Source organism: Eumetopias jubatus, unplaced genomic scaffold (assembly GCF_037043125.1).
Source record: "Eumetopias jubatus isolate StellerSeaLion01/CBP00866 unplaced genomic scaffold, mEumJub1_p1.0 scaffold_10, whole genome shotgun sequence".
NCBI lineage: Eukaryota > Metazoa > Chordata > Mammalia > Carnivora > Otariidae > Eumetopias > Eumetopias jubatus.
This window is the reverse complement of record NW_028274816.1, coordinates 30,571,075-30,715,253: the sequence shown is the minus strand read 5'-3', so window position 1 is coordinate 30,715,253 and position 144,179 is coordinate 30,571,075. Positions and strand designations below refer to the sequence as shown.

Below are 144,179 nucleotides of genomic sequence, written 5' to 3'. Positions count from 1 at the left end.
ATTACCATTACAGAATGGAATGTAAATGTTATTATCCATGACAAAATCGAAGTAGCAGAAATTAGGGGGTAAAGAGGAAAAGGAAAGGTGTAAGGATTGGTAGAGGGCACCAATCGGCTCACCTAATAAGGTACAGAGTCAAGAACAGTTCTAGAATAGAAAACACACACAAACATATCAAATATATATACATACACACACATAAACAGATACACACTTCATAGATGCATACACACACGTGTATATAAGGTACAGAATGTACAATATAAACATATAATATACAAATCTAACACTACAAACATAATAGGAGGAAGGAGATATAACCACTGAAAGTAGTATAAGTGAGCTGAATCCATATCTGTAACAGCATAAATCATTAGCAAGTCCCTGAAATTGACAGATCAAGAAATAGCAGTCCATTAAAACATAGGAGGCAGCCTCTGGAAGCATCAAAAACAGCAACTGTGAATGTGGTTGCCGTTGTTCATCCTATAAGGCAGCATCCAGAAAATCACCGGGCACAGATTCCATTCTCCATGGATAACTCTTGAATCAATGAATGAGTGGACAAAAGCAGACCGTGAGAAGGGTAGGGTAAGAGCTACTGCTTGCTATTGTTAGTCCTTCAGAACTACTTGATTTTTCCTCTAATAGTTGCAAACATTACTTTTCTTTTATCTGCCTGGGGGCAGGGGGGTGTGGTTTGTTGTTGTTTTGGGCTTCAGTTTTAATTCCTCTGATTAGAACCTGCTCACAGGTTCTGGAGAAGTGACCTTCTTTGAATGGTGAAGATGCCTTGCATTAAAATGCAAAAAGCAGCAATCATAAAGTAGCTGCACCACCACGTTAGCGGGGCTGAGACCCCCAAAAGCACCTGCCTCAGGAGGAAGGAGGCAGCGTGGGGATGGAGGGCTGGAGTGTAAGCACCTGCAGAAACCAGAATGGCTTACCAAGCGCTGCAAGGGGACAGCAGTAACTTTTTGGTTAATAGACTACAGTTTTAGGCAAAGGAGTGAAAACTGCCATCTGTTCCACAATTACCACACATTTGCTGTTTACTTTTAAAAAAAACAAAAAGGGAAGGGAAGAAATTAAAGAAAAATAACTAGTATGGGGGAAGGAAGAAGTCTATGACCTTCTCAGTTTGCTATGTTTAGTTAAAACATGTGGGCTCTGTTTTCAAATTCTACTTCCGCCAAGCATTCAGCAGCACAGCCTCCGACAAGCTGCTCACCTCCTCTCCCTGACTTTTCCCTCATTTGTCAGATGAGGACACTGATGTCCATTTTGTGGCGTTACAAGAGGATTAAATTAGATAATGCCTGTAAACATATGGCATGTAATGAAGACTTAAAATTCCCCTTCTCCCCCCTCTCCTTGCATGAACACTGCAAGAATACATAGCTCTCCACCACAGAACAAGTTTATTCACAGACACTTCCTAAGAGGAAGGAACAAATGTTTCACGGTAATGTTTAACTCAGATTCAAATTAACTTCAAAGCACGTGGAAAGCATTCATTAAATCCTGAAGATATTTTGATGTAAAATTTTTAAAACATCACAAAATATGAAGCTCAATCACTAATTAGCTGAATTAAAAAAAAAAAAGCCTGCATCATTTATATTATACCTGACGTGAGACGGAGCTAATTCAATCACTATTCGTGGTGTCATCCACACAGTGCGTTCATATTGAAGCAGGATCTCAGTATCCTTTCTATAAAAAGGGGATGAAATCACTGATCACAGAGGTACTCAGGAATGAGGAGTAATGGAGGTCAAGTGCCTGGTACCACGCCTGGCACAGGGCTGGCCCTCAACTCACACTTATATATTACACAGGTAATTTTCTCTTACACAAGGGAAGGATTCCACCAGGATAACAAGGAGATCAGAATCATGTTTTGCCCTCACTTAAAATGCTCAAACCAGGCAGCCGTCAGTGGGGGTGATAAAATTGCCTCATGGATCTTACCACGACTTTTGTCCAAAATGATCAGAGAGTACATTAAATCATTAGCAGAAACTTTGCTGCCTGCTGATTTTACAATGCAGGCAATGAAATTCATTGCAGAAGCAAAATAGGGCCAATAATATAATTACAGCGCTCTGCCTATGCAGTCGGAGCTAATGCTATTATTTGACATTGCAAGGCTGTGTTTTTTCCCCAGAGTCTCAGTGCAGACAAGGTTCGCCCTAATTGGTTCCAAAGCACAACCTCCCCACTACAATCTTTCCTCAGGACCAGTAATGTTAATTTCCACACGACTGTAAATAGTATTTGCAAACAATACAAACATGGTAATAAGAGGCTAGGTGGGTAATTAATGTGGTTACAAAGTAGCTTATTTGCATTTTTATTTAAAAACGGCCTTCTTTAAAAAGCAGCTCAGATTTCTCTTTGCAAAAGGAGCCTTGGTTAAAGAGTACAACAGTAATTACTCTCTTTAGGGGTTCCTTTATATGTCCTTCAGGGAATTAGAATGAAAAGATAAGCAGAATTATAAAGGAAATCATGTAAAATATGAAATGTACTATAAACACTTAGTAGTGTATTTACCATAAGCTAGGCCTACCTTTTTCATTAATGGAATATTTTAACCAGCTTATAATACATTCGAATTAACTGTAGAAATGGCAAAAAGGTACAATCATCTAAACTTTTTTTAAGATATAGTATTATAAGATTTTCTATGCCCTCACAACAAATTCCACATGATTTCTCCTGCCAAAAAGTGCCCTGAATAGGGCAAAGGTGACCATCTGAGATAAAACACAGATCCGTGTTCTTCTCTAACAAAAGGAAATTGGATTGTTAGAGTAATGGTTACTTTTATCTTTTCTTAGTTTACGTCTTACATTCCTGGGCACAAGACATAGGAAGTGAGTGAGGAAACAAATTCAAAAGCTGATTTGGAATGGAATTCGGTTTTTTTGTCACATCTTTCCCAACTGTAACATGTGGAAATTTCTAGAAGGTGGCCAGTGGTCAGGACCATTCAGCAGCTGAGATACCTGAATTCATTTGGAGGCCATTTAGTCATCCCCTACAAACCAGTGGCAGGGGAACCAGGAGCTGGGTCACAGAGATGATTAGTCACATCCCTATTCTTCAAGGAGTTTAGGCATTATTAAAACTGTGACATGGAGGAGCCTGTCAGGCTTAATCAAGGGGCAGGTTCCAGTCAGTCTGCAAGTCCTGGGAAAAGTTTCACACAGGGCATAACGCTCAAGGAGCAGAAAGAGGCTCAGGGTCTGAACAATGGAAGGATGGAGCTCCGCAGGTGAACTGCCAGCACATACCAAGGTACTGGGGCACAGAACAGCTTGATGGGTCTGGGGACCTGGGAGGGAGAATATCCAGCAGGATCTCAGTTGTCAGAAAAAGCTCTGAAGGCAGATGTCAGCCAGGTAACAACTCCAATTCACTTACTCCGTCAACAAACATTAGGGCCTACTATTCGCAAAAATTTGTTCTACGTAAGAACGCACATTCTACTGGGGGAAGGCAGTCAAGAAGCAATAAATAAAACACATGAGAAGATTAAATAAAATGTTAGCACATTGTAAGTGCTAAGACCAAAAGAGAAGGGAGTTTAAGAGCTCAGGATTGAGGGTGGGACGAGGCAGGAGTAGCACTCACGGAGTAGTGGAGGGCGGGCTGGAGCGAGGGTCACCCTGCCTGAGCTGCTACTCAGGCCCACATATTCCAGTATTTTTAAGAGAAGCCAGAAATTTGGATTCTTAAGTGATATCTTACTTTTTTGTTTTTAATTAAAACACAAACATGTCACCAAGAAGCAGCTACAGTAAACCTGTCTGCAGGAGACCAAGGTAACAAAGCTCGTGGACTTGAAGAGGGGCAGCATGCTGGTTTTCAAAGGTAAATCTTAAAAAGGTGTGTCTTCACTCTTACTGGGCCCTCCAAAAATTACAACAACAACAACAAAATAAAACATTATTTTTGGCTAAGACTGCCTCTCTTCATTTTAGCAACTGTGTTCATGCAAATCTCCTGTAATACTGATAGTATTTCAGTCCCAGGTCTTACCATGCTCCAAACATTTGTATTTTTCATAGGATGAAAAATACCGTGCTACAGCGAGAGAAGACCAAATCTGAGTAAGACTGGCTACTACTTGGTGTTGTTCTGAAAATAGTCACTGGAGGAAATTCATTTATACTTTAGACAGAATTCAGAGGCTGCAATGATGTTTTAAATATGATTTCAAAATACTTGAGAAAAGCAGAAAAGCAATGAGGTAGAAGAGGAGGATAATAAGTTTATGACATCCAAGTAAATATATCCAGAAAACTGGGTCATTTATACCAGAACTGCAATCTTTTCTGTTAAAATATGCAAATGACAGTATGAAAAATGGTTTGTGATTTTAAAGAAATATAGCACTACAAACGTCAGTGTGAGGGAACTCAATAACACTGAATGAAACTTTGGATTTCAAATTAATTACTGATTGACTAAGGCATCTAGAGGGAAAACAGCCTCGATTAGAGAAGTCTGGGATAGGCCGTAAATCTGGATTCCTCTTTCGAGGACTCTGAGCTGGTATTTCCTACTTCTGCCATTACTGCTAGGTTAAGGGGATACTGGTCACTGCAAAGACCACTGGTTTCATTCTCATAAACAAGACTGGTCAATATTTTCCTGACTCTTTCAGATCTTCCTTCCTACCTTCCTTCCATATGTATTTATGGTTTTAATTGCTAAAAAGAGTTTAAAATAAAAGGTTAAACAAATTGGTGAAGCAGTATTTTAAGAAAGATAAATGGTACCAGTATTCAGAAAACCTTATTTGGTATGCTGTATTATGGAATCGCAATTAGTGTTCCCTCCTTACCTTTGCTATGCTTTCCTGTAGGTGGGACACAACTTCCCACCACACTGATGTCGGGTCTTGGCCACGAGACTTGATATGGCTATTGGAATATGAAGCAGACATAAGGTATATCAAGGTCTGAACAAAAGTCCCTTGAGCTTTGCCCTCTGTCATGAGAACAGCCCCTAGTGATTTCTCCTGCAACCTAGGTCCTGGAATGAGAAGTCATGAGAAACAGCCCAAGGAAGCCCAGCTAAGACAGCAGAACCACAGCCAACCTCAGCCCTCATGTGTCATGAGCAAAGAAACACACATTTATTTTTGTCAGCCCTTGGAAATTTGGAATTGCTTGTTAAGCAGCAAAAGCTGACTCACACTATCCTTGCCAGTTAGATTTCTACCACAAGATTCAAATCATACTGGTATTTCTTACATAAGTCATAGAATTCATTATATTCAACTACAGCAACACTAGGCCCATAATAAATTCTTGTCTAATGGATAAAAGCTTTTTTTTTTTACTAGTTATTGCCACAACATGGACAAGGAAGAGAACGTGTGAACCAACATCTATATTAAGAGCTTTAGAGTAACAAATGGTCACTGGTTGACAACAACAAGAGACCAAGGGCGCCTGGGTGGCTCCGTCTGTTGGGCGTCTGCCTTCGGCTCAGGTCATGATCCCAGGGTGCTGGGATCGAGCCCCGTAATGGGCTACCTGCTCCATGGGGAGCCTGCTTCTCCCTCTCCCACTGCCGCTGCTCCCCCTGCTTATGACCTTTCTCTTTGTCAAATAAATAAAATCTTCAAAAAAAACAAACAAGAGGCCAGTAACATTAAGAAGTGCTTACTGTGTGCCAGGCACTGTTCTAAGTTGTTATGAATACCCACTATTTCCTCACAAAAACCCAGGGACATGGGGCTTAGTTTCATTCTTTTATACATGAAGAAACAGAAACAGGTTAACTAACTTGCCCTAAGAGTTAAATAGATAGCCTCATCATTGTTATCCTCCATGTAATTGTGGGCTGTTCCTTACCAAATTGGTGTTCTCTGTGTCATCCTTTCAATATAAACAAAGCAAATTAATTAAAAATATTCCAAGCACAAACATTCCATCATTCCTCAGGTAAGTTGCTCCTGTGGTCAAATATCCTGGAAATTTTGAGAACCACTCTGGTCATTATTCCAGTTCATTTTTCTACATAGCTGCAACTTCCAGCCTTCCTTGTACTACTGTAAAATGCCATTCTCAAATCCTGTCTCAGATCGGCATCCCTTCCAAGGATCAAGAACCTGCCTTGCTGTAAATCCCCACCCACAACCTGCCCCATGTAGGAAATCCATGTTAATTCCACCAAACTGTAGCTATAAAAACAGCAATCATGTACGGGAGGAAAAAAGAGAGATCGAAAGGAATAAAATGGAATTAACATATTTATGTGGGATGTTATATATAACATGTACAAAACAGGTTTCCAAGGTTTTTTAAATGGAAATTTCTAAAATATTGAGACCATATATGACATGTTTTTGGAGCATTTCATTGAAAGCTCAAATATGTATATTAGAAACTCATTTTTCTGCTATTTTTGATTGACAGGAGTATATTTTTCTATGTTCCCTACCCGTAACCAGAGAAGATGACCCAGGCTAGTCAGTTCAACTCAACAGCATGGTCCAAGTGGCAAGGGGGCCGGTCTGCCAGCTTGCACTGTGTTCAACACAGCTGCAGGCCCACCTGGTGAGGGGCTGTGCGCCATGGGACAGGAGGGGGACCTTTCGTAATTCTCACCAAAGGTGCCATGTAGCTGCTGGCACTAGTCTTGATAGATGATGATCCTGTGGTCCAGCAGTGCCATTTTGCCCCATCTAGTCCTCATCACAGGGGTTCAGAAGGGAGCACATAAAATACATTTCAGCCCAATTTCATCTTTTAAAACGGAGTAGAAAATGAAACAAGTAAGCCTGAAGCTGGTAGTCATCTTTAGTGTTTGGACATTTAAAACCAGAGACTCCAGACTCAAGTGAAGGCCCTTGAGAAAGCCATGCGATTATTAGATTCCTGATGGCCTAGGTTCCAAGTCAACACCAAGTGGAGTCTGGAGGGACAACACACAGGGAACTAAAGTATACAAACCTGTAACACGGAAGGCACTGTGTCCAGAACTCCCCATCATTAGCATTATCACTTCACAATGCATGAAGTCACCTCAGAAATTAATTACCTGGCTCAGGTTGGGCACCCACCTAGAAGCTGAGCTGGAATTCAAACCAAGTGGCTGTGACCCAGATTCAATATGCTTTCCCCATGTAGTACCAGTGTGACCACAGGCAGCCACCGAAAAGATGCAGGACCTGAGCCAAATCACTCTAAATGGGGCTCAACTCCACCTCCTACCATATTTGTAGAATAGAATTGACTGGAATGGACATGAGCTACAGCCTTTAGGAGTTGGAAGGGGGAGAAACTGAGAGTAAGAGACCTATTAGGCACAGTCCTTGGATGGCAAAGAGTCAGCAGGTGGACTAGATAGGAGAGATTTGGTTTTAAGTGACAGAAACACAGCTCACACCAGCTCACACACAAAGGGGGGGTTTTCAGCTCTGTAATATGACAAGCCAGGAGTGAAGCAAAGGTACTCTTTTGTTCTCTCCCATTTCACCTTGCCTTCGCCCTTCTTACTCTGTCTCCTTGTGGCAGGAAACATGGCTGCTAGAAGCCCGTATGAACATCCTTCTAGCTCCCAGTGCCTCAGGAAAGAGAGCATCTTCTCCACTGACTCCTGATTTGTCTGGCTTAAGCCAAGTACCCATCTTGGCACGAATTACTGTGGTGCAGTTCGTGCAAAAGGCTACCAACACTTTCATTGCCACGTCCCCCAGGATGGAGCTGTTACTAATGAGGGTGGAAGCAAGTGCCGGACAAGACCACAGCTGCCACAATGGGGAAGCTGTGGCGGGGCGGGGGGGTTGCTGCTGAAGAAAGGTAAGAGGCTTTAGCTGCTATTATTATGTCAGCCACTGGCTTTCCCACTAATTCCTCGATCCCTTCTCTTTCTCAAAACATAGACTTCAGGGCTGTCATCCCAATTTCATCTGCTGTGTGCATCACTCTACTTATGACCCTCTTCACATGGCTATGAAAATGGACAAATGAGCAGCGCCATGGCAAAGACACACACACTTCCATCATGAACTTGCACCGACAAAGAAGAGGATGGAGATACCCTATGTGCTAAGTCATCAGAACAGCAAAAGTATCTCTGACTACCAATAAGTAAAGCCATGGGGGGCTGGGCTACCAGAGGCGGAGGTTCCCAGGAGGCCTCCACCACACAGGTTTGCCAAAGCCCTGAAGATCTTTCCTATGAACTTGTCACAGCTTGCCTCTGGAATCTACCAATTCCTGGCCCAAGAACCCAAGCTCCCTCCCGTTTATGGCATAACTCAGCCCCAAACCTGCCTCCTGCAATTCCGTCCTGCAGATGAGCTGCTCTCTCTCAGCCACAGCTTGAATCAAGTTCAAGCTTCAACAGGACTATCAGGAACTCTGGTAATGACCTCACCTCTGCCTGCCCCTCCAAATTCTTCCCACCCCCCCACGCTGCTCTCCTTCTCTGACACTCCCCACCTCCCTCCCATCCCTCCAAAGTAGCTTTATAGCAGGATCTAATCTAATCTTCATGGTTAACCAAGCATGGAATCAAAACAGAAGATGTGCCACACTTCATCAAACGTAGGTTCCATTTTCTCCAATGGCCCCAAGAAAAATAATTTATATGATTTCAAAAGACATGTCTCCCCCCCACCACATACACACACACACCCGATATCCATTAGGGATCTTAAAATCCATAGATCTTTTGATACCCTTCTGTAATCCAATAACTTTTCTGCCTGGACCATATCATAATGGACCATCTTTTAGTGCCCTCTCTATAAAGTATTACTATTAATGCTTCCTAATTTTAGCTCCTCAAAACTTCCAAATAAGACTCCTATTACTCTAGGATTTTTCAAATATGACCCTATTACTCCAATCTGTAGCCTTAAAACCTTATGTTTCCCAACTGAGCCAAGCAAACTAGTCTTCTATGTTTGGATGAAAGCTCTTCTCACCACTTCGGTTACTTTACTCTATTGATTTAACATTCATTGACAAGTAATAAATTCCATGGAAAACAGCTCGTTGGAAAACCATAGAAAGTACCTTTTAATCAATTGAATAAGAAACTAAACACTCCCAAGTTCTCATAACCCTGGTGAGGAATTACAATGAATGAAGAGATGTTATATTAATTAAACTCTTGGAATGCATCCATAATGCTTAATGGAAATGGAAGCCCGAGGAGGTCTGAAATGCCTGGGAAACACCCATCCCTGAAACCCACTCGCATCCACCAAAGAAGCTGTTCAAGTCCAATCATTTACATCATACAAAAATAAAGACTTAGAGGGAAAAAATGAAATCAGAAGGGAAATAACAAAAATTCATCTAGCTTCCATACACTGGTTTATTCACTTTCTGATTTGGTTCTACATTATCTATTATGGTTATTTAGAGTTCCCTTCAATCCCCAAGAAGAAAGTGAGTAAGGCTGCAGAATTCCAGTGCATTCATTCACTCACTCACTCACTCATTCAACAAACAGGTGAAAGGACGTGAAATGCAAGCATCCACTGAGTACCCATATATGGCAGGTCCCACACTTAGAGGCTTCACCTAGTTTTCTTACAACTACATGATAATCATGTGGACAAAAATCCAGCTTACGGAATGTCACCAGTGTACCTCACACTACACCAAATACTGGATGTTCAAGTATCAATGCAACGAATGATAAGCTAAACATTGCTATCAGTCTCTTTAGTTCACGTATGTGGAGACTGAGGCTCAGAAAAATTAGATTTCTTGTCCATCATCATGGGACTCTCACGACCACTAATTGTATGTTCAAAACTACTTTTTGTTAGTTTAAGATTTCCAAAGTCACAACAGATCCTGAAGTGGAAAACAAACATTGCAAATAATATCCCATCCTTCAGCAGGGTGGGAAAACATACTCCTGGATTAATAAAATATAAAACATGCCATGCTGATGTGTCACCCATAGAACTGGGAGACATAATCCTGTTTTGTTCAGGCAAAGTGAAACCAAGGAATACTATGTCTACAGCTAGACAATGTTTAAAAATGATGTGGAAAAACAGAAAGGGCCATAGTGGAGATTTACTATGTAGGGCTCCAGTCCCTGGGTTGTTTAGATTGGAGAAAATGCAGACAGGTGCTTCTCCATGGCCTCAAAGCATGTTAAAAATTATGATGTGCTATCCTTCACCTTAAAAAGAAATGGATACAAGTCCTAGCACACAAATACTCATATCAAGGACTACTTTAAGTAGCCATAGAAACAAAAACCTAGTTAACCTTGTCATTCAAAAAAGCTTTCCAACACACATAAAAAAAAAAAAATCAAAACAAACAAAAAAGCAACACTGTAATTGTGGGGGTGAGATCCAGTGCAAATTTCACAGAACACCTGGCTTATACAGATCACACAAAATGCCTGTGGAGGGGAATGGCATTCCTTTCTCTTTGAAAACCTGGCAAGAAAGTAATCACCTTCTAATGTGATTCCAGCCACTCTCACCCTGGCTAAGGAGAGGTAAAGGAAGGGCAAGAGACATTAAGTCCTGAGGCCCAGCAACGAGAGCAGGTGCTATTCTCTTGTCTTTGGCAGACCAAGGCACCCATTTCTATCATGCCATGTCTCACCTTCTGATGAAACTAGTTCTCCAAAGACCATGGGTTCCCCGAGAGCAGGCTTTTCTTTGTTGTGTCTGCCCAGGACCTCCTGTAAAGCTTGGCATAATGCAGCCACGTGCTAAGGGTGTGGCTAAGCAGGCCAATGAACAGACCTAGGGGCCAAGAGCCCCTTTTGCTACTGAATTGCCTAGAAGTTTTACCCTCAGTAACAGCCCTGGTTAAGAAGTAACTCAAAAAATAAAAACTAAAGGTGTTTCTTTGGAGTGATAGAATAGTTGGGTATCCTGATGGTGGTGGGTAAACAAATACGTATGTGCGATTACCTATGTGGGATAACATTTCATAGAACTACAGACACACACACACAAACGAGTACTTGCCGGAATAAAATCCGTGGTATATATATTACTACACCAATGTCGGTTTCCCCAGTGTGATGAGGCACCAGGGCTGTATCAGATGTTATTATTTGGGGAAGCTCGGTGAGGGATAACCAGAAACTCTTGATACTAGTCTTTGCAACTTTATGAGAGTCCAAAATTATTTTGAATTAAAGGGTTTTTTAGAAAGACTAGTGCTAGTAGAAAATGCCAACAGGTCAGAGGATATAAACTGCCAGGTTAAACTGAGTTCTAGCAATTAGCAATTTGTGAAAAAGCAGACCGTACTTTGTTTTCTCCCTGATGCTTGCCCTTTAGATCAGTGCTGTTTGGCAGAAATAAGGCAAACCCCGTGTGTAATTTAAGTTTTCCAGCAGCCATATCCAAAAAAAGGTAAAAAGAAACAGATGAAATTAACTCTAATAACATCCTACGTAACCTAGTATATCTGAAATATCATTTCAGCATGAAAGCAATATAAAAAATGTTAATATTTCACAGTTTTTAGTGTCTTCAAAATCTGATAGGTATTTTATTTTACACTCACAAATCATTTCAACCTGGGCCAGGCACATTTCAAGCACTCAACTGCCACACGTGGTCAGTGACGACGATACGGGACAGCTCAACTCTCAATACCACCTTTATGTTGCCGTTAAAAGTCACCTGGGCTGTTTCCGGGGCACCTAGGTGGTGCAGTAGGTTGAGCATCTGACTCTTGATTTCAGCTCAGGGCATAATCTCAGGGTCGTGAGACCGAGCCCCACGGATCCTGCTTGAGTTTCTCTCTCCTACTGTCCCTCCTCCCTCCCCCATCTCTGTCTCTCAAAAGTAAATAAATAAATCTTTGCAAAATAAAAACAAAACTCCCTTGGGCCGTTTTCATAATTAAAGCTTTTTATTTCCTTTGAACAAATGGTTATCTCCAGCATTTTAGGCCTACTTCATGGTGGCAGTATATACCACCTGAGGGTGATAATATCTTGAAGGAGTGCAGTCTATTGATGAGCTTCCAGACATAATTTATTAAGAAAAAGCAGAAGGAAGGGAGGGAGGAAGGGAGGGAGGGAGGGAGGAAGAGAGGGAGGAAGGAAGGAAAGGAGGAAGGAAAGGGAAAGCAAGCCAAAATCACAGCTCAACTTGAAAAAGTTTTGTGGTCTTGAAATTTTTTTCTGGGAACAGTTGTGGATCCTTTTTATCCAGATCATCATGAAATGAAGATAGAGTCTCATCAGTTTTAAGGAGTTTGGGTATGGCCAGCAGGAGAGTCTTTGATGCCTTTCCTGTTCCCTTCTGGTTCAAAGTTGTCTCCAACATGGAAGATCAGTGACATAACTACAGACAGGCTTGAAGTAACCACAGAAGGGAGTGTTGAGGGCTGCCCTCTGATGTTCCAGCTCTCCACCCCCTTCTGCTCCAGGGTGGGTGTGCACCCTCCTGCAGCTGAAGCTGCATGTGGCCATGAGACTGACTTTGGCCAACGGACTGTGAGCAGATGTGACGGTGTCCCATCCGAGCAGAAACATGCCGAGCAGCACACGGGGTCAGCATGCCTTTCTCTTCCTCTGTCACAACATTCAGCGCCACGGGCTGCCCTGCCGGCACTCGTGGCCGAGTGAGCTCCCCATCTAACAGCCGCCCAAGTGACTCATGATGGAAACGGAGCTGAGCAAGAAATAAACCTTTGTTCTTTTAAGCCCCGGAGATTTCGAGGTTGTTTGTTATCACAGCATCGCCTGGCCTGTCTGAACACATAATTCAATTGTTGACTCCGTGCATGCGACATCAACAATTCCATCCAGGGTGTCTGCCCGAATATCAGGGCTTATCGCATCTGCTATAGAACCCAGGCTCGGTTTTACAGTGGTTTCATTACCAACCATAAAAACTCTAACAGTGGAACTGTATAAACAAACCGAACAGTGTTTTTACTGTAAAACATGAATGTAATATAAATATTTGTCTTTGCCTTCTCTCAGCATCTGTAATGAGAGCAGAAAATTCATGCCATATGTTTATAGCATGAAGAAGGGAAAAAAGAGATCTCGACGATTCATCATGTGGGTGCCAGCTGAGCTGTTTAATATTTGTAATTCATCCATTTTCTTTCAGATATAAATCCTCCACAAATCATAAAACCCTGATGACTGTAAGTTACCAAATTCATGACTATTTCTACAGGAGGGCCCTTGCTAGGGAGAAGGTGACCGTGGTGGTGTGAGGTCAGTTTCTGTGACAAGATGAAAAACAACACGGTGAGTCACTGCATTAGACCGTGGCCTCTCCGAGCCAGCCTCGACAAAATGTGAATATGAAACCACTTCTCTGAAGACTTCCAAAGTCCAGTCCTACCTCTAGCTGGCAGCGCATCTGCATGTCTGGGGTCCTGACAGCCCCTCCTTTCCTCAAGCCTCACAGGGAGGGGCACTGAGCAAGGGAAGTGGCTTCTGCCTCCTGTAGGACCGTAGCACCTCGTGGTGGCGGGGGGGGGGTGTTAAACCGCCACCACCAAGGTCTGTACCAGGCACAGACTCCAGCTCCTCACACAGGGAGCAACGGGGGGATGTTTTCACTTCAGAGCTGCGGTGGAATCCTTCATGTGAAGCTGCTGAAGCCTGCCCAAAGTGTTTGTGCAGCCTTTCAGGATACGAGCCGAGAGGCACAAAGAATGATTCAATTTTCTCCAAATTGGCTCACGGACCAGAGGTTTCTGCAAACTGTCATTGTCCTACAAAATCCAATACCACAGAGAGGAAGGTTTGTTGAGCGCAAAGCAAATCTAGCCAGTGGAGGCTCTGTCTGGCACTTGGGAGGCCGGCCCCTCATGGGCGCAAGAGGTGCTGGCGGGAAGAGGGGAAGGTAGGAATGCCATCATGGGTTAGAACCCAAAGCATGCAAGCCATGGGGAGGTGACATTCAGCAGCTCTCCACATGGTGGGCACCATGTGGCACGTGTTACTGAGCATGGGCCAGAAGCCCGGCACTCCTCTCAAGCGTCCTATCACTCGGGGACGCAGTATCCCCGTTTTCCAGAGTTAGATCAAGAGGTCCACGGAGGAGCACCCTGAGATCACACACTGCCAGAAAACGACAGCCAGGGTTCCTCCCTAAGTTGGGCTGATCCTAAAATCTGTGCTCATAACCACTAACTGGACAGCTAGAATCACAGAAAAACCTCCTTACTGTTAACCAACCAGTCCTACAACAGCCGAAAGTGTTCTGAGAAATACAGGCCTTGAGTATGCTCCTACCCACCTGCCAAACGAGCTCACACCCTCAGCCAAGTCTTGCTCTCCTCCCCACCCGCCCACACACATACACACCTACTAGAGCACTTATATTACTGTTGTTCCACACACATACACACCTACTAGAGCACTTATATTACTGTTGTTGTTGTTGTTGTTGATTTACATGTCTGTCAACACACTTAGACTCCTTGAGGGCAAGGACAACGTCTTAGGTATCTACATATGCTCAGAGTCTAGTTGGGATGCCTGGCACATGATAAGGCGTCAACACATGTGTGCTGCTTAGTAAGGAGACCACTGGCAAACAAGCAATGCATAACCAAAGCATGGACCGTAAGCTCCCTGGAGGCAGGAACCTTTGCTTCCTTAGTCACTGTCACATCGCTAGTACGTTAAGGTAGCACCTGACTCAGAGGAAGGGAGGGAGGGTGGGTAGTGGAGAGGGAAAGCTTTGTGGGAAGAACACCCACAGGAGGGGACTCACCGGATGTGGAGGGGCTGGTTAGGTGGACAAGCTTGGCTGAGGTCCTTCCAGGCACAGGAAACATTCTGGGCTGAGACACAGAGACACTGGGGGGTTTGGGAGAAACGGTGAGGCCGAGACAGTGAGACAAGGAAGAGAATGGCAAGAGATGAACCTGGACAGGCAGGCAGGAGCCTCCTCCCAGGAGCCCCAAACAATCTTTCTCATCCTTACTGGCACTTGGAGAGCACACACTAGGCACCCAGGTACCATTCCAAGGACCCAGGCTGACTGGTTCATAAATGGCAGAAAGAGTATTTGGACTCAGGCAGACCAGATTCCAAGTCTGCTTCTTATACCCACGGGACTTATCTCACAGATCAATCCTTTTAGACTGATGAAGTAAGCGAGTTTTAGCAGCCTCTCCAAGCAGGTGCCGAGGAGCTGAACAGGGATGCACTGATGCAAAAGGAAACCTTTCCAACAGCCATCATGTTGATCAGGCGAGCTATTTATTTCTCTTCAGTAAAGTCTTTATATACCCCCAGTTTGTCCACTTATAAATGTAAAATATATACTATTTTTTTAAGAAATCTATATTTAATTATACAGCATCAGTGAAACTGCACTTGGGGAACGAAAACCTAACATAAATGAATGCATCCAATAGAAAATGCTGTAATTTAAAATAAATTACTGTTAGAAAAAAAATTTATTCTCTTCAGAGAAAAAAATTGCTATCTGGTGTTAGGTTGCCCCACTCAATTAGAAAGTGGCATCAATAGCAAAGAACCAAATAACCCCCACCCTAAATTCCTCCTCTCCCAGAGCAGCTTCCACTATGGAGCCCAACCAGGAAGTGTTTGCAGCGGAGCTGGCCTGAGCTTCATTAAGGCTTAAAGTCAATTAAGCCACGAACTGGAACAATCATTCCTCCTTTGCAAAGTATTGATATTTTTTTCCTGGCCGCTTTAGGGCTTTTCCAGCACTCATGAGGAGATTTATGTTAGACAATTTCTTTCTGATTAAAACAAATCATAGCTCAACAATTCTAATTTCCCTCTTTCTAAGCAAGAAATGATCACAGAATGCTGAAAACAGTGATCAAACCCATCCTGCAGAGGCCAGCACTAAGTTCCATAGACACACTCTCGAGAGGTGTTCTCTCTCTCTCTGTCTCCCTTCCTCCCTCCATCCCTCCCTCTGAACCTCCCTCCATCTCTCTCTCCGACCCTTGATGTCTGTCCCTCCTCTCAGTGCCCATCTCATGTGTGTGTGTGTGTGTGTGTGTGTGTGTGTGTGTGTGTGTGTGTCTGTGTCTGTGTCTGTCTATCTGTCTTTCTCCATATGTCTGTTTCCCCGACCCCCTGATGTCTCTCTCTCTCTGTCTCTCTCTCTGCTTCATTCTCTTTCAGTATACATTTACCTAAACAGGCTTCTGGACGACTAATTATTAATTGAAAGGGAAAGGGACATTATAAGCAAAGCCAACCCAAGCTGGTTTTCTGACCCCAGTAACAGGAAATGAGAAGGTTCCTATGTTGACCTCCAAAAGCCCAGCATCATCAGAGACCTTTTCATTTATAAGCAGTTAATGGTTTATGTTCAGCCTTCTCTCTCTCGATCACACACACTCTCAAGGAGAGACCAGAAATCGCCTGAATCCATGCACTGGCCTTTCACACAGTGCCCACTACCTTCAGAGCTGATCTCTCTACATCAGTGATCCATTCTCCTGTGCTTCAAAACTGAGTTCATTTAGAAGTCCGCTCCTCACCGCAACCAACTCCCACTGCTCCAGAAAGGCTAGAGAAGCTGGTTGACTGAGATTTCCCAAATCAGGATCTGTGAATTTCAAAGAACTGGAACTGCAATATGCTTAACATGATGTCCCATAAACAACGAATCCTTCCTTAACTAGCTACAAGGCAGCTGAAGAATTGAAGGCACCACAGTAGCATCAAAGTGAAAATCAATTTGCACAGCTCAATACTTCAGAAAAATAATCGGTTGCTTGCACCTTCTGCTGGTCTAGTCTCCAAAAACAAACCAACAAATTGTCCCTTCCCACAGTGACGGGATGCTGCTGCTTAGGTTATAACCAGAAAGGCCCAACTGCCAACCTGGTTGCATTCCCAGTCATTCATTCCATAAATACGTCTAAATCCCTCCAACTGACCAGGCACTAGGCTACAGGCTGGGGCAATACAAAGAAGAATAAAACAGGCACCGCTCCTGTCTCCCCTAGCATTTCATCTCTGCTGCTTATATGCAGTGTGAGCTCGGACAATGTCCTAAACTTCCCTGTGCCTCATATCCTCTTCTGAAAACAGGATTCATAATATTACCTACCCAACAGGGCTGTTATAAAGATGAACTGAATTAAGAATTTCAAGTGTTTTGCACTGTGACAGGCACACAATGTTAGCTACCATTATCACCATTATTATTATCATAAAAATGAGGAGAAGCAAGCAAACCACCCAACTGAGCATTAAGTATTAGGTCCTTATATTCCTGTCTTACGGGCAATTCTATGCTCTTATATATATATATAACAATAGGTAGGGGGACAGCATGATAATATGTCTCAAAAGAAGGCACAACTGCCTAAGGAACATCAGATTGGCCAGTTACCCTCTCTGGGCCTGTTTTCCTATCTGTCAAGTGTTTAAGGAGTTAAACTGGTTGTTCTCAGAAAGTCCTTTCCAATCCTAAAATTCTACCATTTTATAAACACAGTACACCCAAATGTGATCTGTTAATTCATAATTGTCCCTAAAAAGACAAAGAGCTTCACTAATTCACGTCTGAATTTCTCATTGTTATTCTTGCATAAAGTGGCTCACATCTTTGCTGTGTCCCCTAAAAGTAAAGGCTAAAAGAATCACGCAAAACCTAGTGGGTCATACATGACTACGAAGAACTTTATTTTTAACATACCCTTGAAAGTAATGTAGAATTAGTTCTGTTCTTCTTTGATGTCTCCCCAAAACCATCTGTGTTGGCAGGTCTGCAAGGATATGCCATAATCAGCGGCTCAAGCCTGTAATACAACTAAGATCACTGGCATCCACCAATAATGCAAATTTACCCAGAGCTGAAAATACACTTTTAACTAGCTCTCAGCTCTCCACATTTATAGTCCAGGCAAGCTGTGAACCATCCCAAACAAATGCAGTTATAAAATGACCACCACTTATTTCTAAATGGCATTCTGGATAGATATGCCTCGTGAAAGGGTCTGGCTCAGACTACTCCTCAAATACCCACCACTATCCCTACGAGGGGCGATCGGAAGGTTCCAAAACAGTGAGATAAGTAAGATGAAAGGAAGGGTCTCTGAAATAAAAACTGAGCAGACAGCCTGACAACAGAAGATCTGGGAGTTGCACTCACATTTCCAACCGTCCAAAAACAGGGACGGTCTCGGGCAGGAGGCTGGCTGAGCTTTTGGGAGAGTGGCGGCAGCAGCATCTTGAAAGGAAAAGTAAGGACCTTATCCTTTGGGACTCAGTTGATGGATTTAAAACATTCTTTGAATGTCAGGAAATAAGCAAGTATAGTGAGCATCGGTCTCATCCTTTGCGGCTCACAGCTGCCACTTGAGCCCTGCTGACCTGGGGCTTGGCTAATGGGGTCTCTGGCCTCAATGCTCCCCTCTCTATTCAGTCTGAGCATCCAACTTACTGCATCACCACGTGTGGACCCACATCATGCCCACTTGGATCCTTCAATGGCTGTCAGGATGGAGAGAATAAAGCCCATTCTCCTAGGAGAACTGAATCCAAAGTCCTGAACGACATGGCTTCATATGGCAACTTCTGGCCTCTTCCCTGACACTGCATCCAAATCTGACTAGTCCCCCTCCCCGCGGCTCAGGCTCTTCCTTGCACTGGAATGTGCCCCCACCATCTCAGCCAACTACAGCCTGCCAATAGCTTCTTCTTCAAGGATCCTGCTTTGAATCACCTGGGGAAAGCATCTCTCATGAGTCCTAAAAGTACCATTCTTACCATGCTCACTGGGTACCGTAACCCATGTTAGTACCCAGTGATTATGGTAATGGCAATATTCTAAACTGTCTTTTATCACCCACTATACCAAGCACAAGTATTTAATAAATATTTGTGCCATTTAAAAAAAAGTCTGAAAATCTTTGGGCTAGTTAGCAAACTAGGTTGTGAGAAAACCTAATTTCTAAGATAAAAATCTGCCTCTGCCCTCCTATAATAAAAAAAAAAATCACTCAATCAATCAAACAGCCTGAGAATTGTAGAGGGGTGCTTCTCAATTTCTGAGTGAATCAGAATCTCCTGGAGGGACTGCAAAACACAGATTGCTGGGCCCCTAGTCCAGAAACTCTGATCCCTTAGGTCTTGGGGTAGGGCCCAAGAATTTGCATTTCAAACAAATTCAATGGTGACTGCAGTTAAGCAGCTCTGGGTCAGGGAAGGGGTTTGAGTGGCCCTTGGAAGTTTCTGCAGCACTGGAAACCACCAGGATTAATCAATGAAACACTACTAAGACCATAACAGATGTGTCCTCTCCCTTCCTGCCTTAAAAAAATAGCACCCTCCCACCACCCCCCTTCATTTTTGTCTTCATATTGCTTACAATTTTATGTAGATTTTAAGCATCCTGTAATTCATCAACTAATTCTCTCCTGGCTACACATTCCAAGTAATTAAAGTTCAGTAATAACTTATTCTTTCTGCTCCAGCACCTGCATTTCATTTGTTTATTTTCCCAGAGTCATAAATCTGAAAGGCTGTCAAAGTGCCACAATATTAGTGCAATAATCAAAGTTAATTAGTCCCTCTCAATAAACAACAACAAAGCCATTACAAAGATGCATTGAAGTTTCTCCCAGCTACCCAGTTTACAGATCACATTGTAGTTGGAACAATTAGACTCGGAGAATTGCTGGGTAAATGAGCGCAGTGTTCTTTAGTCATTTAAAAGGAGACTGTGCACTTCATTCACACTGATTCATTAACTCCAGGGAAGGCAAAGCAGGTCTGGGCTCCGCATCTGCTGCCCGCTAAAGGATGCTGGAACAGACGGAGCTCTCCCCAGCTGCCAAGCCTTACCAGGCGCATCCCAGACTCCAATAATAAAAGAGGACAGAGGTTGCAGAGCGAGGAGAGGGCCCAGCCTGACCGCCAACTTTTAGTAACCCGATGTCGTCAATAACTTTTGATTTATTATTTAGGGAATTTGAGAGATGTGGGCATCTGGCAGATTCTGATGAGAAGGCAGCCCAGGGAAACTCAGAAGACAGGACCAAGGCTGGTGGGTAGGAGACACTCGGAGAAAGATGCTGCCTTCAATATGAGACAGAGCTCTGTAATTGAGAGGTGCACAGAAATAGGAGGGCTGCCTGGGGAGGGAGGAGATTATCCATCACTGGAAGAGTACAAGCCAAAGTTGGAGGAGCTGCTCAGGGAGGCTGTGTGAATGGTCTGCACATCGGAAAGAGGTCAAAGAGATGACCAGACAGTTGACACCACCCTAAGAACTTGCATTTGGAAGCAATCACTGGGCGAGTGTTCAGGTCTTGTCCTCTGAACTCACTGCCCAGTTCCTCCCCAGAGATCCTTCTGCCCTTGAAGTCATGGCCCCCATGGATGTTATCCATTGCTATGCAACACACTTCCCCAAAGCACTGTGGTTTAGAATGGTAAGCATTTCTTACCTCACTAAGTTTCTACAGGTCAGGAATCCTGAGTGGGTCTAACTCAAGCTCTTTCATGAGGTCGCTGTCAATCTGACAGCCAGAAGTCACCTGCAGGCTTGACGAGTCTGGAGGTTTCCAAGAAGGCTCACTCACAGGGCTCTGGGTGGGAGGTCCGGGTTCCTCCTCACATGGGCCTCTCCAGAGGGATGCGTGAGTGTCTTCACAACACACGGCAACTGGCCTCCCCCAGGGGGAGTGATCCAGGACAGCAAGCCAAGGAGGAAGCCTCATGCCTTTTATGACCCTCCCTGAAGTCCCACCTAGTCCCTCATTTCTGCCACATGCTATTCATTAAGTTTATCACTAAGTACAGCCCACATTCAAGGGGGGAGAATCAGGCTCCACCTCCTAAGAAGAAGAGTATCAAAGAATCAATGGATAGATTTTAAAACCACCGTGGATACTTGTGAGGATTCATTTTTTAGGGATCTCCAAAAGCCAGTCACATCTGCACCCCCTAGCTGACTAAGCAGTGGGGCACAAGTGCCCGATGAGTGCCCTGGGTTCACAGATTTGGTTTTTCTCCACTTCTCTCCCTCACCAAGCCCAGGCTCTGCAAAAAGCCGGCCAGTTCTGTACCACCGGCACGGGGGAGGTGGACAGCCACCTCTCCACCCCCTGGGGACGGGAGGAAACCCCTGGTCCTTAGCTCATCTGAATATTAACTGACACATCGATAGGAAGATAAAGACAGGCTTGGCTATGTCCTAAGACTCTGATCATTTATTAAAAAAAAAAAAGAGTCATTTTCCAACGAGATTTCTCAGAGTATTTGTTTAATTTAGGGATATCTGAACAAGTCAGTTTCTCCTGAAGCTACCATTTTCTGAGTCTTCACCATGTGTGTGCTACATTCTGTACAAGAGAATTATTGCGCCTTCTGAGACCCTGAGCAGTTCATTGAACCCAGAACATTTTACTCACTGGGTCGCCGTTTATTATAAAAAGACAGAACTCAGGCACAGCCGGATAGAAGAGAAGCAGAGAGCAAGGTGTGTGACAACGGGCACATGCTTCCCTGTCCAGGCGCACCACTCTCCAGGACCCCCACGTGTTCACCAATCCAGAAGCTTTATGAAACCCCTCCTTTTTGGGCTTTTAGAAAGGCCTCATTATGGAGGCATTACTGATTAAGGCACTGGCCATTGATAACTGAACCTGATCTCCAACCCCTCTCCCCTCCCCAGAGGTCAGGCAGTGGGACTGGAAGTTCCAACCGTCTAATCACACAGTGGGCTCCACCAGAAACCAGCCCACATCCTTGGGTGGGGTCTAGAACGCAACTCATTCACATAACAAAAGACACCTCTAGGAGCTCACCCCAAAAACAGGGAGGAAGACCAAATGCGTGTTTCTTATCATACATCACAAGATCACAATACATGTTATTTTACTTCACCCCTCACCATGACTGAGAACAATTATTAGCACCGTTCTGCAGGTCAATAAACCAAGGTTCAAAGACATTACCAATTTGCCCAAGGATACTCAGTGAGCATGTGTCGGAACCATGATACAATCCTGAGTCTGTATGACTCCAAAGCTGAGGCTCCCTTTACTTCACTGGGCTGCCTCCTTATAAATTATAATTAAAAATTAGTCTATAAATTAAAAATTATAAGTTGAATATTAGTCTATTTTAAATATACACTTGAAATAAACCCTAGCCCATTACAGTGTGCGCCACCCCACTCGAGACTGGCTGCCCCCTTTACGCTGTATCTCTGCATCTGTCCTTGTGTAAGAGGTTTTATTGTTTCTCCTCTCTGTTTAATCTAACACCTGCAATGTCTGAGACTCTCTGTAAATGCCCCATAATAAATATGAAAAACAGTCTCTAGTATGTTTTTTCCCTCTTAAGGAATGGAGCCTAAATGCCTAGTGGCCAGAAGCAGGCCTTTGAGCCATTGGCTGAACACCATCTCAAGATGAAATCCGTCTCTTCAAACTATGTCAAAACTGCTTAATAAGAACTCCAGGGACCCCATATTAATGAAAGGATGCATCTGCTTTGGGTTTCACATGACTGGGAGTGATGGTTTGGAGCTAGCCACCTATGCTTGATTTCCACTCTTTAAAACCCCACAGTTAATCACAACCCTCGTTATACAAAGGTTACAATGGATATAAAGTTTGAAAGATAACAGTTCAAGAGCGGTGGCCAGAGGAAAAAAAACAAACACAAAATGAAGACACAGAGAGAGTGATCAAAGAACAATGAATAGCACCCAAGACTACGTCAATGCAAAATGTTCAGAATGAGAAATGAAATGGAAAATTTGGGGATAGGACCAGGCACAAGTCTGGAGCATTCTGGAGAAAGAGAAAACTCAGAATATTACAGCAACAATTATGTCCATGAGGGGGATGCATAATTTATTATCTAATGAAGAATCTTTCCTGAGCCTGTGACAAGGAAGGTCAAATAAGCAACTCAAGTAGAACAGTAAATACTCCACACACCACTTGAAGTGGAAGTCTGGGAAGGAGAGGGAATTTGGTGAGGTGAGTTTCATCAGCTCCACCAGATTACCAAAAGGGACCCAGGAAGCTCTCTTTCCTGGGGAACCAGAGGGGCCCTCGTTACCATGAACAGAGAAACGTTCACATATAAACACACAAACCTCTACAAATACAATCTCTGGCTACAACTTTAAAAAAGAGAGGCCAGTCTTTTTACACAACACACACCAGGAATTTTGGATTAGGTGATGAGATGGCTTTGGAGCAAGCAAATATGGCTTCATACCCAAGATCCAACCCATAGCTCCCAGCTAGGTGAGCTTAGGCAAGCCTTTTGGCCCCAGCTAGCAACCAATGCCTCATCTGCAAAATGGGTTTAACATGTAACATAGATATTTCATTGCTAAATGCTAAGCATCCATCGTGCCTTACAGAGAGACAAATATGAATACCCAACCCCATCTGCAGGGGATAATAATAATGTGATATTTTGAAAACGCAAGTGTCCTAAGGGGGAACTCTAGAACTTTATCTTTACCTTTGTGTGTGTGTGCTTATTGATTTAAGCAAGCGGTTTATATAGTTCTTGCTTGTTCGCAGACTTATTTATATCATACTTTATTCATTGAAAATCCAATACTACACATAAAAACAATTTTTAAACCAAAGAAATGAGGAACCAATCTAGCAGCCGATTTAAGATGAATTTTTCCCAATAATCTACAACTATTAATAATACTAATAGTCTTTATATTTTTCGTTTAGCTAAAGATCATTCAAAACAATGGGGATGAGCCCTATAACTCACAATGCGCTGAATGATGATCACCTTTCCCGAGCCAAGTCACCAGCTCAGGCAGGCACATCACGTGCTGCTTGTCTCCCCACAACACTCACCACTCACACATCGCATAAAAGAAGGCATCACACCTAAGGCTTCTGATCTATAAGTCAAATTAAGGGATTAAAGCTTCTATTCTCAAAGGGGAAATTCCCACAAACGCCAAAGCTACACCAGATCATAAAGCCACTGAGTACATTTGAGGGAACCTAACAGTTGCTGGATTTCTCCAGTGGTCCTTAAAAGTGCAAGCCATTTATTGCTCAGCATCCCACCCCATCACTCTTAATATCATGTCACGAAAACATAGGGTGCTGGTGTCTATTCAAAGCAAAGTGTCAAACCCATATGCCTAATACATTGGTTGGTACCAAGTCCTCTGTATGTGCAAATGCTACTAAAACCACTATTTCCGAAGCTTATCAGTGAGGCTGCAATGCGATGTGACACTTTTAGCTTTCCACATGCCTTCCCTCCAACGAGATAAACAGCCCCAGTATCAACTCTATCGAAGACGGGAATAATTATGACACTTCAGTCCCGCCAGCATCAAATTGTGTGGTCACAATCAACCGGGCATGCGCTCTCCCTAACACATGCATATCCCATTACCTCTGACTAATAAATCTTTTCTTTTTACCCCTCATCTCCCTGCTTTCTCAATAACCATTTTGGTATAAGCCATCGCTAGCTGTTCCTGATGACTGATCCCTTAATCATCTTTCCTAAATATATGCAAAGTGTATTTCTTTGTAAATACAAAAGAAAAAGCAATCTCATAAATAATTAAGATGGCTTTTCAAATGACAGTTGAGTGCTAATATGAGCTGCACTGGAAAATACTAATCAACAAACTAAATACACATCTAATAAAATGTAAGAGTCCAGACACAGGAAGACAGAGAAAGAATTCATTGCAACTCCATTTGAATCATGCTGATAAACATCCTCCCTACAGCTCCTCTTGCAGCCACTTGGAGAGGTTAAGAAGAGTAAGCATCACTTGTACCTTTGTGTACAAATAAGAAATTATTATTACTATTGTTATTAATAGCAGCAGGTAAAATTGAATTGAATACTCAATCTACCCCCAGCAACATGTTAAATACTACACATACATACGGTCAATGCATTTAATACTCACAGCTACTTAGGTCTCCTGGCATAAATATTATTATTTGGGTTTTACAGATGAAGACACCATGGTTGGAGAAGTTAAGAAACTCACCCAAGGTCATAGGATGTATTTGCTTCTAAGCTTCGCCATTATAACAAAGCATATTTTATAGCAGTGGTCATCAGCTGGAGATATCTGCCCCACCAAGGGACATCTGCCCAGGAGGCATCGTGAAGACCACCCAGCCTGCCTTCTCTAGACCTCTTGGAAATCTTAGCTAAAATACCCATGAGAAAACGAGAGCAGCTGAGCTGGATCCCTGATGCATTCTCCTGGCCAAGGGCATGTCATCCTAAGCAGTCTCTAGGAAGACCTGAAGTCTAGGCCAATTAAAAACCCAAGTTAGAAAAGCACGGGCTTGAAGTCTTCCTTGGGGACCAAAGCTTCTCACCAAACTAAACATAGTTGAGTCACTCCTCCCTTATGATAGGGGAACAGCCCCAAGCCACATTCTGAGGAATCAGGAGTGGGTCACATAATAACTCCAAGGAAGGGCCATCAGTCCCTCTTCTCAGGCCAGGCCACTTTTGCCCACCCTGCTGGTTATCTCCATCTCTAGTAGATGCTAGAGCTTCTGAACATTCATTGGGCCCCATGTTTCACTAATGGGCAGTCCCTATATGTGAAGTCTCTTACATGATAAGCAGATTGAGTAAGGGCCTGGCACATGTGAGGCAGGCTGGCCTCCCCCACTCTTTTGACCCCCCCCCCAGCAACCCCAGCCATGGCCCCACCCCTTTTTATCCTGCACACAACTGGTAGGTAGGCAGGTGACCTCAGGCCCAGCTGCTTTAGTTCTATTCAACCTCCTTGCTCCCCAGGACCAGAAGCTTTAGTTCCCAAGTTTTAAGAATCTAAAAATCAGGAATGGTAACAAGGTGAGAGAATAGAGAGGAAGCGGGAGCCCCCCTTAGGCCTCCTAAGAGCTCAACATTGAGTTGCTGGAATCTTGTTGTAGCTGTTTATAAAGTGCATTTTGATACCTGATCAACTATTGTTCTTTGCATACGATCCCCCTGGGGGTCCTCAGATTTCAGGATGGGGAGTGGGACGGGCCATACCTCCATAAACACAGCAACAAAACTTAGTGAGGAACGGAAAGTATCAACCACACAGCACAGCGAGGACTCAGACAAATCTATCAGTGTCCCAAACATAAGAGAACTCACATGGAATCCTAACAGCCAGACAGTGCTGCTAAATGAAAGAGGATCCACCCGATCCTGAAAACAGCAAAGTAAACTTCCTACTTAGCCAGCCATATGGGCTCCTTGGCATACCTAGGGAAAAATCAGGTGCTTGTCTTAGAGGGAGGGGACACTAGTCCGTAATCCACTTAAGGACACGAATGAGGTAGATCACATCCTCCTAAGGACTGCTTAACAACACAGGTACTGAATCCCAGTTCCAGAGACACTTCATTTAAATACAATTGGGGAATGATGGGCCTCCTTCCCGTCCCTCCTTTTTAAATTACGCTAAATCGATTGGCCTTTTAAGAGGATAGTTTACTTCTATATTGTCCATGTTATCCAATTTTAATTGTTTTTAATTCTTATTACTAACTTTCAAGCAACCAAAACATCTCAGCAGGAGGGTATTTTCCCATGAAATAATTATTAGTAGTCATAATTACATATAGGCTTTTAATATAATTCCATATGGAATGTGTTTTCATTTAAGTTGTATTTTACTAAATAGCTAGATCCCCCAAAACTGGTTTGAGAACTCTATAAAGGATGTCTTGAATGAAAAGGGATTGCTTAGAACAATAAGGTACATCAGTGTTGCTCCCTGTGAGAAATTAGGGTTAATCCTGAAATTAATCCCTCAGATAGCATCTAGCAATTCTGAAAGCAAAGCCTGAAAGGTCACAAACATGCGTGATGCCAAATGTGGTAGAACAGCCGGGTCATGAAGTAGACAGACTTTGGGTTTGGAGGGCAGATGGACAAATTGTGCCAGAAACCTGCCTCCGGACTCATCAGGTGTGGGATTCTGGGAGGTCCCTTCACCCTTCTGGGCCCTCCCTTGGCTCTTCTGTAAAAAGGAGGAAACCAGGCTTTTGCATCTCCTGAACAGGGATATAAAGTGCCTCACCTGGGACACAGCACATGACAGGGACTCACTAAAGGGTAGTTGTGAGATGCCCCATGGTGACCGTGAGAATAATGTCCCACTGGCTTGGAGGCAGACATGAAGGTTCTGGAACACGGCAATTCTAGAAAGAGCTGTGGAGGCAGGGAAGCAAAGACCAGGCAGGGAAGAACAAGTTGGGGAAGGAGGCATGAACTCCATCTCCAGAGCCAAGCTGAGAATGTCCACAGAGCCCTGGCACATGCAAGCCAATACTGAGCCAAATGGCCCACAGACTTCGGAGAGAGCTTTTGCTGCAACAAAAAACTCTGGATCATTTCAAGTCTCCTGTGAGGCGCCAATATGCTGCAGTACCTTCCTGGCTCTGCTACCGACAGGATTCATCCCAGATAAAGTATGAACATGCTCAAGCTGGCTAGCAGCTGGAAAAACTGGAGTCAATCAAATTGACCTTGAGAAACACAAGAAGGTGGTATTTAATGATGTGCCAGATTAAGGCCCTGCACAGAGATGAGGTAGGGAAGGGCCTGAAGGCAGCCAGCCCAGCACTCCCTGACGGTGGGGTAGCGAGGGGAGTTCACGGCAGATCACGAAGACAGGTTTGCATACTCTTGACACTATGGTGATAGTGCAACAACACGACCTGGCTTTTGGTACCATACTTGAGCTTCCACAATCATAATCTAGGGGGATAAAGAAATGGTAGAACGGTGCTCACAGGGAAGAAGCAAAGAGATGAGACATGATAAAGAGATTAGTCTCAACCTACAAAATTTGATTTAAATGTTTTAAATGCCATGTGAGTATTAGTTTTGTTATTGTTCCCATTTCCTTTACTCATGTGTCTGACAGTGAGTATTTTGGGGTAACTCTTTCTCTGGGAGCACTGCTGGCCAGGCGACGTCAAGAGACTGATACTGTAGAATGAAAGCAGGTACGGATGCATTGTGTCATTTGAAACTGACTCCCAGACACCCAAGTACGGCTTCAAATGCAAGAAAGAGAAACTAAATGGTGGGTCTTTATGCTCATGCCATTCAACCTTCTTTGTCAGAGGTGAGGAAACGGAAGACACAAAATAGACTGAAAGGCTCGCTAAGGCCCCACAGGTAAACAGGGAACACCCAGGACTTGCTGCCTCTCTGCATCAAACAATGGTGATAATGGGTTAAATAGAGATGTACCGTGCTCCTACGTAAGGAAGAAAGAAGACAATTTTTAAAATGCATAAACATTTAGATTTTAGTATTACCTTCCAAGACTGGTTTAAATATTCCTACCATTATACAATATGGTTCTTACAGTATCACTAGGGCCACTGAATTCCATTTTGTCCAGTCTAAGTATAACACTAGATGGGCGGAATGGCAGGTTTGACACTGTCTGTTGCTAGATACCGGTCGTCTTCCTCGTTGACAGTAGGGACAGAAACCACTATGATCCCGCCAGATGACTACTGGGAAGCTGCTAGATTTTAAATACAAACACCCATTGATTCAAATGGGTCCACTGCTAAGATTCTGCCCTATGTCACTCATGAAAGTATATATGAAGAATGCTCACTGCAGGACAGTTTAGACCCAATTTTGGGTGAAAATACAGGAGATTGAACTTTAAGACAGCATCACTCGGAACAGGAAAACAACACAACCTCAAGGTCCACCAAAAAGGACACTGCTCAGCTAAGTGGGAGCATAAGCACACGATGGAGATTATATAGCAGTGAAAAAACAAGGTGGACCTACATGCACTGATAAGAAGAGATCTCCTAATGGTATTAATTAAGTGAAAAAATTCAAAGTATGTAACAGCATGTGTATGTCTGCTAGAATATATAGGAAATGGTTAATAATATTTACCTTCCAAGGGAAGTCCTGGGAGGGATTTTCACTTTTTATTTTCTACCTTCCCAGACCTGTGCGAAGATGCAGACCCTATGCCCGTGTTACCATCTGTTTGCCTTGTACATCTCTGAAGGCGATTACTACCTCACCTAATATAGGCTGTTACTTAAGCATTACAGAGATACTACGATCATCAAAAGAAAATGGGCCCTGTATTTTTTTTTTTCGATTTAACTCTAAAGAATTCAGAGAACTCAAGACAAGGGTTCATTTGAAATATACTGAATTTGTAATATTTCATTTGAAATATACTGTAAAAAAGCAGAAACAAATCTTCCTTTTCTTAACTTTGATAACTTTTTAGCCTAGAACACCAGACACTGTCCTAAAGGAATCATGGTCTGTTTCTTCCAATGGCAAGAAATCTTCCACAGTGTTCAGAAAACGAAGACATCTTTAATAAAAAATTTTTAAAAAGGAGAGGGGGGCGCCTGGGTGGCATATCTGACTCTTGGTTTCGGCGGAGGTCGTGATCTCAGGATCCTGAGATTAAGCTCCCTGTTGGAATCTGCATTCAGCGTGGAGTCTGCTTTGGATTCTCTCTGTCCCTCGCTCTGCCCCTCCTGCTCTCTCTCTCTCTCCCAAATAACTAAATCTTTAAAAAAGAAGACGACGACGACGACGACGACGACGACAAAGACAGCGTTGGGAAGGATCATCCAACCCCCTTTATGCTCCACTAACAGCCACACGAGGGTCTCCTCCTGCTCTTCCCCTTCCCCCTCCCAGGGATGCGCACACAGGCCACTCCCTCCGCCCAGTCCAACCTTTTCCAACCTCCCCCAGGTCTTTCCTGAGATCTCAGCTCCGTCGCTTCCTTCTCAGAAACTCCAAATGTCCCCCACCTCCAGGCCTTATTCACCATTTGGGAGTACTACATACTTCCTAGTACCTAGTACCAGCATTTCAGGTTCACACTGATGTTTCTGTGTCTTTGGTTAAATCTGACTTCCACTTTGGGGTGAAAGCTGTACAGAGAGAGTATAGCCCCCAGTGTACCCATGACAGGGTACACATCATAAACATGTGAATGACAAGCAAATACTTCATGCCAAAGCCCAGGGATCATGCTACAGAAGTGACCAACATGTGCCACTCTCTAGCTCAAACCCCTGCTGTCTTCTTCCTCACTGGCTCTGCGGCCGCAGGGACACCCCCGCAGCGCCTCTGTCACCTCTGCCCCTGCCATCTGGCTCCAGCCACACTGGCCTCCCTGCTGATCCTGAATCCTCCGGCACACTCCTACTTCTGTGCCTTGGCACATGCTGTTCCCACCACTTAGAAAGCATGTCCCCTGACACTGATGCAGCTCGCTACTTTACTTCATTCAAGTCTCATATCAAATATCACCATTTCAGAGAGTTCTCTGCTAAGTACCCAAACTAAAATAGCCCACACTGTAACTGTTCATCCCTCTCTCTGCTTCACTGTGCTTCTTTGTGTTTATAACAACCCGGCAGGGTGTTAAATATTAAATAAAATTATCCCTTATGGTCCATTTCTCCGTACCTAGACAGTAAGCCCAAGGGAGGGCAAGGATTTTGTTCTGTTTGATAGGCTACATCCTCAGCCTCAAGAGTACTGCAGGCCTTTGATAAATGTTTGTGCACAGACGTATCAGCACCAACATCCATGCAGAGAGAAAAGCGAAAAGTAAAAAACACAGAGAGAGTTAATGCCCACCCCCATCCAATCTTAAAAACCATTAGCATAACAAACTCTTAGCTGTATGCATGGGCGTTAACCACATTTTATTTTCTTAATAAATGAGCTGAATGAGTACACATTCTCAAACCTCTGACTAATAAAGCAGATGACATTGACAATGAACACCATAAACAATGTATGGATACAGGCTTGCTTGTCCTTTCATTCATAAAATAAACAAAACTAATATGATTTTAAAAATAAAGAAAACGTTATTTGAAGAGCAATAAATTTTATGCACTGCACTAAAACCTCCATGTGTTTATCCCAGCATGTGTATTTGACAACTAAAAAAAAAATGGTCAAGGGCTTACTTACCCATTCTCCTAAAATCTGTGACACAGCTTCATTGGCCCTTGTGACATTCCTACAGGCAAGGATCACGTGTGCACCATGGAGGGCAAAAGACTTGGCAGTTTCAAACCCTATGGTTTAAAGGAAAGTCAACGTTAGAAGACACAATGCAAAACACTGACTCACCTGAAGGGCCTTTATTGAGCACCACACACATTGCTCCAGAGGCTCTCAGACAGAGGCATTCTGTCCCCTGGTAGACAGCTGCAAATGCATAGAGACGTTTTCAGTGGTCACGACTGGGGACAGAGTGCTACTGGCCTCTAGTGTGTAAAGGTCAGGGGTGTTACAAAATACCCTACAAAGTATAGGACAGTGCCCACAACCAAGAATCATCTGGCCCTAAGTGTCAACATTGTTGAGGTTGAGAAAACCTAGCCCAGGAACACACCATCCCCAAGGCGTAGGACAAACCATAGGAGAGCTCACAGCACAGTCCCCCATATATAACCACCACCTAATGAGAAGATCCTGTGTTAAATATGAAGAATAAGCATGTATAAAGACTCAGACATGGCCACTGCCCTTGAAGAGTTCACATTCATTATAATAAGAAAAAACAGACCTGCAAAGGAAAACAAACATACAACATTTTTATTATGTTCTGGACAATGCACTCTGCGCTGTGCTACATGCATCCAAAAATGGCAGCCTGGAGTTCTTACACCCACCCTCCCACTGAGAACAATTAAAAAAGCTGGACCAAACAACACACGTGCACACACATGCACACATCCTTGAAGGCATCAAAGGGACACTATGACTGAGGATTTGGGGACCTGGAATGGCGGGAAAGCCAAAAGAGATGAGCCAGCTTTGGGGCTGCCATGCCCAGTGAAGGAATTCTTCAAAAGTAAAGGTGAACAAATTTTTAAACAAACCAAACAACACAAATGAAAAGCTGAGAGGCTATGTCACCATCTATGGCCAGATCTGGCCTAGAGGAGACATTCAAGGATGCTCTTCAAGAAGGAGGAAAACGACCCTCGAAATCTGGAGGTGCAGAAAGCAACAAAGAGTAACACAAAGGTAAGTTTATGGAAAAATCGAAATGATAACAATAATAGCTTGCAAATTTTGGAATACATAGCAGAATTACTCTGTTGATAATAACAATGCATAATCTAGGAAAAATTCTATATATTTAAAGAAAAACCTCAAAATGAAAACTCTGGATCCATGTTTTGAACAGAAAGGCTACCAAACATTTAAGAAAATAAAAACACCGATCTTCCAAAAATTCTTCCACAAAATAGAAAAAGCAAAAAAAAAACTCAACTATTTTATAAGCCTCAAGCTCTTTAGTCATTAGGGAAGTGTAAAGATACAGTGAGATTTAAAAAATAATAATAATAATAAAATTAAAAAGATTCAATTAGATACTACTCATTCCCATTACTACAATGGCTAAACATTAAAATGACCAGACCAAACATTGGCAAGAATGTGGAACAACTAAGAACTCTTATAAAGTCTAATTCCAGAAGCCTAAAGCCCACACCATTGCTCTCAGGCACCTCTTGTAAGCTGCATGGGAGACTACACGAAGTGCACCACAGCAACAAACCAATCAGTCCTACTAGAGGGAGCAGCAACATGATTCAGCCAAAGCCATGTCAAATGACCGCAGGTGATTGTTTCCAAGATACTGTTTATATGTACGCAAAATCAGAGTACCATTATCTTACGGAGATTGCCATGTGAAAGAGTCTAGCAAAATTCACTCATTCGTATCTTCCATATATCTAATCTTCACGGAGGCCAGCCAGCTCTCAGGGGGAAGCCAGCACAGGTCACAGTGGGAAACTCAAACTCTGGAGTTTGACATACGGATGTTGACCCCAGCTCTACCTATTTATAAGCTGTGGGCTATGACTTTAACCCATGAGAAACTCAGAGATCTTTTCTTAAAATGAGGAGTAAGTAGTTAACTTACACTAAGAGCCTAATATAACAAAAGTAGGTGGAAAACAAGTGTTAATTCCCATTCTTTCCAAAATCTTTGGTGTAAAGTTCCTGTGTCTCCTCTGTGATTTGTATGATCTATCAAATACAGAACAGTCATTACAACTGAAAAGTTAACACTCTCTCCTCGATCTGCTCCCAGCAGCAACCCAAGAGCTGACTGGTTTTAATATCAACCAGAATTTGAAGAAATTAGCTACAAGACCCACCATTCCATTTGTGTGAATATTGGCTCTGGAACACATGGGAACTTCACTGTTGAGATAACTTATTTTTCAGATTATGCCAAGTTCTTTATCCCGAGATATTCACATTACCATTATCTAAGGACAACATCCTATACTTGAATCTGATGCTAACATGATGCCCAAAGGAATTCCAATCTGAAATACTTAACATCTACATCAGTTTGCAACCTCCTTGGTGTATGTAATGAAAGCGGGTTGAAGCTGTATCTTCTTGAGGCAAGAAGACAATAACCTGAAATTTACTAATTTTGATCCGTGATGCCAATTACACCACTTACCACCAGTGGCAAAAGGTACCTACATCATTTGGGGAAAGAGAAAGAAGTAAAACACCAGGTTTTGTAGCCAAGCTGTTCCAAAACTGGATGGGGACAGGCATAGGACGAAATCTTGCTGACTGATGTGCTACATCAATCAGACTAATGAAATGCTGACAGCCGTATGGAGGGAACGTGAAGTGGCCAAAAATGACTTCACCTGCACTCCCAGAAGATCTTGTTGAGATGGTGGACTCTGTGTCCCTGTAAAATGTCCAGGTCAGAGCAATTATCAAGATATTTTTCATCAGGGCGCCTGGGTGGCTCAGTTGGTTAAGCGACTGCCTTTGGCTCAGGTCATGATCCCGGAGTCCCGGGATCGAGTCCCACATTGGGCTCCCTGCTCAGCAGGTAGTCTGCTTCTCCCTCTAACCCTACCCCCTCTTGGGCTCTCTCTCTCACTCTCTCTCTCAAATAAATAAAATCTTTAAAAAAAATAAAAATAGGGGCGCCTGGGTGGCTCAGTTGGTTGGGCGACTGCCTTCGGCTCAGGTCATGATCCTGGAGTCCCGGGATCGAGTCCCACATGGGGCTCCCTGCTCAGTGGTGAGTCTGCTTCTCCCTCAGACCCTCCCCCGTCTCATTCTCTCTCTATCTCATTCTCTCTCTCAAATAAATAAAATCTTTAAAAAAAAATAAAGAATATTTTTCATCACATTTTCATCAGAGGATAGAAAAGGAAAAAAAACATGATGTTGGGAAAGATGGTGGACACAATGCTTGGTCATTCGTTAGCAACCATCTTTTTAAGGGGCCGCGAGGGCATGGAGACAACACAGGGCCAGGCTGACCCCGGGGCTCCATTTATCAAATTTAGCAGTTTAACTATAAACCCCTTAGAATCTGTGCCTTTTTGATCCCTGTGTCCCATGGGACTAACACCCAGTGGGATTCGACAAATACCTGCCAGGTTCGTATAGGTTGTTCATAGGCTACAAGTCTGGACTACAGCAAAACAATCCAAGTTGTTTCAAACAACACTGATGGCCCTCTGACTTCCTTTTTTAACAATGAATAAATATTAAGATCTTGCAAAGACAGGGCTCACAGCAGTTTTGAATGACACCAGCTAGAAATCTGTGGGGAAAGAGCATGCCTGTTTCCTGTCAAAATTTATTTTCCCAGGGGCGCCTGGGTGGCTCAGTCATTTAGCGTCTGCGGTCAACTCATGTGATGATCCCAGGGTCCTGGGATCGAGCCCCGCATCAGGCTCCCTGCTCGGCAGGAAGCCTGCTTCTCCCTCTCCCACTCCCCCTGCTTGTGTTCCCTCTCTCACTGTGTCTCTCTGTCAAATAAATAAAATCCTTAAAAAAAAAAAAATTATTTTCCGAAACAAACCTGTTTAAGTCACACTATCTCAGTTGACAAAATGACCTACAGCAAAGGACTTTTTATTACAAAAAGGAAGGTGCCCGACATGATAACAGCATCAGGCTGCAGCCACAAGTCTGCACCCTCTCTGTTTCACAGAATCCCTGCCTGTGGTTATAGTTCAGCCATCTACCTGCGTCGTGTAAAATGACCCTCTGGCTCTTATGTCTTCCCTTATCTGAGCAACGCGTTACACATTGTGGGTCTCCTTTTTTTTTTTTTTTTTTGAAGATTTTATTTATTCATTTGAGAGAGAGAATGAGATAGAGAGAGAGCATGAGAGGGGAGAGGGTCAGAGGGAGAAGCAGACTCCCCGCCAAGCAGGGAGCCCGATGCGGGACCCGATCCCGGGACTCCAGGATCATGACCTGAGCCGAAGGCAGTCGCTTAACCAACTGAGCCACCCAGGCACCCTGTGGGTCTCCTTTTAAAAGCTGTGAGAGATAGCTCCATTTTCTTATCCTTTACAAGTGCCTTTGGAGCCAAAACCAAAGCATGGATATTTCAAAAGATGAAGGTTTAGCAGGAAGGACAATAACACTCTCCTAGTAAACCGTATCTCTAGAGTGTGGAGTTTTATGAAGGGGAAAAAAAAAAGGAAAAAAAAGTTTAATAATGCTACCTACTGCTCAAGTCTTGGAAAAACTCCTGAGAATAGCATCCCTCATGCTCCTAATACCACGGCTGATGACCAGTTTAATTAGCTAAATGTAGTAGTGCTGAGCCAATTCTGCAGAGTGCCCAAGTTTGTGCAAAATAATGAAAGCAATGGTTTACTAAATTTAATAACCTGATTCATCTTATAAAAAATTAACTTTATAACAATGTTTAAATTGAACCGGCTTAACTGCATGGAGGTGGTGAGTGCATTCAGAAGAATATTTAAAGCTAATAATATAAAGAAAGTCGAAGAAATTTTAGAAAAACGGGCAGCATCTGCTTTCCAGCACTTGTTACGTCTGATCCAATCGGGAAGATTAAGTGGCCATGAAGGTTTAATATCTTGCTGTTGGGTTTCAAGCTTTGCATACAAACACTAAAGTACCAGAAAAGGGAAAACATACCCCCTCCCCCCAAAAAAATACTAAACACCTGCTTGTCTCACACAAGTTTTCGTTCTCAAGAATGGAGGTTACGGGCTGGTGATCACGGGATCAATCAAACCCATGGCCTGTTTTGTTCAGCTCAGACACTGTTTCCCTCCCTCCTCCTCTCCCTTCCTTTCCTTTCTCCCCTCTTCCACCTCCGACCCTTTCTTCCTCCCTTCTTTCCTCATATGAATTAGTTACCAGCATTAAAAGACCAGAAAATGATGTATCTGAGGGCGGAGGTCCTGCATCTCTGCAAAAGCTGACAAGTGGACCACACTGGGCCCCCACCCCACTGCTGCCACAGGCTAGAGACACAGGGTCTGTGCCCTCCTGTTGGCCCCGGCCACCACCCACGCTGCTGACTTCACCGGCCAGACCACTGTGGGCATCTGACGCTCAGACACACACTACATGGGTAAGATTCACGCTAGAGACAATGCTCCAGCCATGCCACAAAACTGCCACAATCCGAATTTTCACATCCGAATTGTCGCACCTCAAAGACTGTGTCACGCTGACCTGCTCAAGATTTGCCTGAAACCCTGTCAAGCCCCACTGTGTCAAGCAGGAGAAGATCAGGACGCCAGCTACCCACTGGAAGGCCTGGCAGTAGCGCTCAACCCTACACAGGGAAACACAGGGTGACAACTCAGGGACCCGCAGGAATTAGGATACATGTGGTGCACGTTTTGTGACCCACCTTCTTGGCATTTCCCAAATGCCACTGAGCGGTAGCAGAAACTGTGGGCGAGAGTTTTGCTGTGACCAGAGGACATAAAAAAGAAAGGCTGGATACATGGCAAGACAAGATCGTGGATTGGCGAGAGGCCCCGTGTGAACGAAGAATAGGGAACCGGATGGGAGATGAACACCTGCCCAATAAGCAGCGCTGTGAATAACAATAACTACGGTCATTATTATAACTATATAATTACATATTATGTAGGTACACGTATTATATAGTTATAACAATTATTATTCTATCCATTTAAGATACTTCTGGTGGTCATGTTGACTGAGCTGAAGACACTGAAGCCTTGTGACCAGCCAGGAGGGGATGAGGTACCCTCTGAGGCTGAACAGATAAGGGAAAAATGAGAAAATAATTCGGGAAGCAAACCTCTCCAAAGCCTGTGACAGCCTGAGTCTACGTCTGAGGGGGCACCCCAAGTCTCCAAAGACGCCGGCCTGGCCACATGAGAGACTGGCCACTGGTTGACTGATCCAGGCAGTGACTACAGAGGAGGACCGGGTTTGTGTGTGGTGGTGGAGGGGGCAGGTGAGCCCACCCGGTGAGATTCACAGGCAGGACGGATAGGTGTGGACAGAGTCACAGATTCCTCAGGCACAAACATCAGGGTGGGAACCCAGTCCCCACAAAGTCTCCAATCAAGTAGGAGCTAAGAACAGGCCGGTTCTTTCCCCGACAATGGGAAGGCTCCTTCTGGTTTGAGTTTTTTAATTTTCTCCATATTGTGGATTTACTTGGGCAGTGTCCCCATTTACTGTAAATTATGGTTTTAATTATCATTTTTATTAAGATGCCCAAAGGAGTCGGGGCTTACAACACCCATAATTTTTAATGGGTTGTTATTATTAATTTATAATTGAGAAACACTGGAGACAAATGTTACTTGTAACCGCACACAATTAAAAGGCCAAGAAGACGGTGATCCTCCACCCCCCAACGCACCACTAAAGCAATCTTGAGAAAGAATCAACAAGTTGCGGAACATTCCAGCACCAGCCAACTCGCCCCACCCGGAGCTCCACCGTCAGGTACAGAAGAAGAGAAGCCTTCATCCTGAGTTAGATTTGGGAGAAATTCAAATTTGGGGACAATTTTCGTGTTAATAAACCACTGCTTTCAGCATCTCCCACATCCTCCCTGCAAGGACTATACTTCCCAAATCCATCTGATTTCAAGTAAATGAAATTACGGGGACACTGAAATCGAATGCTCTGAGGGTGTATCTCGGGGAAGTTCGAGGATACGCATTGGCCACCACTGCCAAGGTCAACGCCACAAGTGCAGGGACCAGATAACCCACACTGGTGTTTCTGTGGCTGCCTGAATCGCCTGACCGATCACGTTTACCTTCCATGCCATTTCAGTCCCATAGTTCTGAGTTCCAAAGAGTCAGAAATCACACCCGCTCCATCCACACTGCAACTGCCAGCTCTTAATAAATTACAAGACTATCCAGGCCTCTCCAGGGGAAAATAAGTCATAACCTGCCCTGCTTTTAAATGTGCGTGGTATACACAGCTGGTAACAAGTCCTATAGGAGAGGTTCCTAAATACCCCTCACAACATAAACAGGCCTCAAATATAAATATTTACCAAAGACAGACACCAATTTGAGAGATAGGGATACAGAGGCAGGAAACAGCCCGTTCACGTGGGATATCTTCTTGATAAACGGCCAGGCTGCACTAGTGTTTGGGGCAGTATAATGCTGAGGCCAGAACTTTTCTGTAACTGTAGAATCAATTCCAAGTGATTACCTGGGATCTCTCAAGAGACAAGACAGACCCCAGGCTGCCTACTGTGCTGCCGCTGGGCTGGCTAGGTAAGTTCTCACCCGACCTGCCACTGACAGTGCATCTGACTCCCACGTGTTAGGAATCACAGAGAGAAAAGTGCCGAAAGAGACTGCAATTAACAGGGTCCGAGGCAGCCCCAGTGAAGACAGACTTTGTAAGGGCAACTCGACAGAGCAGGGTCCATGCAGGCCAGGGTGTGGGCGAACCAGGCAACCACATATATTAACGGCGGGGGGAAGCAGGGGAATACAAAGTGACCCAACATCTTTGGGGGCAACTGGGCTATCTCCATCAAAGTGCACATGGCCACGCCCTTTCACCCAGTTGTTCCCCATCCAGAAACGTGTCCTACAAATACACTTGCCCACAGGAGCAAACACGCGAGAGGAATGTTCAACAAGCATTGCTTGCGACAGCCAAAAAAGGGGAACCCCTCTAAATGTCCCATCAATTATGTGAAGTGAATCAGTGGCGCGCCCAGAACAAAGGGCCGTGCTGTAGTCAAAGAGAACCAGGTGAAACGAGATGGAGAGACAGGAAACATCTCCTGCTATGTTATGAAGGAAAAAAGAAATCAAAGTGCAGAACGGCATGCATGGGTGATCTCCTCGGTGACACAGGAAGGGAGGGGAGGTGTGTGTCTACATTTGCACTAACACTGACCCCCTGGGCACAGGAGCTATTGGTCAGGGGCTGGGAAGACTCACTTGCATTTGCCCACTTGCATCTGCCCAGATGCTATTTCCATTTTTAACACGCACATCTACACGTGTTAAGAGTAAGACACTACAAGTGAACTACGGAATTTACCTGGTCATTTACAGGCCTTTACAAACTTTAACAGAGAGAGAGCAAGGCAAGTGAGAAAGGAAAGAGAATACTGTATTTTCTGAGCATCCTAGTTTTTAGAGAAGGACCAAAGAAGAAAGCGAGGAAGACACGGGAGCGCCACTCCTGCTGGGCACCGTGCCCGGGGCTTCAGGAAATACAGCAACGCCAGGACTGTCACTGTCACTGTCGCATCGCTGAGATAACCACAGGCCCAGCGGGTTCTGGCGCTCACAAGATCAAAGGGCAAACAGGAGGTGTGGTGGCCTGAGTCCAGGGAAGGTGAGTTCAAAGCCACACACACGGAGGAGCCCCTGGAGGGCAGGAAAAACCCAACTGGGAACACCACTCACCTGCTCAACTGTCTGCTGACTGTACTGTATCTTGTTCCACCGACTGATAGAACCTATTGTTTGTGTCTCTTACGACATATGTTTCGATTTTTGGCATTTGTAGGATTTAAGCCAAACCTTACTAAGCTGTCATCCTTCTGAAAGACAGAAATGATCCCCACGCCACAGGCCTCAGTGCCAACAGCCTACCAACAACACCCATTTCTTTTCTGTGTCATCTTGTCAAGGCAAAGGACCTAGGCCTCTTCAGCTACTTGAGTATATAAACATACTTACTTAATGGAATCTGTCCCCAAACTGTGATGCATTATCAAATTACCTTCTCTCTTACTTAATATTTCATCACAGGGCTCAGAATTAACACCATCCTTTGCTTTGACAAACAGTTCTCTGCGTAAGGCCTACCAGACAGGATAACTAATCCGCAGAAATAACGTTTCTCTCCACATTCTCCAAGGTCAACAACGTACAAGTACAGACTTAATTGAACTCTGCCTCCACGCTTTCAGCCAGTTGAGTCCTTTTACAAGGGATGGTCTTAACACCCTAGCCGTTACAAGTCATGCTCCAGTTTCTTCTTTCATTTCCGAAAGGCTACAGTGCCAAAGTTTAGAGAAGAGACTTTATGAAGGCCAAAGACAAAGACCTCCCCGCCGATTCAAGAAGAAAGTGATGGCACACCGGATTTTTTAACAAAGCATACATAGTACTTTTATAAACGCAGGCCAGATCCTTAGGAAGACAAATAAAACAGCATGAAACAGAAGAAACAAAAAACAAAGGCTTCCCAGTTAAAAAAAAAAAAGTTCTGAAATCCAGCTTCTTAGACGTAGAAACCTGTATCTCTTTTTAAGGCTCTCGAGGAGATACAGCCTCTCTCGCTCACTGGCACTAATACAGGGAAGAACACGACAGCTCTAGAATCTCAAGCCCAGGACATGGGATTTGGCCCACGTTTATGCTCTTCAGAGGGCAAAACTTTTATAACTATCACACACTCACACTCACACACACACACACACACACACACACACTCCCATGGTGTCACCTCTTTAACGCCACATACACAGCAGTATTACTAAGAGAACCAAAGTGTCTCCACCGTTTGCAAGTGGGAAGGTTTACCCTGAAATTTGGCCTTTTTCACTTTGATGGATTAATTTATAGCCACTTCAAGAGGAGAGAACCTAACCCTGAATCTGCAAGCACGCGGGATTATGTTACCGAGCAGTTCATTGTTTTCGCAGCTGGGCCAGGATTTCCTTTCAAGACCCAGGCCTCAGTCACTCTGCAGTCTGCTCAAGACAGGCTTCTTTATGATGCAGAGCAAACAGGGAGGCCACCGGGGTCCCACACGCACTTGTCCAGAAAAAGACCCCTTTCTTTTACTTTCTCAACAACCAGTGGGGCCAGCACCAGCCTATCTCCCAAGGCATTTTCCACTCCTGTCAATTAAGAAGTGGTTAGGAAGGGATTGTCTTAAAGAAGAGGGGGAAAAAAAAAGAAAAGAAAAAAAAAAAAAAACTACTCCATTCCATTGAGAGCTTCCAGAAATGGAAAGCCTGCTCCAGCCTGCATCTTCAGTGTGAGCTTTCTAATTCACGCACCCCCCGCCACAACTTTTTTTTTTTCCAGATCGACTTTGGCTCTCACCTTCTAAAAAGCAGCATATTACTTCGCCTCTTTGAAAAGATTAAATTCTTTATGCTCCCAAAGTCATGTGGAGGTGCTCAGAACACCATGCTGGGAAAATTCAGCACCTTTGAGGCTCACTTTAGAAGTGTCCAAATTGACTTTCATTCTCCACCGCTTATAACGTTTTAAGATGCAACTTCTGAGAAGTACGACTGAGGTTCTATTGTTGAAGCCAGGTGCGGCGGGAGACGGGCCTGCTAACTCTGCTTTCTGGATCCACCATGGCCTGTGCTCGAGTCAGATGCCGCCAACTCCTCCTCGTGCAGGGACAAAACCAGTCACTGGACTCTACTGTGATGGGTTAGGGAGCAATTATTAAATGAGACATTTGCTCAAAATGTACAACAAGGAGATGAAGCCGTACTGTACTTTCGAGCACGCTGAATTTAATGAAAAAACACCTAATTAAAAAAAACACCTAAGGATAATCCTTACCTTGTAGTCATGAAGGAAAAAGCACCCTAGGTAATCTATGTAACCCAGACCATCCTATAATCTTTAATATAATTGTTTATTTTTTATAAAATGTAACAGGCTTGGATGTGTGTGTCTGTGTGTGTGTTTTGTTTCTTTGCTTTCTGAAGACACAAATACTGATACTAGCATATCGACTTGAAAAAAAAATTATTTTTTTAAAGGAAGTTGCTACTTCAGGTGAGTCCTCTTGCAATCATCAAACAGTCCACAGCCGTCCTGTGTGGAAGGTACGGGCGACACTGGCTTCCAAAAGAGGAAGTACACAAAGCTCCTCACTTCCTTCCACAAGCCAGGCTGCACACAACAAAGCACAAAGAACCTTTACTAGTTTCACACTTAAGTTTTTGATAACACACTCGGTGATTACAGTGCCTGGGTCCCCAAGGGACATACGATTTGTAAAAGAAATTCCCCATTTCTCTGTCATTTTTTAAGCTGAGATCTGCTTCAACAAAATCAGTCTCACTCACAAGGGGAAAAGGGAAGTTTTGAGTTTGATAACACTGTTTTGGAATACCATGATGAGGGACTGGTAAAACACACCAATTTTAAAATCTATACCTCCCAGTAAATGTGTAATCTAACCATCAGCTGTGATCAGGCACCTGCTTGGCATGAATGTCAGAGATGCGCAGGGCGCCTTCCAGCTAAGGCTGATTTTGCCTGACTCCTGGAGATGCAGCTGGCTGTAAATCTGTGTTTGGCCCCCTTTTACCACTGCTGCCTCTGGGCCAAGAGGATCCCAGTAGGAGCCCCCACATAGGTAATATGCATGATTAGGGATTAAGCTTAATTCCATTTCAAAAAAGGAGAGAGAATGCTCCAAATTAAGATATGTGGGCCCTAACAGAGGACTCCGGCTTGCACAGAGCTTCTGTGCAAACTGGGCGCCTAGAGGGGTCTAGGTTCCTAGCAGTGGGAGCCTGCGCAACCGGGGAGCAGCCATAAAAGATTCCTATGGAGATTTGCCCTCCTAGCACTGATAGCTGGAGGAAGCATGCACAACGAGATTTTTTATTTGGCTCAAACATGCAGCCTGCCCCTCAAGCATGTAACGTCTTAGAGACCCTATTAAGACAAGGTGTACTAGATTTTCTTCAGTACTTTGAGACACAGAGAGAAAAGGAAACATGAAATCAAAGAATTTCTTGGAGGAAAAACAGATCAGGAGCCTTACTGGTTGTTATGGACTGAACTGCATCCACTAAAAATTCCTACCTTGAGCTCTAAGCCCTGATGTGACCATACTGGAGACGGGGCCTCGTAGGAAGTGATTAAGGTTAGATGAGGTCGTAAGGGTGGGACTCTGATCCAATAGCACTGGGTCTCCCATAGAAATGTGCACACGCAGAGGAAAGGCCATGTGCAGACAGAACAAGATGGAGGCATCTGCAAGGCAAGCAGAGAGCCCTCGGGAGAAACCAACCCTGCCAACACCTGGGTCTCAGGCTTCCAGCCTCCAGAGTCATGAGAAATACATTTCTGTCAATTAATCACCCAGTCTGTGATATTTTGTTACAGCAACCAGGGTGCACTAATACACTGGTGCTTTTAACCAGATCAGCTGGTTTGAAAAGGAGAAAAGGCATTGGATCCTAAGCTTCCTGGCCTCAATCACTGGGAATTAAGATCAAAGAATTTATGTCATCCCTAAACGAGATAAGTAAGTGAGGTAGAGCAGATGAGACTTCTATCAGTCAGAAACCTAACTTCTCTTTGGGGTTTCTCTTGAGAAAACTGAAACACTTATCTACCAACAAAAGAGAGATCGAAGTCCTTGCTCCTCAAAGAATGGTACCTGGACCAGCAGCACCATCACCTGGGAACTCAGAAATGCACATTCTCAGGCCCACCCCATGCCTGTCGAAGCAGTGAGCTGGGTCATGTTGGGCTCCATGATCTGTGTTCTAATGAGCCCTTCCAGACACTCAGACTCCTGTTCAAGGTTAAGAAACTCTGGTCTTGTTAATGCCCAGAAATCACCTTCTCTAACAACACGCACTGTTTAGTGTTTCCCATGTACACACCACTTTTACATGACGGTCCCATTTAACCCTCAACGCCATCGGTACATGATGCTACTATCCCTACTGTACAGATGAGAAAACTGAGGCTCAGAAAAGCCAAGGTCAAACGGCTTGTCAAGTGGAAGGGTGAAGACTGGACCCTAGGGCCTGATGCCTCTAAAGCCCCTTGCAGCTTCCTCCTTGGCAAAGCCAGTCCACTTTCCCTCTGAACATTGGTACCCCGCACCGAATCTCATGGCAGAAAATCATTTACACACCTCCTCTTCCTACCACCGTCCTATCACAGTTACTCTTTGGAGTCAGACAAACTGGAGTCAGGATCCTGCCTCTGCCACTTTCTTGTAACCTTTGAGCCTTGAGAAGGATGCTGTATATTCTGGGTTGAATTTTGTATCCCGCTCCCCCCAACCTCAAAATTCACATGTTTAAGTCCTAAGCTTCAATATCTCAGAATGTGATCTTACTTGGACATAGGGTTTTTGCAGAGGTAATCAAGTTAAAGTGGGGTTAATGGGGGGGTGCCTAATCCAATGAGATTAGTAAAACTATGGACTCAGCACACATACAGGGAGAACACCATAAGAGCATGAAGAGGACCAGATACAAGTCCAGGAGAGGCCTGTAATAGACCCTTCCCTCACAGCCCTCAGAAGGAGCCAACCCTGCCAACACCTCACCTCCGGAACCGTGAGGCAATAAATTTCTGTTCTTTAAGCCCTAGTCTGTGGTACTTTGTTAAAGCAGCCCCAGGAAATTAATATACTTAACTTCTATGAGCCCGAGTTTCTTCATCTGTAAAAGGGGAATATGGAGAGGTACTCCTTCAGGGTTGCAGGAATGTCCAATGAGATAGCTATGCAGAGTTCTTGGCAAGTCACAAGCTCTCAATACATTAGGCTTATTATTGCTACAATATTAGCTAAAACACCCTCCATATGATTTATATCTCATATTTTCCTATAAAAATCTAAAAATCTATACAGAAGACTAAATAGAATAAATGATTCTTAGTGTCTCTAGTACCTATTCAACAATTAATCACTGGTGTCCCCAATTCTTTCCAAAAAAGTATTTAGAACAGTCTATTATAAACACCCACATACAACACAGCAACTTAAAATAACATGAAAATCAGTGGTTTCCAGGGACAAGGGGTGGGGAGTGGTAGAATAATAAATTGCCTGGGGCAAGGAAGCAAAAGGAAAATTTCTGTGGAGATGTAAATGATCTCTATCTTAACTGGGTGGTGGGTTACCTGAGTATACACATTTGGCAAAAATCAGATGTACAATTAAAATGAATGAGCTGTTATGTGAAACTTCCAAAAAGTTGATTTTAAGTGAATGTGTATGCCCGTATTAAGAAAAAATAAAGAACTGATTTACTAGGAATGTAGAGTAAGCTGGCTACTTATATGAGCATTCAAATGTTAGCTCTGAGCTTCCTGGAAACCAAGGTAAAGAAAGGAAATGGAATACTTTATGATGCCCCCCTTATTAAATGAGAAAAAGCACACCAAGGTTTTAGGAGAGATGAGCTTTGTTCTCTTAACAACTCTTAAATTTTGCCAGAGGAATCCTCATACGAGAAACATGTGTTAATAGAATTAACCTGTGGTTTGCAAACTTTTTCTCTGAAGCACCCGGTAGTCAATATTTTGGACTTCACAGACCATATGGTCTCTGTTATAACGACTCAATTCTGCTATATTAAAAAAATATGAAAGCAACCATAGATAATATGGAAATGAGAGGGCATCACTGTGTTCCAATAAAACTTTATTTGCAAAAATAGGCAAGAGAGGTCTGGATTTGATCCATGGGCCATAGTTTGTTGATCCCTAGAAGAGACAGTGCACTTTTAACATTCAATTCTAAGCTGACCTGAAGCCAAACAGGAACAAAGCATGGGAGGACATGAAGGCGACCTCAACCTATAAATTTTTTAGAACCCATGTGGGTAACAACCACAGAAAATTTTAGGTAGTTTACAAGATTCTATGAAAGTTATCTGCTAAAGAGAATCTCAGTAAGATATACATAAAACAAAATTTTTAAGTATTCAATTTGCATCAAAATCTTATTATACTGCTTCACTCTGAATTTCATTCAAATTCCACTTACTCTAACTGCATCGGCTTTCTACTGCAGTGTTGGATATTTAACTATAAACTACATCCTGCCTCTCCCTTTGTGTGTAAAATTGACAAATGTGTTGTTTTTGGATTCCAGAATTCTGGGGAAAGCCAACTTAAATGAATTAAGATGACTAATGTGTTGATTCTGTTTCCAATCCAACAAAATGTTAATGTAAGAACCATGTCATATGATGCTATGTGTTTTAGTTCAAATTTAACATCAAATATTGAATAAGGCAGTTTCTAAGTAAATTACTAAGCTAAAAATATTCCTTCTGCGTAGCAAGAACTCCATCTTGTTTAAAATAAATGGAAATTTGAACATCTTTGCTCAGATCAGCCTAAATAAGAAATTAGAAAAATGCAAACCTCCATTATAGTCAACAGTATTGATTCCATCTTTCTGGAGAAAGTAGCACAATATTGTAGATATCAAAGAAAAGGATTCATTTAAATCGTGACTTCAGGCAAAGTCCGACATGGAACAAACGCTCAGACAGAAACAGTGCTTTTCCAGGGCACCAGGTAAGTAATCACATCCAAGGTGAGTAATCACCAAAACACCGTGGATACAGTCGTGAGACTGACAACCCAGGTGTCTCCGAACATCCAGTTACTGCAGGGTACCTGGCATTCCTAGTTCTTTTGCAGCATGAGAATGTTTATAAAAATGTTTTCATTGCGTTTACTTAACATTTGGTGGAGGAGCTCCTGTGGCTATAACACACCACCACATAGTTTTGTTGTAAGTAAACTAACATTAGTTTTCGTCACGTAATATTTGAGTAATTTCTATATCCACAGAAGCAGTAACTATGGCACCTTTAAAAGCTGTTGGAAGTATTGCAAAGCCTGAATGTAATTCCATAACCATTTACCACGTACCTTCCATGAATAAGACATTAAACGTCATGTCTTAGATAGCCCGCTAATTCTAATACCAACCCTTTCTGGTTTCCTTAAATTAATTACACCTACTGACCACCAAAAGGGGAATTTTAATAACTGTGAAAATCAAATCTACTAAGAGATTATTTAAAAAGAGAAATCAATAATTAGGGGGTCCCAGCTTTCAAAAAAAGAAAGAGAGAGAGAGAGAGAAAGAAATTTAAAAGTTTATAAGGAAGAATTTAGAAATCCAGGGTCTAGAAATGGAAACTACATAGAATATATGTATTTTGCCCCTAGGTTTTAGATTCAACTATGACAGCCTGTCAGTAACTGAATTTTTTTTCATTACCTGCCAGTTCCTTAGGAAATTTCCACTGTTTAGCACAGGGTAATTCTGAAAACAATTCTTTATTAATTGCGTGCTGAAAAATTTCTATCAGAAAAGTAACCATTACAATAAAAAGTTAACAAAAACATCTCTAGGCGTATCTTATCTCTAGTTCTATTCAATTCAATGATTTTTTTATATAAATAAAAGGACTCTCCAAAGCAAGTCTCTATTTAACTGCTACTGACTATAGTGCCTTAAAAGTATCAGGATTTCTTAATTCAGTGTCCATCTCTTCCCCTCAAAATTACACACAAGTGCCCAGCTATGAATATATTTGCTTTCCCGCCGTGAAAAGGGGCCAGAGGTTCCAGGACATTCTCAAAGGAGTACAGAGTCCTAGAATTTTTTTTTTTTTTAAAGCAGAAAACTGTGAAAACATTGTTTGTTCCTCTGAAAGGTAAACAGAAAGAAGTATTGTGTAGTTAACAAAACAGAGTCCAAAACAAGTCCATCCGTGCAATCATCCCCTTGTCCCCAGCATCAGAAGGGAACCTTAACCATTAGGAGTCCAAAATTGCCTCTGCAGCATCCTCAGTAAGTAATGGTGCAAGGGGGGACTGTACTGGGACCCTTCCTGACACTCCCAAGTATCCCAGTCCAACTTGACTCTGGCCGCTGCTGCAGACACCAGTCATACCAGGGAGCTAGACAGACCCACCCAGAGCTACCATGTGGAGTTTCCCTGACACGCAGCATGGGGTACCTGCAGAAACCAACCCGGGATTCATCCATGTGCAGCCCCAAAAAGCTGGGGCACAAATACCCCCGCATGGCTACCCTTGTCTGATGGGGGTGGGAGCCGATGGGACAAATGCTTTCCCCTTTCATTCTGCAAGCAGACAGCTCTGAGATGCATCTCATAAGGCTCCTCCGAAAGATCCACGGAACTGAATGCTAGTGGCCCAGAGCACTGCCCAACTCATAACACAGCCCTGCATCGCCTCCCCCTCCTTCCTTGTTTAATCCCCTCATCCCTCACCCATGCTCTCTGAAATCACATCCCAAATTATCTACCCATCAACCTTTGTCTCAGGTTCTGCTTTTAGAGGAACCCAAACTAAGATTGAAAAAAAAGGGGGGGGGGGGCAAAAACCTCTTAATACATTTGCAATACAGAAAACTTAGTTTTTATAAAGCTGGAATCAATAGAAAAGCCTACTCCTATTCTAATCGGTTGAAGGCTGCTTCCTTATAGAATACTGTCCATTGGTCCCAGGTCTGTCCCTTGAAGTGAGCCGGCTTTCTCTTTCTCCTGGATAGCTATTGCAAGAACTAACTTAGGTAGACATAACTTCAAGAGCCCTTAGCTTGTCCATGCTCCGGTCGGAAATGAACACAATATTCTAGACGTGGTCTGATCACCAGGACTGTTTACCTTTCTTTACAACACACCAGGAAAGTTTCAACCAACCAAAGGTATAAACAGGTTGTCTACAGCAGAGCCTTTCTTTTTGCAAACGTGAAGGATTGCAAGAGACGTTGCATGGTCGAAACTTCTCTGAGCAGCTGTAGGTAACAGAGATGCCAAATGATGATTGCGACTCGGAAACCGCGTTTTCACCATGTGCTGCCCTTCCCCATCCGTGGAGTGGTAGATTAAGCACTTGACTCCCGCTCTCCCGCAGAGTGGAGCATGTGGTTTTCACAAGCTTGATCACGGTCTATGGCAGCTGGGTGATTACTACTGAAGTCAGGCAAACGCCGGCCAACATCTCAGAACGGGCTCCCCTGAATGTGTTTTATTATCATAGAGGAAAAAATAAATAAACAATTCAAAAAAATACTCACTCCAGAGATATGGATTCTTACCATATCTTTATTTCTGGGGAAAGGTCAGTTAAATCCAGAGACATTTACTCGTTTAACTTTTCCTTGTTCCCCCATGTTCCAAGATGGGAAGAGCAACACCCACGAGGAATTTGCACTTGGAGCCCACTGAAAAGTAAGTGCCAGATTCAGTCTCTCGTCCTCCTCTCCTCTTTTGTTCCCACATCCCTGTTTCAGGCTAACCATATCACACACATCTTTACTGCTCAACTGAGTTCTAATTAAGCATTATAAAAAATAAAACAAATTAGGTGCGAATGTCCACTGGCAAGTATAATAGCATGGTTCCTAATATGAGAACTAAATTTAATAAAATTTAAAAGAAATACTTCATTGAAGACAGAATAATTAAAAGGCATACTGTGCTGTCAGCAAAACTGGGTTGGCTCCTGCAGTATTAGCAGAGGGAGAGGCACTGCTGTGGGCTATTTTGTAATTTTTCTACAGCACAACCGTTGGCTCTCCTGAAGATGGCAGAGCCAGGCGCTCAGTCATCCCAGAAACATCTTCCGGACAACCCCCAACCCTTCAGCCATTTAGAAAGCTCATTTGCTCAAACGAACTCCCACTCCCCTTGAATGGGGCACTCCCCCCAGCGACCCGCCGGTCTAGTAATCCTACACAGGATGCCCACACGCTCTGGACAAGGTCGAGGTCTAAGTGGGTACGGGAAAAAACAGGCCAGCTTCGCTCTGTCTGTTCTATCACGAGTATGGACACCGTCCAAGTGGAGCATATGGAACCACAGCTCTGCAAAGGCTCCTTTGCTATCATCCACTGGCCATTCTGCACACTGCCAAGGGCCAAACAAAATGGGCAAATATGTATCGAACTCCCAAAAGGGAAGAGAGACTGGGACAGCTATGGGGCTGCCCCTCAGGAGGCTGGCTCCTATTTGAAACTCAACTGATTTTCCATCCCTATTTCATTCAAGCATGCACCTTAACCCTGCTCCCTTTTACCTCTTAAGAAAAACTGTAACTTTCTCTCTGCTGGCGTACATATGAAATTATCCCCGACAAAAATCTTTTTAAAAATAAATGCGAAACTTAGTCCTAGAAGCGAAACAATAGATAAGGTGACTCATGGTGAACAACACAAGGCAAAAGACATCACATCACAATGGGTATTTTCACGTCATCTGACTGGATTCTCCAGCTCATGGTACCCACTTCGTACATGAGGAAACAGAGAGTCAGGGGTTAAGAATATAGTTCAAGGACCCAGAGTTGGCAACTTGGAAAATAATAGTTTAAAAAAAAAGAAAGAAAACATTGTGTCTAGTTATCCAAGAAAAGAGCAAGGGCTCACAGTCTACAAGAAAACCAGAGAGTGAACTAGACACACAGTGATGCTGGAGTCTAATTTTCCTAAGGTTTAATAATTTGAACCATATTTTTTATTGCTGGAGGGCGGGGGAGGAAGGGAGCGTTCCCATTTCAGATTTGTCCTTCTGGGTGAAGGGACCTCCATTTGTATTAACAGCCCAGGCCCTCTGCCTTGCCCTCACTTACTCCTGTACCTCACATGGTAGGAAATGCGACAGGACTGGCCCCTCAAAGCCCTGCCTTTCCTGTCCTCTTACAAAACCCACACAGCCTCCTCTGCTGCACGGTGGTGTGCGAGCTGCAGGGGTGGGCCCTGCCCTCACAGGAGGCCTGGCGGCATCCAGCACTGGACCCATCACCCCATCTAATTCTGGCACTTAGGATTAGAAAGCCTACCACCCCACACATATAAGCCATGTTCACCAGCATCCGCTTGACTGGTCACAAAGGTGATGCTTTAGTCTTCCATGTGCCTTATTGTTTGCCCTATTTCTCAATTCCTTCAAAACTTAGGAAAAGGAAAATGTGCAACGTGCTGGGCCCTCCAAACTGCAACATCTCTTTAGGGGCTAACAGACCAATCTGTGCTCAGATTTCTCTCTTTAGAGTAAAAAGATCTATGTTCCTCAAGTCTCTGTAACAAGAAGAGTGTAGCTACACATTTCAAAACAGTTTAGAGTTTATAAAGATATAACAGCATATTAATAGGCTTTGTCCCCTAGACCCAGAAGTATTCAGAAGTCACATGATTGAGACTAGCCCTAGTAAGGCCTAAAGGGAGGGACAGGTGAGGGCGAACACAAGACCCTCTCTCACCATGTCCTGGGAGTCCAACAAGCCTATTATATATCTGAGTCTATACCACAAGAGAACACTTTTTTTCTCAGCTATAATGTTATTCTTTGTTTCATTGTATCACTATAATTTTTAAAAAGCATAGGCATATCATGAAATCCCATGCTTTGTAAAAGATTCCATTATAAGAGTAATCATCATTGAACCTTTTAGCCCAGATGTAATTTCTTGCATGTTACAACAAGTTTGGCACGCCTTGTGAATTTCAGCCAAGGTTGATAAAGTTCAATAACTTGGCTAACCAACCATGTGTACTACTCATTATAGAAGTAATAAATAGATTCATCAAAATGGACGTGAAAAAGCCATAAGAAAATCGGATGCCATTTCCAGCCTGCCTCATAAAAGCACCTCTTGGACTTTAATATAATTTTATATACAGTTATCACAGCTACCCATCATTCAATACCAGGCGTATATAAAACAATCATCCACCCACATTTGCATGCTGAATAAATTCCAGTTACACAGGTGAATTCTCTATTCTAGATCTTAAGTCACATAAATGCACACATTGCTTATATGTTCAATTTATAAAAGAATTCATATCAAATAGAAAGGAATCAGACAGACATGCCTACAAATCTCATTTTCCTTCGTATTATCTTTTTGGGACAGTTTTACTGGAAGTGCTTTTTTTTTTAGTAACTTTTGGTTTAATTATTCTTTTAGTTTATTGATAATTGAAACATTTAGCAGAAAGAAGAGAAAGCCTGATTTAGACCAATATCACTGCTGGAAGCAAGAAATCTCAGTTTACAGAACAGAAGAATCCCCTGTGATCAGATGAACAGAACTCAACAGAGCTGGCTTCTAATATCTGAACACAATTAACCAAGTTTCCTTGAATGGGATAATAAAACTTGAGTGACAGCATAGCTGAAATACCCAAATTCTCCCTACCGCAAGTCTCTCTGTTAAGCTTCTACAAGAAGCTCAAAAGCTACTTCAGATGTTCTTTCTGAAGGAAGTTAAAGCCTCCCCTTCTCAGAAAGAAATCTTCCCCTTTATCTGGTCAACCACCATCCAGTGGAGCTGGCTAGCTTCATGCTCCAAACCAAACATTAAAAGTCATGTTGCCCACTTCGAACGCTGTCCTGTTCTTGTTCACACTCTTCTAGGTAAAGAACTATTCCTGAGCGGTTGCACATGGGTGACTCCTTCCACTCCAGGAGGGGAAGCCTAAGGGTACAGTCTGCAGCCTCTATTTCTCGGCAAGGCCAGAGTACAGCGGGAGCCAAGTTTGTCTACACTGCAGGGTCTGCTGTTACAGCATGTGGATTTTTCAGTGTGCGGACAACACCTTTCCTATCTGTGCCTCACTTCTGCCCTCTGCCATCAGCACTGTGGGTCACCAGAATCTGGATTTTCTCTCTTGCGTAAGTCTTCACAGTGGGATCACTGCATGACAATATTATAAATATCCTCAGACTCTCCTGGTTCTTTTCACGTCTACCATGGGGAAAAAAAAAAAAAACACGATCAAACCTTCTAAAACCAAAGTTATACTCTTAACAGCAAGGAAAATCTCCCTTGTATTAATTTCAAACAGCCCCTAAATCATCACAACCTCAGCCAAATAATGTGAATTTTTAACTCAACATAAGCAGAACATTGTAACAGTGGAGTGCTTTATTTTCTCAAAAAGTTGGCAACTGCCAAATTCTTCCAAGAGCTTAAATGCCATAATGACAGATACTGATGTATAGAAAGATTAAAGTAAAATGTGAAACTAAACAGAGAATGAAGAGATGAGCCAGAGATGTGCTTTGAATAACAGAAGCAATGAAAAAGAGCTTAAAGAAACTCAGGAAAGAGGTGTTTAATGTCTCCAAAAGACTTAGCGAGCACGTCACATTCAGCAGGCATCACCCACCCCGCCTGCACAGGAAAGTCTTTGTAACGACCGTACTGGTACTTGCTGCGATGCCCAGTACTAAAAATATGGTTAGGTCTCTGCAGACAAGACTTCTGATCGCCATCCAGAAATGCTACCGATAACAGCAGAGAGCTGGTCTACCACAGGCTTTCAACAAAGCCATCCTGCCAGCCAGCTTACAGACTCCGAGATCCAATAGTAGTATTTAAGCAAACACTAAAGTCAACATTAACAACATTTGCTGTTTTCTCATCACAAGACTTAATTCTCCCTAAAAAGCGTGCGCACGCGCACACACACACGCGCGTGTGCGCGCGCACACACACACACACACACACCCATACAACACAAAGCCATTCTTAAAGGAAACAGTCAAGGAAGGTTTAAGAAAACACAGATGGCTCCCTAATACCTCTACAAGATCCACAAAATATGTTAAGGAGATGGAAGTATTTTATTGACTATCAACTTGGAATCCCTTATTTCTAAGTGTGACAAGTCTGTAATGTTAACTGCTCCCTTTCCAGCTCAGCGGAGCCTTGAAGTGTATCTACTGCTTTTGTAAGGCAGCATCCCTATGGTTAGCCTCCTACGACATACAGTCTGGAAGCTTCAGGAGTTCGATCCTTACATTCATTTAAAGCCATCAAATTTGTTCTTGAGGGGTCAGTTTGAAATTATTTCATGTTCAGGTACTTCTCTATGAACAGTTTAAACAGAACACATGATACTTAAGAGTTTCCAGAAAGTATCCTTTGAACATTAAACACTATTAAATTCTTCATCCCAAACAAGACCAGCTTTAAAATAACTAATAAAACACACAACCTCGAAGTCACTCCTTAAAGACTGAGTGTACTATCCTAAAATTTAAAAATTCTAAAGTTTAGCTAACTTTTTTTTAAAGATTTTATTTATTTGAGAGAGAGTGAGAGAACAAGAGCAGGGGGAGAAGCAGAGGGAGAAGAGAAGCAGGCTCCCTGCTGAGCAGGGGGCCCGATGCAGGACTCGATCCCAGGACCTCAGGATCATGACCTGAGCCGAAGGCAGACGCTTAACCGCCACCCAGGCGCCCCAGTTTAGCTAACTTTTAAGGTTTACATAATAGGTCATAAAAAAAAAAAAAAAAGCTTGCTTGGAACTTATAGATCCAAATATTATCCAAAAATGTGACCACTCTCTCTGGAGCCTTGAAAGAATGTAAAATGCTACATTTAAGCTACGATTCTCTACCTAATGTTCAAATCCTGTGCACTGCAGCCTCTACCATTCGAGGAGCTGGGAGATGGAACGGAGTAAAGAAGAATTATGGCAATTATAAAACCTCACTCCTATACACTGTCAGGTTAATAACCAGCCTTAGCAGAGTTCAGCTATACCATCAGCAGGTCGGGGAACAGAGAGCCTGGGGCTCCAAAGCTAAGGCAAAACACTGGGCAAAGCACAGAAGCAAGCGAGAGAGACAGCCAGACCTGGAAAAGCAATTCATCCACGAAACAAAACGAGTAAACACGCCACTCGAACCAACCACTAGTTTTAGCACAGACTGAGTAGTTAACAACTGCTTAGACTTTGAAGCATAAACATCAAAAGACACAGGATAAGCTCTAAAACACTCGTCTGAGAGCTGCATGCTTAACCACAAGGCCAGCAACGGAACTGGGACTAATAGAAATTACAGAATAAGCAATCACACTCGACCACGGATCCGCACGCTGTTCTTGAGTTTAAAGCGACTTTTCACTCACCCTGTGCGTACTGCAGGTTTTCTTTTATGGTTGCTCGGAAGATGCACAGGTGGGAACAAAGCTTAAGAAAAATCAGAGACTGATGGTAAGACTTTTTTTAGTAGAGACAGCAAAAGTTTCTTTAATTTACAGCAGATTTGGTGCTCATTTGCAAATGTCCTCCTGAGAATTAAAACAAAAAAGCCTGTAGTACCTCTACTTTTAAAAACAGATAGGGAAATACAGAAATAATTAGAAGCTACCTAGAGGCATACATATATACAGGGAAATGTGTGGTTAAACCAAACAAACGATTTATACCATAAAGAAAAGTTAATGCTCTCTAGAAGCACAAAGATCAAGTTGCAAATACTTTGGTTAGTTTATGGTTCCATAACAGTCAGGACTGGTTCTACAGTGAAGATTTGGTACCTGGTACTCAGTAGTCGATGTTGTTGACTGCACAAATGTTGGGCAAAAGGGTGTTTCTGTGGCTATGAGCCAGCCAGTCCACTCTCCATACAGCCCCCATCACAGACCGTAAACCAAGGTTCTAAGCTCAAGAATCCACAAGAACCAGGCAGGTTTTGGACATTGATCACATAAAATAGCCTTGCCTAGTTGCAAGGAGATGGCCCGCTGGGGGCAACATGTCTCAGCCTCGGAGCAATTCCGCTTGGTGGGCACAGGACCCCAGTGTTCCCAGCTCTTTTGATTTTTTTTTTATATTTTTTTTATTTATTCATGAGAGACAGAGACAGAGAGAGAGAGAGAGACAGAGAGAGAGAGAGGCAGAGGAAGAAGCAGACTCCCTGCTGAGCAGGGAGCCCGATGCAGGACTCGATCCCAGGACCCTGGGATCATGACCTGAGCCGAAGGCAGACGCTTAACCAGCTGGGCCACCCAGGCACCCCAACTCTTCTGATTTTTTGAGAGTCAGAAATCAGGATTACTTTTCAGTAAAATATCCTGATTTTAACATGTTGACAAGTAATCTAAAACAAAACCAAACAAAAAATACTACAACCTACTGTTATCTCTGTCCTGGTTGGGAGGCTCTACTTTTAACTACATGGTCCCCACCTAGAGGAATGAGCAGGCATAAAAATGTCCCCCTCCCTTAATCGCTATCATGTGACACTGAGTTAATTACGCAATGGCAATACAAGGAAAGCTCCAGGCATTTATACACCACCCTACTTCAGACGAACTCAAACTGGAGGAAATGAGGAATTACAGAGCTGCTCCTAAACTCAGAGCACTGAGGCCTGATAAACATGATTTTTTTTTTCCTGAAAAAAAAAGGAACCATTGAGGTATGGAAGAGGTGGAGTGAGGACAGAAGTCTTTGATGCTGACAATGAAAGAGTTCTTGGAGATAATCCATCTCCTTCTGTGGGAGGCTGAATAATGGCCCCCCAAAGATGCCCAAGTCCTAATCCCGGAAACCTGGGAATGTTAACTTATATGGCAAAAGGGACTGCAGGTGTAATTTAAGATAAGGGCCTTGAGATGGCAGATTATCCTGGATCATCCAGGTGGGCCCCAAGGAATGAGACGTGTCACTGTAAGAGGGAGACTGAACTCCACTAGAGGAGGTGATATGTTGTGGAAGCCAGAAGTGGGGTGACACAGTCAGAAGAAATGACCAGACTCCAAGGAACATGGACAGTCACTCGAAGCTTCAAACAAGGCAAGGAAATAAATTCTCCCCCAGAGCCTCTGAAGGAGCCAGTCCTGCCAACATCCTGAGTTTGAGCCCAGTGAAATGGATTTCAGACTTATGACCTCCAGACCTGTACGTGAATAAATGTGTGTTGCTTCAATAAAGCAAACATGCATGGGACATAGGGACATATGAATGATCAGTGCACACGTGTGCACTCAGGAGGGTCTGAGAGTCCCAGGACAGTGACATGCAAACCACTGCTGGTGTCCCTTTATTAGGTTCCTCCCTGATCAGGCCAACAGGCACTATAAGCGAAACCCTAGGCATGCAGCGATCCCTAGACTTGGTAGGAGAAAGGGCCCTTGTGCACAGAGACCAAAAGCTCCCAAATCAGCTGTTCGGGCTGAAAGGATGGTATCCCTTGCCAAAAACCTGACTCTGCTCCCTGACTGAGATATTCCCCCATATGGATCTGTTACAGCGCTCTCCACCTTGTCAAATGCTCAATCTGGGAACTGTACATGAACTAGGAATTGGAACTTCCTTCGCTAATAGATAAAGTTGTAATGGCATTTTTTTTTCTTTTTTTCTTTTTTTTTTTTTTTTTTTAATGCATTTGGAATGCAATGACAATCTCCCGGCTGAAAGAAGCTTCTCAAACCCAGCTGCAGAATTTAGAAGCCATGGCTGCCTCGCTATACAACACAACCATGCAGAAAAACTGAAGGCAGAAGACAAATCGAAAGATGCAAAAAGTTTTGAGATTTCATCCTCCTTGCAGGGTTCAGTGGCTGACACAGAGGAGTCTGTCCATTTGAAAGAGATTGATTATTTTCATTCTTTTCATTCATGTGATCACCAGGAAAACCAAGTTTCCAGAATCAAGACGTTGCTGGCAATCTCGCTGATGTCCTGCGAGCCAACAGCGCCCAGCTCGCTCTTCCCGCTTCCATCTGCGCTAGCTGTGCGCTGTGAGTGGAGGGAAGGTGCCTCCACAGCTGACACTTTAGGGAACCAGGAAGGAAAAGTTATTGTCCGAGAATTGACAGCATCTCCACTCTGAAAGAAGCCTCCACACAACTACAACCCGCAGCCATTCTGCCTCTGCTGCGCGTCCCTTCCTGTTACCCCAGATTTCTGAGGGTCTGGCTCGAATCACAACCTGCCAATTCGGGAGGGGACGGGACCGCTCAACTTTCCTAGTCCTCACCACCAAATCAACTGCCCAGCACACAACAAAGTTACTTGAAATCAAGGTCCGTTTCTGAACTCTGCAGGAGATACTGGCAGAAACCTCCCAGCATATCCCAACAAAAAAACATCAAGAGATCCTATTTTATTCCACCCATTAAGGAATTAAATCACTCTCTTTCTCCCACCTCCACCTTCCTCCAAACCTAAAGCCGCCTCCTCCTGAAGGCTTCTCTTTTCTGACAACCACTAGGTTTCTTTTCCCACAACTGTGATCAACTACATAGAGTACTCTTCTGCCTTTGCACATTGTCTTTTATCTGATCCTTACAAAGTAGGTAACAGAAAGTATTATTCTCTTGATTTCACAAATGAGAAAAGTAGGGCTCAAACAGTTAAGTGACTTGCCTTCCATTAGCTAAGTTTATGACCACCTGTCTCCTGGGCCAGTTCTCATCCTGACATGTTCCCAGAAGTCTCTGATAAAACCCATCATTCCTGTTGAAGGGCTGATAAAATTCTGTCCAAACATTGATACGGTGTCTGGTATGAACAAGTAAATGGATGGCAAAGCTGGACGTTTATGTGGAATATACCGGGCACTCCTAGAAACCATCACCAGCTCAAGTGAACAAGTGCTCTCAAGCCACACTCTCCTGATAAAGATGTTACCACATGCATCCCTCTCAGGTGTTCCTTGCTTTTTGCCCCCAAGCTTCATACATCTTTTTTCTTCCTTCACTGCACCAAAAATAACCTTGTCCTTTTTTTTTCCTCTCTCTCTCACTTGATACTTTTTTTTCCGGATGAGGCTACTATCTGACCTCCAACCAAAAGATACCTAAAATGTTTTCTTTCACACCAAAGACAAATCAATGCCTAAACCAGTTATTTAGAAAGGTCATTTCAGGACAAACTCGCAGATACCAGGGCAACCTTTTGAGGATCCAAGAACCAGGAAGCTAGGAAAATACCAAACTAATTTCAGTAACTTGATCGCCTTGTCTCCCATTCCCCAAATGCCTGCAGTTTATTAAGTGCATTAAGTGCCTGCAATGTTGAGCAGGCAATTCCCTGGGCACTCTGGAGTTCCCATCTTTAAAAACTTTTCAAAACAGGAATATTGGCTCTGTTTATAGATGTAGAACAGGAATTCAGAGAAGGGAAGTAACTTGCCCCAAGACACTCAGATGGGACGCGGTGAGGCCACATTTTGAAACTAGGTCACGTCTGCTTCCCGAGCCAGGACTTCTTCCCATGCACCCTGCTGCCTCTCCAAATAGAAACTCGCTACCTATCAAGCTTCCCCTGCCTGTCAGCAGAGCTATTTTCAGCAGTGGTACAATTTCACCACGCGGGAGCCAGGCTCATCAAATGAGATAATGCACAAAAAAACTCTTAAGAGTTGTAACTATCATTAAGAGAAGGAAGATCTGGGGGAAATGTGCAAAACCAAAAGAAGCAAATATCGCCCATGGTGCTACCTTGGGACTCAACCACCGTTGTCAGCGGCCAACTTGCCAGTGTTATGGGGTACTGCCTCCTTAAATGCAGGTATTAAGAAGCGGTGCCCACTACTGGAGGAGTAGCTGGTGTCACAGATAAGACACATACTTAAAAGTTTCTAGTGAGGGGGGTGGGGGGATGGGTTAGCCTGGTGATGGGTATTAAAGAGGGCACGTTCTGCATGGAGCACTGGATGTTATGCACAAACAATGAATCATGGAACACTACATCAAAAACTAATGATGTAATGTATGGTGATTAACATAACAATAAAAAATTTAAAGAAAAAAAGTTTTTAGCGAAGCAAACGGGAGTTAGGCCAACTTCTTCCTCATGATTTTCCTCTTGTTGATTGCAAGACTGAACATGTACTTAAAATAGACACTTTGAGATAAATTAACTTCTAAGAGAAAGGAACATTTTAAAGATTAAATTATACCACATGAATGAAGCAATCAATTAGCAATCAATACATACCCAATAGTTACGAACATTAGATGAAAAGGCAATTCATAGAAGAATAAATATAAATGGCCAAAGGAAGAGCTGATCGATCTTATTAATAATCAGAGACATGCAAATATAAGTGACACTTTGGAGAAAGAAAAACTAATCTCCAAGGTTGGCAAGGATGCAAGGCAAATGCGCATTCAAATTAGTACAGGTTTCCAAGGGGTGTGGTCTGATGAAAAACAGATCAAGATATTAAGGTTAGGGAACAAACCCCTTGATTCAGCAATTCCACTTGCAGAAAATAAAAACTATAGAAGAGTCACAGATAGGTAAAAACACTTAATTATAAAATGCTCATCTCCATTCGACAGCTATCACAAAAAGCTGAAATTCACCCAAATGTGCCACAGTGGGAGAACGTTAAGAACTACATTAAGAAAATACCATTCAACCACTTAAGATGTCAATATTTAACGGCAGGGAAAGGTGGTCATGTTCCACCATTAAAAAAAATAATAATAAAAATAACAGAAGGGAGGGGAAGGGAAAAATGCTCAGATCCTATGTGCTAAATATTAACAGTTATGTCTGGCTGGTAAGAATTTGGGGTGATTTTTTTTTCTTTTCTTATCTACACCTTTTTTTATTTTTACTTATCTGCACATTCTAAGTTTTCCATAAGGAATTTATACCAATAACAAATAATTTTAAAGTACTTAAATGTGAAGGCATGTAACAAGCTAATCTAGCCTAACACCTGGCATATATATGAGCTTGACAAATGCCAGCTCCCCTTCCCCCATAATTCTTCCCCAATACCCCATTCACAACACCAAAGAGGGATCCAGCAGAGAAACTGTCCGTGAACTAACCCACGATCGAGCAGCAGAGATCACGTGCGCTTCAATCCTCCCTACAGACACCACACCCAGCTCACAGCCTGCCACAGAGCGGGCTTTCACAGACTTGTGAAAATAAAATTGATTTCAGACTGGATGAGCTGCTTGGGAAGAGCCTGGTCAGGACTGTGCACTATTCCTTGGAGCAAGAAGGCAGCAAGCAAAATGGAGAGGGCCCAGGAGGAGGGTCCAAAGTTCTCTGCTCTAGTCCTGTAACCTACAACTCAAAGAGTTGTGTGATCTGAGGCAAGTTACCTCACCTCTCTGTGCTTTCATTCTGACTCAATTTCAAAATAGCCATGAACACTGGGGTGAGAATTAAATAAGACGTGTGTGGAATCTTTGTGAATTCTATTTTTTTAATATTTTATTTATTTGAGAGAGAGAGCACAAGCACTGGGGGGGTGGGGGGACAGAGAGGGACAGAAGCAGACGCTCCGTGGAGCAGGGAGCCCAACTGGGGCTCGATCCCAGGACCCAAGGATCATGACCTGAGCCGAAGGCAGAAGCTTAACCAACTGAGCCACCCAGGTGCCCCGAATCCTTGTGAATTCTAAAGAGCTATCGATATGAGATAACATGACAGTGATCAATACACACCAATCTGGAATAATTAAGTACATTTTACAGGTAAGATTAAAAAGGAAAAATATTTTATTAGTTTTCACTTTCATTTCTATACAATTACATAAGAACCTGCTTTGATTCTGATTTTGTTCCTTTTTTTTTTAAAGATTGTATTTATTTATTTGACAGAGACACAGCGAGAGAGGGAACACAAGCAGGGGGAGTGGGAGAGGGAGAAGCAGGCTTCCTGCCGAGCAGGGAGCCCGATGTGGGGCTCCATCCCAGGACCCTGGGGACCATGACTTGAGCCAAAGGCTGATGCTTAACGACTGAGCCGCCCAGGCGCCCCTCTGATTTTGTTCCTCTTTACAAGAGATAATTCCTTCACAGGAAAAGGCCTAACTCCATCCACCTTGCTAGTCTCTCCTCAACCCTCGAGAAATATTAAAAGCACTGGAATGCTCACCGCCACCCCCTCCACACCACGCACACACACACTCTCTCTCCCGGTCTCTCCTGCTCTCAATTGCATGAGCACACAATCTTAGATCTTCTCTGAGTCCAGTGAGGAAACCTTGATTTGCTTTCAGAGACAGTACGATGGGAATATGGCTTCCAACCAGAACACCAAGCAGCACTGCCTGTTGAGCAACTAATTCACAGATCTGAAACAACTAGATTCCAACCATGTCACAACTCGTTAAATAAGAGGACACTTCCTCTTTAACTCATTTAGTTGGGCAAGATAAAGACTGGCACTTCATGAAATGTAGTTTTATCTATTAAGCTAAAGGAAGATGATAAATTTAGGCAAGAAACTCCTGCTTTTGGAATTTTGATCCATCTACCAAAGACCTCAATTCAAGAGAGCTTTGCAAGAGGGCCCTACTCGTGACCCGCCCCCCCAGACATTATTCTAGAAAAGGCTAAGGACGCATGTCTGAACAGTTTGTGGACAGGCTGCCATACGTGCAGGAAAGCGTGTGGGCCGCATCATACTGAAAAGGCGAGGGTCCAGGGGTTTCAAATGCCACCATGCCTTTTATTATAAAATCTGTAATAATTCCCAGGATAACCGTCTCATGTGAACAATTTTTATTTGACAAACAATGGACACATCTGTATATGGATGACCAAGATATCTTTACTCTGGTGAAATTGTTTTGAGATGTTACTAGTCAACAATGTTTTCAAGGCTCTTTCATTGTCAGGAAAGAAAAAGTAAGCTGCTGAGAAAAAGAATCATATAAATCAAAGCATGTAACGTAGCGTATTCATCCTGTCTCCATTTAAAATTTGAAAATAAGCAGTTTTATAAAGCCGAAAGTGTTTCCTTTCCTGGGCCAAATTTCTGTTTGAGAGCTGAAGCATGCAATTAATGGGTTGCCTCAAACTTTAGAGAGCCAAAATAAAAATCACACTCCTTAAGATCTTCTATGTACAGAGCGCTGGCTACTTGCTTCATATTAAGTATTCGATTTCATATGGCCTCTCTGATTTAAGAAACACATACTGAGTCCAAAAGGACATATTTCCTTCTAGTACAAAGACATATCATTAATAAACAGTCTAATTACAAATAAATTATATAATGCTGGGTGAGGCTAGGGTGGCAGGAGCAAGGAAACTCTATATTCTGAAAATAAATTCTAAGATCACCAAGGCATTCTAAATGAACCTTAAACAGAGGCATTAATATTTAAATATTGCAATTTCCACTTAGGAAAAAAAAAACACATTATTGATAGGCCAGCACACTCAAAACCAATAATGTCACGAAAACACATGCCCTTGTGTAATTTGGCAGAACAGGCTGCTCCCTGAATACAATGGACCTTTTTATTAAATGGATCTCTTCATCCTTGGCATTTTATACAAAAAACAAAAACCAAAAAAAAAAGAGAGAGAGAGAAAAGGAAAAAGAAACAAACATGACACTAGTAACGGTCTTCCGTTTGAACTCGTTCACCAAGAAGTACAAGGCCTAAAAGATATGTTAGGAAAGTAAAAGGCATTATTTAACAAAAATGAAAGCAATACGAGCTGAGGAGGAAAACTATACTGAGACGCTGGGGGCTTTTGTTGGACTGTATCGCAGAGCAACAGAGCCCTCTAGTGGACGGAAAGTAGAGCTGTAGGAAGACCTTTCTCTTTTTGAGGCTAACTTCTGAGGACCATCGTTGTCACTCCAGTAAGTAAAACCAAAAGACCTAATCACTTGAATTGGGTATTACGTAAAATAACTTCCAAATTTTCAGACTTTATAAAACACCTGCAATCTCAAATCAGGGTAGAAGTCTTATTTTTTAGCTATTCGCCCTAAATGATGATCTTGAACCATTCCTTCCCTGAACAATAGCTTCCACACCCCCTCTTGTTATATACCCTGGCACTCAACAAATAAATGAAAACCTAAACCTACGTGCAAGTGTAAAATTCAACTCTTCTCATATGACAAAAACGTCTGAGATCAAATCAGGTACAGACATACAATTTATATAGCGGTATATTTAATGTGTTTTGTATGTGATTACCAATGATGAGGTGAGGTTCATTAGAATGCTTCAGTTGGTCTCCTCCTTTGGATATATAGCTTCACTGACACTCTTTTTTAAGATTTTATTTACTATTTATTTGAGAGGGAGAGGAAGAGCGCGCGCAGGAGCATGGGGAGGGGCAGAGGGAGAGGGAGAAGCAGACAATGGAATATTACTCAGCCATTAGAAAGGATGACTACCCACCATTTGCGTACACATGGATGGAACTGGGGGGGATTAGGCTAAGTGAAATAAGTCAAGCAGAGAAAGAATTATCACGTGGTTTCAGTCAGTAAGGAATAGCATGGAGGACCACAGGGGAAGGGAGGGAAAACTGAAGGGGAAGAAATCAGAGAAGAACACAAACCATGAGAGACTCTGGACTCCGGGAAACAAACTGAGGGTTACAGAAGGGAGGGGGGGGTGGGGGAATGGGGTAACCAGGTGAAGGGTATTAAGGAGGGCACGTGTGGGGATGAGCACTTGGTGTTATATGCAACTAATGAATCACTGAATACATCAAAAACTAATGATGTATTATTATATGTTGACTAATTGAACCTTAAGAAAAAATATTTTATTTACTATTTATTTCAGAAAGGGCAGGGGGAGAAGCAGACTCCCTGATGAGCAGGGAGCCAGACACTGAGATCACAACCAGAGCTGAAGGCAGACGCTTAACCAACTGAGCCACCCAGGTGCCCTTTCATCCATACTCTTAAGGTTTCCATGTACTCTGAACAAGACTATGTGATCTCCATGGATATTCAGTGTCTAAGAATATTTAACCGCAAAGTGGTTGTTTAATTCATAAAGTACTAATACTCAATTTTATGTAATATCATTCAAGGACTTTTTCCAATACTGCCAAAACTCTCAATAGCATCTCAGAAAAAGTAATTTTAAAATTTTTACTTGTAATATATGGATATATTCTAGCATAAAGGAAAAGGAGTCACAAATATTTTGGGCTTTTTGGTTTTTTTACGTTTTATTTATTTATTTTAGAGAGAAAGCAAGTGAGCTGGGGGAGGGGCAGAGGGAGAGAGAGAGAGAAAGAATCTCAAGCAGACTGCCCGCTGAGCACAGAGCAACAAAGGGCTCAATCCCAGGACCCCAAGATCATGACCTGAACCAAAACCAAGAGTCAGTCACTCAACCGACTGAGCCACCCAGGTGCCCCACTGGTCACAAATGTTTTTAATTTAATATATTCCCAAAAGGTTCTTTAGATTACTTCAGAAATTTTCCCTCTACTAATGAGCACAGTTTCCTAAAAAGAAGATAAATGCCAAGATCCCACTATTTTGAGTCTTGTTGACAATCAGAAAGGAAATTGTCATCAGGCATCAGGATCCCAAATGTAATGATCCCATATGAGCAGGTTTTGACCAAGAAAATGACTGCAAGTTAGCTTATGGCCTCAGATTTATGGGATCTTTTGGAATAACTAGAAAAAAAAGAACACAAGTCAACACATGGTTTAGGATAGAAGGCAAAATTTAGTAACAGGATGGAAAAAAGAGCAAATAACTGAAGGTATAAAGGAAGCTAGTCCAGTTCCTAATTTTGAAGTGTCAGTTTAAAAATCTTAAGAACGAATACACTTCTTTACATGAAGAAAAGCACTCTTCCTGTATTACTGCAGAACTGGTAGAATTTACACCAGATATGAATCCATCATGGTGGTCATTAGTAGGATAAAAGAACATGGAAACTATGCTTCACGCTGTAATTTCAACACACGATTCAGGAACAAGACCCCGAGCTTTAAAAAATGGGCTCCCAAAGCCAAAACAAGCAATTTCAACATTATACTATCATTTTGGGATTCCTACAAGGAAATCTGATACCTTCATTTTGTTTCAAGGAGAACAAATTTAGGGGTGACTGTCGTAGTTTGAGCATGTACATTTTATATCTCAAGATATATTGATATTGATGTTTAAATAAATATACACAATTAGAATCCATGTAATAAAACTTAGGGGATTACATTACATAAATACCAAAAAATGAAGTGTCAGTCCTAAAATACATTTCACTGGTATAGACCAAAGTGGCCAGCTTGTATCTGTCCAGGGAAAAAAAAGTTTTGTTCCTGGTAATGGGTCCTCTGGCTCAAAAATCTAAACCAGACCAGGCTATCCTAGATCTAAAGTCACGACACTGACGCAGCCCAGCGTTAGGAAGGTTCAAAAGGCCAAAGGAATTTTTCATCCTGAAGAAATCCTGAAAGGGATTTAAAAATCAAATTTTAACCACTGGTAGCTTAAGACTGCAAGGAGAAAGTTTTATCATCATTGCCAAAAAACATTACACTGAAAATATTTAATATGCTCACACTTGTAACTGGTTTTGTTGTTGTTGTTGTTGTTGTTTTAAAGATTTTTATTTTTAAGGAATCTCTATACCCAATGTGGGGCACAAACCCATGACCCCAAGATCAAGAGTCACATGCTCTACCGACTGAGCCAGCCAGGCGCCCCTTGTTACTAGTGTTTAAACGGACGTTTGACAAAGCCTGGATTTTACTCCTTAAATGTGATGATCATTCTGTCTGCCCGATGCAACAGACTGTGGAAGTTCCAACAAAAGCCCCTGCTAACAGGAGACCGTCAACAGGGTAGGTGCTGTCCCACATCGAGGCATTCAGTTAACCCCTCATTAGAAGAACCCTGCCTTTGATGAGCACATGTCAGCCCTCAGATTCAAGGAGGCAGCACTTTCTATTCAACTATTTAAACACAGACAAACCAGCGCAACTGACAGGTTGAGTCTAGAAAAGCAGCTATGGGGTCCTCTGTGATGGGAAATGGCCTAGCCTAAAACAGCCCCTCTCCCGAGACTTCCCAGCAAGGCTTGTATATAATGATCACCATGAAATGGTTGAAGCTATTTCCACTCATTTTTACCAAATCGGAGCCATCAAGCAAGCCACTAAGTCCAGAGAGTCGTGACACACCTGCCCCCTTCCCGCTCAGCGCTATGTCAAGCACAAACAGAAATCAGTTCCTCCCTCGTCTCTACTGGTTGGCACATCAGGACTGTGGGGTTCCGGGCCTCTTGGTTTGCTAGAAGAAGTTTGGGTGAAGAGATGATATCCCCCTGGAAACTGAGATGCTGATCTCCACAGAGAGAGGTCCAAGCTACAGCTTTCAATCTATAAAGGTCTTCAGGTTCAGAACGCTGGTTGAACAAAGGTCAAGGAGAGAGGAGTGTTAGTTTCTGAGGAGGCAACGTCTGAATGCTCATAGATCCCTAAAAAGGGGGACAGAGCTGAAACAAGCGGTGCAAGACAGTGGTGAGAGGTCCCCAGAGGTCACAGAGAGTGTGCCACCAAAAGCTTCCTCTGGCCCGGGGCTTCAAATTTATCTAAATGTTATCTAAATTGGGGCTGCTTTAGAGAATGTTGGGGTGATCTTACTCTGAAAGGGACTACATCATCTAATGCAGGGGCTGGCAAACGTTCTCTTTAAAGGACCAGACAGTAAATATTTTAGGCTTTGCAGGCCATGTGTTCTCTACCGTAATTACTCAATTTTGCAGAAAGCACAAAAACTGCCACAGAAAAAAGGTAGAAATAAATGGGTGTGGCCATGTTCCATAAAACTATAGTTACAAAATCAGACAGCAGTCACATTTAGCCCATGAGCCAGTCTGCCAACCCCCAATCTAGACAGCTGAACCCAAACAACAGCAGTACCTAGTTACAGACTTTAAGTGTAAAAACAAAGATTCCATGAACTCATAATGCTTTATTCTGACATCTCCTCAGAATCCTTACGTCTTCCAGAATCACCCTGATCTTTTTGAGCTTAATTAAGTGGGAATCCCTCTAACTGTCTTAATACTATAAACTAATGAAAATTCTAACTATCGCTCCAAATCAACTTACAGCCAGAGGAGGAAGACAGTAACACAAAACCTGCTCAGAAGCCACTTCAAAGGGGACAGTATCCTAGTGCTCATCAAGGAAAGGTGCCCCCTCTTACCACCTGATCACCCCCTCCCACCAGAGAGAGCCTCACCGACAGCAATTCCAACAAAGCAATGCCTATGGAGAATTTAAAAAAATTAAAAATAAAGAATAATTGGAAATATCAGCTTTGTAAATCAGCCTTTGCAAAGCAAATCAGGGTACCTACGTTTTTAGTCTTGGAGCCACCACTCTCTAAATAAATACTGGTATGCTTTGTGGCAGCCCACTCTGCTTCAAAGAGAACAGACAGCCACAAGGCTAAAGGTTGGACAGCTAATACACAGAAAACAGGCTCCCGTGAACAGCAGAAGGCAAGTGAACACCAACACTGTTAAAGCTCAGAGAGGACTCCTGAATGCCCACACATCTTGGAAATGAAGATGCCTGATTCACTCTGCATTCAGTTACTTCACTTGAAATGTGCAGAAAAGTGGTGACAGCAATTTATAGAGGGACATGTTTCATAGTTCAGGAGAAGGGAAGACTTTATCTGTACAGCCTACTTGGGCAAGGACACTTTCTAAGGCAGCCACGCAGGATACAAAAAGTGAACTTAGTTACGACGAAAAGCCATGTGCCTATCTTCAGCCTCTTTTCCTTAAGCCTGAAACCACTGCTGCCGAGTAAAATGATTTGCAAGGATTTGATTGCTTGGAATTTTCAGGGCGATATTATTTCAAAAATTAAGAATAAAAATCTTTCACATCCACCAAGACCTATGCTTCCCAAGAGAGGAGAAGGGAGGGGGGCAGCCAGAAGCGCTGCAGCTGGGGAAGGAGTGCGGGGTGTTGGCACAGGAAGAGCTGGTCGCCCCAAGACCCTCCCAGCACCCCTTCCACTCTAAGCTTGACGATTTGCCACCACATCCAGCTGGACCACAGAAACCGGCTTGCAGTGTCCGCAAAGTTGACCGTGGACATCAAAAAGGAAAGGTCTTCAAGAAAGAGGAAGCGGGAGCAGTGAAGAGGCTCGAGGTCCATTCTAATCAACACATTTATTCTCGATGCTTCAGAATCCCCTCCTTTATGATTAAAGATCCAATGAAACAAAGCTCTTTGTCTGCTCTGAACCAGCTCAACTAGTTCTGGATCATGATGTCCTTAAGTCTGATGCTGCAAATCTTTGGCAGAGCATTAGAAGCATCAATCAAGGTCTGCTATCTAACGTCAGACAGAACAAAGTTTGAACACTTACACAGAAAATAACCAGTAGTCATGTTGCTTACTAATTAAATGAAAAAACTGTCTCGCTGGAAGAGTAAAGGAATGAGATCTTTTAATTAAATTTTCTGATTAACTAATTGTTAAATAAAAAGAGGTATTTTACTTAAGTCCTTAAGTACTTATTTTTTCTTAATTATTTTCCACTGTGTTGGTCCACACCCTCATATAAGAGTAGTCAATGCAATCAACACAACATATTGTTTCTTGGGCGACTGAGGATCCAGTCGTTATTTTTAGTACAGCATCATCAGTTTCGATATCAATGACAATTACATAGAATCCACCCCAAAACAGAAGTTCAGAAAATTGAACTGAACATACTCTGAGCCTAAGGGTGAGGTCTGAGAGTTGATCTTAAATAAATCCCTTTCCCTTTTTTTTTTTTTTAAACTTCCGTTTGCCTCTCTGCCTTCATAGACAAGTACAGTCAAGAGCTCTGCTCTGGGACTGTCACCTGTTAGACTAGACCCTCTGCCATGCAATAACTGATCCTCTAAGAATGTATTTTCACCTCCTGTGCTTCCCCTGATGATACCAGGAATGCTTCTGGAGGTTCGAGAAGGGGTCAGTGAAAATGAAGAAGGATGGAGAAAGGAGACAGTGGAGGAGGTGCACAAAGGCACGAGGAGACAAAGCTTATGAAAGAGAAGGCCAACAAGGGGGGCAGTGGGGGAGCTGTGAGGGGTCAGAGGACAGACAGAACTTGCCAGAAAACAGCCCAATGTAATTCTATGTTTCATCTGGGTAAATTAACCTGAAGATGTAAATCCTTACTCAGGGCAGTTTGATTCTTAACAGGTACATATGCTGATGTCAGTGGATCAAAACAAAGAAAGAATAAAATCACGCGGAAAGCTCTTGTACAAGCATCTGCTCTGCCACTGTCCCTTTTAGCAGCCCTGTTTGCTAAAGGAGGGGCGGCCTCTGGAGCCATCTACCTGTGCCAGTCACTGCAGTTAAACACTGGCGGTTAAGACGGTTAATCCAGAGGTTAAGACAAGAACTAATTCCCCAACTTTACAGGGAAACAAGATCCTGTTCCCAAAGGAAAATGATACTCTCATTGACCAGGTGAAACCTGCAGTACCCTCTGTTCCAAAGTCATGATAGGTTGTTGCTCCTGATATTCCATTACCAATCAATTTTGGTTTCAACAACCCAAGTCATTGAAATGTGTCCAGACACCACACAGACCAGGCTGGAAACCCTTAAACAGAACCTGTTGTCTCTAATCCTTGAATACCAGGATAGCCACAGTCTTTTGCTGAGCGTTCAGCTCTCAGAGAATTCAAGGTCGGCCCTTCCACGGCCTTCCATGAGAACAGTGGGATTTAAAAATAGGCCAGGATCTTAAGAAAGCAACAGTAGGAAAGGCTATAAATACATTTTTATATTAGAGAATCACTCTAAAAGATTTCGTTGTAGTTCAAATTTAAGTGGATTTCATCATAGCAGGAACAAAACATCACAACAACGACTGTAAGGGGGCGGCCTACCTACTCCTGAATTAGCTCCGGTAACCATGACCACTTTGCCGGTGAAGTCCCGGCCCTGCAGGATCTCCATGGCGGTGGTACTGCTATCATATCTCTGCCTGTTGGTCGGCTTCGTAGGGTTATCATCCACCGTAAATGCCAGTCTCGGGTCCAGATAAGTGGTTCTTTTATTTATATGACTGCAAAGAAAAGGAGAAAACAGTGAACCCAGGCATTTGTAAATGTAAGACCATCTTATAGTTTAGGTGAGGCAAACCCCATTTTTCATGTACTAAAAAGGTTTATTCTTAAACCCCAGAAAGAACTGGCGTCCATTTAAGTCTGTCTTCTGGCCTCCAGAAGGATTGCATTCCTGCCTGGAAAGAATAGTCATCAAATCCTTTTCTTCAGAACTGCCTGTGAAATACGCTGTAGCATATAAAAAGCACTGCCTTGTATCCTGAGATTTCAAAAAAGGAAGCAGCTTTGGGATTTTTTTTTTTTTTTTAACTCATGTAAATGTGGCGGTAAGATCTGTCAGCCACTGTTGTCAGTAGATTTCAGTGAAATCTCTGAACCCTGCGCAAGGGCGTAAGAAAACTGGTAGGAGGTGGCAAACTCAAAATGATAAAAAGTCTGAACGTTCTGAAGTTCTGATGATTTTCATTTCAAGACCGTATTCACATCTCCTCCGAGCACTGTAGTTTGGATTTGGAGGTGATAAACTCAAATATATTAGCACATATGGATTAATGGGTTACTCCCATGGAACAGATTTATTTTTTTACATTTTTAAATGTACTCTTTGGATCTGAGAGAAAAGATCTCAAAATATCTTAAAAACCATTAAGAACTAACTCTCCAGAAGTAAACAGATGAGATTTTGTGATTTAAAATTTTTCTGTAACATGTGTGTGCTTAAAATAATAATATAGCTTAAAATCTATACTCATCACCCTAGAAATACAAAGAGCCAAGAAGAATCCAGCTGTCGTTTTACTTATAACCGGAGCTGCCAGAGAAGTGTCTGGAAGGGTATCATGCGAGATGCCACAGCAGTGCCTGGCCCACGGGTGCACACCTCTCCTGGCTCCTCACTGACATCCCCTGGGTGGCCTGAAAGAAGCTATGGTGAAAGGATGTGCCCCGTGGAAACAGAGCTGGGCGTCCCCCCGCCCCCACCAGAGTTGGCAGGGGAAACGTTTACCAGCACACCGCTGTAACAGGTGGAGAGGGGAGCGGCCGGAGTCACACAGGAACTTCACAACGTCAATGCCCAGGAGGTAATTTGATAAGTTACAGTCTATCGGTACAAAATAATACTCCATGGCCATTTAGCACCACTGTCTTGAAAAAACTAAACAGGAGAAAATGCTCACAAGACATTATGTGGAGAAGGACAGTTTACTACACAATTCACAAAGTGCACTCCCTTTTTATTCTTTGAAGAAAGCAGACTTGGAGAATAAATAAAAAAATTATTAAAAGTAGTTAATCCTACTGATAAGATTACAGTTACATACTACATATTTTTCTATATTCGAGGTATATTACTTTTACAATGAAAAATTCCTACTGAAAAGCAAAACAACTGAGAGGCCTTTCTATACAGACACTTACTCGACAAAAAAAACTTGTCCGTTCTCATCGGTTTCTTGTTCCCATCCATATGGCAAATCTGAAACACAGGAAGACTGGCAGGTCTATGTGCGGCAGGGGTGGGGTAAACAGAGGCCCAGGCCCCTGGTCAGGAGGCTCCCTGCCCTTCCAGCCCCCGCCCCAAAGCCTCTCCCACCAACCAGCAGCCTCACTGGGCAACCTCAGGCTGTGTGTACCAACCGTGGCCGTCATAAAAAGCCCATGAGAAATCACCCTCACCATTCCACCCCACTCTCATCACCTCCTTCTGCCACAACCCATGAGCTCCGCCGAGAGAGAGAGCCTGATTCCTTGATGGCTCCCTCCTAGAGAACCTTCCAGGAATGACAGAGCAGCCTGTCACCTGATTGTGACAGTTCTGCTATCTAATTAATGCTTTAAATACAAGGTTATTTGGTTTATGACAACAACATACAAACCTCCTGCTATTCGTTTTCTTTTTCCGGTTTTCGGATGTTCCCACTGGGTCTTCTCCTCAGCATGACTGTTGAAAAAAAAAAAAAGTTAAAACTCCACAAAAAAATAGTAACTGAAGGTTACACTTCTAAAAATTAATCAACTGCACTGTGCCCCACCCCCCAACAACACTATTTCCCAAGAGTAGTAAAGCCAGAGTTCAGAAAAGAAATACTCAGAACATAAATGCTACTGTCTACATCAGGTTCAATTGCCTGCGTGGGAAGGAGAAGCAGCCCAAGGAAATCTCCTGAAAGCCTGTCTTTGTGAGCAGGCTGTGGAGGACGAGGAAGAGAAGCAGACTGAAACCCCACTTGGGGGTCAACTTTAGGAAGCTTAGTCAATCACTCCGAGTATCTAGATGTGTTTTGCATTTGTTTTAGTTTTATCCCAGGACAGATGAACAGACTTCAGTCTAATTTATGATGCTGATATTTAGATATCATTTAGATATATTAATCTTAAGTATTTACTCTTTCCACAGATAAAACTTTGAAGTGTTTTAAGCACTGACTCCTAATTGCTCCCAAGAGGTATTTAAGAATGCAGTTAGAAAGCCCCAAAGGTCATCTCACCGCAACCTGGACAAGTTACTCAACTTCGGTGCCTCAATTTACCTATCTGCAAAATGGAAATGATCCTAGAACTGATCTCAAGGAAATGCTATGAGGATAAGGTATATCAAGGGCTGAACACAGTACATGACATATAAAAAGCCCTCAAAAGTGCAACCTATTATAAGCAAATCAAATATATAAACCAGTCCTACGTCTGTGGAAAATTTAGCATTTTACCTAACAGCACACAAAGTTACAATTAAAATCGTGAGCCAATAACAGACTAGAGATATCGTCAACAGGTGATAAAATATCAAGAAAAACAAAATTACTTCATCAGAGAAGTAGCTGGATGTTGCAAGAAGCATTCCCAGGGGAGGCTGAATTTCCTAAAAGTTCACATACTCATGCCAAAGTAGAAAATAATAATCACTGACATCTAGATGATAAAATCTGAATATGCCTTCCCTACCAATTACTTTAAAGAGAACAAATATAGAGAGCATGAATCTGCTGTAAAATTTTACATGAGGCAAACAAGGTTTTTTGGGGAACTGTGGGCTTCAGGTCTGGTTTTGCACTCTCAGTGGCGGGTGCAGCAACTCTGTGGACACTGGACTCAGGAGGCCAAAGACTTGGGCTCCCGAATACCTGTAGTCAGTCAGCCAGTCTCCCTGGCCCCACACCCACCTCACAGAGCTGTTGGAAAGGTAAGTGACACCCTACTTGTGACAGTGATTGGCAAACAATGAAGTCACTGTACAAAGGCAGGGTATCAGCAGCCCAGACCAACGTCTGCTTGTACATCGACCACCATGAAATCCTACTCGCAAAAAGGGAGAGCCTGAGTCCCTGGTAAGGACAAGCTGCTCCTTGCGGACACAACCCCGGCTTCTCCTTTATAACTGAAGGGAACAGCAAGCAAACCAGATGCTGGCAAAGACCTACACCATTCCTGCTCTTTGCTTTGCTTTTCTCCTCACGCTTCTTCAAGAAAACTTTACAGATGTGATTTTATATTTTCCTCTGCCTGGAGTTGAAAGTAGTTTGCAACCCACAGGCAGGCATCAAATGAACTTTGAGCCAAGCTCCAAAAAGACCTGCCCTCAAGAATCTATAAAGTGCCCCCGTGAGTGGAACGCTGACCTCTACAGCAGACCAGTGTCCAGATGAACCCTCAGACAACCAGCCCTGTGCCTGGCCCGAGGAGTTGCCCAAATGTAAACGGGCGGCGTGAATAAATGCTTTCCGAAGGAGTTGGAAAACTCACTGAGAACATTTTTTTTCCATCCTGAGAGACATTAAAAAAAAAAAAAAAAAGATAAACATTGTCGCCCATGTTTTTAACTTTGACAGAAAACGCCTAAGTCAAGGTTTCTTACCACTGGCAGTCCTGACATTTAAGCCAGATCGTTCTCTGCTGTGGGGGCTGTCCTGTGCACTAAAGGACGATTAGCTGCAGCCCCCGTCTCTCCCTACTAGATGCCAATATACCATAGTTGTGGCAACAGAAAGTGTCTCCAGACATCTCCAACTGTCGCCTGAAGGATACAGTGTCCCTGGGGGAAAACCCCAGGCCTGACACAAGAGAAAAGAACATAATTTGGCAGTGACGATTTCAGAGTCCAAATGCGCATGAGTTCCGGCTCTCCCACTCACCAGCCATGTGCCCTTAAAGAGGTGTTTGACCTCCCTGTGCCTGTTTCCCCATCTGTAAAATGGGGATAATAGAAGCATCTGCTCCTTGGGGCTACTGAGGACTCAATGAGTTAACATGTGTGAAGAACTAAGAACTATGCCTTTCATACAGAAGCATTAATTTAAATAAATACTTACATATAAAACATAATTAGAAAGTGTTCTCAATTGTAACCTAAAATGACTTTTTAATGAAGAGAAAATCACGACATATGTCCCCAAAGTGTTATCTTCCTCTCCTTTAAACAGAAGCCCTCTTCTATTTTTTCTTTTTCAATAAGCTTTTTGTCATTTAAAGAGATAATTAACAGGGATCTTAAACCAAAAGGATCTAAATTAAATTCATACCACATTACATGGATATCACTTTCAAGTATGCTGTTCTAGAAATTTGTTTTCGAACTTAACTTGGAGACAGAGAGCTGACTGTGAGGAGGGCCAGCCCCGTGGACCAGGGAGCCATCTCCCAACTGGGCAAGGCCAGCGGGCCCTCTGGTTGACAAGACGCCAGGGCTTCAGAAGGAAAGCAGCGGGGGGGAAGGCCCAGGAAGGCCCAGGTGACTGCGGCGACAGGCCCAGGCATTGAGCCCTTCCATCCCACCTCCTGGCTTGGGCAGAAGGGCTGCCCTGGACCTTGTCAAAGAGGGGGGAAAGGCCCGCCAGCTCTCTCTGGAACCAGGTCTGCCCTCAGTGGCAGGACGGCTCTCTCCCTGAAAGCCCAGCCTGGGGGGCCCTGGAGCCATAGGACATGTCTGCTCCAGAGGTGAATGCACCACGGGTCACATGGGAAAGCACAAGGAGCCAAAAGAAGCCACACAACAGGAGAGGGGCAAAGGCATGAGTCAGGGAGGGGGAATCTCATTGGAGGCTACAGCCTCTGTCCCTGGGGGTGGCCTTGCTGTGGTTGAGAGGAAGACCACTGGAAAACAGGAACTACTCAGAGGGCAGACTTCTTTTAGCCCATTAACAGTTTCCCAAACCCCAAGAGGGGACAAGTGACCCTTCCAGAGTTAAGAGAAAAGACAGACCAGGATGCTTGCAGGTCAGGAGAGATCAAGGGGGACTGCGGGGAATTACGGTTAGGATTGGTCAGAGGCATCCTTCCACCTGGAGAGCTAAAGCACTGAGGGCCAGGGGGACTAGAGAGGGGGACACCCAGCTGGGCCCAGCCAACACTTGTCACTACATTCAGTGTAAACAAGAGACCCAGACAGGCCAGTTTGAGACCCAGCACTGGGGAGGGAGAGAGCCTTTTCAGGGACCATATATGCACCACTGAAGCCCTGGAAGCACTTGAAGGAGCTGACTGGGGTGTGCAGATCTTATTTAGTGAAAGAAGAGCCCGGACACTGGACACCATCGAGGAAGGAAGCAGATGGGAAAGGCCACCCAACATAAGGTAGGACACAAGGGGAAGAGACAGGGTAACACCAGGCTCCAAGCAAACTTGAAAGAAAGCCAGGGAGCCTAAGCTAAATGGCCAGAACGAAGGTGAGCCCCACACAAAGCAGGAGGCCGAGGAGGGCTCTTATAGCCAGGATGGCAGTCCTGTGCACCTTTGCATTCCCCGGCCCAGGATGCCACCTGCTCAGGGAGGCCCGAGGAACCCTTCACTGGAGGAATTCACTCAACCCACACAGACTTATGTCTCCCAGGTGCTAAGCACAGGAGATTCAGAGGGTAACAAGAAAAGGTCCCTGCCCTCATGAAGCTTACAATCTGGGGGAGGAAGACAGAGCACAAACAAGGAAAGTATGGCTAAGATGTCTACAGAAAAGGCCAAGTGCAGGGGCGCCTGGTGGCTCAGTTGTTAAGTGTCTGCCTTCGGCTCAGGTCATGATCCCAGGGTCCTGGGATCGAGCCCCGCATCGGGCTCCCTGCTCGGTGGGAAGCCTGCTTCTCCCTCTCCCACTCCCCCTGCTTGTGTTCCCTCTCTCGCTATGTCTCTGTCAAATAAATAAATAAAATCTTTAAAAAAGAAAAAGACCAAGTGCCATGACTCAGATAATGAGAGGCTGGGAGGAGGGTGCAGGGATCAGGGATAAGGGGAAGGTCTCTTGGGCAGTGGCATTTAAGTTCAGCTCTGGGGGATGACAAAGCCCTTCACATAGCTCTCCAGGCAGAGGTAACAGGGAGTGTGTGCTCAGAAGCTGCCTAGAGCCTAACAGCTCCCTACTGCTAGACTTGTCCCTACCATTCTCCAGAGCCAGAAACCACCTTTCGAAAGACATAAATCCGATGGTACTCCCTGGCTCCAAGCCTTCAGTGGACCCCCGGGTCCTGACGATGGAGCCCCAGCTCTTCCATGAGGCACAGAAGGGCCTCCATACACTGGGGTCTTCCTCTGCTGCCTCAATCTTCCCGTCCCTGCACCAGCACATGGGCCATATAGAGGCCTCCACTCTGTCTCCTCTGCCTGGGCTGCCCTCCTGGCCCTGAACATGCCCACCTCTACTTATGCTGAGGCCCAGCTCAGGTGCTGACTGTCCTCAAGCACCCAAGGTGCCCCCCCACCTACCCACACACACCTCATGTTTAGCAGGCTACTGCTCACTATCCACACACTGTGCTGAACTAGCCATGTGTAATAACTCTGCCATACAAGACTGGGTGACAAGTGGGTCTTATTTATCTCAGTATAACCAGTGCCCAGCAAAGAGCCTGGCATGTGATAAAACCCCACTGTGTCTTGAATGAAATAAACTCACCAAGGTCTGTCTTTCTTTTTTCTTTTTTTCCCCTGGTTTTGTTTCTACCAAGCAACCCAAGACAGCAGTGGCTCACAACCCTGGATAGATAAGAATCTCCTGGGGAGATTTTACAACATACCAATGAAGGTGGGCAGGGCCCAAACCAGTTAAATGAGAACCTCTGCAGGAGGAACCAAGGAAAAGCTATTTTCTAAGTTCTCCAGATGTTGAAAATCACTAATTTACAACCACGTTTCACAAACCCAAATGATAACCTGCCTTACGGGGAAAGCTTATAAAATACAGATTCCCTACGCTGGGTGTCTGCTGCCTAAGGGTCTCTGAAACCTGTATTTAGGACCCTCAACAGGTGATTCTAATGAGGCTTAGGCGATGCTGTCACAGCTGCAGAGAGAGCAGAAAAAGCTCAGTTATGGCGCAGAGTACTCATTAGATCTGTGCTAAGTGTTTAATGTACAGTGCTTTAATCAAAATTCTGTCAACCCATTTTACAGGTGAAAAATCGGTGACTGAGAGTTCTTGCAATGGCCCAAAGTCGCACAGTAAGGGAAGGGAGAGAGGGTCGGCCAGGGTTTCCAAAACTTTGCCAGAAACTATTGGAATCCTATTACATATACAAATGTATATATACATAACTATATTAGGACACTTATTAAAAAATAGATTCTCTAGGTCCCTGCCCCAGACCCACGAGGAGGGAGCTGGGCACTGGCCTTTTTTGGGGGGAGATGAGGGAGTAAAGGCCTGCTAGCCACCATGGCACCGTGCAGCGCCGCCTCCTGAGCAGCAGAGGGCGCGTCTGGGCGCTGCCAGGTGAGCCCCGCTGGACCCAGGGCCCAGAAAGGCAGCCGACCCCAACTCGGGGACCCTGGGAGCCTCCTTGAGGAAGCTCCTTAACTATCGCCTCCACTTCGCGCGGCCTCGCCAAGCTGGAGCGCCCGAGCCCCTCCGCGCGCGGGTGGCATTCCAGGCAGCGCAGGGTCCCGGGCACTTGAGGCCGTCAGGGTTCCAGGTGCGGCCCCCTCCAGGTGCGTCCCAGGCCCGGAGGCCCCCCTGCGGCCCCTTACTTGGCATAGTAAACCCAGCCGTCCTTGGTGGTTCTCTGCTCCCAGCCCGGGGGGAGCTCGTCCTCGCTGTCCGTGTCGTCCAGGCCAGCGTAGCGCAGGGCTGCCATGACGGCAGGGAAGGCGCTCAGTCACCCACTCCCTCGGTCGCCCGCTGCCCGGTCTCCGCGCCCAGGAACTCAATCCCGCTTCAACCGAGCGCCGCGCGCGGCGAGACCCAAACGCTCGCGCCTGCGCACTGCGCCGCCCCGAGCCGCTCAGACGACTCGGTAGCTAGAATCAGGTCTCCCGCGTTTCGCCGCTGCCGGCGTAAAAGGGGCGGGGCCTGGGAAGAACGGCGGTGAAAGCTCGGGAGAGATCGCACTGCCGCTCGGCTGGAAGTAAAAGCCGGTGGACGTTCCGTTACTCTGGAGATGGAGCTGAGCTTCGTCCACCTCCCGGCCTCAGGGAAGGGGCGTGGGCCTCCAGTAATGGTCCAGGACTCCGCCCGTTGCCGAGCGACCCGTAATTACTTCCGCGTTGTTCTGACCAATCCTGCTGGAGCTCTAGCAAATGAGCATCCTGGGAAACGTAGGCCAGGCCCAGTGGGAACGGACCGCGGAGCGGAAAGGAGGGATGCCGAGGCTTGGTTTTCTGGACTCTGGCCTCTCCGGCTTTTAGGACATTATGAAGCCTAGATGTTCCTGCTCAGAAACCTTCCAGAGCTTCCCATCACCCAGGCTGACTCACACACTTTGTTGTGCATGTAACCATAACGTTATAAAACGTGGGAACGTTAAAAATGCAAATTCCCAAAACTTCTAAAACCCCGTCTTGTAGAGCAGATGCTCCCGGCCGCAGGATGATTCTGTTGATAAATAAAGGGCTTTTATTTATCAACATTTATAGACCGCTTAATTCCGGATCAAGAATTCATAGACTATCTCTTTCCGGGACCCGATGCCTCCCACAGGTGGGCACAGTTAGAAGAAAGGAGAGCAGGGGACTAACTGCAGTTGAGACCGTATTGCTATATTACAATTATCTGTTTATCTGCGTACTCCTGGACCAAACTGACAGAGCACCACATCTTATGCTTCTCTATCGCTAGCACTTAGTAAAATGCCTAGACCTGCAAATTTATTGAATGAAATAAATTAATGAATCAATGTGATTTCGTAGCTTTGGCCCTCTTTAAGTCAACCTAGTTTAAAACAAATTCCCAATCTACAAAGTGGAGTCTCTCAAATCCTCTCGGAGCACCTACAAGTATTCTATCAATGTCCTGTGTCAAAAACTGGAAGCGTATCTTTAACTTGGTCTTGCCTAAGTTGTTTTCCAGAACATTCCCCAGTTGAAACTTGCTCCCCAACTCAGCATTACAGGGAAGTCTACTGACCAGGATTCCCATGGCCTAGGTCTCAGAAAAACACAAGCCTCCATCTCAAAAATTACGTATCTTTGAATTTTTTAAATTTTTTTTAAATTACATATTTAAACAGGTAGGGACATGGGGAGGCAGGGAGTTGTGTTGCTTTTTGTCTTCAAGTCCTAAAATTGATATTGCTTTGGGATTTCTGCTCTGCATGCTTTTTAGGGAAGAGACTTGCTTTCCTTTGAAGGTGCCCAACCAAAAGCTAACTTAATGAAAATATATTTTAGTTTTAACAGGTCCACTATCACATCTCAGACCTATCAAAACATCACTCTCCAACCCATATATATTTAAATAAGCTAATTTATTAATATGCTGCTCTTCTGCTCACTCCATTTTAACCCCTTGTCTCTGTCACCCAAGCCAATTTATTCCTTTAATATAAATAGAGATTAGGTCACAATGACCCCAGATGATGGGGAGGAGAATCAAACTGATTAGTTTTAGTCTTTCCAATTATAATCTTAGCTCCACCCAAGGACTTACTGCTTAGATTTATCTCTTGTTGCCCTCACCAGAGCCTCTCAGGCCACCTGTTCCCTATGACTCAGCATCAGGCCACAGGTAGTAATATGGTATCTTCCCCAAAACTTGGTAGTGGTCCCCTTGATAAAATTCACAACTTCTAGTTCAACTCTCTGCTCTTCCTACCACTTAAACTATTCCCTCAAAGCTTCTCCTGCCATGAACATCAGGGTTTCTCAACCTCTGCACTACTGACATTTGGGGCCAGATAATTCTTTGTTGCCGGGACGGGGTGGGGGCGGGGGTGGGGAATCCTGTCCTGGGCACTGTAGGATATTTAGCAGCATCTCTGGCCTCTACCTGCTAGATGCCAGTCGTGTCCCCCTCCCCCAAGCTGTAAAACCAACAAGTCTCCAGACCGTTGCCAGTTGTGCCCCCAGTTGAGAACACTGATCTACACTGACAGTAAGCCAGAAAACTACTAACTCATAAATTAAATGCTGGGATGTATTTAAGATGTTTAAGAGACCCTTCCTGGACAGAGATTCACAAGGTGGTATTCAGACCCTGCTGGTTCAGATTGCCAATTCTCTAGCACTGTCTGAGGGTACGCATTTCTTCAATTCCTAGTCACTCCAGAGTTGAGACCCATAGGCTGACAGAAGTCTGGCTGAGTGGCCCAGACACCAATAATGGTCCCAAATGGTAATGATGACCTAATTTTATTCCTCTCTTCCTACTTTTTATCTGTGGCTTCTATCAGAAGATTAAAAGAGTAAGACACACAGGCATTTGGGGACTTACGAAGGTAAGGCATGCCAGATTTTAGGATTTCCAGTCTTCTGGCTTCTTCCAAACTGACATTGTTTTAGTAGTGCTTATTTGATTGCAAACAACAGAGACTTAAGCAAAAGTTTACGTCCAGGGTGCACATGAGCTAAATTAGAATGTTATCAGGGCCTGAGGGAGCTCAAGGACAAACTCCTTTTTTACCTCTTGTGGATTTCATGGTCTCTTGCTTCCCGCTCTCCACTCACGAGCTACATTCTCCTGCTCTCTCTTTACTGGCTTCCTCTGTGCCCTGCCAGTTCTTGCCCCCTGAGCTTTAGCTTACACATGGCTTTGATGTTGGTCTTCCAAGGATCTACAAGAGGGTGAGCTCTATTTAGCATATAGAATTTAACAGGTTTGAGGAGCCTTAAGTTTGGGAATAAGCCAAGGTCCTCAATATTGTACCCCTAAGAAAGCCTAAAGAATGGTTTGCTTTTGTAAAGCCAACTAAGTCACATTAATGGGTAGTGAGGAGATTTTAAAAAATCCAATGTGTGGTTATACAACTGCACACCAGATGGCCCTATGTGCCCACGATTGAAAGGCTAAAGACCAATTCCTGACAAGGATTTCTACATTTGAACTGTCTTCTCTTTTAGTGACCATTTATGCAGTAAGTGACAATTGATGAACATAGATTGACGAGTTGCTGCTAAAAGCAGTTTGGCATTACTTATGCGGTGGACACAAGCTTTAGTGGAACATCCCCGGGGCCACATTTCTTTATTTTTTTTTTTTTTAAGATTTTACTTATTTATTTGAGAGAGAGAAAGCAATGGACAGGGCCCCGAGTGGAGGGGAGAGGGGCAGAGGGAGAGGGAGAAGCAGGCTCTCCGCTGAGCAGGGAGCCTGATGCGGGGCTCGATCCCAGGACCCTGAGATCATGACCTGAGCCACGCTTAACTGACTGCACCACCCAGGCACACCACACACACACCCCCACCCTAGGCCCACATTTTTTTAGTTCCTATCATTACTGTGATGATGGTCATTACCCTCCCCCTCACACACACAAACACCCCAACAATTCTGCAAACCTGCTTTAATGGAAGTCACCGTTCTTTGGGAAATTAAGCTTCCTGTGTTGGTGCCAAAGCAATATGCTAATGAGACTTGGGAGGCCTCCTGGCTACTCTGACAAACTTCTCCTGGGAGGTAACCAGTAAGGAAGAATACGGAACAGGATTCCAAGGGAAAATGCTTTCCTGGTCAATGTAGCCTTACATAGGAAGATGTGTTCAGATTTCATTTATTCATTCGAACACACAGGAGTGAGAAAAATTTATGCCATGTGTCTGAGAAAAAAACAAAAAACAAAAAAAAAAAAAATGAAACATCCCTTGCATCCAGAAATCAGTCAACTAGGATAAGACTTACAGACATGCAAAGAACTATGGTTTGAGGGGGGTTTTTGTTTTGTTTTGTTTTTTGGGGTTTTTTTTTTAGGTTTTGTTTATTTATTTGACAGAGAGAGACACAGCGAGAGAGGAAACACAAGCAGGGGGAGTGGGAGAGGGAGAAGCAGGCTGAGCAGGGAGCCTGATGCGGGGCTCCATCCCAGGACCCCAGGATCATGACCCAAGCTGAAGGCAGAGGCTTAACGACTGAGCCACCCAGGCGCCACCTAGTTTGAGGGTTTTAAGAGAAGTTTGAACCAAGATGTATAGGTATACAGAGACAAGGGTGAGTTTCAGTGGTAGGGTTTCCTGTAATTATCTTTAGAACCAAACTCAGTTCATGTCACTTACAGTGACCAAGTCATTTAACTTTCCTTATTCCATTACCAGCCCTGTTTTTACAGATGAAGAAACTGGGGCACACAGAATTTAAGTAACTTGTCCGCAGTCACTCCGTGAGCAAGAGCCAGCAGGCTCTGGAATTAGAATCCAGACAAGAGGACTAGCCCCAAACTCATTCTCTCTACCATGGTTCCCCTGTATGCTATCTTTCCAGAACAGGGGGTCCTCAGTACTGGGGTGCCCAGGAGTTTCTGCTCCTCCATGAGAAAATGAGAAAAACAAAGTAAAAGAAGTGAATTGCTCATAAAGCTAAATATATTTTATTTAAAGTACTGTCTTTTTATTTTCTATCATACTATATCTGTTCTACTTTTATTTATTTCTGGTGATCTCCCAACATGTTTCATTATGAAATTTTTCAAACATCAAGAAAAGTTGAGACAAGTACAATGAATGTCCATCTTACCGCCCCCGCAACACACAGACCTAGATATAGTAATTGTTAACCTCCTGCCACATTTGCTTTAAAGAGACAGAACTTGATTCCCTGAAACATTAGGAGAGAGTGATTTTGTTTTCTTATGAGAGTCTTCAGGACCAAGTAATAAGGCTCATTTTCTCTAGGCCACACCTAAGCACTCTCCCCTGGTGAGTGCATTTCTATTGCAGTGACGTCTCCAAATCAGACCCTCACATTTGGAAATTTCATTTGTTTAATTTACATTTAAAGGCCTCAAGTTTCAATGTAGTTTTACTATATAACTGCTAACTTGCCACCATTATCAAGATTCTACTTCAGCCTAATTTCATTCCTGGCTACTTTCTGCCCCACAGCAAGAAGAAGGACCGCCGGGGAAGCAGTCGTGTTGTCCCTACTCACTCGAAAACTGTGGTGAGGAGTCCATTCCATTTAAAGTCTTCCACCACCCGCTTAGAGTGTCTTATTTTGGCAGCCAAAGCTTCCAAGGTGTCACTCTGATTCTCGGCTGTTGCAATCTTGCAAATGAATTCTTCCAAAGATTCCAGACCCTGGAGCCCAAGATTCACCCCAGATCCTGCCAGATGTGCACATGTGAATATACCAGGAGAAGGGGACATAAAGAAAAGAAAAGAAACAAAAAAAGGCAATGACTCCAAAGCACTCAGCACAGTGCCAGGCACAAGGCAAGCTGTTATTCTTAAATACTGTATCACAAAATGTGAGCTTTCGTCATTGTAATGATTGGTGACTAGAAGTGGACTTTAAGCATTTTGAAATTCAACCGTGAAGCACAACTCTGATTCTAGCTCTGACTTTAAAGCATAGGCATAATGATATGAAAGTTTTACCAGCATTAGCACATACACCATTGTGACAAACACGTCGAGGTGGGTATCATTAGCCCCACTCTATATAAGAAATAAACTAAAGTTCAAATTAGCAAAGAGAGCACAGACTTGGCCACAGAGCAGAGACAATGCCCAGGTCCCTCAGGTCTGAAGTGGGTATTGTATTCTTAACCGCCTTGCTGTACTGCCTTCCTTGTGTCTTACAGGAAATCTGAACTGCTCAACCAAATGAACTGTGCTTATGTGCACTTATGGGATCTTCTAGCACACTTGTAGTCAATTGTTTTAGAAAGAAAAAAAATAACACACTCTCCCTGACATTCCTAGCGTTGCCTCTCACCCTCTCCCACAACTTCTCCATAAAGCCTGTCTTCTGTCTACAGTGGGCACCTTGATCAGAGCCAGCTACTTAAAATGCAAATCTAAACAGCCACTCCCTTACGTGAAAATGATTTCCTGAGGATATAAAATAAAGCTGATGGTGGCTTCCAGAGTAGAGAGCATTTCAGAGTAGTAGCAGCTAGTAATAAGAGAAAGGTTTTCACAGTATACACTTTGAATTTTGTAACTTGTGTATGGATTATGTAGTCTCAAAAAAAAATTTTTAGCTAAATGCATGAATAAATATATAAATAAGACAAACATTTTCTTGGCTCCCCTATCCCCTGCCTTCACTATCACTATGGTATCGAGTACAAGTTCTACAGCCTGAACTTTTGTGAACTGGTCCCTGTTTCCATTCAAAGCCTCATCTACCTCCTTCCTCTTCTTATACTTGAGGCTGTTAGTAATACACAAACACAGAAGCCTGCCCCTTGTCTCTGGTGTTCTCTGCCTCTAATGCCCTTCCTTCCTTCAACCACATGATTCCTACTCTCCTTCTTCATCACCCTTTGTGTGCGTCTTATAGACCTGTTTGACATCTATGGTTCTTTCACAGAATAATGTCTTTGAGTGTATAAAATAAAATACATAAAATCACAAAGACAAGTATATTGAAATACAATTATTAAAATATTAACAAAATTGTAATATAATAATACAATCCCTGTACTTCACTAATTTGCATTAAATATAGAGATCTGCTGGCAGGTCTATCGATCACCATAGTTTTATTTTTTTTAAAGAATTTATTTATTTATTAGAGAGAGATATTGTGAGAGAGGGAACACAAACAGGGGGAGTGGGAGAGGGAGAAGCAGGCTTCCTGCTGAGCAGAGAGCCCGATGTGGGGCTCGATCCCAGGACCCTGGGATCATGACCCGAGCTGAAGGCAGATGCTTAATGACTGAGCCACCCAGGTGCCGCTCAATCACCATAGTTTTAAAGCACTGATTAGCATAAACAATTTTCCTCCATCCAACATCACAGACTCCTTGAGTTCTGTCCATCTCAAGTTATGAACCCTTGTTCCCAACTTAACTATTCCAGGCACGACCTCTCCCAGAAAGTCTTCCCTGAGTTCCCAACAGAGCTAACTGACAGCTGTGCTAGCCAGCCTCCAAGATGGCCCAGTGGTTCCTGCCGCCTGGTGTTCTCGCTCTCATGTAATCGCCTCCCACACTAAAGAGGGCTGCCTGTGTATTGTGTAGGATATCATGGAAAGGACATTGTGACTTGTGAGCCTTCATCATAAAAGACATTGTGTCTTCCTCCTTGCCTTCCCGTGGATCACTTGCTCTGGGGACACCAGCCATATGACATGAGGGTGAAGAACTGAGGTCTCCTGCTAGTAGCCAGTATCGCCTTGCTTGCTATGAGCGAAACATCCTAAAAGCAGGTCCCCAGCCATGATCAAACCTTCAGGTGCCTACAGTCTTGACTGACACTTTGATATAACTGCATGAGAGACCCTGAGCCAGAACCATCCTGCCAAGCCATTCCTGCAATCCTGATCCTCAGAAACTGTGTGAGATAATAAACATTCATTGTCGGTTTAAGTTCAGGGTAATTGGTTAAGCAGCAGTAACTACTATAATTAATACACCCTCCTTTTGTCTTCATATAGGTAGAATCACATATTTCCCTCCATGTAGCATATGTAATATTGAAGTTGTCTGGTAATGTCTACCTCCTCCATGTCTGTAAGAACCATCAGATTAAACACTGCCCAGCTCCACTCATCCCAGAGTCCTTAACATCCAGCATGCAGTCCAACAGAGACCTTTGCCTACAGAGACATTAGTCAAAGCTTATTCATCATCAAAGTGTTGGCAGCCACTGTTTTCCCTCTTCCATATCTCAACAGAAGGGTAACTGCATTAGGCCTCAGTTCCCCCATCAGGAAAATGGGGGTAATGTCAATGTTTTCCTCTTGGGGGTGACTTGAAGATTACATGAGTTCATGCACATAGTAAGTTTCCATTCAATGATTATTGTTATTGTTAATTATTAACAAGTCATTGTGGGGTCTCTGAACATTAGTTTTTCCATCTAATGGGGCTAATGGTCCCCACTGAATCAAACACATACTATGTTCTAAGCACTGTGCTCAGCACTTAGTAGGAATTACGTCATTCTACCAGCCACCCAATGAGGTAGGTGTGGCTATTTATCCCCACTTTACAGATGGAGAAATTGAGGCATAGAGAGGTAGAGCTGGCTTCCAAAGCAGAGAAGTGGCAGTGCCACACTTGAACCTAGTTTTCTCTGACTCTTCACCTTGGCAATGTATACATCACAGGTTCCAAAAGAAATCACAGTTGTGAACTTGCAGGCTGTAAAATCCCATTTTCAAACAAAGGATACTTACTGCTCTTTGCCACTGTGCTGCCCTCCTTGGGCCCCAGAAGGGTGAAGGGCTGAAGGGAGACTGGAGACTGGGAGGATACTTCTGCTGTTCAGGTTTATACACAGCATCTCGTTTCCTGCCTCCAGTCTCCATCTCTTTCGTTACACTGATAAGCATACCCAGGCTAAGGACAGGAAATCCCCACAGCTGTTCCTGGAACCGGCACTCCTAAGAGGTGCTTAGCACAAGACTAGGTGTTTCAGACTCCAAAGTTGAATAAATTTCAGGTACAGCATCTGTTTAATACATGTCAGTTCACTAGGCTCTGATTAATCATAAAAATAGATATTAAAATGGCTTACTGAAACGGGATAACATCTATCCCTAATAGATATTGGTATCTTAGGTGAAAGACATTTGATAAAAATCTAAAACAGAAGTGTCTTTAAAGTGAGGTATATGCCTGTTGCACCTGGCAGCTGGAAAATGGATGTGATGCCTGGACCTCAAATAGCCTTCTTGGACCATGTGGTGAGGTGTACACCCAGGGGTAGTGATGAAAGCCACAAAGAGGCTAGGTCTCTGACAATGTTATAGAACTCTTAGGCCTACTCTTTACTCCCAATTCCATATTTATATGAGAGAAATAAACTGCATGTATTTAAACCACTATTAAGTTGGGTGTTCTGCCACTCGATCCAAGAAGTTTAACTAATTCAAGAAGTTCAACCACACATGCTTCTTTTGCTTTCCACATTCCAGAATGTTCTTTTTATAATCTACTCTCTGCTTCAGTTGTCCTTAAATATTCACTTACCAAAACAAAATAAAAGTACGGATTTTTGCCATTTAATGAGCTTTTGGGAGAAAGTGGCTATAAATGTATGTATCCAATCTACTGTCTTGAATCAGAAATTTGCCCTCATGATATTTTTGAGAAAATTAAACAGTATAATGAATAGAAAATTCCCAGTACAATGGCTAACCCAGGGCAGACACTCAATAAATGACCACAATTATTATGTCTCATTATCATTGTTACCATTGTTATTTCAAATGCTTTCTCTGGTGCTCATATCAAAAGGCCACAATAAATGCAAACTGAAAAACAAAAGGCCCTGTAACGTGCATGTATTTTATAATTGTGCTAATCCAAATCAACACACATTTATTATTTTTTCATAAATCAAGAGAATATTTATAGTGACAGGGAAATTTAAACAGCCTGATTTAGCTCCCCTAGGCAACACAGCGAGTTTTGTTGACTTAGCAGAAATAAAATGGATCACATGCAAAAAAGCCATTCCCCTGCCATCCCATTTCCTCCTGGGCTATGTACTTGGAACCATGATCAAATTCTTAGAAGAAAGTTCAGAGAGAGATGAACCAGGTCTGTTCCTCAGCACTGTGTGTGTGTGTGTGTGTGTGTGTGTGTGTGATGGAGGAGGTGATGGGGGCAGTGAGGGTGCCATGGGCCCTGGGGCCTGACAGAACTGCTCTTGAACCTTCATTTGACCTCCTATTTCCAACGGGTGCTTGGGCAAAAATCTGAACTTCAGCCTCCATTTCTTCAGCTGAAAACACAAGAATAATTTATTTCCTTCCTCTTTCAAGCTCCAGATCTCCTTTAAAAAAAAAAAAAAGTTCTCATCTTTTCATCTTCGCCTTTCTCTCTGTCCCAGTGTTTTCTACATCTCTAGCAACTGCTAAAAATAGACCTACAACCCAGCTGGGGGCAGCTGTGATAGGCGCTTAGCACCTGTGTCCAAGTCCCGCTCTGCCACTAGCTGGGTAATTGCATTAGACCTCCGTTTCACCATCCAGAAAGTGCAGGTAATGTTAATGTCTGCCTCTTGGGGAAGAGGGGGGTGAAGATTACATGAGGTAATGCCTGCAGATGCTTAGAACAGAGCTTGCTGCATGGTACATGTAAAATAACTGTGCGCAAATAATACGTCGCAGGCACTGTGCTGAAAACTTCATGTGGATTACTGATCACAAAACCCCTATGAGCTCATTGCTATTATTTTCCCCGCATTGCCAGTGAGGTAGGGACAGGTTAGTAATTTTCCTAATTTATCCCTAGAGCATAAATGGTGGAACCCAGTTTTGAAATGAGGAAATGTGCCCCCACAGTCACTGTCTTGTCCACTGCTCTATGGCACCAATCTGAATCAGCTGTGGTGCTAAAGGTAATTAACTCAATTGTTGAAATGTCTTCAGTTTTTTTGCATCAATTTAAAAAACATTAAGAAATTATTATGTTTGTTTTCTGTGTCAAGCATAGAAAATAGTGGCCAATATTATTCAGGTCCTACTAAGCACTCTAGACATTAACTCATTGAGGGAGCACCTACGTGGCTCAGTCGGTTAAGCTCCTGCCTTTGGTTCTCAGGTCATGATCCTGGAGTCCTGGGATTGAGCCCTATATCGGGCTCCCCGCTCAGTGAGGAGTCTGCTTCTCCTTCCGCCTCTGTTCCTCCCCCAACCTGTGCTCTCTCTCTCTCAAATGAATAAATAAAATCTTTATAGACATTAACTCACTGAATCTCACAACAACTCCCATGAGGAGTACACTATTAATATCCCCATTATACAGATGTAGAAACAGAGGCTGAGAGAGGTTAGATATGAAGTATTAGCAAGTGGAAGAGTTCTGGTGCCCCAACGCATACTGTGATGTGATACTGCATCTGAAGACATGGTCCCTGACCTTAAGGAACTTACAATCTGCCCAGGAAGATAGACCCTTGCCCCTGCTTGCCCTACTTCAGTCCCTTCTCCCCACCACTTGCAGGCTCAGGAGAACATTCTCAACAAATACCCAGAAACTGCCCTGCACGGCGGCTTACCTGTGTCCAAGTGGAGCACTCAAGCTGCTTCCCCCTCCACGGTGACCACCCTGCCCTCTCCCTGGATGCAGGATGCGGTGACCCGCCTGTGGGACAGCACAATCTCAAACAGCCTCCCACTGCACTGCACCCGAGACATCGCGGTGTCCCTCACGCGGGGCTCAATGTCCATCTTGTAGGCGTTGAACGCTTGGTGGAAGATGGTCTTCAGGATCTACGAGGAGAGCGTAAGAGACTTGAGAGCCTGGGTCTCTGCTTCAGGAAACCCATCGTCCAGGCCGACAAAACTGTGTTTTTTACCATGACTTTAACAACAAGCCAGGAGGGGCGCCTGGGTGGCTCAGTCGTTAAGCAGCTGCCTTTGGCTCAGGTCATGGTCCCAGGGACCTGGGACTGAGCCCCACATCGGGCTCCCTGCTCTGCGGGAAGCCTGCTTCTCCCTTTCCCACTCCCCCCGCTTGTTTTCCCTCTCTCACTGTGTCTCTCTCTGTCAAATAAATAAATAAAATCTTTTAAAAAAATAAAAAACAAGCCAGGAGACTAACGGAACTTCTCACAATTGGTGCTGGTGGAAGACAGGAATGACAATTAAACCGTTGTCTTAAATTTTGTTTGTGAAAGGTTAATAACAAGGAAAATGCTTAGGTACAATCCATATTTGGTTCTTAACCTGAGACCAGAAAAAAAAAATTACAACTCTATTTCAATCAACCTCTAAATGAAAGTTAGCACTTCCTTCCATTGTGAAAGTAATCACAGTAGTACCCGTGACTCCAAAGTCAGGCAAATAAAAATGCTGGGTGTTTTCAAATGACATTACAGTTGTTGCAGAAATTTCAAGCATTGTTTATGCTTATCACTTCTCTGAAATTAACCAAATTGTCAGAATTTATACCTTATATCCCTAGATCCCACATCATGCATTATTAAAGAAGCACATATATTCTACTCATGCATTTTTTGAAAATACTTTGATAACTATATTTTATCATTTTCTTTGTTATTTCACATACTTTATCTTCTGCATTTTTGAAAACATAATCCTGAGGAAGTTCCTGTAGTTTTCTCAGGCTGCGAAAGGACTCCCTGGTGCAAAAGAAGTTTGGATTTTATGTAAATTTTATATCAATAGTTGGTTTCTGACATTTCTTCCTATAAAAGAATCATCCTATGAAGTTTGTATACTTTTTCTATCCTCATTATTGAGATGTGCTGAGACACAGAGAGGGTAGGCAAGTTTCCAAAGATCACATAGTAAGTGGCAGAACTTGCCTCTGATATCAGGCCCCAACTCTTTAAACATAATGTTAAATGGCCACTTAAGTTGTGTTCCCTGCCCTTAAGGAATTCATAATCTGCTGAGACAGATTTGTTCTACCCGCTTTACTGCCTTCTGCATACAACTCCATTTCCTTCCCTACTTCCAACCCGAGGAAATTTTCTCCGTCTGTTATCACATCACACAAAAAATAAAGGTAGATGTATTTTCATTAAATGCTGATAGTATATTTTGAATGGTTTAATCTAAGACCCTTTTTGGCAGACCCTAGATGAAGAGGGCACCTAAGTTAACTCGTCCTATGTATAGATTAATTTGGCCCCGAATTTTAAAGATTATATGGATTAGCTGGGAGATATGCTGCACATGCCCATTAAATTTTGGGGTGATTGAGTTGAGAAATTTCCTCCTGTAATACCAATACACATTATTCCAGGAGGAAAAAAAAAATTCATCCACACCCAATAAAGAACCCATCTCTGTGTTATAGTGCCAAGAGCTAAAGCAGAAGGGGAACAAAGGAACTGGGGAATGATCTGAAAACGCATCTAGAAGGGATATTAGCCTCAAAGACAGTGTCTTCTGTTAGCAAGTAAAGGAACTTCCAAGGTGAAGCGTTTCTGCAGGTGCATTGGGATTCATGCTAGTATGGACACTGGAATACCTGCTAATTGCTATTCCCCTCCTTCTTGCTAAGAAAACCCTGCGTTTATCTGGCAGCAATGTGCACCACCTTGGGAAGTAGACCTACATCATCCAAGTTAATCAAGGCAACCCATTCTCTTTGCTAGTGATTGGTCAGGAGATAAGCATGCAACCCAGTTTTGGCCAATGAGATATTAGGAAAAGTCTTCTGAGAGTTTCTGGAAAGGTTTTTTCTCCTGGAAAAAGAAAAGCTCTGGAAAAAAGAGTTTGCATTCTACTTGGAACTCTGTGGTGTAAAGACATGGTGTATGGAGTTGAGGCAGTGTGGCAGAGACACTCCTGGGACACTACAGCTAGCACGAAAGATGAACAGAAAATCCTGGGTCTTGGATAACATTGCTGCATCACAGTAATCAATGTCCTTCTGCTTGAGGCCACTTTGGGACAGCTACACAATATCTAGCAGCCAAGTGCACCCTAACAGATATGCACACTCGCTCCCTTGATGGAACCCAAGATGGCCAGGAAAGATGGTCTTTTAATGCATATGGTCTGCCTCTCCATGTTGGCAGCCAACCAAGTCAGACATGGGTTTCAACTGGCCTTGGAAGAGCGTGCCATTCCTGAACAGCAAGCACACCAGGGTCGAGCATAACCCATTTTGGTAGAATGTGGCCAAGGGGAATAAGCATTAGTCTCTGACACCACCGATGCCCTAGATCTCTTTCAGCTCTCTGGAGTAACCAGGGTCTGGTTTGTTGTGGCCACCAATAAGTCAAGGGCTGTTTCTCTTATTGTAGCCTTCTCTGCGATTGTGTGTACTAAGATGAGGAGGGAGTAGATGGAGAGGACTGAAATCTTTAGCATGGCCCATGTTGGCTGGCATGATCTGGCCCCTCTGGCTTGCTTCTCTCCAAAGTCAGCTGCTGCCCCTCCACACTTTCTCTTTGCCCTATAACTACAGTGGTTTATGGCACCTAAATGCCTTCGTACATGCTGTTGTCTCTGAAAAAATTGTCCCCTATTCCTCCCGGCCTTAATTAAGACCTGAGCCTAGTTCCTCAAGACTCAGCACAAATAAAGGTTTCTCTAGGCAGCCTTCCCAGCCCTCCAGAATTTGTTCTAGTTGTAGTTCATTTAATACCCTATATGTCTCCTGATAGTACTTACCTTAGTTTTAGTTAAAAAAATATGTTGAGTTACTCCTTTAATGTCTGTTACACCCAACAGAATGTTAAGGACATTAAGCAGAAACTATCTCTTAGTCCTTCCAGTATCCCTAGAGCTTCACATGGTGCCTGACACATAACAGGTGCTCAGTAAATACTTGCTGAGCAAATGACTGCTCTCCAAAGAGAAGTTAAAATAGTGCAGACACTCCATCACCTAGGGTGCTCTCAGATGCAATTAATGAATCACAACTAGAAGCTGCTTACACAGTTAGGACAAAAATATCTCTGGTAACCAGAATGCCTGATTTGGAGTGTTTTCAGGGCTGGTAATTTAAGGACCCAGGTTCTTTTTATCTTTTCATTCTGCTGTTCCCTTCAGGGCATTGGCTCCTTTTCTTGCACCAGCTTCATTCATGGTTCAGAGTTTGCTGCCACAGTTCTAAAGTGAGAAGATAATATGCAGAGGCAGAAAAATGGAACATCTCTTCCTTGGTCCCTCATTCAAGAATGAGGGAAATCTTCCAGGACACCCCTCCCTGGCCAGCATTGTGCCACATGCCCATCCTTGAATTAACCTTTGACCGGCAAGGGGGATGGCATCCTGATTATTGAGTTAGACCAAAGGAGAGTCACTCTGAGGCTGGGGGCGGGGGGAGGAACCCAGTTGCATTGATTCCATGAACATAATCATGATAGTATGAGCAAGAAAGAAGCTAAGTGTATGTGCCTGTGTGGTGCTGATGCTCAGAGTGAGGAGAGAAGTTTTATAGGCATCCGAAAATGCCTGCCACTCACCCTCATGGTGCATTCACAGGAGGAAATTCATTAGAAGAAATACTGGCAACAAAATACAGGTATAGCCAAGGAAGAAAAGTTTAATTCCAAAGGAAAAAAAAATCACAATATGAAAATGCTCAGTAATGAATTCAGCACTTATAAAAGACCCTTTAAGCACCTCTCCCTCGTTAACAGTGGCTCCTAATTTATCCCTGCTCACCGTCGATACCTTTTTGGCTGATCTGACTGATAAGCAACTGTAGTGATCTTCTAACAGTATAAGGCAAACACAATCAATGGAGATTGATTACAAAGCAGAATTGCAAATCTCTCCAAAAGTGTGAACTTCCATGAAATCGATGCAGGTTATTTCAGAGATCTGCTTCAAGTGTAGGCAAAGGAACTCACAGAAGCACACTGGTTAACAACTGAGTTGAATAAAGGATGATAAGCACTAAAATATATAGATATATTTGAATTAAAGGCTAAAAAAAAGGCTCCTGATAAAAATTCATGAAGTTCTTGAATATTATTTTTTACCAATGAGACCTTCTCTATGTTCCTAATGTCCCAGTCAGTTGTGAAGGGCAAGGTCTATAATGCTATCACACAATTTGGCAGGAAAAATTAACCATCCCCTTCCCCCCAAATTAACATCTGACTCATTTTTCATTCTAAAGTTCTACAGAGTTGCTACTATGGCCTACATTTGGGCAAATATCACATAAAATGAACTTACTCTCATGATTTATAACTACAGCTTCCCCTCTATGGATAATACAGTTGTGGTTGCCTTTCAATGGGGCTTAAGGCCACATTTTAAGAGAGCAAATGATCTTGAAATAATTAGGACCTCCCGTATGCTAAAATGGTGATTATGAAGATTCTCTAGAAACATTCTTTATGATATGATGCTAAGTATAAGATTACCCAAGATAACTGTAACCATGTAAAAATATTTATGTATTTGGATCAGAACTGAGGCCAAAATAAAAGTGGGCACATACAGGGAAATTAAAGCTAATTCCTTTTCTCCCTTTTCCTTTTTCCCCCCAAATATATCTTATTCTTAATATTTTTGTTGTTGTTGTTAACAATAAGCCCAGGAAAATAATCCAATATGCTTTTGATCTATTTAGTCTAGCACTGTAAGAGTGTTGTGTATTGATTAGGGACAGCCCTGACTTATGCTCCCAGGGCATGAAAGACAACCTCTAAGATGCTCCCAGGGACCCCCATCTCCTGGTATTCACATCCTTGAGTTACATCTGCCCTTGAATGTGGACTCAATTGATCGACTCTCTTCCAAAGAATGCAATATGGCAGAAGACATGGGAGGTCTCTTCCAAGATTAGGTCATAAAGACTGTGGCTTCCATCCTGGGTGTTTGGCCTCTCTCCCTCTTTGCTCACTCATACTGAGGGAGGCCATGTTATGAGCTGCCTTACAGAGAGACCCAAGGGCAAACATCTGCTGTCTCCTGCCAAGAGCCTCCTGAGGGAGCTCGATTCACATCCACATACACACACCCACACAGGGGCCCCAGTTAAGCCTTGGCAGGAGGGCAGACCTGGCCAACACCTTCACTGCAGACTTAAAAGAGAGACTCTAAGCCAGAGAGAACCAGCTAGGCCACACCTAGATTCCTGACCCATAGGCAATGAGACATCAATGTTATTATTTACCAATACTGCACCTGGAAACTTTTTTTTTTTTTAATCTTTGGTGACAGAGTTACAGAACTGCTTTTTAGAAATCAATAAATGTCATTTATGTATTTTTATATAATAGCAGTATTGATAGCAATTTTTATTTGAAAACAAACTCACAGAGTGAAGTTTACAGTACTCTAGAGTTTCTTAGATGATGAAAAACAAAAACTTCCCTACCACATTCTCTCTGTACTTACTGAGGCGCTGAGAGTATGGCGGAGAAATCTAACAACTTTGGATGAGGCCTCTTTCCTTGACTTGCAGATGCTACCTTCTCACTGTGGCCTCACATGATTGCCTCTCAGTCTGTGTGCCTTGTGTCTTAATCTCTTCTGCTTATAAGGATACCAGTCCTACTGGATTAGGGCCACACATATCATTCATTTTATCTTAATCACCTCTCTGGAGACTCTTTCTCCAAATACAATCACATTCTGAGATACTGGCAGTTAGGACTTCAACATATGACTTCAGTGGTAGGGGGCATACAATTCAGCCCATAAATCACTCATCTGCTCTTTGCTGAAAAAGTCAAAGACTGTCTGGGACTGAAAATCAACTTATACTGAAAAAAGAGCAATCCTGCCACTAATCTAGCAGGGAGAGAAGACAGAGACAAATGCCTGCAAAATTCACAGGAAACATTTTCTCTCAAGATCAGGTAGCAGCTATAGGATGCCATACAATTGGGAACCATTGCTTTGGGGGCTGGAAGATATAGTATCTTCCCATGCCCACTTCTCAGAGTAGCACCTAGAAAATAGTAGGCACTCAATAAAGGCTCAATGAGTGAATGAATGTATGATTATAAATATACATAAAATATAGTATAGGTAGTTGGGTAATAATCAACAACTCCCACGATCCTTGAATATAACCTAGTTATTTAAATGCTTCTCTTCACAATGTTAAAATGGAGCAGATTTCTTGCTCAAATGGTACCAATGACTGTGTCTCTTCCAATTTTTTTTTTTTAACCCACCAGTTAGCAGTCCTTGTTCTGTCTGAGCAATTAATAAAGTCAGGAGTTTTCTCCTCTCAATTATTCTATTCTATCTTTGGGGGTGGGGGGATGAGCCTTTGGTGAAAGCACCAGAATGAGTTTGGGATGTGAGCAACAAAACACTTCATCAACAGATGAACGAGTCAGCAGAATTTCTGTGACTCATGCCATCTCCTGTGTTACTGCAGTGCTTCTCAGGCTCTAACGAATACCAAAATCACCCAGAGGTCTCATCAAAACACAGAATGCTGGGAACCACTCTCCATAGTATCTGATTCTGAGGCTCTGGAGTGGGCCCTGAGAATCGGCATCTCAACTGGTTCCTGGTCATGCCAATGCTGCTTGTCTATGGAGCAAATGGTGAGAGCCAAGGAACTACACCAAGGTTTCTCAGCTCTGGCACTACTGACATGGGGCCCAGATAATCCTTGGGGGTAGGGTTGGTGCTGTTCTGTGCATCATAGGATATTTAGTAAATATCCCTGCCTTCTATCCCCCAGGTGCCATAGCATATTCCCCTCCTAGTGTGACACCCAAAAATGTCTCCAGACATTACCGAATGGACCCAGGGTACAATCATCCCCTGTTAAGAGCCACTGCTCTATAGCATTTTCTTCTACTGTTTGACTTTCAGATTCAACTGCTGATATGTATTTCCATCTCTGCATCCAGGGTGGCAGAGATGAAGTTTTAACAATGAAAGCTAATATTCATTCAATATGTAATAGATACCATGCATCAGCCAAGACTTTTGCATACATTATCTAACCAAATTCATACAATAAACATTGAAGTAGGTACTAAGATCAGTGACATTTTACATTTGAAGGAATTGAGGCACAGAGGAGTAAGGTAAACTATATTGTGTAACCATATGGATCAAGAACTGATTGTACAACATGTGTAAAAGCCTCTGGGGAAAGCGTTATCATCCCCATTTTAAGATGGGGAAACTAAGCCTGGTTTCTGGACTAAGGATTAGAGAAGCTGAGAAAATCATCTGGGTTGCACACCCAGTAAAGTGTGGAGCCGGTCTGGTTCTAAAACCTGTTCTTCACCTTTGCATACCTTTTTTGTTCTACCTTATCCACTTTGAGGGGGGGAAAACAGATGAGAACAAAAGCTGAATATAATTGTTAATAAGGATTGGGGTTTGCTCTAGATTTCAGTCACCCATGGTAACCTTGAGTCCCTTTAAACTTGACAAAAGAGAAATTACTAGTCAAAACACTTGTCTGCAGAAAGACATTCCTTAGTTGGAAAGAGTTCTCACAGTCAGATTTCTAGAGACTCCCTTTTTTTTCTGAGACGTATCGGTATTCAGACACTATTACCAACTCAAGTCCAAAGTTTATTCCTATTCACTCAAATATCCTCCAATGTCCTTTCTCTGTCCTGTGAGCTCATCGAGGATACCACTTTCTATTTAGTTGTCGTGTCTCCTTACGTCTTCTAGACTGAGTTTTCTTGCTTTTAATGACCTTGACCATTTTGAGGAATGCTAATCAGTTATTTTGTAGAATGTCCCTCAATTGGGATTTCTCTAATATCTTTCTCATAGTTAGTTTGGGGTAATGGGTGTTTAGGGAAAAGGCCACAGAGATAAAGTGCCATTCTCATCGCGTCATCTCACAGGTAACTCCTACCACCATGACTTATTGCTATTGACGTTGACCTTGATCTCCTGGCTGAGTTCCCAGTTTCTCCACTGTAGTTACCCTCCCCTCCCTGCTTTGCCCTTTCCATACTGTCCTCTCTGGACGGAAGTCACTGTGCAGCCCACACCTAAGGAATGGGAGAGATGCTCTACCTCCTTGAGGGCAGAGTACGTACAGACATTATCTGGAATCATCTGGGTATTTTTAAACATTCTTTTGTTTCCTTTCCAGTTCCTTGTACATAATAAAGGTTTATGAAATGTTTTTGAGTGAAAGAATAAGGAAACATTATTAGAGCTAGCATTTTGTTCCACTTATTCATTTCTCCTGAACCAATAGTCTATAAGAGAACTTTTTCTCTGAACTATGGATGACTTGTGAGTCTATAAGCCTTCAAGGGCAGAAACCAGGCTTAGCTGTCTTTGTGGGATAAGGTCTGACAAACCGAAAATGTGGAGTCTGAGTTTGTATTTTTTCTCTTGCATCTCAACCCAAATTTGATCAGTAATCAATTTTCTGGCTTTGAAATTTTAGTATATTATATAAGCTACTACCATGGGGGATCCCGGGTGAAGGTTACATGGCAGGGGAAGGGGGTTGCAATCAGGAAAAAAAAAAGTCTATAAATACTCCTGGGGTGGAGATGATAATGGAAAACAATGCTGAGAAACACTCCTCCCAGATGAAGTTCAGTAGGTAATATAAGAGGACCAGTCTGAGAGCTTGGTGGAATACATGGCTAAAACAGGTGTCCAGGGAAAATCAGAGGGGTGATTGTCCATTTAAGAGATGAGGAAAGTAAGACCAAAAATGGTGTGAGTTGACCTTGAGCCCTTCAGTGAATTTATGGCAGACCCAATACAAGAAATAGTAGCTTCCGAGGCCAGGATTATCTCTCCTTCCACTTATGTAAGGAGAGCATTTATCAGATTGCTGTTGTGCACATTCTTTCCTGGTCATGCTCCCAACATTCATCAGAATTATTATATGGTTTCACTCATATGTGGAACATAAGTAATAGCACGAAGGACCATAGGGGAAGGGAGGGGAAATCCAAAGGGGGAGAAATCAGAGAGGGAGATGAACCGAGAGAAAAAATCTGGGGGTTTCAGAGGGGAGGAGGATGGAGGTGGGGGTAACAGGGTGCTGGGTATTGAGGAGGGCACATGCTGTGATGAGCACTGGTTGTTATACTTAACTAATGAATCACTGAACACTGTATCAAAAGCTAATTATGTACTATACAGTGGCTAACTGAACATAATAAAAAATTAAAAAAAAAAAAAAGAAGTACATACACAGCAGCCCAACTTGGCAAAAAGAAGCAACAGAACCCATCACGGCTCAGAGTTTGTGGCCAATTTCCGAGGGACTTCAAGCCCCGTAATTTAGCTAAGAATTTGTTAAATGTTTAAGGGCTTTTTGAGCAGAAAGAAGGTCCTGAAAAGTTTGAGGTATGCACTGACTTGCTTTAAGAGACATTTTTATAGAAATACTCCTAAAAGAGCAATCTTCCTTATACTCTGAAATTATGCAGAACAGAATTTTAAAATGCAGTTACCCCTGATGAAAACCTATTACACTGATGTGATTACCAATGATCTTTGGAAGTTCTAAGTATGCATTTACAGGATCTGCTAACTGGAATGAAGACAGTCATTAAGAATAACCAATTACCTCTTTTACTTGTCATATTACAACTGCTATGCTAATAAACTGAAACAGTGAGCCATTAAAAAATTCTTCTTTTTTCCTTGTCTTTTGCCAGTGTACAAATCATGCAATAGAGCAAAGAGACATATAAGGACAGGGGGAGAAAACCAGAATTCTGTAAATATAACAATATTAGAACTGAGCAAGCAGTACCTATGACAAACATGCAGCATGTTCAATTAAATTAAATACAAGTGGAGGAGGCCCAGACATCCTTCAGCAGTAATCAGAATGGCACAAAGGCAGTCATCAGGGCTCATGTGCAGACCTGAGTTTGGCAATGTAGAGTCTACAGGTCAAATTTGCAGCTGCCTATTTGTAAAAAGTGTTTTGTTGGAACGCAGCCCCGCCCATTATTTACATATTGCCTGTGGCATTACCGATTCCCTTTTGGTAGGAGATAGCAGCCTCTTGTCTCTAGAGAAGGAGAATGTAGTAAGATCCTTTGTGATTTGAGAATTTAAAAAGAAAAGTCTGCCCAGTTCAGAGGTGTGCATCCACAGGGAAATGCAGAGGGGATGGGATCCCACTTGAAGGAGCTGGACACTGGAACCAGTCTGGCTGGGGTTTGGGGGTAGGGTGGGCCCCCTCAGTTGAGAACGGACACCCCCGGTGTGCTCAGAGGAGCTCAGCGCTGGAGGAGGAATTCTGTCCTCCCTGGAGGGGCCCTTGCTGGGGTCAGCTGGTCTGCCTCTCTAGCAGCTGAGCCCCCTCCATCAGGCTAGCCCTGCACACGACTTGAGCCACTGCAACCACAAGGACCAGTAAGAAATGGGGGAAGAAACAGGCTACTTACAGCCCAATTCCCCTCTGCTTGGGGTTGTACAGGTTCACAAATCACTTTCTGTTCCAGAGATGAAGCTAGAAATAGTCTTTTTCCTGTAAAATGAACGAAGCCCAGAGAACTCAGCTTTGTGTGGTCAAACACTGAAATCTTGTATGCCACCTCTCCTCCTCGGGAGACCCAGCAGGGAAAAAAAGGAAGCTCCTCAGCCAAAAAGCAGAGTCAAGGCTCTTGCAGTTCCAGAAAATGTGTAACCAGGAAGAAGGGGAAAGAGCTGAGCCGCTGACGGCGTGCAGGCTGCTGTCTCAGGTTTTTTTCCAACACCAAGCCAACTCTCCAACACCAACTGGGTACCCAACAGTTCCACTCAATTCTGACACTAACCTCCCAGAATTCACATAGACTCTACAGCTCGAAGGCTCAGTCCCATCAGACTGACCCCACTTGGGACACCAGCCACAAACAGGGTGCCCAGGCTGCCCACACTTCTTCCTGACCCATGACCCCCTCTTCAACGTTTGCTGCAACAACTCACAGAAAATCTGGGAAACACTTTACTTAGGTTTACCAGTGTTAAATTAATTGAACAAGGAAGCCATTACACTGAGGTGACTAAAACCTTGGTGGCTTTAGGTGAACAAACCAAAAATCAAGCCAGTACCCGCCTCAAGGTTAGGAAATCAAAATGCTAAGAACAACCAATCACAAACAGCCAACGAGGTTTTTAAATTGTAGCCAATCAATAATAGCCTTACTCTGCTTCGATCTTTGCTCTACAAAGGCCTCTCCTCCTGAGCTCCTGTTGGGAGTGTTCCTAAGCACGCTTCCTTTGGTGCTCCCTGATTCAAATCGCTTTTGCTTAAATAAAGTCTTAAAATTATTAATGTGCCTCACTTTATCTTTTAATCGTTCTGGCGTCAGAGAAGGAATCCAAGGAGACCCCCGACATCCCCCAGGAGCAGGGGCAACCAGGTGAGGGTAACTGCTGGGTCTCTTAGGCTCGCTGCCCTGGCTGCCCCAGGAGGTAGTGGGCACGTCCTACTTGGAGACTTTTGTGTTATGAGCTTTCAGACCATTTGAGCGTTTTTGTTGTTTTTGTTTTTTCCCAGACGGTCCGCAAACCAGCCGGGAGTCAGACTGGGTCTGACTTAGAACCTGGATAGGTCCGGTATCAGACTGGTTCCGACTTAGAAACCGGATGGGTCCGGCGTCAGACTGGTTCCGGGGTCGGAATGGTTCCGACTTGGAAAGCGGATGGGTCCGGGGTCAGACTGGTTCCAGGGTCGGACTGGTTCCGGTTGGAAAGTGGCCTGAGTCTGGAGGCCGACGGGTTCCAAGTACTCCAACTGGACTGAGTGCGGTGTGAGTCCTCAGGTAATAAAATTTTGTTTTAAGGCTGAACAAACAGGTTAACCTTACCGAAGATAATCTTGAGTTACAAGTAGCCACAATGGAGAGGTTTTAACCTATATAAGCTTACCTATTTACAGAGTTCCTTGGAGAAAAAGGGGTCTCGATCAGGCAATCGATCTAAAGGAAAGGGGAAATTATTTGTTTCTTACTCTGTAGTTTCTGGTGAGCAGGATGAGACCTGCTGGGACACCCCACTCACTCTGGAGCCTGAAGGCAGTGTCCTTGGAAAACTGGCAGAAGAAGGCAAAGCGTAAGAATTCTTAGGAAAAACAGGGATCCCAGATCTTTATCTGGGGTGCCTGGTCGAGAGAGGAAGGTAAAAGTCCATGTTTTCGCTTCCTTGCCAAATTCCCATTGGCAGGAAAAAAACATTGGTTCTCGATCCTTTCTATCTCCAGCACAGCTCTTGCTGTTTCGTTTGTCTCATTTTGTGTCCTGAGAATTTGGCTTGGAAACCGCCAGGTTGGAGGCCCCCAAAATACGGCTGGATAGAATGTGGGCTGTACCCTGTTTGTGGCTGCAGTTCTACCAAATGTTGCCAGCTCTCGAAGGGATTGTCTCAATCTTTCTTTCGATTTTCTTTGGTAGTGGCTGTGGATCTTGGGTGGGCAGTATCCTTTGCATCTTCTTTGGGGATCTTCTCTTATATCCTTTGGGGACCTTCTCTTGCCAGGAACATTTACTGTTTGTCCCAAGTGAAACTGACAATATATTCGAAAGGATGTATTTTGTTTTGTTGTTGTTGTTACTGTTTTTAAGTAGCTCTATGGTCAGAAGTTGGCCAAATTGGAAACTGATATTCAGAGCCTAGAAAGAGGAACTTTTTTTAGGCCTTTTCTCCTTAACTAAAATGAAACTGTGTACCCAGAGGGAAAGAAAAGCATCCTGAAGTCTTTGTGGAAGGAGTTACTGAAACATTCCAAAGAAATAGGATTTTTAAAAGTATTTCTTTTTTAAAAATTTATTTATTTATTTATTATTTTTTTAAAGATTTTATTTATTTATTTGACAGAGACAGAGAGCAGGAACACAAGCAGGGGGAGTGGGAGAGGGAGAAGCAGGCTTCCCGTTGAGCAGGGAGCAGGTTGCAGGGCTCGATCCCAGGACCCTGGGATCACAACCTGAGCCAAAGGCAGACGCTTAAAGTCTTAAAGCCACCCAGGCGCCCCTCTTTTTTTTTTTTTTAATTTAATATAATATTTATTTATTTATTTATTTTAAGTTAACTCTACACCTAACCTGAGGCTTAAACTCATGACCCAAATATCATGAGTCACATGCTCCACTTAACTGAGCCAGCCAGGCACCCCTAGAACATGGGATCTTTTGATTTCCACCTTCGTTGAAGAACTTCTCCCTGATATAAAGCAAATGGAGGATAATGTAGTTGGATAGGTAGGTCAGTGTCTTGATAAGATATCATTCAGGTTGGAACCCAGTGCTGTGAGGAATTAAAAATAACTGCTTGTCTTACAAATCCCGTCTTTACAAGAACGGAAATGTGGATGTAGAAACAATTTAAAGCCCACCTATCCTCTTTACCAATCCCCAGACCTCTCCAGTTCATCTCAAAAGACTTGCAAATATTGTAAAAGATTTGGATTTAGGAAACGAAAGCCCTTTCTGAGAAACTTTTATCCTTTCTCTGTGCCTTTGAGGTATCAGTGTTGTACCTTGTCTTCTCCAGGAACCCAGAGCCAGCTCTTGAAATGCAAACTTCAGGGAGGTAATTCTTGTCAGGAAAAAACAAACAAAACAAACAAAAAAAAACCTATTTGGGAAATAAGATGTATGAAAAACCTTAAAAGTCTTTCCCACAATTATTAGTAAAAGCTTTAGCCATCTGAGCAGGTAACCTTAACTTACTTAATCTGTCAGAAACACAGTTTGAATCCAATTGTTCTTTTATAAACTAGTGAGTTTTGCATTACTCTACTTGTATCCTGGCTAAAATTTTAAAATGAAAGTGATAAGATCTCTGAGTTTGTATACATTTATGTGTGTTTATGTATATATGTATTATAGATATGTGATATTTTTCTACCCCTGTCGGTGTTACCAAAATTGGTTTGTAAAGAGCTCTATTACATTGGCTTAAAGACAAATAAGCATTTATGTAAATTAAGTATACTCTCAAATATAGAAGTAAACCCAAGTGGTTTTCAATTTCATGTGATCTAGGATACTCGGAAAATAAAGTCTAGTTTAAATTTGTTGATTTAACTAAAACAGGCATATCTCTAAAGTTATCAGCATTGATATACTTTTATTCCATCTAGTTTAATGAAAGTCAGATTATCTCTGTTAGAAAATCTGTCAGCAAAAAAGATAAGATGATGGTTAGCTGGTTAATGTCTCATGAAATTTTTATGCATAATCTAAGAATAGTTGTTAAGAACAAGTAAATAGATGTAAGTAAGATAAAAGTTCATAAATAAACTTTTCACCAGTAATGAGGCTTTATGGTATGTCCTCGTAAAAATAGTTTCCAAAGTCCTTTTGGTAACTTGAAACCTTAAAGTTGTATTGAGATAAGCTAAATCGTGGATATTAATGAATATCTAGGTCATTTCCCAGACAGATAAAACACTGAAACATTAATTACTGAACATGGGTTTATTACCCTGGGCTTCCTTTTACAGAGGAACTAAAGATACTTGGGCCTACTAGTAAACATGGGTAGTTATGTGCCCCATTGAAAAATTTACTAGGAGGAAGAATATACTTCTAGAAATTGTGAAATATATTTATAAATTTGCCAATCCACAGAGTGCTAGTGTAACAGTCCACCATTGCTTGTTTCTTAATTTTCACCAGAATTAAGGATTCTAAGGGCAAAAATTCTAATCAATATATTGATTAAAACTATTTAGGAAAAAAAAGATGAAAGGAAACAACTGTATACAAAAAATAGGTAAGGAAAGTAGAATGAGTGATTGTTCCAGAATGAGAAAGAGGAAAAAAACCTAGACAAAATCAGGATGGATGTGAAAAAGTTGTAGAAGGTTTATGGGAAAGGAATCTTGGAAACAGAATTTTATGTCTGGCCACACTGCCTAAAATGGGAATGTGTTTGTTTAAGTTTTTAAAGAATGAGTTTTAATTATCAGAAGTATACTTATGCAAAATTAGAATTTGGTCTTCTTTCTAATAAAAGGACAAAATTGTCTTGGAGTATTGGTCTGCACTTGGTAAAAAATTGTGAAAGGCTTTTTGTGTTTTGTTTTGTTTTTTATCTTTTGGGTAACCTACTTGGAAAGCAAACATGTTGTGTGTTACCAAAATAATTTACTGTGCTTCACATTATTTTTATTGGTTCTTTGATTACATAAGAAAACCCAGTCTTGGGGTGCATGGATGGCTCAGTCTGTTAAGCATCCAACTCTCGATTTCATCTCAGGTCATGATCTCAGGGTCGTGAGATTGAGCCCCACATCACCCTCCTCATTCGGCACGGAGTCTGCTTGAGATTCTTTCTCCGCCTGTCCCTCTGCCCTTCCCCACACACACACTCTCCCTCTCTCTCATAAGTAAATAAATAAATAAATAAAATCTTAAAAAACAAAACCCAGTTTTCTCAATATTAAAAGAGCTAAATTTTGTTCACAATTGTGTAACCTTCTATATTCACCTTTAAAATCTTCTATTGTCATGTTGGTGAAATAGATGAATATATTTCATAGTGATCTGAGTTTAGGCCAATGTTCACATCTTTTGACATTTTGGCAACTTCCCCAAATCGAATTCGAAATGGAGTCTTTTTGACCTAAAAGTAACTTTGAGATTTGAGGGTCCCTGGACACATCTTACAGAATTTGTCTCTAATCTTGTAAAAGAAAGGTGTTAAACTAATTAGGTGTGGTAAATTATAAGGAATGCCTTGTCAAATAAGAAATGATGATAAACATTCTTAGGTTATATGTGAATGGATGTATGTCACTGATATAGGTATCCCAGAAATGGTTTAAAGTTTCTAGAAATTTGTCAGTACTCATTGTCCAGTTATCTTAGATTATTTGTATGCCACAAAAATGACATTTCCTTATCACATGTACTCTCATCAGATCTTTAACCATGGCTATGGTTTTCTTTTTTTAGTCTTTTGTACAGACAGTTAATTTTTTGATGCTTTTGCAAGGGTGCTTCATCTTCAGAGAGATTCGTGGAAAGGACTCTGACCAGCACTCTAGCATACAGGTTTCTGTAACTTTAAGACCTAAAACTGAACTGGGTAAGAATTTTCAGAATGAATGGAAAAACTGGATTCAAGCAGAACAAGAACTAATAAGATGGGATTGAATGAACTGATGAGGATGCTTATCACTTTTTTGCAAGTTTTTCTTTGAAACATTGATGGCTCCTTAATATTTTATTTTTGTAGAGACCAAAGGAAGTATAGTTACTAAGGTGCATTTTGTGATGACTGAGACCTCCAAACATGGTCTCAAGGACTTCTGTTAATATAAGTTTAGAAGCCAGATGTACACCCCCCAACATCTTTGGACTCTTTAAACTCCTGTTTTTCTTTGACACTTGTGAGGTTGGAAAAGCAAGGCTTCAGGTGGGAATCTTTGAGATAAGCCAGGTCGGCCCAAGTAATTCATTTTTACAATGAAAGGTTGGCTCTTTTTATCCTGGTTGAAGGCTGACATGCCCACCATCTCTCAGTTTGGACCACTCTGGTTAATGGCTAATGTGTGTAAGATAACTGATAAGTTCCTGGAAGAGTGGGTAATGGATTCTCTGACCAGTTTTGTTTGAGATGATCCATGTTTGCCCAAAGACTGAGCATTCTGGGTTGATGCCAAGTCATGTTCATTGCATCGTTAGCACAGATTGATTTGAGAAGTCACAGTCCCTAACACTGCCCATGCTGATGACTCAGCCTGTGGAGTTGCCATTGTGCAGTCAGGTGGGAAGATCACCTGGGCAAATATCCTGGAAACCACCTGGTTGAGTGCTCTTTGTAAATAGGCTCTCAGAGGCAGAACAGACTTGTCTGTGGACCATAAATGAACTAATAATCAACCTGTCAGCTTAGAATGGAATAAGTGGGAAAAACAATGTGAAAGACCCTCTATGGCTTACCTGTCTCTGGTCCAGTCTTGTGATGGTGGCATTAGCTCCATAAGCATTGCAGGATTCCACCACATAATCTGGACTGAGCCCCAGCACAGAGCAGGTCTCCCCATGGGAGCCATCAGCCACCACAATGATTTGGGGCCAGTCTGGTACCACCACCTTCCTCATAAAATTATCTGTAAACTAAGACACAAAGATGGGCTGATGATGAACAGAGCATGCACTGACACATAATAATGACATGGATGTTTTCTGTTGATGAACGAGGTGGTGACAAGCAAACAGACTTGGCTGTTCTGTTGGTTGCTGCTACTATTATTAACAATTTTATTATTCACAATAATGTTATTAACTCTTAGAATTTTAACTGCAGTTTTGTAACTATTTCTTATCCTTGGCATGCACTAAGAGTTTTCCATGTATGCTTGCATTCAGCCTCAACAGTTCTATGAGGTGGGCATTTTATTAGGCCCATTTTATAGATGAGAAAAATGAGGATTGGAGAAGTGAAGTAATTGTCTGATATCAAAGAGCTCATAAGTGTCGGGAGTCCTAACTGAACATAGATGTCTTGTTTTAACGCCCATGTTTTTTGCCATTGCTTTGGTAGGTACTAGAGATGCAGAAAGGAATAAAACACAGTGTCTGCCCTCAGACCTAGAAGGTTAGATACTCAATTTGCAGAAGTAATTGTCAGCGAAGAATGTAATCTTTTGTCCATTTTAAAGTTGGGTTGTCTTTTATTGTTGAACTGTAAAGGGCTCTACGTATATCCTAGATACAAATCAGGTACATGATTTGCAAATATGTTATCCCATTCTGTTGATTGCTTTTGATTTTTTTGGTGGTGTCCTTTGAAGCACAGACGTTTTCATTTTGATAAAGTGTGATTTGTTAATTTTTTTCTTTTGTTGGTTGAGCCATTGCCTAATCCAAAGTCACAAAGATTTACACCTATGATTTTTTCTAACAGTTTTATAGTTTTAGCTCTTACATTTAGATATTGGACACTTTTTGAGTTGATTTTGGTATGTGGTGTGAGGAAAGGTTCTAAACTGAGTCTGATGCATACAGCTATCCAATTGTCCCAGCATCATTTATTTGAAAAGATTATTTTCCCCCATTAAATGATCTTGGCCCCCCTGTCAAAAATCAATTGCCCATAAATACACAAGTTTATTGTTGGGCTCTCAATTTTATTTTATTTTATTTTTTTAAAAGATTTTATTTATTTATTTGACAGAGAGAGACACAGCGACAGAGGAAACACAAGCAGAGGGAGTAGGAAAGAGAGAAACAAGGCTTCCCGCGGAGCAGGGAGCCCAATGCGGGGCTCAATCCCAGGGTCCTGGGATCATGACCTGAGCCGAAGGCAGACGCTTATCGACTGAGCCACCCAGGCGCCCCTGGACTCTCAATTTTATTCCATTGATCTATATCTGTCCTTATGCCAGGATCACACTGCCTTTATTACTCTTGCTTTGTAGTAACTTTTGAATTTGGGGTATGTGAATTCTCCAGTTTTTTTTTTTTCTTTTTCCAGATTGTTTTATCTACTCTGGTTCCGTGCATTTCCATATGAATTTTAGGATCAGCTTGTCAATTTCTATATGTCTTATGTCTTTTTTCTTCTGCCAAGGAGTCAGCTTGGATTTGATCCTGATAGCATTGATTCTCTGGATCAATTTGTGGATTCTGGGAAGGCCATACTCTGTGACAAACCCTATGCTAAGCATTTCACTGGCTTTGTATCATTGCATCCTCAAGGAACCTAATGATATAGGTAGTTACCATGCCCATTTTATACATAGAGACAATGAGGCTTTTAGAGTTGTCAGAAGTCAGATCTCTTGAGAAATAGATGCAGAGACAAGATTTTCATGCAGCAGGTTTATTGGGGAGTGTCCTCAGGATTAACATTTGGAGGGCCGGAAGGAAGCTGTTTTGGGTGGAGAGAGTTAGTTGAAATGGATGCAGTTATAAAAGAGGTCTCAGCTGATCCCATGGAAAGACCAAGGGCCCAGAACTGAGTCAAGGGGCCTCTTCTTTGTCTCTCATCATCAGTGTAGGCTGCCCCAGGAGAGGCATAACCTTGGGTGAAACACCTCCCTCCAGTCAAAGACAACTCATCAGGAGGGACTCCTGTAGCAACCAGGAGCAAACACTTCCAGCAGCTGGGAGAATGAGTACCTGCATCCTAGAAGGTGGATGTGGGCTACCCCACAGCATTTACTACAAGGCAGTTATCGCTTGTCCTAAGTCATGCAAAGAGTAAATGGCAAAGGGTAACATCTGAGCACTGTCAGTCTCACTCCAGGCTCCTCACTCATAACACTCACACTAAATTCACTCATTTGCAGAAATTCAATTAGTGTTGGAATTACCCAAAACATCCCTTGCTGTGGGCTGAATGTATGTGTCCCCCCCAAAGTCATATGTTGAAGTCATAACCTCCAGGGGTGGGGCCTTTGGGAGGTAATTGAGTCATGAGGGCAGAGCCTTCATGAACGTGACTAGTGTCCTTATAAAAGAGACCCCAGAGTTCTCTAGCCCCTTCCATTGTATGAGGCTACAGCAGGAAGTCAGCAGTCTGCAGTCCAGAAGAGGGCTCTCACCAGAACCCAACCATAGTGGCACTCTGATCTTAGACTTCTAGCCTCCAGAAGTGTGAGCAGTACATCTCTGCTGTTTATAAGCCACTCAGTCTATGGTATTTTGTTATAGTAGCTCAAATGGTCTAAGACATCGCTGAATTATACCCTTAGCTACACTTGGTCCCAACATCGAACTTGTGATTTTTGAAGTATCTTAGTTTAAGGGCTTGGGGAGGAAATCTTACACGGGGGTCTCAAGACTCCAGGGTTTTAAAAATTAACTCTGTGAAATGGAGCTAAAGGTTCCCCTTATTAACTGTGCTTAGTGAGAAGTGTGGATGCTGTCTTGGTAGTCTGGGCTTACAGAGGTAGAGTCTTTCTGATGGCCATCCCTGGCTCCTCAGCTCACCTCACTTCCAGAAGAGGAGCCTGTAAACACTCTCTTTCCCAGCAGATGATCTGTGAAATGCAAGGAGTCTTCTGAGCAATGTAATAAGGACTCATCTTTCCTTGATTGTCAGCATGGCAAGCCTACAGACCTTGTACTCTGGGAGCTTTAAGTTGCTTTTGAGGGCACAGCTGAGTCTCCACAATCAATGCAGTTTGACCCTTTGCTTTTGTTTTGTCAGAAGTCCATAATGGGTTGACAAACATCTGATACATGGCTACAAAATTTAGACTTAGAGTTTCAATGGATTGAAACAAAGGATTCTAAACTGGAGCTTACGAGGCCCCTGAAACTGGATGCCATGTGGCTGGTGTATGTGCATACATGCGTTTTATGGGAGGAGGGCTCAAGCTTCCCTGATGGACTTCATAACCCCCCACAAAATACAGGACCATTGGTTTAAAAAAACCCAAACTATTTTTTCCCCTTTTGTGTCACTCATATATCCATTTCTTGATTTTTTCCTGGTCTTGCTGAAGGTTGGTCTTGAGTTGATACTCATTCTGGAACTCTGGTGTGTCATGCATATAACAAAATGGAAAATTGCAATCCTTCATAGCACCACACACCTGGCAATTAAACCATACACCAGTGGCCCAACTCTGGTCTTTTCTGCTCATCTGAGAGTTGGCCATTGTGCTTTTGCCTTGTTTTAAAATACCTGTTTGTGTTTTAATCTACCCTGCAAATATTTCCATAATGTATTATACCAGGCTATGTGCAGAGTCTACATGATGTACAAAAAAATAAAAGTGACTGTAATCTTAATAGTCCCCTAGTCTGTTTGAGACTTAAATAGAAGGAGGGGGAAGTGAACATCTATTGAGCATTTTCATCTTGTCAGGCTCCTAAAAGCATATATTATCCTATTTGCATCTCAACAATCTGAGATTGCTGTTGTCCATTCCCTCAACTGACATTTTTTTTTTTAAAGATTTTAACAACTGATTTTTTTTTTTTTTTTTAAACCAGAAGACTAGGGGCACCTGGGTGGCTCAGTCTGTTAAGCATCTGCCTTCAGCTCAGGTCATGATCATGGGGTCCTGGGATGGAGTCCCGCATCAGGCTTCCTGCTCAGTGGGGAGCCTGCTTCTCCCTCTGCCCCTCTCCCCCACGCATGTTCTCTCTCTTTCAAATAAAATGTTAGGAAAAGAAAAAAAAAAACCAGAAGACTAAGGCTCAGAGAATTTGGAGAATTTATTCTTGGTCACACAGAATATAAATGGTGAAGTATTTTTAAGAAGTACAAGTACGTGGGTGCACTTGTTAATACAGTGGAGCGCTTTCTCATTCCTCTCTTACAGGATTCTCAGTGTGTGGTCAAGGAAGACCCTAGAAGTTCCTTTTAACTTTAAGCATGGGAGACAAGGACTGTTCCTATCCCAGCAAGAAAAATATCAGAAGAGAATGAGGGAGAGAAGACAGCTGAAAGAAGGGCTCCCCACTTTACCCCTTTCTCCCATCCCATTTATTTGACAGGAAAGGCCAACTCTAAGTAGCATGGAATAATTTTCAGAGTTGAAAGATCTGGGAAGAACACTCTAGATAGGCTTCCTTTTTTCTGGGAAGGAAAGTGAAGCTGAGAGAAAGGGACTTTCAATGCCACTCAAATGATTTAATAGTTAAAAGTATTTCATCCCATCATCATCTCAGTCTGCCTTCCCATATTGACATATGTCCAAAGCATATTTCTGCCCATGCTGCCTCTGTAGTCCTAGATTTTCAAGGCTAACACTATGATTGCATGATTATTTGCTGTGTAATAAGCACACATGCTATGTTTGTGGGAATAAAATTAGTATCTTCTGTGTATGTTTCACTTATTGGATTATACTAGAAGCACCCCAAAGGTGCATGGTCTGGAGAGGGAGACCTCAGAACAGGGCTACCCCATAACTCAGTGTCAAGAAACAAACCAGTGCTAACTAAATATCTGCTTTGTGCTATACACGGTACTTGACACATCCACACATCTCATTCCATTTAATGGTCAATAATAATCTTTTGAGCTTGGTACAAGGATATCTAATTTTTAGTAGAGGACACTGAGTATTGAGAGGTTAAGAAATTTGCCTGATTTCATCTGGTAATTAGTCATTGGTGGAGCCCATATGCAAATTCAGGTTGGCTAATTCCTACTTTTTTCCTCTACATCAGGCTGTCTTTCAGTGCTTGTCATAGCAGGTGAGCACACAGGATTTGGGATCTGAGCATGTCACTACAGGGGAGCTGAAAATGTTCTTCAGGGGTCTGGCTTTTATTCTGGCCTCCTTGGGGAAAACCAGCAGATACCCAGGGTGGAGTATGTGTAGGGGGTGTGGGTGTTATCTTCTCTGCAGTTGGGAAAATATGCTTACAATGGGATGACACAAACAAAGAAGAACAAGAATAGCTAACATCATTGCATACTTACAGATCTCTGCTAAGGAACCTATGGGCATTGTCTGATTCAGTTCTCACAATGAGCCATAGAGGTAGATACAGATCTACAGATGAGAAAATGAGCCTTGTAGAAGTTAACTTACCCCAGTTAATTGAGCAAGTTTTTGAGTTAACTAAGAAGTTAAGAACCTTACTTTGTACATAAGTCTTACTGACCAGAACCCTAATTACTTTGTTGCATTGCATCTAATATCAAGAGTGATTATTCATTCTGTACTCAGCAACCCAACAACTACTAAACCACAGAGATCTTTTATTTCTGGGCAGTTCAGTTAAGTAAGTTTTATTGCCTAATGTCAGACCTCTTATTTAGAGAGCTGCCAACCTGAGATAACCTCCCTCTTTAGTTTGTTGGTGGTTATTCGTTCATTGGGGCTGCTGTTAATTTTAATTACTTGTTTGACCTTTGACCGCTATAAAGTTCATCTGATTAAAAAATATTTTCTTAACATAGAAAATTGCCAACAAATACCAAAAGCACTAGGTCAACCAAGCCAGACATGCTTGAATAAACAACCACAGAGCTTATAAAATGTCTGCCTGTGCCCTTGACATTTGTAAAGAGACATTTATGACTCCAACACAATCTTTGCTATCATTAGGTTATTGCTAACATACCAATCTTAACTTGACCATCAGCTTTGATTTTTCCACTGGCAAGAATAGCTTAAGCTTTTCACATTTTTTTGCATTACTGGTACTATACAGATCTCACCCCACTTAGGATACACACATACACACACACACATATATACTTTCTCAACAAAAGAGGCTAATACAATATAAGCACTTAGTACTCTAAAATACAGAAAGACAACAGAAACCTTCTGTAGTGGACAAGCAGAGGGGGCTTCAAAGATAGCTGAAAGAATGTAAATTAAGCATAAAAGAGGACTTCCTCTTTGTTGGAAATTGGAGAAATCCAGTGAAGTTGGAGAGTCGTTATTTGCCAAGAATGTCCTTCTTGGAAGATGCTTGCAAATAAGGTCAGTTTCTTTGGCAGTTCTTGGATTCAGGGAAAGACTCTTGGATTTTTAAGTTTTCCTTCCATATGTTCTTTACTTAAATCTCTTGATTGGGTGCTTATTCTTTTGTTGTGGTATGCAGATTACTAGGCAGAAGTTACTTGGTAGAAAACATTTGAAAGAATTGAAAGGAGGGAAGTATAGATATGACATTTTGCTTCTGGTCAGAGTTCTCCTATAAAATTTGTACATATGAAGACTGTTTTTGCTTCACAATTCTGAGATTGAGTCTTCATAGTCATAACCTTCTCCCTACATTGTAATCTGGGATGAAAGCTTGTCTCTGGGTACTGGATCTGTGTTACTGGCAAGTGAAAAAGTTCTTTTTTTTTTTTTTAAGATTTTATTTACTTATTTGACGGAGAGAGAGAGAGAGATCACAAGTAGGCAGACAGGCAGGCAGGCAGAGGGAGAAGCAGGCTCCCTGTTGATCACGGAGCCCGATGCGGGGCTCAATCCCAGGACACTGGGATCATGACCTGAGCCAAAGGGAGACGCTTAACCAACTAAGCCACCCAGGCACCCCTGGCAAGTGAAAAAGTTCTTAAGACTTGGTCTCTGCTTCACGTTATTTTTCTTTCTCTTCGCCCACCCCCTTTCTTTGAATTGGTAGATGCACTCTAGCTGTTAAAAATGTCTGTTTTGTTTTTTCTACAAAATGGGCTGCAACTTGAATCAGTGGAAATCTTGGTTATTGAAATACTAAGCTTTCAAGTGAGTCTGTGGGCTTAACTGTAGAAATTGTTTGACAAGCACAAAAATATCAAAACAAGTTGGTCCATTAAGTCCACTTACATACATAAAACATTTTTCTCAATTTAAATGTAATATATATGTTCATTTTAGAAAGTGTGTAAAATAGGGAAAACGCAAAGAAGAAAATAAAATTCACCCATAAAATCCTATCATCCAGAAGTAACAGCTTATTAACAACTTAATGCATTCCTTTTCAATCTTGTGTGTTTACTAATGGTTGCATGTCTAAAAATCTACAATAATGTCTGCTCTGTTGTAAACTTAATAAATATTTGTCGTATGTGAATAAGATGATTTATGTGACCAGGGTCTGTTTTGTTTTTGATCACTGTGAATGTTCTGTCAGTTACAGCTATAAACAACATTAATCTGTTGTAAGTTATTCCTGCTTGGTACCTGATTTCCTTTGGGTATTTGACCTTGAAAGCCTGCTCTCTAGACTTATCTACGTAAATATGATAGTACATGTTGAGAGTGCTAATATATTAATTAGATAATATAGCCATATGTTAATGTTAATTTAAATTTTAATCTGTAGTATGCCCCCAGAAGCGAATGGCAGCATGGGGTATTAGAACACTGACCCTGAAGCCATGCAAATACAGATTCTAATCCTGACTCTGCAACTGCCAACCGTCATGTCCTTAATAAATTACTTAATCTCTTTGAGCCTTAATTTCCCCATGGCTAAAATGACCGTAAAAACCCACATCATATGATTATTGTGAGATGAAAAATATGTACAAAGAGAAAGAAATCACTAAATAAATTTGAATTAACCCACAGTGGGACCCAGAAAATTTGTTTAAGAAACCATGACTTATCTAATGCCATGTAAGTTTGTATAAGTGAAAAAGCCATACTGTTATAAGGCTAAACAGTAGCCTGGATTTTCCCCCCCAAAGGATGCCATGCTAAAAGATGACAGTTATGAGTGTTCACTCTTCAAAGGGAAACTCCAGGGCTGACGGGCTGGCTAAATCTACACCTTGGAAAATTACCTTCATTTTAATCTTCTTGTTTTTAAGTACTTAGGAAATTTCTTTTCTCAGAGCCACATGATATTTGATTTTTGTGCGTTTGCTTCTAAAAAGATGAGGGCCCTTTTCTCTCTAGTTCTTGAATATCAGTTTACAGCTGGTGATAATTTTCATTTTCTAAGCTTCTCCTATAAGCAGCAGATTGTACAGTGCCCTTCTACCTACACTGTCTCATAAAATTGTCACAAAAACTTACAATGTAGTAGTAGTATACCACTTCATAGATATTCTCAAATGTTACCTGCATTTTACAGATGAGGAAGCCAATTGCTTGCTCTCTGTCAAAAAGCTGGTTTGATAACAAGGCAAATAGAGAACACAGTCATGTCCATGAGTTATCGCTGGCCCCCTGTACTCAGCGGGTGTTGGGGGTAGAGAGGCTAAGTCAAAGGGGATATATTTTCCCAGGCCGGCCTCACCTTGGTGCCCAGGAGAAGGCAGAAGCCAGGCCGCTGGCCCTCCCTCTCCAGGAGGCTGAGCAGGTGCTCCTGGAAGACGCCGACCCTGGTGAAAAAGTGGCCGTTGCGCCAGCAGCCCTCCACGTTGTCGAAGTCCACTCCCTGCGGCCTGAGGAAGCGGACGCTGCGGGGGTCCCTCGCAATCTGCTGCGGACGCGCCCGCAGCGGACCCCGCGCGTGTGCGTCCTGCACGGTCAGCTTCAGCACCCGGCCGGAGCGGACAGCGACGAGCGCAGCCGCCAGCCCCACCGGCCCGGCGCCCACTACCAGCATAGGCACGCGGGCGCGCCGCCGCCGCCGCAGCGGGTCAGCAGCCGCCTTGACAGCCAGCAGCAGCACCAGGGCCAGCAGCGTGCCCAGCGCCGTGCCCAGCGCCGCGTCCAGCGCCAGCGCCTCGGTGCCGCCGTCGGGCCCCGTGGTCCCCGCGCCCATCGCCCCGCGCCTCCTTCCCAAGCCTGCCCCGGCCCTTGGGGGGATCCTGCTCTGCTGCAGCCACTCCCCCCCGGGCGGGGCCCCACCCCTCCGGTCTCTCTCTGGCTCTTGGGGATGTCAGCAGGCGGACGTTCTAAACACGTAAATAGTTCCAGAAGTGGTTGGGGCTAAGTATACCCCTTTATCGCGCTCCGGGCTCTGTCACCCTTGGAGTCTGTCCTTTTGAGGTCACTTCTTGAGACCTTTTAAAGCTCCGTCGTTGTACCCCTACTGTATTTCTTATTACATATGTCGTGGTTCGTAATTATGTTCTTTTGGTAACTATTTAATGCTGGTCTGTATGTTTTTGTTCTTCACGGTAGGCCCAGTTCTTCGCACAACGTGCCATTGGTCTAACCCGATAAATATACCAAATGTAATAATAATGTTACAGACTACCTGTGAGGCTTCTTCCAACTGCGCCACAATCTGTTTTTGTTTTAGCTCATTACACTAATGAATATTTGTCAAATTAACCATTACCAAAAAAAAGAACTGTTTATTTTTAATCCTAATAATTTTATGAGGTAACTATTATGAATATTATGAACTGCTTACATTATTGTTTTAATCTTCCTCAGTTTATTTAGAGATTGGTGTAGGATTCAGCGAGTTAAGATGACTTCTTCCAGGTCACAGAGCTAGTGAACACACAGATGCTGGTGTTCAAACCCAGGACCGACTGATTCCAAAGTTAATGGCATTTACAGGACCTGCTGTTTCTTCAGTTTCTACAGTCCTTTTAGAAAGCAACTTAGCACCAAGTTGCAAAGTGTCTAAGGTTATTCCCACCCTTTGATTCAATAATTCCACTCTGGAAATCTGTCTTAACAGGGGAGGAAAATCCAAAGTAAAAAAAAAAAAAAAAAAGATGTCCATTACAGCATTATTTACAGAAAAAGAAAAAAGCAAAATTCCCATTTATTTAAATAAATAAAAAAATTTATATTTAGTTATTTAAGTAGAATTCCAATCATAAAAGTATTTGAAAAATTGCAATCATATATGTCCTTAAAGAATAACACCTTGGAGGGACACCTGGGTGGCTCAGTCATTAAGCATGTGCCTTCAGCTCAGGTCATGATCCCAGGGTCCTGGGATCGAGCCCCGCATCGGGCTCCCTGCTTGGCAGAAAGCCTGCTTCTCCCTCTCCCACTCCCCCTGCTTGTGTTCCTGCCCTTGCTATTTCTCTCTGTCAAATAAATAAATAAAATCTTAAAAAAAAAAGAATAACACTTTGGAATATTATGACACCATGAAAAGAACGTTAGGAAAAATCTAGGAAAATGGTTATTTTTATAAGTAAAATAAAGCTGGATATAACATTGGATAATGAAGTATCCTCCACAACTCTGCATGTGTGTTGGTAGAATTAGACACTGCTGGGTATATATACTCAATAAATATTAATTGGATAAATAAATGAAAAAGACAGATAAAGGATAATTTCTAAAATATTTTTTCTACTCTTCTAATTTTTTCTATGGTAAGATGTTTTTATATTACAACAAAACTATAAAGATGCCATAGAGTATGTGCTTACTCATAAATGGTATATGCAAATTTCAACTCACTGTCCTGGAATGATCTATCATTCCTACTGATAGATGAGGAGTGGGGGCCCCCAAATTTATTCTCACCTGGAGTCCCATGTGTCAGAAATGTGCAATTTGGGTCTTTTGATCCCAGCTCGTATGACCTTACCTGACCTTGAACTGGGCTGCCATGTTCCACGTTCTGCATTAGGAGATAGGAAACTGAACTCTAGTCCCTGCCCTGTCTCTGGCTTGCTAGGTGATTTGGGATAACTCACTTCTCTCAGGGTCTCTCTTGGATTTTTACCCTGCTGATTATAAGATGGCTTTCTTTTCTGTTCTTTTTTTTTTAAGATTTTATTTATTTATTTGACAGAGAGAGACAGCGAGAGAGGGAACACAGCAGGGGGAGTGGGAGAGGGAGAAGCAGGCCTCCCGTGGAGCAGGGAGCCCAATGCGGGGCTCGATCCCAGGACCCTGGGATCAGGACCTGAGCCAAAGGCAGACGCTTAATGACTGAGCCACCCAGGCGCCCCTGTTCTCTCTTTAAATGGAGAGAGAGCTGTATCAAAAAGGGTTGCTCATCATGTCTCATATTGCTCCTTCTGGTCACTCTATCTTTTATCTCTGTGTTTTTTCTTCTGTTACTATTTTCATTATGTCATTTTGTTATGCTATTTTGTCATGTCGATCTTTCCACATTTTGTGATATGATTTTCAGAAATGACCCTGTTTATTTCTTTGCCTTTTTTTTTTTTTTGTATATTTTCCCTATCTAGATGTAAGCTCTGTGAGATCTTAACCTAGCCTGTCCTGGCTGATACGGCAACAAAAACTAGCTCAAATGGAAAAGATAGTTTGTCTTGTGTAGCTTGAAGGGATTGTAGTGGCTCATAGAATTTATAGAAGCAGCAACCAGGACTTTAGAAATGACAAAGGCCACACTGTGTGAACACATACATGTACTTATTTCTTCTGCCCTCCTCCCACCCCCCACCCCACCTCATCATTTCTCATTACCACTTATCTTTGCTTTCCTTCACTCTACACGTTGCATCCATCTAGAAGGGAAGAATTCTGCCAGAAGCCCTAAATTCACTTTGTTCCAATTTAACATTTCCAGCAGTTTCATTGCCCCCATGTCAGAGGGCAGCCATTGGAAAAGATTCTAATTGGTTTTGCTTGGGCTATGTATGCGTCTTTGAACCAGTCACACTAGGAGTGGAATTGTCAGCTGTGCTTGCTCACGTGTGTGCATGTGTTTTGTTTTGTTTTTTAATCCTTAACGTACATTCAATTTGGTATTTCTGTGCAAAAGCTTATTTAAATCATTGACCATTTTGTGGTGTTCAGTTGAGGTAAAACTGCATAATAATAACCTATAGTCCACTTAACTTCCATATGTAAATATAGAGGTACTAATATTTTCTTCTTAGACTCCAGTGAATAGTCTTGTTCTCCTCCTGTGTGCCGTGTTGTTACATCCTTGAGTGTGGGAACCATAACTCCCTTATTTTCTGTCCCTCCAATATTACCTAACAAAATGCTTTATAGTTAGTAGCTACCCTCTGAATTTCTGACATCAGATTAAATGAGCTACTTAAGTAGCTGAATTTGTGGACTTCTTCATTCATTACATGTGCTTTATTTGGTGAGGATATGATTAGTTTTCACTACTGGGAAAGCAGGAAAGACTATAACTCTCTTTATTTTTAGTTTAAGGAATGCTATTCAGCAGTGCTAGGGAAGAGAAAGAAATCATTGATCATTGCAATAAGTCCTCCTTCACATCATGAATTTGAGCCTCTCTTATTGATATTTCCTTTAACTAATTGACTTTTTACCTTGTACCTCATTTAATGATATGGATAGAGACATCTGTGGTAGGTAGAAAAATTGCTCAGTATTGTTCTTCACTCAGATGAACTGCAGATGTTACCCTTGACATTTGAGTTAAAGAAAACCAAACTTGCAGGAATCCATCAGAGACTGTCTCTAGGCAAGTAACTAAAGCTTTAGGCCCTTGCCATCAGACCGGGGTGTGTGATCTAGTATTCTTGGTTTCAGCTGTAAACTTTTAGAAATGCAGAATCTAGGGCCTCAGCCCAGACCCTCAGGATCTGTAACTTAACAACTTTCTCAGGTGATTTGTAAGCAAAAGAAAGTTTGAGAAGCACTGCTCTGGAGATTAGAATCAGATTCCTGGAAGGCTTGTAGGGCCATGAAGGTTGGGCTTTTTGAATATAATTGATATTTTCAGGAAGCCAAGTGTTTACCCTAGGGACGACAATGGTGGCAAATGTTGATGTCCTCCTACCATGAGGTTGTGAGAGACATTACTAATTGCTCAGGGCACTCTTACCACCAGACTTCAGGATGCTTGTCCAAATTCTCTACCTAGTCTGGTAACTTTCATGGAGACAGAAAAGTTGGCCTAAGAGTTAAGGTCTATTTATTAATCTTGCCTGAAGACCAATTGTTGTTTGCTAAGTAGTGTCCAACAAGCAAAATAGACCAAAGGGAAATCTAGGTTATTGAATCTTGTGGGTATGGCTTTTGGATAATTTGTTGACCAAATAATAAAGTCAAGGTCATGAGTTTTGCCCTCAGCAAACCGGATAATCTCTTAATCCACTTCTTCCGGTCTTGCTCTGTCTCCCATTCATTTGCTCTTCCTCATGCTAAACTTGTTTGAATTCCCCTCACTAACCTTCATCTTTTGAATTAAGCTTCTTCTCTTGATCTTTCTGGTTGGGGTACTTGGGAGAAGGATCATTGTAGCTATAAGCCCCATCTCCTGAAGACCCAAACTCTGACACTGACTTGTATGAACCCTGGTTATCTTTATTCACCCTTTTCAAACAAACTCAGACTGAATGCCTCGTCAGGGTCATCTGTTGCCTAAAATATTACCCCAAATGATAGAAACTGGGAGAATGGATTAGAATCCACTTAAATTGCCTACTTGAACTGCTTGATGTTGTCACAGTTCCCCCATAGTTGCCAAAGTTGTAGGATCTGAGTCAACTTTTTAAGTTCTGGTCACAATTCCACTACTTCCTGGAGTGTGATGTGGGGCAAGTTAGCACGTATCTCTTTTTTTCGGTTTGTTCTTCTTTCGGTGAAGTGGAATAATTCTAGAGCCTAATTCCCAGGGTTGTTCCGGAGATTAATGAGAATTATGTAAAATTTGGCACTGTACCTGGAGTATGATAAGATATTACTACCATTAATGTCTACTAATTTCATTATTGTCATAATCTTTGAGGGGATTTTGGCTTTGTTGGAATAGAGGATTGGGCAGGGTCAACCAAAAACAATTGGAGGTACAACTTTCTTTTTAATATTCTCCTCTTCCCTCCAGACTTAAATCTTTATTGTCATGTAAAATCATTCTCCTAAGACATCTAAATCACCAGTTCAGTCAGATCCAGGGTATTTCCTCCCCCAAACTGTGCCACGTTTGGTATAAACCAATGTAGTTTGAATAATTAATCAACATCCAAATATATCCGCATCAACCAGAACTCAGGCTTTATTGTGCAGTGAAAAAAACTAAAACTTAATTCCAAGCACACGTAATTAAAGTTTGCAGAGAAAGATATTGTTCATAAAACATATTCGATATTTAAAGAAAAAAATAACAATTGAAAAACAGAATATACTTAGAATTGTTGGCTTCTAAAAAGCCCATTTCCCTCAATCCTAAACTTTGTAATTTCATATTAGGCAATGATGTTATTTTGTACAATCTAGTTAAACTATTTAATGGAAATAGCATTTGACAGAATAAAATATTACATAGATGTATGACTACAAAATAGTATTATTTAAATCCAATGTTCAACTTCAAAAGATAGATTGCCCCAATAGACTTCAATATATGCTCATTTAAATATATATATATAAGTATATAAAGTATATAAAAAAGGAAATGACATATATAATATCAACCCTCGATTTCATCTGAGTGGATAAGGATACTAAAGCCAGGGAAATGTAGACATATTTTTTTCTTACTTATTTTCCCATACCCTCTGCCTTAGGGTTACCCGTTTGAGTCAGAAATTGTAATGTAATTCTGGGACTAAACATTGACCAAATATGCTACTTTATCATTTCCTTGCAGAACTTGACTAGACATTTTCAAAATCAGTGTGTGTATATGGTGGGGGGAAAGGGTCATGAAGAAAACAAAGTTAAATCAGAACATTTCTGAGACATCCATGTTCAGATGTGGCAGACAAGATGCAGGTCCCACCAGGGGATGCAGCAACTCAGAAAAGTTGATGGGCTAGCAAGGTGCTATGACTGGGATGGAACAGACTTGGCATCAGACTGAGGTTTCTGGATTGTATCACACCCAGACTCTCTGATTGAGGGAATTCTCATCAATCAGATACATACTAAACTTTAAAGGGAAAATCTTCCAGGTAGCTGTTGTGTTTTTAACACAGACCTGGTTTCTGTACGAGGGAAAAGGCCTAGGAAAGTGGGAAGGATTTGATAGCCCATTTTGCAGAAGCCGCATTAACAGTGTGCACATAGCTGGGTCATTATTTTCTGATCTCCTATACTCCATGGAGGGCAAAATCACAATGAAAGGTGGTAGCAAAATTGGCTGACTCCTGTATTCCTATGGACACAGATGCCTGTGTGACAATTCTGACTGACTTTTGTGAACCATCAGCCTATAAATCGTGACCCATCTTGCATTTTTGAGAAGAGTCTATGAAGGGATGATAAATTCGCAGATGTACCTCTTGCTGCTACGACAGACCTCGTCACTCCATTTGCCCTGAGCTGACTGGGAGAACAGGGCACAGTTTTCTCGCTTACCGCCATTAGGCTGTGCACGGTCCCAGTTGAGGAAGGAGAGGGTGACTCCATGGACATCAACAAACTTGCCCTCTGTGATCATGTCATTGATGCCCAGCCAAAAGTCATTGACACCTGGAAGGCTTCTTTTACCATAGTCTTGGAGGGCATTGATTTCATCAGAGTTTCTGGGGATAACCAAGGTTCCTCCCTTGGAGATGCAGTCTTCGTTGGCTTCATGGAAGTGCTTCATGCCTTCCGAAGCAAGGTAGCATTTCTTGTGAACTTTTGTGCCTCGGAGACAGACTGTAAAGATGTGAAATTTGACATATTAAGATGCTTTTTGAGTGTTTTGCATCCAGGCCTGGACTTGGAAAATAGCAATTAATATTTGTGGATTGAATGATGTGTCATCATAATGATGAATTAATATTTATTGGAGATTTTGTATGTGTCAGACCCTGTGCCAAGCACTTTATAATAATGAACTCATGTAATAATCACAGCAGTCCCAGAAAGTGAGATTTTATTACTCCCACTTTTAGATATCAGGATATTGAGGCTTACAGAAGTTGTTACTTGTAACGACTTAGTGTGTAAAAACATAAGTTACATAGCAGATAAGACCATTAACTACATAAATCCAGGTCTGTCCCACCCTCAAAACATTTTTAGCGTCATGCTGCTTTGATACACACATGCTTGGTAGTTTGTATAGCTCTACTGTCTGCTGATTTCCTTGGAACTTTTGGAACTGGGTGGTATTTCATAATTATTTAAAAAACAAACAAAAACAGAAGTGTGAGTTGACATATGGAGTGACAATGGTTTTGTTATGCAGATAACTCAGCCCTGGTAATATTGTTTGGATTATCAAGGATAAACCAAACATAAAGATAGTTTTAGGGCAAAGCATTGGAGAACCAGGCTCTGACATTTATTAGGTGTGTAATTGTTGGAGAAAATACTTAATGTCTCTGTGTCTCAGTTTCCTCATCTGTAAAATGAGGATAATCATAGTGGCACCTATCTCGTAAATTGTTGGAGGACTAATGTGTTAATGTTTGTAAAGCATTTATAGTGCCCAGCTGTGGGGAAAGTGTTAATAAAACTCTTTTGCCTTCTGTCTGGTCATTTGATCTTCCTTTAGCTTCTGAATTCTGATCCTAGAAACCTGATAAAGGGAATATGTCAGCAGTATTACTAGGCAAAATTGCTTATGGTAAAAATGACCTTGAACTGGTCACATATAGCTGGCCTGGGAGTTATAAATCCTCGATGGAAGGCCATAACTTTAGTCTTCCCTGAAAGTGGTAACTCTTATAATTGGACAGGTCTCTTGAAGGACCCTTGAAGTTCTGCTTTTGGAGTTGCTGTGTAAGGTATTGGATCCTGGGGGTATAAGCCTTGTGGGCAAGGGCTGTTCTTGAACCCATCCAGTGTTGCTCTCTTTTCCTTACCCTGGGAGCCAGGGAGGGTAGCTTTGTAGGTTGCTGGGAGTTCTACCTCCGTGTAAAGAGGAATGCCAAGCTGTGGTTCTAACCAATGGCCTTCCATTTGCATCTGGTGCTCCATGTGGCCAGAGTGAGTCCTGTGATCCTATGTTTAGTTGAACCCCAGCAGATCTCCCAATGGGCACTTAGTAAACATCTAATGAATGCTAATTACTTTCACCAATTAATATTCACTTCAATTCTGTTTCATTTCCTATTAGAGAAGAATTATGAACAAACTTTTAAAATGCATTATTGAAATGCTTATTTTTATTTCTCTACCACCGATATATAGGAGAAGGGAGTGGAAAATCAAGCTGATTTCCCCAAACAGTTGTCTGTCCAGCTTTTGAATCCTTTCTCCTGGACGCCTCTCTGGGTTGTCAATGTGTCTTTTAGAAAGTGTCAGCTAGGGGCGCCTGGGTGGCTCAGTGGGTTAACCATCTGTCTTCAGCTCAGGTCATGATCCCAGAGTCCTGGGGTCAAGCCCCACGTCAGGCTCCCTGCTCAGCGGGGAGTCTGCTTCTCCTTATTCCTCTGTCCCTCCCCCTGCTCCTTGTCTCTCTCAAATAAATAAAATCTTTAAAAAATAGAATAATAAAAAGTGTCACCTAGAACTTGACATGTACTCTAGATATGGTTTGAATTACTGGCAAATCACGATTTCTTTTCTTGTCTCTTTTGAGACAAGGCATTGATGAGTCGGGTCTTACCTGTCTGTAGGGCTTGCATTTCCTTCAAGGCATTGACTTCTCTCCAGAGCTTTTCAATCTGAGTCTTCAGGTCTCCATTCTTTTCTGGGGATATTTTAGGGTAGGAGGAATGAAAAGCGTATGATTAAAATAAGATAAAAATAAAATAAAACTTTGGAACCCAGAATCTAAGGTGAGGGTGGTTTTGATGAAACTGAGCCGAGTGTACATGAAAATTAATGGATGAAAATAAGTTGGCCAGGAAGACTCATAAGAGCTTGGTTGTGATAATAATACTAGATGGTCCTTCTTTGAGACAGGGCTGCTGTGCCTCTCCAGCCCCATCCTGTGGGACTGTCCCTCCATCAGGCATCAGACTTGTTCACTTTCAGAGTAAGGTGTGTCATCTCAGGGTCCATTCCTTTGGGTTCCTCCTGCCTGGAACACTCTTGCTCCAGCTCTTGTCCATCTCTCGTTGAGCTGAAATATCTTTTCTAGAAGGCTGTTCTGGTTATCGTCTCTATATTAACATCTGTCTGACTAATCTCTTTCTTTGAACCTTTACTTTTCTTCTGAGCACTTTTCTCTAATCTATATTTTTACTTACTTAATTTCATGTGTCTTACTGTCCATTGGTGCGCTTGGTGCTTAACACAATGCTTGGCACATAATAGCTGCGCATAATGTTTGTTGAATGAATAGACAAGATTCTAGGACTGATGGGGTCTGTCTTAGAAATTGACAGTTTGAACTCTTCAAAGGCAAGAATTATAATAAATTGTAATAAATAACAAAAAGGAAAAATATTAAGAGCCACCATACACTGGACACCAGGAGCTTAATTCTTTCAGTATTCCTGTGAGATAGATACCATCACTATCCTCAGTTCACAGAAGAAATAGAGGCACAGGAGGTCAAATTAACCTGCCATAGGCTAGCCAGCTAGTAAGGTGCAGTCAGGATTTGAATCTGTCTTACTCCAAGTCTGTGCTCGTCACATCCTTCTGATCTGCTCCTGCACAGTAATTGCCTGATCCCTAGCACATGGCCTTGAACAGAGAAGATGCTTAAAGCTTGGTATGAGCTGTCCCCACCTGCCTCCTTATATAGATACCGTATGGGGAATCTGTGTTCTATCCTGGGTTTTTCAGGACCGTCCCCAAATCCTCCACACATGCTGATTCATCATCCTCTTTAACATGCGCTTTGCAAGTCAGGTGTTTCCACGCTGGGTTAGGAAAGCCTCCTGGGATACCCAGGGATGGACCCCACCTCTGTTTCACTTGATGGTGCACATCAATTCTGAAAGCATCCAAGTAGCTCAGCTCGGAAATACAGTAACCCAAGAATTTCCTCAGAGACCATTCGATCCAGAATAAATATAAGGGTACATTCAGAATGCAAAACCATCAACTGTTTGGAGGCCAGGCTCACAAAGACCGCTGAAGACTTGCTTCCAAGTTTCAAGTTGTCAACCATACAAATGTCATCCGCCTTCCCTCTCAGCTTCCTGCTTCATTCTATATAAATATGTGGCCTCCACAGGAAAGCTGTAAACGTTGTAATTAACATGAAGACATGAATAACATAGGCTCCTGGGAAATCATTATGGAAATCATTGTCCAGGTGACTTGGCTTCTGCTTCTAACCTTTGTGACAAATGTGGATGTGTTTTGTCTACAATGAATACAGGGAATATTTCAATTTAAAAATTAAATTTTAGGGGCACCTGGGTGGCTCAGTCGTTAAGCTTCTGCCTTTGGCTCGGGTTGTGATCCCAGGGTTCTGGGATCGAGCCCCACATCGGGCTCCCTACTCCGTGGGAAGCCTGCTTCTCCCTCTCCCACTCCCCCTGCTTGCGTTCCCTCTCTCGCTATGTCTCTCTCTGTCAAACAAATAAATAAAATCTTTTAAAAAAATTAAATTTTATTCATTTCTGCAACATATAATTTATTGAAACCTATGAGTTAAATTACCAGGGAAATTTTGTTTTTGAGTTAAGTCCCTTGATTGCCATTTTGAGTAAAACAACAATAACAACAACAAAAACTCCCTCTTATTTTATTACTGTTTTTCTCCAGAAGTAGTTTCAGTATAGAAATGCAGAAATAATTCCTGGAAAATGACTAGTAAACCTATGAAATCTACCTCATCCTCATTAACAACCAAAGAAGTGTCAACCTTTTTAACAACCAAAGAAATGCAAATTAAAAGCGAGATATTTTGTTTTTTGGTTAGATTGACAGAGCTTAAGCTGATGATATGATGTTACGTTGTCAAGGTGTGTGGGAATGGTCACTCTCATATGCTGAAGATGGGAGCAATGTGAGTTGATGCTATTATTTTGGGAGACAGTTGGAAAGTGTGATGAACCTGCAGTTTTCTAGAGGTATATCATAACATCCTACCTAGCATGGGTTCAATATATGTGTACAAAGCAGTTCACTGAGGCAGTGGATCAAAAACAATAGAATGGAAGCCACATAAAAGTTCACCAAGAGATAACAGATGACATGAATTGTGACCCATCTGTGCAATGGAATATTATGCAGCCACTTTAAGGACTGATGTATCCCTTATGTTGATAGTTATCCAAGATTCAGTGGATGAAATAAATTAATAGCCAATTCTTATTTGGTTAAAAATAGCAGGTTTTAATTGTGCATTAGAAGAACTCTGGGAATATTATTTCCCAACACGTAATAGTGGGTAATTTTGTGAAGAGGGTTGGGAGAGAAAAAATGGCTTTCACTTTTGATTTCATAAGGTTTGGTATAATTCCCAGATACTTAAAATGTTTTAAAATTGTGTTAGTGGAGAGAGAAGTGTTTGGTAAGTTTAGGCTTATTGCATCACTTACTGCTGTAGAATCTACTTTTTTGGACTTAAGAGTGAAAACTCACAAAAACTCCTTCAGGAGGATGATGCTGAAGAGGTGTGCGCAGTCAGTTAAAAGGCAAATGGGGAAGAAGAGCATGTGGGTATACATGCGTGTGGCTGGGGGACTTCAGAAACATCCCCATAGCACACACACACACCCACATGTTCACACCCATCTCCACGTCCCTACTTAGTGGTCACCACTTTGCCACTGCCTCCTCGCGGTGAAGAGATGCTGGGAGGAAAAATACGCCACGTGGTCACACAGTATCTTCTCCCTCCCTCCTCCCCCTGCCCTCATCTTCACCAGTATACTTTACCACGGATGAGAAGTACTTTAACCTTCCATTTAAAAGAAGTAACAGGAAAGTTTAATATTGTATAAGGAAAAAGAGTCCACTGAAGAAATCTTGCGTCAGACCTAAATCATAGAAATAAATGCCCCCTCTTCAGGGCACTCTATAATATGCAAAACACACACCAAGACAAGCCTCCTTTTTAACCCACCAGCCATCCATGTTGTGTCGAGTCTGCTTTGCACTTTGTTGGTATGTTTCGTATGTTTTGTTACTAATGAAGTGAAATTGATAAGGAAATAGTGTCATAATATTGACCTTGAAATACGCTGATATGAGAAAGAAAATGACTCAGAGAATGAGATAAAACATCACTTTGTCTCCCTTGTTACTTTTTTCCTCTTGCTATGCTTTCAGCATATTGCAAATAAATTGCTGTCATCTTGTTTTTTGCAAGATTTGTTTTTTTCTTTTTTAAAGATTTAGTTATTTGAGAGAGAGAGAGAGTGAGCAGGGGGAGGGTCAGAGGGAGAGAGAGAATGTCAAGCAGACTCCCACTGAGTGCAGAGCCCAACGCAGGGCTTGATCTCACGACCCTGAGATCATAACCTGAGCTGAAAGCAAGAGTTGGTCACTTAACTGACTGAGCCACCCAGGAACCCCTTTTTTTTCTTTTTTGCCTCTTAACCCAGTTCAAGCCATCCAGATTTGGGGATTGCTTGGAGATTCAGTTTTGCATTAAAATGTTTTCAAACGTAGGGATGCCTGGGTGGCTCAGTCAGTTAAGCGTCTGCCTTCAGCTCAGGTCATGATCCCAGGGTCCTGGGATCAAGTCCCACATCGGGCTCCCTGCTCAGCGGGGAGCCTGCTTCTCCCTCTGCCTGCCACTCCCCCTGCTTGTGCTTTCTCTCTCTGTGCCTAATAAGTAAATAAAATCTTTAAAAAAATGTTTTCAAACACTACATGACTTTGCATGTTGAAATATTTTTAAGTTTAAAAAGAGGTTCAATTTCTCTCTTCCATGGAAAAACTTAAATGTGTAGTATAGTCTGTCTTTATATTGTCAGAGGTATGAAAATATACCTATGTGATAACCAGTGACAAAATGGTCTAACCTTGACTATACATTTAATAAGATTATAGTTATCTTACAAATATATTTGAACAGTTATATAATATCTAGGAATGAAACAGTATACTCTAATTATTAATCAGTCTATTCTACTTGACCCCTTGTTCATAATAACCAGATATCCACGTATCCAGATTAACTCCCTCTGAAGAACATTCTTCGTGGCTAAGCTCACTTGAGAAAGGATATACAACACAGAAACTCTTTCTATTAAAAAAAAAAGGACCCCACTGCATGATTCCTTTAAATATCAAACTGTTCCAGAGAATTAAGAGGTCACTCAGTCCCTTGAAATGCCATATCCACATGATGGCATGGTACTTTCACCAGAGACAGTTCTCCTGGAAGAGTTCGGAAATGAATATTGCCCAGTCCCTCCCCACACTGAGCAAGCCTAGAATTTTGCTGGCCTGAAAGCCCCGTTACCTTTCACTCGGCGTTTGCTGTGCTTCCTGGCTTTAAATTTGGATGAATGGCTGGTGGTCTGGTCCAGGAGTAAGGTGATAACCAGGATGTAAATTACAAGTCCATTCTTTGCCATGGCTTTTGGGCAAGTCTGAGGACCACTGCCAGCTCCTGTGAAGTAGCTAAGAGGCACGTAGACTGCGCAGCTACATCTTGCTCTGGAATGCCTGGGGCCAGCTTTATAAAAGTGCGAGTGAAGATTGGCTGGAATCCTGCTGACGAAATGTTTGAATTCCTCAGCTGGCCACAGCAGAAGGTGGTCCCTTGTTCTTGTGTCTCAGGTTAAACTTTTTTTGTTTTTAATGTTCCTGTTACATTTTCTACTTGACTTGCCTTTTCAGACTTAACTAAGGGATTAAGGGTTTTGCCTGCGTTCTTCTTCTTTCTTAAAGTCCAGGAGGTTTGGAGTCTCTGTGAAGACCCCAATATTTAAGCCCTTGATTTGGAGCTCTGAAGTTCACTTAATCATCTGGGAAATTCAGTCCCGTTTTCAGGGCAAATAAATAAATAAAGCACACCCAAAAAACTAGGAAAGCTCCTGCTGTGTATGACTGTGTGTGTGATGCTGGAGTCTACACACATTCATGTGTCTACTCAGCTCAGGTGAAACTTGGGAATGGTTTGCTCACAGAGCGTAACAGGGCTGGCCAAAGTGGATGGTCCATGATCAAAAAGAAAGCTTTCTATTAGGGTTTTGTGAATTCATGAAGAATTTCATTTTGGGGAAACACCTTAGAATGAAAAGAAAATTAAGATGATGAATTATTTCTGTAAGAATTAATATATAATATCAACTATAGCTATTTTGCAAATCCCTGCCACCCAACACTTTCTGCCTTGAAATTACCCCCAAACACTTAAAAAATACTGTCAAAGAGAATACAGAAATAACAGAAGAATAGAATGAAAGACTCGGTATAATTATTCTTACCTTAACAATGGGCTTTTTAGGACAAATTCTAGGAACCAGATAAGCTTTTGTATCAAAAGCAAGGGACGTCCATTATCTTTCTTTTTCTTTTTGAGACAACATAGGAAGAATCAAGGGGTGATTCATTTCCTCTGGACCTTGGAAAACCACAGTCTAATCTATCTTCATTGCCTTCCCATAAAAGTCTCTCAGTACCCTACCCATGTATTAACACCGAAGTAAGACCGCTGATAGAGAAAAGTCTGACATGGTTTAACAATGTAAATGTGAAATAAAGAATAAAGATTTTACTTATAATGCAGAATCCTTGTACTGATTTGGGCAATCTATGAGTAGGCACTTGACAGCTTGTGGAAACAAGCTGAGCTGGGTTCAAGTTTGTATTTCACCCATTTATCAGCTTTGTGCTCTTGGGCAAGTCACTGAACCTGTCTGGGCCTATTCTCACACAGAGCTAGGAATGCCTACTTTATAGGGCTGTTGGAAAGATTAAATGAAATAATGGCTATAAGCACTTAGCACAATGCCCAGTGCTTAATGATAATAATAGTAATAATATCTGTAACATCTTTACCATCAATTATAATAGTATGTACAATTCATTTCATGGAATACCAGATCTTTTTTTTCTTCACAGCAAGCCTATGGGATAAATATTCTCTCCAGTTACAGATGATTGAATCTGAGCCTCAGGAAAGTTAAGTGGACTTGTTCATCACTCAGATTCCAGTGGAATTGAGTAGAATTTAAAATCTAGTTTTGATTGACCCTGGAAGATCTCTCCTTTGACCTGGCCTGTGAAAAATATGCTTTGATCTGAGTAGGGAAATGGATCAGTGCTTTACAACTGATCTTATGATTGATTGAAAATACTTTTTTCCAGCTTCTCAAATCCTTTCCTCTGAGAAGAGATTTTGAGTTACAGAATAGTCATGGAAAGCTAATGATTTCTCTTGGATCTTTGATCTGTGCTATGTTCAAACTAGATTTGTAAGAAAAGGCTGTCTTTTTTCTTCAAAATAAATCTATATTGTTTTAGGCTCTTTTTCCTTTCTAGGAAGGCTTTGACAATTTTTGGATTTGTCTTCTTTTAGCCAGATTCTAAAGCCTATGCTTTCTCCCTTTTAAATTAAAAGACTTTATTTTTTAGAACAGTTTTAGATTTCTAGAAAAATTGAGCAGAAAGTATAGAAAGCCTGCCCTGCCCCCCTCCCCAGTTTCTCCTATACTTAGCATCCTGCAAAAAAACCAAAAACCAAAGAAAAATCTTGCATTTGTGTAGTGTATTTGTTATAATTGATGAATGAATATTGATGTATTACTATCAGTTAAAGCCTATAGTTTACATTAGGGTTCTCTCTTTGTGTCGTGCAGCTCCATGGTTCTTGGCAAATAAGTGTATAATGTCATGTATCCACCATTACGGTACATCCAGAAGAGTTTTGCTGAAGCCCATGCTTTTTGTTCTAATTAAATATTTGAGGATTTGTTTCTTCCTCAGCTGTACTGCCTGGTGCCCCTCAGGACTCTCTCCTGACTACCCCTCCTGTTACTCTCTTCCTCCTTCTCATGGCTTCAGATTCTCTGTCTGGGACTCTCTCACATTTACCTCTCAGTTTGGATCTCCTCCTTCAGATTCACAGTTCCAGTTGCCCATGTGACCCTTTCAGGTGGATGTCTGAGACATTTCAAACTCTTGATGGTTAAAGCAAAATTCTGGATTCTTCCCCCATTAACATCCCATGAATTTAAAAAAGTCTATTCTTCCTGGCTCTTCTCCAGCACAGTTAATGTCCCCAACCCACTCAGGGGGCCATTTCTGAAAACTAGGAATAACCTTCCTGCTTTGCCACCCACCTCCCCCAGACTTTGGCCCGCAGTGCCCTTCCGTGCAACCTTGTCAACAGCGATGCCGTGGTTTCTACCTCTACACGGATGCTTCCTCTTTCCTGCCATCATCCCATCTGAAGTCTCTAAGAGCTCTTGTCCTGGCCCAGCTCAGCCCCTGTGCTCCTGCCCATCTCAAGTGAATGCTCCACACATCATTAATGGGAATCATCACTCTCTGACTTAAAACCCTCCAAATCTTTCCATTGTACTGAAGATGAAACCCAGACTTCTTACTTTGGTTTCTGAGGACCTCCTACCTAGTGGGTCCCACCTGGTTCTTCCTGGTGACTTTTTCCCTCCATGGAGACCTTTTGTCAACTCTGAGTCATATTTAGTTCTGTCTTTCCATCCCCACTGTGCTTTTCCACAGCCTTTTTCTCTGTCACTATACCGTCACCCCTTCCCAAACTCGAACTCTTGGTGTGAGTCCAAATTAGTGCTACTTTGTGTATGACCCGACTCCTGCTTGTCTTCCAGATCTGAACTTGAAGATCACCTTCTCACACATCTTCTCTATCTGCATAATGTAGCAAGGTCGTACTCTCTTTTCTCCAAGAAGGTCCCCTGCTTCCTTTATAGCCCTTCTCATAGTTTGGTACTCATTTAAAAAATATATTGACCTAATTGATTCACTGGTTGGATGTCAGTCTCACCGGCTAGGCTGTAAGCCCCCAGAGGGCAGGAGCTGTTTGGGGTTAGCTCAGCTATGCATGCAGTACCATACTTGGCACACAGTGTTTGCTCAGTAACTGTTAACTAATGTGTGGCAGGACGGTTTGGCTTTTGCTTCCCTCCTCTCCCACCTCTGCTCTGAGACTCTAGCAACAAGGCACTTGATCAAGGAAACAGCTCAGCTCTTGGAAGAGTAAAGAGACAGACTCATTTGGCATAATAACACTTGGAGTCATGCTAGGAAACCATCCCACTCAGCACGAGCTCTGATTGGCTTGCAGGTGCTTGGCCCCAAGGCCCGACAAGGATGGGAGCTTTCCTTTAACTTGTCTTCCTCCTGCTGGGATTCTAAGTCCAGCTCATCCTCCTTCAGGGAAAAACCACTGGAAACTGAATGACTGCAGGATTGGCTGGAAGAAGATGAGTTGGATCTGAGAATATTCTTTTTTTTTTCTTTTTTTATTGTTATGTTAATCACCATATATTACATAATTTGTTTTGGTGTACTGTTCCATGATTCATTGTTCATAACACCCAGTGCTCCATGCAGAATGTGCCCTCCTCAATACCCATCACCAGGTTAACCCATCCCCCCACCCTCCTCCCCGCCAGAAACCTCAGTTTGTTTTTCAGAGTCCATCATCTCTCCTGGTTCGTCTCCCCCTCTGACTTACTCCCCTTCATTCTTCCTCTCCTGCTATCTTCTTCTTTTTCTTTTTTCTTAAAATATGTTGCGTTATTTGTTTCAGAAGTACAGATCTGTGATTTAACAGTCTTACACAATTCACAGTGCTCACCGTAGCACATATCTTCCCCAATGTCCATCACCCAGCCACCCCATCCCTCCCACCCCCGACCACTCCTGGATCTGAGAATATTCTTAAGGTAAGGATTTTTGTCCCTGTCCCAAATGCTGATTGACATCAGACATGGCCTCCACCCCCAAAATCTCAACAGGAATAGCAGGGGGAAAAATGGCAATGATCTGGGGAAAAAATCACATCAAGAACTACACACACATCGAAGGTAATGGATGCAGGGGGCCCTGAACCCACCTTGTCCTTGGGGAAGGCAGGCCTCGCTCAGTTTTCTTGGAGTCTGAACAATTCCCTTTTTATGGAGCAGGATGATATCACCAGCTTGTCTCCTGGGCTGGACTAGGGCTTCTGAAAGGGCTATTTAAGAAGAAGTATCCATTTATAGCCAGGGAATAGGAACCATAAAAATACTGCCTTCAGTTGGAAAGCCTTCCTGTGAGGATTTACAAACTGTCACCAGAGTTTAAATTTCCTTAATAAATTGCTGTTTACAACATGTCTCCTGACCACCCTGTGTAATTGACATGTTTATTCCACTGGTTGCTATTTTAAAGTTGCTCTAAGCTGCTGTTTTCCAAAGTGTCTAACAAACAAGTCCATCGTCCTCCTTGCTGTTTGTCTGTTAATACTCAAGGCTGGAATCTTTGAAGGCTGCCTTCAGAAGTTCAAGGGCAGCATTTAGGGGAAGTGATAAGGCTGAAGGTGGATATAGCAGAGATGAGGTTGAAATGCTTGAAGGAAAGATTGGTTATGGTGTCTGTGCAAGTTGTCTCATTTTTGCTTAGAGCTATTACTTGTAGCTGTGACTGGCAAAAGTGTCAGGGAATTTGAAGAAAAGGCTGAAGACAGGGTTTAGGAAGAGGGTTCAAAGCCCTGCTGAGATGGGTCAGCATTGAATGTACATAAAGAGCAAGGACTCCAGTAGTTTGGGGTTAAAATTTCAGATCTGTTATTTTTTAGTTGTGTGATGTGGTCAGACTTTGTTGTTTCTCCTGTGGTTTTCTGATCTTTTTTACAGAATGTTGAGAAAACTAGAGCATGTGTATAAAACATGCAAGCCGCATCTTAGCTTAGGCCTCCCTAAAGACCCATCATATAGATCCATGAGGCATCATGTCTCTTTGACTCATCCTTGCCCTGACCTCAACCCACAGATTTGACCCCATTTGTACCCACACTGAACATACTTTATCATAAAACTTCTCAACCTTTTTTACTTATTTTATATATTTGTATCTCTCACATTTTTTACCTTGGACATGGATCTTGCCCTATTCTCTGCTGATTTCCTAGACCAACACTGTCTAGTAGAACTGCTCAATAGCCACATGTGGCTAACAGCTGCCATGTTGGATACCACAATTTTAGTGCCTCGCAAAATGACTAATGTTTAGTAGACATTTAATAAATATCTATTACGTGAAGTGGTTCAACCAAGAAGATTTGGAGTAAAGAGAGTGGCGATTAATCTCATCGTAACTATTATGCTTGGATTTTTCATGTAAATTCTATAAGGAAGGCATTGTTGTAGGGATAGAAGGTGGACCTAGCCTTAGGGAGTGAGGTGAACTTTCTAAGAATCTTCAGCTTCTCAGTATTAGTCAAACTTGGTCTCCTTAAGGGGCACCTGGGTGGCTCAGTCGGTTAAGCGTCTGCCTTTGGCTCAGGTCATGATCCCGGGGCCCTGGGATTGAGCCCCCACATTGGGCTCCCTGCTCAACGGGGAGTCTGCTTCTCCCTCTCCCTCTGCCTACGCCACCCCCCACCGCTGCTCATGCTCTCTCTCTCTCTCTCTCTCTCTCTCTCACACGCACTCTCAAGTAAATAAATAAAATCTTTAAAACAAAAAACAATAAACTTGGTCTCCTCAGCTGAGGGGCAGGCCCACCTGGTGGGGGGAAGGGGATTTGGGGCTTTGTGGGCTTACCTAGGAGGTCAGAGTGAAATTTTCTGGTTAAGTCAGGGTGGTGGAATTAGAACAATGGAGTCCCAAGTTTGGGAGAGACAGATCTCCGCTTTGAACACTTCTCATGATGGAAAATTTACTACCCAGTAAGGCAGCCAATTCTGATAGAAAGTTTTGCCTTACCCAGAAGACATTCACCCTTCTCCTCCACATCTTTCATGTTACTGCGACCAGCATTCTTGGCGATTGCAGCCCCCACTTTAATCCATGAAGGCCCCCTGGCATCACTGCACCTGACTGGCTCTGTTGGTATGATTTCTACCATGGTTCTAATTTCTTTGGGTTCTCCCTGATATTACTTACAAGAACCTCTGCCTGAGTTTCTTGGGTTCTGCTCTAAGCCTGTGGTAGCTCCTTCTCTGAGCTAGTTTCTAGAGTGTGATCTCATCTTGAACCAGCTGCCTTCCCTCTTCTGGGACCGAGTGTTCTTCTGGCTCCATCCCATTCTGCCTTCTTGTGGGCCCTCTCAGACAGTGGCTAAGACCAGTGCATCCTTGGCCCTGAATAGCCAGACACCTTACCGAAGTCCTCACTTCCCACAGCAACACACAGTATTGGAAAGTGCACAAATGACATCGACCTGGGGTTGAATCATGGCTCTTTCATTTATCAGCTATGTGATTGGGGCAAGCTCACTAATCTCTCTGAGCCTCCCATTCCTATAAATTGGGGGTCATAATGACCATCTGCCACCATTATTGGGAAGATTAAAAAGATTCCCTGAAAACAGTCGATATAGTGGATGATACAGAAAAGATATTTCATATGAGCACTTTCTGTTGATAAATCAGTTCTCGTTATCACCATTACCATTATAATAATAATGTCCTAGCTCTTATTGACTTCACTCTGAAGTCATCCCTCTACAGCCACCCAATCTATCCCATCCTCCAAGCACCCACTATAGTGAACGGTTCGTTTTTTAAAGGAAAACAAACATTCCATTGGTCTGTTTTTCCTAGGTGTACCAACGTTTCAAATTTATCGTGAGCTTTGCCTGGCCCTGCTGCCAAGATGGTCCAAGAATACAAATAAGTCAGTATTCACCTCCCTTCTCCAGGGAGCAGGGGCAGCCCTCAGTGGAAAACCTTCCTAATTCCTCCCTGAAGGCCTCCCAAGGTTGGACCTGGTAGAAACAGTTTTCGATCTTCAGGTAACAACAGTGAAGTCCTTGTTCTTTCTTAGAATTCAGAGACTCACAGACTCTGTCTGTGCTTAGAGCAAGATGACTGCAGATTGCAGAGTGAACCATTGAGAAAATCTGCCTTTCTGAGTATTAACTAATTTTCCAACTTTTAAGTCCCTGACCATTTCACTGGTGGAAGTTTAGTGATAGAACTAAAGCCATCTTGTGTTCCCCTTGAGCTGGCTCAGTTATACAGTCAAGCTCTTCCATCTGGTTTAAAAGGCATAAAAAGGGATTGCCTTTTGGTCATCTCTCCAGAAAGTCCTTCCTGAGGCTGAAACCCTGCATGGCTAAGCTGAAGAAATTGTCCTTGCTGGGTAGACCAAGGAAATTGTGGCCATGATATCCGTTTCTCATAGAAAGTAGGAAAAAGCAACCAAATAGATGAATTATATGTACAAGACATTACTTATATTTCTCCTGAAGCTGAGATAATTGAAGAGATAGAGGAAGCGAAGCTGCAGATGGAGAGGATGGAGGGATAGAAACAGGTTTGGTATTGGACAAGTCAATCTTAACATTTTCATGGGACATTCGCTGGATTTGTCTAGATGATAGGAAATAATGGGGGGACACTGGAATGAAGTTAAAAGTTCTTCAAGAGAATCAATAATTCGTTAATAGGGAATCAATGATATATTAACAGTGGGAAACTGATGATGGGTCTAAAGCCAGGACACCACATGGGGAGAAGAGGATCAGAGACAAACCCATAGGGTCCCAGATACTTAAGGGGTGGGTGGAGACAGGAAAGGGACTCAGTCATCGGAAAAGCTAGAGGAAAACTATGTTTCTCTTTATTCCACATTTTTTGAACCTGAGGTGAAGGTTCTTGGGAGAGGAGAGAGGAGACAGAACTGGCAAATGTGTCAAAGAAGTAAAACAGGAAAAAGACTAAAATAAACATTGGTCTTAGGAGTTAGAAAAATGACTCCAGGCAGTTTCTGTAAGGCATAAGGCATGGAAACCAGATTGCAGTGAGGAAAATAGTAAGTAGAGGTTTAAAAGTTAATTTTTTTAGTAGATCTTTTTTTTTTTTTTCAGGTTCACAGCAAAATTGGACTAAAGGCACAGGGATTTCCCTGTCTCTGCTTGTTTGTTGGGGGCAGAAGAGTAGGGTGCGTATGTGTGCAAAGTGGGGGCACATCTGTCCCTCTGCAGTCTCCTGCCCCAGGCCCTGCTTCTACCCCATCATCTATGCAGACCCAGGTCTACACCCTCAATCTTGCATATCCCTCACTCTCAATGCAGGAATGTGCTGGCCACGGGGCCACACACATCCATGCCCACAGGCTGGTGGGCAGAAGGTGCGCCCACTGCAAGCTCTATGCAGAAATGGCAGGGGTGTGGTATTGTGGTTAAGGCTGAAGACTCTGGAAAGAGACCACCTCGGTTGGAATCCTGGCTTTATGACTTCTCAGCTGTGTGCCCCTGCTACAGTATCTCCTATCACACAGGAAGAGAAGGTGCAAAAACACTACCCAGCTCCTGGGTAGAGATGAAGTTAGTGAATACATATAGCATGCTGGCAACAGTGTCTGTCCAATAGCAAATGCTAGCAACGCTCATTAAATAGATGGGAATGTTGAGTGGTTCTAATTCTGGGTTGAAGTTTTTGTCCATCAGAATGGGGCTAATTGTCCATTTGATGAGTTGTCCTAGAGCCTCTGCTGGGAACCTGGCTTCCTGATTCTTCCCTAATACAGTAGACCGGTAGGAGGCTGGCTCATGACTGGGAGGAACCCTACTCTGCATCGTGTAGAAATGTTGGATGGGTGTGCAATAGCCACAGGTTTGCACCTGCTACTTCGCCAACAACCCAAGTTATTACACATTGTTTTAATGGAGACATAATATTTCATGTGCCTTACTTTACTGAACTTGTTCCAGTTGTTTAACTATTTTCCAGCTTTTCCTTTATTATAAATAATGTTGAGATCTACATCTTTGTGTGTCAGTGTTTTTTTCTATACTCTAGATTATTTTCTTAGGACACCCTGTTGTGTAATGGATTTACTGAAAGGTAGCATAGTCTGATGCTTGACAACACAGACTGGAGTCTGAATTGCTTGAGATCAAATGTAGACCCTGCTTCCAGCAGTTGAGTTTTCTCAACTCCCCCACATCTTGGTTTCCCTGTCTATAAAATAGGGGACAATAGTAGTATTTATTTTTTTTATTACTTAAAAATTTGTTTAAAGATTTTATTTACTTTGTATGTCAGAGAGAGAGAGAGGGAGCACCGAGGGAGAAGCAGGCTCCCTGCTGAGCAAGGGGCCTGATGCGGGGCTTGATCTCAGGACCCTGGGATCATGACCTGAGACGAAGGCAGACACTTAACCAACTGAGCCACCCAGCCTTCCCCAACAGTAGTATTTAAAATGTAAGTTGTTGTGGGGCTTAAATTAATACTTGTAAAGCACTTACTTAAAGCAACATTTAGCCATAGTAAGCATTAGTAAGTAATATTTAATATTACTGAGCCAAAGGGGATGAATATTTTAAGATTCTTGGTACATATTGCTAATTATATTTGATGGGAAAGAGGAGAAGGCCTTAGCTTGTCTCCTTCCCAGGAGGAGGGAACAGTGATGGGGGTGGGGGAGGTAAGAGGAGGGTCAGATAACAGGACACAGATCAGATCACATGGCCTAGCAGGCTGAGTCACTGATTCTTAAAAGGGTTCCATGTGGGAATGGCTAGCTCTTTCTCTTCCTTCTTCCGATGAGCATTTCCTCTCATCTCTTTACTTCTCTGTAATATGCAACTGGATGGACGGTGGTAATGTCCTCAGATGTGGGTCTGGGCTAAGGAAGATACAGAAGCTCCTAAATGTGGGGCAAGGTTCTGTGTTCTAGCCCGGGACACTGTGGAGTGCTCTGTAGTGGAGTTTGAGACACAAACTATGTACTGGCCGAGTCAGTCCTTGGTGTCCGTTCACCGCTGTCCTTCATGCGTGATAGAAATATACTATACATGCATGAGTTGTGTGGGCCAAGGCAGGATTCAGGCATTTCTGTGCTCACTGACTGTACGTAATATCATCTAATAAGGCCCCAAATGCCATCATCATACATAACTCTATTTAAAATGGATGTGCCCATTTTCCCACCAGGAAAAAAAAAGTATGTAAGAAGCAGATTTCAATGTTATATCTTTTCTTAGAGATGTGGGGAGGTCCCTCAGATTAGGGAGCAAGATGGTGGCTCACTGGAGAGCTGTGTTGGTGTCTCGGAAACACTGCTCTTTTTCTCAGAAGTGAAACCTTTTAGGGCTTTAGAATATGAACCAGCTTTTCTTTGCTTTCCAGAAACCACTAGCACATCCATTCTGAATGTCTGGTAAACAGATAAACAGTGAAGTAGTCAGTGTTTTATGAGTGTCTACTTTTCATCTCAGGAGACATTTTCAGCTTCTGCTTTCCCCTGATGAGCAGAGAGGGGCCATCCAATTTGCACTGGATGCTAGTTTTTGTGAAGGGTTCCTTCCAGTAGAAACCAGACAGGAAATATTCCCAGGGCCTGGTTGTTTGGGTGTGGAGACAGCAAGTCCAGGAGACAGGCTTATGTCCCTGAAAGACCCACGTTCACCACGCCCGCTTCCTTCTATAATTTATTTCTGCCCAAGGAGACTGGGCCACCCTCCAAAATATATACCAGATATCTGGGATTGCAGTTGAAAAACCCACTACTTGCCTTGAGTATGCCTTGTTGGAAATAAAGGAGCAAACAGTCCTGATTTATGCCTATTGACAGTTTAAGAGTAAGTAAAAGAATTATTTCTCCAACCAAAAATTGAAAGAGGATTACTCAAAGGGGATTAATATATTGACCTTCTAGGCCATCATTAAAATTCTGCTGTAAAAGGATACTGAGCGACATGGAAAATGCCCATAGTATATTTCTAAAGGGGAAAAAGCAGTTATAAACCAGAATTTACAGTTTATATATACTACTAATGGTTACATTTGGGTGCTGAGATTATGGCGTCTTTTTTCCCCCTTAGGTTTTCTAAGCTTTCTGCATAAAACATACATCATATTTAAAGTTAAACATTTTATTGAAGTACAGAAATGTGCCCAAATTGCAAGTATACAACTTTCTAATTCTTCATAAAATTTACATCTGGCCATGCTACCAGTACCTAGATAAAGCAAGCAGAACATTCCCAGCACCCCAAAAGCTTCTTGAGCCCTGTCCTAGTCACTATTCCTTAAAAGGTAAACCACTGCAGTGGCTTTGAAAGATGTCAACTCAGCCTGGCTCAGCTGTTTCCCAGAATTCCCTTCCCTGTGTATTTTGAGTTATGGTGAAGCATCAGATTTCCCTGCAGAATACCCACAGCATCGAGGTAGGAGGCAGTGAGAGATTGATCAGGGTTCTGGTGTGTGCTCATGGGTTCTAACTTGTCTTCCTTCTTTTTCACTTTACTTTCATCTTCCCTTCCCCATGGTCGGCCCTATGGACCTCACGCATGAAGACTACAGCCTTACAGAGACCATTAACTAGTTTCTACTGTTATATAAGGTCAAATCTCTACGCTAGTCCCTTTATTTTTTTTAAGATTTTATTTATTTGAGAAGAGAGCGTGCGCACACAAACGGGGGAGGGGCAGAGGGAGAGGGAGAAGCAGACTCCCTGCTGAGCAGGAAGCCCCGCCATGTGGTGGTGCTCGATTCCGGGACTATGGGACCATGACCTGAGCCGAAGGCAGACACTTAGCTGACTGAGCCACATGGCATCGCTGCAGTAATCCCTGTAGTACGTGTATGTGTACGCACATGTGTTTATCTTGTAATGGCTTTGCTTCTCTGGTTGAACCCTTTCTGATAACAAATTAGACAGTACATGATGGCCAGTCTTCAGGATGCCTTCCATTAAATGGTCCTCACTTCTTGGTGTTCACATACTTGTGTAGTACCCTCTTAGAATGAGCAGGATTGACCCGTGTCACTCATAAGATGTTCTGGAAATGGCAGTATGGGACTTTCAAGATTAGGTCATAAAACATATTGCAGCTTTTACTTCTCTCTATGATTTCTTGCTTTGGAAGAAGCCAGCTGCCTGGCTTCTTGTCAGGAATGTCAGGAAGACATTCAGGCAGTCCTATGAAGAGATCCACCCTAAGTCAAAACCACCCAGCTAAACTGCTTCCAAATTCCTGACCCACAGAAACTATGTAAGATAATAAATGTTAATTGTTATTTTGTGTCACTAACTTTTGGGGTAATTTGTTACACAGCATTAGACCCATGGAATTCTGAGTAATCGAAATACCTGTTATTTAAGGCCTACAAGTTTCGGGGTGGTTTGTTACCCACAACAGATGTAAAAATCCTTTCTAAAATCCTGACAGTCATACTATAAATCCAGATCAGTTTAGGGCCATGTTCTACTGTATATAACAGCAACTTGAACAAATGGGGCTGTATTTTTTCTCACATAATAAAAAAAATCTATGGGACACCTGGGTGGCTCAGTCAGTTGAGTGGCTGCCTTCGGCCCGGGTCATGATCCCAGGGTCCTGGGATTGAGTCCCACGTCGGGCTCCTTGCTCACCAGGGAACCTGCTTCTCCCTCTCTCTCCCTCTGCTTCTGCTCTCTCTGTCAAATAAATAAAAAATCTTAAAAAAAAAAATCTAAAGGGAGATAGTTCCAGTGTGGAGTCAGTGGTTCACCATTGGGTATGGCTTCAGCATCTTTGCAATTCTCTGGGCCCTCTCCTCACTTATAAGATGGCTACAGTAGATTCAAGCATCACATCTTCACAGCATCACTTTGAAAGCAGAGACAGGATTTGTGGGATGGAAAGATAATTCCCACATGCCTCCCTTTTATTACAGAAGGAAACCCTCTCAGATGTCCCCTAGCAGAGTTCCCCTTAATGTTTCATTGGCCTGAATTGGGCCACAGGGTCGTCCCTAGACAGGTAAGCCCACTTTCTCTGACATGAAGGGCACACTAGCATATTCTCGAACAAAACAGGGATCTGTCAGCAAGGAAAAGAGTAGAGAGATGGCTCTTGGGTAGACAGCCAGGAGGGTTTGCCACAAAGTCTTTCCCTGACGGAATCCAATCTATCTTTCAGATCCCCACCTCTTTAGGAAGGACTTCTTCAGCTAAGTCAGAGTTTTCTTGTAAACTTTTGGGGGTGTATGTTGAATTCTTTCTCTTTGGAACTCCAGTCACTATAATTTGGATAGTTTGTTATTTAACAATGCCTGTGTCTCTTGCTAGAGCGCACGTCTCATAGTTCAGGCCTAAGGATGCAGGACCTGGCACACGGGACTCCAGGGAGTTCCTTCTCCTTCCCTGCTCTGTCTCGCTCGTTCTTTTTCCCTGTTTCTGATCAGTAGAAATCCTTGTGAGAAGTAAACTTTTCAGTTTTCCACTGACTTTTTTATTTGTAAATCTATCCCAGGAATGTTCAATTGACTTGTTGAGCGTAACTGTTTAGTAAAGCAAGATCTGGAATGTTTAGCAAATAGAATGTTCCACTGTAAATGAGAAGTCCCATGACAGGGAAATTGGATTTCTCCTTGACTTTGTATATCTGACAAGGCTTGATTAAATATTAATCAGACTCTCCTGGAAACAGGGCCCAAGTTTAGTGATATAATTGCAGCTCATATTCGTAACTTAGGATTCCTGCTCCTTACTGCTTCCTCTGGAATAATAATGTCATTTCCCTCCAAGGCTTGTCAAGTCAAGGAGAATAGAGAAAGGGAGAAGGGGCATGTGTCAGACATGGTTTGCTGGACTGTGAATGGAAGGCCACTGGTTAGTTTTGACTGGAATATGGTCCCTGTCTGCGTCCCTCTTTCAGATTTGTCCATTTATTAATATCTGTTGGGCCCTGCTATGTGCCAGGAAGTGTTCTAGGTGCAAAGATACAGCAGTAAACCACACAGACAAAGATCTCTGCCCACATAAAGCTTAAATTCTAATGTTTCCTGACACCTGCACTTTTGAGAACTATTACATG

General features: G+C 42.8%; 3 protein-coding genes across 3 annotated transcripts in view; all 3 read right to left on the bottom strand.

Moving 5' to 3' along the window:
• The window catches only part of WWOX (WW domain containing oxidoreductase), a 922,682-nt gene extending 843,793 nt beyond the window's left edge, over positions 1-78,889 (bottom strand). Inside the window, exons 1-5 of the mRNA XM_028096534.2 lie at positions 78,592-78,889; positions 72,522-72,586; positions 72,064-72,121; positions 70,465-70,643; positions 30,952-31,058 (exon numbers count right to left, since the gene is read on the bottom strand). Of these exons, the coding sequence (XP_027952335.1) occupies positions 30,952-31,058; positions 70,465-70,643; positions 72,064-72,121; positions 72,522-72,586; positions 78,592-78,698 (516 nt within the window). The 5' untranslated portion in view covers positions 78,699-78,889. The remainder of the gene's footprint in view (positions 1-30,951; positions 31,059-70,464; positions 70,644-72,063; positions 72,122-72,521; positions 72,587-78,591) is intronic.
• Positions 78,890-83,913: 5,024 nt separating this feature from the next.
• LOC148163181 (uncharacterized) lies at positions 83,914-118,164 on the bottom strand. Its single transcript, XM_088026917.1, is given in 9 exon segments — positions 83,914-84,092; positions 89,950-90,163; positions 95,732-95,786; positions 101,735-101,934; positions 102,255-102,335; positions 107,194-107,370; positions 115,912-116,422; positions 116,424-116,515; positions 118,126-118,164. Coding segments are annotated over 9 exon segments (1,548 nt in total).
• A 4,521-nt stretch (positions 118,165-122,685) lies between these two features.
• CLEC3A (C-type lectin domain family 3 member A) lies at positions 122,686-129,808 on the bottom strand. The gene is made up of 3 exons (XM_028091403.1): positions 129,694-129,808; positions 124,981-125,064; positions 122,686-123,080 (listed from the first exon to the last, which is right to left on the bottom strand). Exons 1-3 carry the CDS (start codon positions 129,806-129,808, stop codon positions 122,686-122,688), a joined length of 594 nt encoding a protein of 197 aa, XP_027947204.1.
• Positions 129,809-144,179: the final 14,371 nt, after the last annotated feature.

Bases quoted from the DNA above. Each gene is read 5' to 3' on its own strand.
- CLEC3A (XM_028091403.1), bottom strand. From the start codon at position 129,808: ATGGCAAAGAATGGACTTGTAATTTACATCCTGGTTATCACCTTACTC. The intron at 125,065-129,693 runs GTAACGGGGCTT...AAATATCCCCAG, and splicing joins CAGCAAACGCCGAGTGAAAG to AAAAGAATGGAGACCTGAAG. The intron at 123,081-124,980 runs GTAAGACCCGAC...ACATCTTTACAG, and splicing joins AATGCAAGCCCTACAGACAG to TCTGTCTCCGAGGCACAAAA.